Raw genomic sequence first — 107,889 nt, 5'->3', positions numbered from 1 at the left:
GAACAGCCTGCTCAACATACTTTCAATCTCTCACCTCTTTTCATGAACTCTTTGCTCATTTGGACAGCCTTTCTGTTTTAGACCCACAGCAGTAAGGCAAGGCAAGGCAATTTTATTTGTATAGCCCGTTTTTACAAACAGTTTGTCTCAAAGGGCTTTACATGGCAACAGATGTTGTCAGTTTGAGTCAAGCTTTCACCATCTGTTTTCCTTTGTCTGACTCACCTGGGGGTGGGGGTTTGGGGGGTCTTATCAACCTGGCTGATCATCTGACTGCTATTGTTTTAGTACTGGGACCATTTTTTTTGCACACTATACTGTTTACAATGGCAACAGTGGCAGATTTAACCCAGGAGACTCTTCATATTTGAAACAATTGGTCCTTGATTCCAGGCAAAAGTAGGATTGTATTTTTTATTATCAAACTGAATCGATGTTTTAGACACTTTATTATACACAGTGGTGGGTCAGTGGTTTGCACTGTTGCCCCACACTAGAGTTCTTGGGTTGGGCTACTTCAGGTTAAATGATAACGTAGTGGGCTTGGGCTACGACGGAGTATTAGGGCCACATCTAGAGAAAAAAAAATTCACAGACTTTGAGAATAAAGTTGGAGTTTTACGAGAATAAAGTCATAATATTATGGGAATTGAGTGGCAAATTTATGAGAAAAAAGCAGCGACTTCCTCCAAGTCCACCTGGTTCTTTCTGCAGAACAGATAATTTCTTGCATATTCTTTTCCAAGTCCTGATACTGATGACAATGTGGTGCTGATGTGCCAAGCTCCAGTATGTAGGATTCGTGGTACTGGTAGTACTCTGGTTGAGAAGAGCAACTGTTTGCCTTGTTCCCAGAGAAGCACAGTAGCCTACGTTAATTTGTTGCTGTTGCCAGTACCGTGCTGATACTGTCGGTAGTGGTGCCAAGCAAAGCTCCAGAGCTTGAGCTCTGGGGGGAATCTTGTCGGCCGTGCGGCCCAACACACGGCGCAGGGAGACCGGGCTTGAGTTCGGGCTCTGGAGTTTAGCGGAGCTGCAATGAACCACTTCAAGAAACATTATTTTAAGGTTGAAAAACTACATAATAGGGCTCTCCTTGTTTGTGAAACCTATTAGGGGTGGGAGAAAAAATCGATTCACATAAATATCGCGATATCTTTTTTGACGATTTTTAAATCGATCTTTTTTTTCAAAAATCGATTTTTTTTTTTTTAAACATTTTTTTTTTTTTGATTTTTCTTTTTGAATTTTTAAAAATATTGTGCAATGTGCATTTGTTAACCTTTTTTACATACAGAGAGTACAGGTTTAGAAAAGGGTTATAAGGGTATAAAGTTCACTTTATAATGGAGTATGTTAATTTATAGGCTCCTACAGTATTTGTGTGCAGATAAATGTTAAAAATGCAGACTAAAAATCGAGAGAATCGGCAATATCGTAGAATCGCAATTTAAATCGAATCGCCATCCAAAAAATCGTAGAAGAATCGAATCGGGAGAAAAGCATATCGTCCCAGCCCTAAAACCTATACTGAAGTACAACTTAACAAAATGCTCCACGGCCCTCATTTTAACAACTTTCCTCCTCCAAAACAACAGGTTAAAATATTATGACTTTATTCTCGTAATATTATGACTTTTTTGACGTTTTTTCCCCTCAATGTGGCAGTAATACTCTGTCGTACTTGGGCAGACCTATTGCATACAGATGATGTGAATAATGCTTATGAACAAAGATTAATATTTTGAATGACAAATGTCTATACTGTACCCAAATCTCGCCAAACTGCCAGATCAGCATGTATGTTACCTGCATCATGCCCCACAGACACACAAATAATATGGATGGATGGATGGATGGATGGATGGATGGATGGATGGATGGATGGATGGATGGATGGATGGATGGATGGATGTTAAAATGTGAAAAGATGGAGGCAAAGGAATGAAAATGAGGAAACACCTCTTTCTTGCAGTGATGTTACCAGGCACGTGTCCTGTGTCTCTGATGCGTTCAAATCTGAGAGGACACAGTAAACTCACTCAGGCAAAAACCATCCAACATCACTTCTGTTCTCTGTTCTAATTTGTCATTGTATCATAAAGGCTCTCTCTCTCTCATTTTTTGCTGATCCCTACTTTTCCTCTGTGTGTGTGTGTCTTCACAAAGGAGGAAACAAACACTCGCACTATAAAGACTTGTGTTAAAAGTGCAGGAACAAGGAACTTGCATATCTGTCAACACAGTTGCACAATCCAAACTGTAAATGAACGCACAATCCTGTTGGCTTCTTTCATCTGGGGCTTGAAACAAAAGCTAACATCCTGTCTGTGAAGACCGAAGCTCTCTGGAGAGTCTGTTTTACTCTCTGAACTTTTTATTCACCCTCAGTTCACTGCTCAGGATAATTGCCTTACCTTTACTTTGTGATTGGGTACATGTATTTTTGGACAAACAAGTGCAGATCACTCCACTTTTGATTTTTTCTGTCTAAACTGTTATAACTGCAGTGTTTTTCATGGGTTGAATGATTTGAAAAACTCTCAGGCTGCACCATTCTTACTTACTGTCTACTTCTACTCAATAAAAACATCCAAAAGTCAGAATAATTTAGAAGATGGTTGTTGTGAAGAAGGTATGACAGAGCAGGCGATTGGGTGGATCCAGCCACTAGGGGCACTGCTGCTGATTTTGAGAGAGAAAAGGACCGGTTGATCCGCCGTTTGTGGTTCACACACACACACACACACTACTCTGTGAGTGTACACTGATTACACTGGATTAAAGTGCCATAAAAGGATCGACTGTTTCCTGCTTCATTCTTTATTCAGGTCTTGGGGGAACTTTATAGACTGCGTTCTAACAGACTCACACTGCCATTACAAAACAGAGAATCCAGTCTTTAAACCTCCTTCACAATGGTACAATCCAACATTTACACACAGTGGTTTTAATATTTCTAATATTTTCAAAGGTGATTGATCCAACTCTCCTCCAGTATTCAGCCGGTGGTAGTTCTAGTTGTGTGAATTTCTTAACATTCTGATATGGACATTAGTTACTGTGGGTGAGATCTTAAAGGGTAAAGTGGTTCCCCTTTTGGACATTTTGTCTGCTAAATGCTGTCTTGTTCATGTCGTCCCTGAGTCCGAGTGTTAGTCCATCTCTTCCAGCCATGTGGCAGGGTTGCACAACATATACTGTAACTGCCCTCTATAAATCTCATAACACTGTCTAACATTATATTAGCCTTTAATAATTATCCACAAAACATCGTTCACCAAATGCTGTCCCTCTGTAGCCCCTCTACTTCCCTCCATGATCTCCTCTCTGCTCTTTGTGCAGCTCCTCAGTGAGAAGATCAGTGGGGCTGAGGGGACAAAGCTGGATGAAGACTTCATGGAGATGGAGAGGGTGAGTTCAGGACTACTAACACTTTTTTTTCAGGTTATTGCATGTATAACTCAATCTTCTCTGTCACTGACAATTAGCTGACATGTTTTCCGGGCAAAGAACTTCACTCTCGCCTCCTCCCCCATGAATTCACCAGGAGAGGAAAAAAAAAACGCGATTTCTGATTGGGCTTCTCATAGACGTCAGTAAGAAGCCGAGGACGGGCCATGGGGGAAAAACACCCCACGGCGTACGCGGCAGCGGTAGCTGTGAAACAGGCAAACAGCTGTTTTATTTCCTGCTGTAGCGCTGTTATTACGTCACTTTATTAAGTTTTAATTTAATATTTTTTCATGCGAGAAAGTAACTGTTTAGATCCCCAATGTGCAGTCGGTTTATCCAAATGACGGCTGTTTATAAGTTTGCTCCGATGTTTTTCGGAGAAGTGAAGCTCCACCTGTGGAGAAGCGACCGGAACATCACAGAGCTGCTCGGCCGGCCAACCTCCGTCGTCATCCCGGGGGACAAAATGATCGCTAATTAACTTACCCGCAGGTTTTTAGAGGTTTACCGCTGGCTGGTTAAATTCTTTTTAGGGGCTAAATGTTGGTCTCACTGATGAAATCTAACAATTGTGGCAGTCGCATTAGTTTGTTTGAATGAAAAGAGAAGCTTCATGTGTGTATTGGACAGAGGAGTGGCGCTGTCTGGGACTCTGTATGTACAGAAATCACCACATTTACATCAGTAAATAAATACATGTTTTACAATGAACCGTCCCGCACCTCCCCACACCTGGTGATGGATCCTTTAAGGTCACTGATGAGAGCTGATGTGAATTGAGTACCATCCAAACAGCATCTGCTGCTTCCCTGCGTTCAGCATTGGACACTAGCAAATTTATCTTACAGTTTTCTCAGTCTCTTTAGATCATTTCTGTCTTTATCCTCTCCTGACTATCCATCCATCCAGAGTAATAATCAAGGACCACCCAAACTTTGATGACTTTTTTTTATTTTTCAAATCTGTTAAAGGTGTTATACTGAGCCTAAATTGATGTAGAGTCATATTGGAAAATTCTGGAGTTTGTATGTCGTCAAGTCACTGAACTATAAACTGATTTTAATGTTTTAATTGTCTTTTGTTTTTCAAACATAACTGCAACATCTCCTCTTCACTGTTTTTTCATTCTTGTCCTGCTTCCCACAGAAAATTGAGGTGACCAATAAGTCAGTGTTTGACCTTATGTCCAAAACAACAGAGTACCTCCAGCCTAATCCAGGTGAGATAACATACATCTGATGATACTTTGTTCCTACACCGTTTGCAAAAGGAATCAGATAATGTGAATCAGTAATATTGTGTTATATTCATGGTTTTCCTCCACAGCCTCTCGAGCTAAACTCAACATGCTGAACACAATGTCAAAGATCCGAGGGCAGGTGAAGGCCACTGGCTATCCACAGACTGAAGGCCTGCTGGGAGACTGCATGCTGCGCTACGGTCAAGAGCTGGGAGACTCTGTCTTTGGTACCTGTTCTTAGAAACCACTGACTCTCAGATATCTTAGAAAGTGGCTTTTATACACAATTCCTTATGATGACTTTAACTCTTACTGTCTTACTGATGCTGCTGCTTGTGAACCTGTCCCTTTGGAGCAGGCTTATCCCAGAAACAAGCCTTTGTTTTACACTTTTCTGATCTGATCTGTGCATCTCCACAAAACACATGAAACACGTTGCATATAACAGCAAATCTTGTCATATTCAACATTATCAAAGTATTTATTTCCAGATGTTTCATATTAAATGTGTCGTCTCATTACCAGCACTTGCTGATGGCGAACGCTTTGGTGTAAAGTTTCACTGTAACTGTGAGCTGACACTCAGTGGGCCTAGATTCACACCTGAGAGAGGAAAATCACTAAGCAGAGTCTCCTATCAGCATCTTCTCCTCTGCTGTGTATAAATAGATTTAATTGTTGAATTCAGTAACATGGAGGGGCTTTACATAGTGCAGCCATTCACTCATTGATTCACTCATCCCCTCAATGCTCCTCTCTCTTTCTCTGTCCAGTGTCAGGGGAAATGCATTTTAAAGCCAGGTGTGAATAGATACAGGGCCGTTGTATAGGGGAGAAAGGTGAAAGGGGGCCCAGCGCCCAGTAGGGCCCACAAAAAACCCCAGTAGTCTAATCTTTGTATGACTGAATTATTCTGCTTAGACCCTGACTAATACTCATAGTAATGCTGCTTTAGCATCAAAACAAAGTAGGCTAAAATACTTTTTTTTTTGCCTTGAAAGCAAAAGAAGAAATGTGACATACAACTCATTAACAGAGGTATGGACAAACAACAACCAAAAATAGATAAATACATTAAAGAAGAATAAATAAATAAAAATTACACACACAAAACAAACAAAACAAAACAAAAAACCCTGTATGCTGTTTCATATGGTGCAACAGAAATAGGCTACTAATTCATGTTTAGGCGCAAAAACAACAACAACAAAACAACACTCCACCCTAAAACAAAAAAAACAAAAAGAATATTCAGCTAGGCTATATCCATTTGTCATTGACCAACAAGGTATATGCGATTAAGTAAAGGTCACCCAAACAAATGCCAGCAAAAAGAAAAGCATAATTCTGAACAAATATACACCTCCAAACAATAAACCATATAGCCCAGTAATATAGGCAATAGCATGAGACCAAATAGCTAATGTCTCAAGTTTTGCACCATGAACTTTGGCTGTAGAGTTTTCCAACAGACAAATATCGTAAAACAATGCAACCCAGACTTTATTCATTACAATACTTGGTTCAAACCAACTTTTAAGAGGCTAAATAAAAAATGATAATACATACGTACAGTAGTCTAAGAAAAAAAGTGGAAAAGTCAGGGGCCCACTTTAGTATTCTGTCAGGGGGCCCAGAATTCCTAGCAACGGCCCTGAATATACTGTATATACTTCCAGCTGCTCCAGGTCTGAAAAGGACCACAGATAAACAGCAGCAGAAAAACCTAGAAAAGATGGTGATAGTCAAACAATCTCTCATAGTTTTTTAAGTCTTTAAAGCCTTTATTTACAGGATAGATGGAAAGAGAGAGAGAGGGGAATGACACGCAGCAAAAGGCCGCCAGATGTAATCGAACCCCGGGCCACTGCAGCGAGGACTATAGCCTCTGTTTATAGATCACCTGCTCTACCCAGCGAGCTATGCTATGTCCCAATTTGTCATAGTTTAACACAAGTGGTTTGTCTCTGTCCCTCAGGCTGCGCTCTCGTGGATATGGGTGAAGCTATGAGGCAGATGGCAAATGTGAAGGACGCCTTGGACATAAATGTCAAACAGAACTTTATCGACCCCCTGCAGACTCTACAGGATAAGGACCTCAAAGAGATCATGGTACTTTATAGCAGCATGTTCCCTGTAACTAAAAAGATACGGTGACCCGAGCAGGATGCCTCTGGACTGATCGGCATGTCAGACAGTGTGTGAGATAGATGTGTGTGTGTCTGTTTGCAGCACCACCTGAAGAAGCTGGAGGGCCGGCGGTTAGACTTTGACTACAAGAAGAAGCGTCAGGGGAAAATCCCCGATGAGGAGATTCGTCAGGCTGTGGAGAAGTTTGAGGAGAGCAAAGAGCTGGCTGAGAGGAGCATGTTCAACTTCCTGGAGAACGATGTAAGAGCCGAGGATCCAAACAAACACCATCTTATTACAAGAGAATGTCAACATACTGCACTATAGCAGGCAAATTAAACAAAATAGTTTGACCTGAAGGTTGAATATATTCATTCATTTATTGTTTTATCTCATCATATATTATATGTTATGAGATTTCATTTGTTAATTAGGGGCCAGACAGCGTAAACTGCCGGGAACCTATTGTCTTCTTCTTCTTAAATCCTACTTCCCATACATGAAAAATCACCAAACCTTGCACAAAGCTCCATTCCCATGCCAGATTTACTCAACTGTCAATATTCCTCATGTGGGTGGGGGGCACAATAAGTGTTTAAATTGAAAAACTTTGAAAATCCCTACCAAAGCAACCGTATGTGCTACTGTACAGTTTTGCAGCTTTCACCAAAATGTAGCCCCACTACTTTTGTCCACTTAAACTGAGTGCAACTTATGAAGTCCATCACTCTGTTTTTCTTTTTTTTTTCAAAAACTGTTTGGAGTCGTGGTTGATGAAGTTTGGCAAATATCAGAATTCTATCTAAAAAAAACTGAATTTTCTACAACATTTTGAATTCTGTTCCCAACTGCAGTCAATGGAAGAGTGGCATTTTTAAACATTAGATTTTCTCTTATGAAGCAAAAACTAAAAAGTATCGTTAAAAACAAATCACCAACATTTCCATGCTGTCAATGTGCAATATATATATATATATATATATATATATATATATATATATATATATATATATATATATATATATATCAGATTTTTGTCTTGATAACTGAATTTTTTGACATATTAACAATTTTTGAAACCTGCCTTGACAACTGATGGTCTGTGACTCCATTCGTGAAGCTACACACCAGGTCTCATTCCAGACAATTAGCTTAATAAGTTAAGAGGATGGTTCTTGGTGTCAGAAGTTGTGACTTCAAGACTTAGACAAGGCTGAATAGATATTGTAATGCTGATGTTCTTGTTGTCTTCCTATTTTGTCGGCAGCTTTAATTCCTTTGTAATCATAAAAAATAGATTTTATTATTATTATTATTATTATTTATTGATATATAAGAACATAGTGGTAATTCTTTAGCTTTTTGTTGTTTTAGGGGAATATGAGAAACGATCCACAGACGTTGATACCTCAACCTTTGTATTGTGTGTGTGTGTGTGTGGGGACATGGCCAACAGGTGGAGCAGGTGAGCCAGCTGTCAGCACTGATCGAGGCAGCCTTAGAATACCACCGGCAGTCGAGTGAGATCCTGGAGGAGCTGAGTCGGAGGCTGCAGAGTCGGTGAGTCCATGTGCAGGGTTCAGCTCATGTGGAGAAGGTAGAACAGTATGTACAGTACTGTATGTCTACATGCTGAATGTGTTGTGTGAATAACACAGCATGTGTCACAAATCTGTGTTCTGTCCACCATTTCACAACTGTGCCTGATAATGACAGCATCAAAGTACCAATTGTTGTCTTGAGGTGTATCAGTGTTCATTCATACCATTCATGTGGAGTTGGGTTTCTGTTATCTGGTATTTACCGGACTTTGACCAGTAAAATCTGCAGATTTCAGGTCAAAATGTCTGGTGAAAGTATTCCCTCTAAGCACAATTTGAATTTTATTAAAATGGGCAATTTCCACATGTCATTTTATTGAACTTTTTTAAAATTAAATCTTATTTTTTAAGAATGTGTAGGCCAGGCCGTAGCGGGAGTGGTCGGGCATGTCGAAACAAGACGATCTTAGAAATAATTTTTTGAAACCAAACAGGTCTAAGGAGCAGGATTATGATGAGTTTTGGCCTTGTGTCCAATATTTCCAGATTTTTGTAGGTCAAGGTCAGGGTGACTTCACAAAACCTCAAAAAACAATTATGACAAAATTTCACACAAAATATTAATTTACTGGATAACCTTGAAGCCCTGACGTACTCTGAGTGGAGAAGGCAGATTTTTAATCCTGTTGAAAAACCTCGTGAACGACTGGAAAAACCTGGTACTGTATATTTAAAGAAACACTTCGTCTAAATCATGACGCCAACCTGCTCTTTCCATCCCAGGATATCCACAGCCAGCAGCCAACCCAGGAGAGAGTTCAAACCAAAGTCGATCAGGAGCAGCATGGAGACTCTGGACAACAGTCAGCAGAACGGCCTGTCCTACAGCTCCTCAGTCAAATCCACCGGTACAGCTGCCACACATCTGTCCCCCCCCTGTATCTGTGTTCTCTCTTCTTTTCTGTGATGTTCCCTGTCAGCACCATCTTCACTGTTTGCTTTGAGTTGGCATGTACACTTTTTTTTCCTGTTGTCCCTCACAGATTTCCAGAGCAACGACACAATTACTGCAAAAAGTAGGTATTCCTCTGTAGAGGGGTCAGGTCTGAGGCTTTTGCTTTCTCCTCCTCAACTGGCATTGATGTCTCCAGATATAATGATTCTGGGTCATGTGTAAGCTCAGCAACAATGCCTGTTCAGTGAGCAGAAATCAAACTTGAGCTGTCAGTGTATAGGTAAAGACTTTAGAATGTGTACTCAAAGGTTGGATATGGAGAAGGCGTATTAAAAGCTATATTTTATCAAAAATAATACATCCACATGGTGCAGAATACAAGTATTAGTAGGAATTATTTTTCTGTCGTTGCAATTCTTACCTCTGATCAATAAACGGTGGTATTCTGCTCATTCTCCATATTCAACCTATAACATACAGTGTGAGCACAGTAGTGTGTGTGAGTCTGGAATTCAGTCCAATCTTCAGACAAGAATTCTCCTGATAAATCTTCAAAATGAATTTCCCTTTGGGGATTAAAAAGTAAATTTCGTATTGTATTGTATTTCTTTAATAACTGAAAATACTGCGATCAGGCTGATGATCATCATTTCCGAGAATAATTTAAAAAAATAATTATTTATAATACGGTAAGTGAGTAGCCTAAGTAAGTTAGTAAGAAGGTAAGTAATGTAGCTCGTACAAGTTTTGTATTTTCATCCATTTAATTTCATAATTTACTTTAAGTTCTCGTTTCTTCAATGTCATCAAAAATCCTTGCATTATCATTGGATCACTTGTAACTGTGTGGACAGCTGTAGTTGTTTGTTCCTGGTCCATTTGACCGCTCTCCAAGTAACCTTGACTCAAACACCATATGATATGTGGTGTAGTGTGTGGCACTAGAGGAACTAGGTCTGTTCCTATAAAGGTAGAGTCTGGAGGTTTTTGCTCAAAAATAAACATTAGACTCATACAAATGAAATCTGTCTTAATCATCATCACCTATGGACTTCTGATCCTGTGTGGTGGTGACTGTCTGTAGCGCCCCCTCCCCACGCCTGTATTTTGTTCTTTTGCTTTGTTTTGTTGTGCACGGGGACGTTTCTGGGTGGAGAGTCGTGTTTTCTCTCCAGCCAATGACAGAGCTCAGCTGAAGCTCCATGCAGCAGAGTAGGAGGGCTCAGGGCTGCTAGCTGTCCCAGATGCTAGCGAGTGCTAGCGGTGGATGCTATCAGCCACCTTTAACACCCGCTAGCGCAACGCTAACTTCCGCTAGAGGTGGCGGCTAGCATCCGCCGCTAGCACCCGCTACCCAGCTCACCACAGTGGCCCTCCTACTCGTTGCAGCAAAATTCTCGAGGCTCCTGTTCGGTGAGGGCCGGGTATCGAGAGGAGGGGCCCAGTTTAAATGTTTTGTTAACAAACTGCAACGAACAACCTCCAGACTCTACCTTTAACTATGAAAACCTGTTCCCCTCTTTCAATCTCTCCTTCACTCCCACTGATTGGGATTCATTATTGTTCAGGTCTCTTAAATAGTTTTGTTGGGCTTTCATAGGCCTGCCTCTCCTGTATTGACCACTAGTCATTGTAGCATGAATCACATGCACTTTTTTCACATCAGGCATAATTTCTTCATTGTGTGCTGAGTTTATACTTTTGTGTTGTTGTCATGTGCTCAACTCCATCTCCATGTGTCCTTCCATCTCACCTAGCTGATCATATCACCCCTGTCCCACTGTCATGGCCAGAGAGCCCCACTACCAATGGCAATCTTCACCGTGAGTAACAATCCTGGCTATGCAGTGTATGTGCGTATGTGTGTGTGTGAGTGTGAGTGAGTTTGATTTGATGTAAACTTACTGTCATTCCGACAAATTTTCAGATTCTTCATCAGTGGATGTATTGGTAACGCTTTATGTTAAGGTCCTTGTAATAAGCGTTAGTTAATAGGTAATAAGGCCCTTATAAGTGATTACAAGATGCTTAATAAGACATTGTTCTCGCTTTAGATCCGGTACCTGCAAAAACCACAGTTAACTGTAAACAAGTGCATAGTTAACTTATAATAGATGAGCAATAAAGTATATATTAATGTTTATAAATCAAACAAAAAAAGATTAATTAAAGCAGAAGTAAGTGGTCCGGTCGTTTTCGCTAATGCTGCGTTCCAGGCAAGCTTTTGAAATCGTAAATTACAGCTTCAAGTCACAACTTACGACTTTGTAGCGTTCCAGGCAACCCACTCGTGTTTTTCCGACCTGTTTTACCGGTGAAAGTCACTATAACGGCCACTCGTAACTTCCGACCGGTGAACTCGTACCAGATCGAACTGGTACCACTTCACGGTCGGAAAAATATGAGTTTCCTTGAACGCACCATAACAGTCCTCGTCCCTACGTCGCCACATTCAAGGCGTCCCTTGGCTGCACACACAGCCCTGCATGCCGTTCTCTCTCCTCATTGGATAAAAACTGTAGGATACGAGAAATGTTTTCTCCTCGGCTCAGAGCAGAGCAGAGGGACTGACAGACCCGTGTTTCAGACCAAACACTCTATGTAAGTGATTGCTGTCGGAAGATATAACTATTTAAGACTTATATTAACACAAATATCATCACTTACTTCTGCTTTAAGGCATGACAAAGACATCATCGTTGGGCTAGTTGACTCAATATATGTGTTTGTAATGTTATTATGAACAATTATAAGATACTCATGAGGATTTTATTAATGTTCTTAAGCATCAACAAACAGTTACTAAGTTTATTATAAGTTATTATAAATCTCTTATAGTCTGCTATTAACTATATTATAATGACACTATTAATACATACATAGTCTTATAAACGCATAATAATGTTAATAAGCATCTTGTAATCACTTATAAGGGCCTTATTACCTATTAACTAATGCTTATTACAAGGACCTTAAAGGGATAGTTCACCCTAGAATGATATTAAGGGCTGGAAGAATTATCAGAGTCCACCGTCCCTTCTCTGAGTTACAGGGGGTCTTGGCGTAGCAGTGCATTTCAATGCAACGGTTGCAAAGGGACACCAGAGCTCTTCGTAAAAAAAAACACACAAAAAAACATCCAAATACCTCCATGATGCTCGTATGTAATGTCCGTCTTGTGCTGAAGCCCCAAATTGCGTAATTGTCCCGAAAAAAAATTTAATAAGTCTATATTTTAAGCTTGTTTGTAGCGGAAGCTTCTCGAAGCTCCTCTTCCTGGTCCGTCCAAATCTCGCGTGATTTGCGCCGGCGTCAGTGCGGTTACTGCGAATCACGCGAGATTTGGACATTTTGCACAAGACGGACATTACATACGAGCATCATGGAGGTATTTGGATGTTTTTTTGTGTGTGTTTTTTTACGAAGAGCTCTGGTGTCCCTTTGCAACCGTTGCATTGAAATGCACTGCTACGCCGAGACCCCCTGTAACTAAGAGAAAGAGACGGTGGACTCTGAAAATTCTTCCAGCCCTTAGTCAACATGAGGGTGAGTAGATAATGAGCGAAATATCATTCTAGGGTGAACTATCCCTTTAATATGAAGCGTTACCGATGTAGGTAACACAGTTGTCATGGTGATTTCACATCATTTGTATTGAGTACTCACAACTGGTGAAAGTCCATCCATCAAGGTCCTCTTATTAATGTCATCATGCTATTAATGCTAGCTGCTCAAAAGAACCACATCACTGAAGAGAATAGCAGCTTCCATCAGTAACGTGCAACATGATGCAGATGCCATGTCTCAAAAATGACTCCATGATGTCCCGGTGTTTTTGGTGCAGAACTGGAGCTGTTGGACCAGCCGTGCTGCCGCTCCCTCTATGACTTTGAGCCCGAGAACGAGGGCGAGCTGGGCTTTAAAGAGGGCGACATCATCATCCTCACCAACCAGATAGACGAGAACTGGTACGAGGGCATGATCAACGGTGAATCTGGCTTCTTTCCCATCAACTACGTAGAGGTGATCGTTCCCCTGCCTCAATGAAGACCCCGGGTCCACCGCTGACTCCCTCCTGCCTCATCACATTCCGCCTGTGTCCTCGGCTCCTCGCGGGCCTCAACGTTCACAGGGCCAGATCAGACTGCAGCTGAAACAAATCTTCTGTCTTGTGATTTTAAAAGCGAGCCAGAGAGGTAGAATTGCCCCCATACTGACATAAGAGCAGATGTCAAGCCATTGGGCTCTAATTTCGTAGACCCCGCCCCGAGGGGGTGTGTCCAGGCACATTTTGCAAGTTTCGTGCACGGCGCAACCTGGCGCAAGTACTCCTCTGTCCCTCCCACTGGCACAAGTGGGAAAGAGGGAGGAGAGAAGGTGTGAGTGGGTTTAACACAGCCGAGTCAGATCTTCACCAATCAAATGAGCTCCTCTCCTCACCTTTAAATGCGCTGCAGTGAGGTGCACTGCAATTTTGTCATTTTATATTCCAACATTGACGAAGGAGACAGCCAAACATTTTCTAGTGAGGAAACTGATGTTCTTGGTCCAGGAGGTCCAAGCTCACAGTGGCAAAATATATGGTAACACAAACAGACCTCCACAGACTGATGAAGCAGAAGTAGTCTGGGAGGAGGTCACTGATATCGTTAATCAGGTTTGCCCTGATACACTGAGAACTGGTGACCAGTGTAAAAAAAAACCCAACTCACATTTATTACCTATATTTAAACCCCGTCTAACAAATCTGGCTGTTTGTGGTTGGCTGAGAGAGATGATAGTTTGTTTTTAGTTTTTCATTAGTTTGCATCACAGTTTCATCTGTGTTACTGTAATTCAGTCAGGTTGGGTTTCCATTACACGTGCCAACTGCCATCAGATGTGATGGGACAATCTATATAGATATAAATCTATGTGGTGATTCAGATAGTTGCATTGAATAGTGGTTGTTGTGATTATTTATTGCATTGAAATGTGCCTGACATTCTGGAATCCTGTCTGTGAGGTTTTGGTGATGTGTGCACACTGTGCGCCGGTCAGCCAAACTACCACGAGACCGGCTCTGCTGAAAGTAGACCAGGTTGGAGGAGCTGGAGAGCTTTCAGTGCTCCTTCGGCACTGTCACTGCGCCAAGCTGAATCTGTCGCCTGCTGCACCGCCACACCCATTCGGCGCACCTCGGTCTACCGAATTGCCAAATTTGGTGTGCATAGTGTTGTGCCGGACGAAATCACCACTGCGCAGGCTGCACCACGAAATTAGAGCCCATTAAGTGTGACTCCTGCCTTGTTGGACCGTCGGCGTCCTCTGGGTCTGACTGAGGTCAGTCATCTTCAGATGAGGCTTCTTCCTCTTCATCATAAACCGAGGCTCCAACCTTTGTTAAAAGTGTAACACTGAACATCTCGACTGCATTGCTAGATCGCAACAATCAAATGACGTGCTTTTATATGCATTCTAGTCACATAGGGAACATTATGCATTCTAGGATCTGTTTAATCGCCTTAAATTGTCTTATAGTTAACCACAATGTTGAAGAAGGTGTACTTGACAATTAGTTGTTACACATTACACTGAGCACAGATTATCTCACCAACATAAATCAATCAAGAATGATTGTGCTGGTGTCTACAGGGCTGGTTCACCCAAATGAATTCCTTTCGTGGTGCTGAAAACGTTGAACAAAGACAATTATAGAAATGCCACAAGTGACCAGGACGACAGGATTATTTTAATTTGAGTAAAGCAGACTGGGTTGAAGTCAGTTTGTTATAGAAAACAAACACAATTACCACTGGCCAAGAAGACGGTGTGCACCACCAGAGTCTCAGAGTGGTCCAGCAATCATTACACTGTATTACAACCTCTAACTTGCTAACTAAATGATTCTCACGAAGTTCACTGCTAAGCTCAGGAACATGGTGACCTCACTTAAAGGGATACGCCAACATTTTTTTTTTCGTGTCTTGCCTCACTCCCGAGTCCATGACAAGCAGATAGACACCATCCTTTCGACTGTGCGTGCAGTAACAAGGGAGATACGGGCAGAGATGGTGCACCGCTAATTAGCTTAGCTCAAACGCTAGAAGTGCATAGGTAGTGGTAGCCTGCCTCCACCTAAAGTCATCAGAGAAACTATTCAGCAACTCAAAACACGGGACGATCTTCGTCTCAGAGCTGACAAAACTCTCCGGTAACGGGACGAGATCGGTCAAAACGGAGGGTTCAAGCAAAGACGGTTTATTTTGGTTCAAGCTAGCTACATCGAGGGTAGGTTAGCTTCTTATTTCAAAGTAGAAGCACAAATTCTATCGTCATGGTTTTCTGTATGTAAAGGGCAACGGGTGTTTTATTTTATGAAAGTAACCGGAAGTGCGTTGGTCATAACGGCTAGCTTGAGTAGCGCTAAATTCGTCCAAACAAAATACAGCTGGTATTTAGACAAATTAACGACACACTGCTGATCTAAACGGCTACTTTCTCGCCTAAAAATGTTTGAAATGTTGATAAAGTGTTACAGAGTTTAGAGCTAAAATGAAATCAGCTTCTGACTGCTGATTTCGGCTCGGGTAGGAGGCAGGCTAACACTACCTACTGTATATACACTTCCAGCGTTTGAGCTAAGCTAATTAGCGGTGCGCCAGCTCTGCCCGTATCTCCCTTGTTACTGCACGCACAGTCGAAAGGATGGTGTCTATCTGCTTGGCATGGACTCGGGAGTGAGGCAAGACATGAAAAAAAAATGTTTGGCGTATCCCTTTAAAAGAAAACAGGAAGCCAAAGTCCAGCTCAAATAACTAGTTCTCCTCCAGCGCTATAAAGTGTTGTAGCATCTTTCAACTCAGTGGATTTGGTTTTACAGGATCAGCAGCACTTTCTGCTTCAGTGTTATATTTGAAGGAGAAAATGAAGACAAATTGTCAGTTATAAACATCCATCACAATTTCCAGACAGACTTTCTTGCTGTAGCCACTTGCATTATTTTCTTGTACCACACTTTCAGTTTTACCTTCAAATAAGCAGGTCGTCCTGTCTGCTCGCTTACAGCAGCTGTTTCCTCGTTTCCACATTCCCACACCTCAGCAGTTAGTTTGGTGACATAGCGTAAAAGGATGGAAAAGAAAATGTGAAATGAAACATTTGATAGGCGTTGGCTGTAGCACAATGGATATTCCTCACTTTCATGATTTTATGAACATTACAAGCCATAGTTGTCAGTGAGTGATCACAGTATGTGATGTTTCATATCGCTCCTTCAGGTCGGCCTCTGTTTTCATCATTTCTCCTTCCTAAACGGACTCTGCCTGTTTGCCTGCTGTGCTCTTAAGAGTCACCACGACATGTTTGTTCTGTGAGGAACTGAGGTGAACTCCATCTCTCTGAATGTCCCTCTCTCTCTGTTTACGCAATGACTTCATGTGAGACGATGCGAGGACTGCGTCAGATTGTGACGGATGCCTCGTCACAATGAAACCATATAAAAGTGCTTTTTAATATGCCGTCTGTATTGCACTGAAGCTTAAGAATCTTCCTACCACATATGTTTATGGACATGCACCTTTTTTTGTTGTTGATGTTTTGTTGCACTTTGTGTTGCTCGTAGCGGGTTAGAATCACTACTGTATCAGATGTTTTGAAATCGGAGCGGTAGATAGTCACTCCACTGGCTCGCTGCTGTAAAGTAGGAGAATCAGGCGTACACAGAGTCTGTGGAAGAAGAAGATCCTGTTACTCAGTGAAACAAATTCCAAATGTCTTATAGATGATGTGAAGGCCTGCAAAGCCATTTATTTAGGAAGTCCCACTATGGCAGTTGATGGCAGTCTGATGCACTGCAAACTAAGGAAACACAAGCAAACAGATCAATTCTAAAGTGATGACAAGAAAAAACAAATGAACAACTGTGGTGCTAATACACGCAACACAACAGACGTGTTTCCAGGGGACACAAACAAGTGACGGACCACCTGGCTCAGACACACTTTTTGTTCAATGCTCCCTGACTTTTCAACACAGCTTGTCTGTCATCAGTGATGTTGGACGATGAGTTCAAGGCTGTGTGTTTTATTAGAACATCAGTATGTTAGTCATGTCAGAAATGTGCCATTAGCTTTCAGGTCCATTCCTGTTTTGTTTGACTGGAAACATTGTGCCGTTCATGTATTTGTTGTCAGTGTGAGTACCAGCAGCACGTGTTGTGTTGTGTTGCGGACTCAATGATGTTTTCTGAATGTGTTTGTGTTCTGTTACTGTTAAGCACTCAGGGCCACAGTGATCAGGTAAAAAGAGGAGAAAGGCCTGGCCCAGGTTTATATAGATGTGTTTATTTCTAATGTCATGTTTCAGTAAGAAGCTTTCTTCTTTCCTGCTCCCGTTTTAGTTTGCTGTCAATACAAACTCAAAGTTGGACGAGCCACATCACAGCACAGAGTTGAACAATTTCACTCCCTTTTTTTGTAACAGATTTTCAGGAACAGAGATGTGGAAAAAAAAACATTCAAATGATTTTTCTTCCATTGGGGGTATAAAACAATAGAACATGATGCATGGTGCCATCCGCTCACACCTGTCCATCTGCAGTAATAATAATGTTCCTGGTAGGATTTGGGGTTGAGAAGTTGGAAGAAAGGCTCATGTTCCCAAAAATCAGAGTCAGTCAGAAGAGACTGAGGTTAATTAGTGAATGAAAACTGTGTTGAGTGTCGAGATTGACATCTCTCTATTGTTCTACTGATTTGTCCCTGTGTGGGCATAATAATCAATAGCAGCTTTTAATGTATAATTTAAAGCTCTAGAATATTAGATTTGCTTCATCAACAAAGATTTACCTACAATGTGAAAAGACCTGACCTAAGATCAGCACTCAGGTTTGGATCCTGGTTAGAGTAAGGGTTATTCTACATCATAGTTTCATCTTCTATTATAAGTGGACCAACTTGATAGTCATTAGAGAGAAAATGAATCAATTGTACTGGATACTTGCTGTTAGCTTGCAGCTGCTTCAGTGTTTAAAGGGATAGTTCAACATTTTGGCAAATTGGCCCATTGCCATAATCCCTATAGTCATAGCAGTATAGGTTTGTCACCTGTATTTGTCGGTGCAAGCTATTTTTAGAACGGCCGAGCGCAGCCATGGGACGCTACGGAGGCTAATGGGATTTCTTGGTTTCCCTCATCAAACTCATCATAATCCAACAACTACAAAACGCTCTGGTGGACAAGTTGTGACCTGCACATTCACCACGCTATGAGATAATAACGGAACGTTACAAGACAGAGTTGTTTTAGAGGTAAATAAAGAGAAAAACTGTCCCTGAAGGCAACGCGCATCAGCGGTTTTGTATGAATTTTCCTCTAAAACAACTCTGTCTCGTAACGTTCCATTATTATCTCGTAGTGTGGTGAATGTGCAGGTCACAACTTTTGGAGTTGTTGGATTGTGTATTTTATGTGTTTGATGAGGGAAACCAAGAAATCCCATGAGCCTCCGTAGCGTGGCTCTGAGCAGCTCACGGCTCTGCTCCGCCATTCTAAAAATAGCTTACACCGACAAATAAAGATAACAAACCTACTGCTATGACTATAGCCATTATTATTATTATTTATTTGCCAAAATGTTATCTATCCCTTTAACAAATTGCATGATATTTATTTTTATTTTAAAGATTGGTCTCACCACAACACTGGCCCTGTTCTGACCTGGTGTCTGTCTGTCTCTGGAGATCCGATGCAAGCGGACAGCTTTAAGTAAAGGTGTCAACTCAGCCAATTCAGGTGGTCAGGGTCCATGTGTCCACTTGTCTTTTGAAGTGTCAAAGTGAATGCGTCCTGAAGGACCACCTACTCCTCTGCCACTCTGTTTAGCCCTGCTATACAGCTTCCTTACGAACCCAACTTTTTCAAATGGATAAACGGCCATATCCAGTCCACCACTGGAGGAAGAACCACCACAGAAACAAGCTCTTTAGAAGATGCAACTCTCTCTAAAAAAAATGTTCCAAAGTGATTTTGTGAGGAGATTTCAGACACAAAGCAAGATTGTCCTCTTTCAAGTTTATTTACAACCGCCTCTATATGAATGACTTCTACACTTAAAACATAGATGTGTCAACACTGTACCTCTGTTTGCCTTTGCAGTCTCTCCTCAGTATTCATTCTTGGCAGGAAAGCTGCTGTGTAGTTCTGTGCTTTATTTTTTCAGTAGCATAATTTATGCAAAAGGTGTTTTATAGATGTTGTAAATGAATATATTAATAAATATATTGCGTAAATAAATGATAAGCAAATATTGACGTGTACTGTTTGTGTGTGTGTGTGTCTTGGTGCAAATTACACTTTATAGCCAAAATAATGTGGACACTCCTGTTCACATACATGGAATGTGAGGCTGATGCAGGTTTATGCCTGTACTTCTAATGTCTTCATGTTATTTCAAAATCACAGCATGTCCCTATTATTTCACATACTTAATGTTTTATCACACAATGAGTCAGATGCCGTTTTCTTTTCTAAACCGGTTTCCTCTGCTCCAGATCCAAACACTCACCTCACCATGTACTGTAGCCCTGAGTTTTCTGGATTACATCCATGTGGGAAAAAAACACATCAAGAATATTCCATTCAGTGATTACAACAGAGCTAGTGGCTCCATATGATGAGATAATGTATGTAAAATCATAAAACTGTAAATCATAGCCATCTTTTCTAGCCTATGGCAAATTCACAATTCCAGATTTTGAGTGATAGATTTATGACTGTCTTTTGTAAATGCTGAGTGCATGCAGACATTTCATGCAGGACTAGATATGCTGTGTCAGCTAATCTGAGAGTGGACACGTGAAGGCCTCATGTATGCGCCAGGCCAGCAACTTTTCTTGCAAAAAATGAACATGCTACAAGATTTTATCCCTCTACTGTAGGTTTTCTTTGGGGTTCCATTGATTTCAGCCATGAATTGTCCATACATTTCAACAGCAGCCTCAAATTCAATAGCGAATTAAGGTAGTAACACCAAAAGCATAAAACGACCCATATTTTACATTTACAGCCAAGACATGGCTACAATGTAATGTTGCATCACTTGAAAATACACATATGTCCCTTGTATACAGTATCTGTCTGGAGAAACTGAAATCATCTGGAGGAAAACGGTGAAACGGGAGGATGACGGTGTTCAGCTACACTAGGTTGTTGATGCACAATCACACATCTGTGGAGGTACATTTGTGTCCTTATTATTCAATCCAAAAAAAGTTGATTTAAACAAAAAAGCTATTTTCAATCAAAACAAACTTCACTTCAATCAAAAGCAAAACATTCCAATCAAAGAGGGTTTGAATGCAAAAAAATTATTTATATATAATATATATATATTTTTTTTTTGAAACGTTTTTTTTTTAATTGAGGTGAGCTATTATTTGATTTTGTATTTAGGCCATATTATAGGTAGGATATTTGTCTCTCTATTATTCAATCAAAAAAGTGGATTAAACAAAAAAGCTATTTTCAATCAAATAACTCACTTCAATAAAATAAAACTTTTTCAATCAAAGAAAAAAAAGGTTCAAATGCAATTTTGTGGGTCTCAAATATGTTTTTGCATTCAAATCCTTTTTCTTTTTTTTTTGGATTGAATGAAGTTTGTTTTGATTGAAAATAGCTTTTTTGTTTAAATCAACTTTTCTCTTGATTGAATAATAAAGACACAAATGTACCTCCATACACATCACCCTGTGGCAAATTCAAGCTATTCTTTTTTTTCTTTTTTTTGTCTGCCTATGACAGCGTCTGAGAGGTGAGTATAACTGTAATATTTTCTTGAGTTCCCTCGCTGCGACAGATGCAGCTCCAGATCGGACCAGCCCACATTAGAATAGAAACAGCTGATCCACTGCCTGCTCAGTGCTCAGTAGCCTCCTGACATGATTAGGAGAGGATGTGGTGAGGCGATGCTCCTGCTACGTGTTACTTCCATTTATCTGGCCTGGCCATAACTTTCCCCTCTGTCGAATCCCTCACTCCTCTCACTGCCAGTCATCTACCACATTAATCTACAGCACTGGTGGACTTCAGGAGAGGGTTACAAAAAAACATAGGCTAAATATAAAAGTCACAAAAAAATATCTGATTTACTATAACCAGGATGGAAATTTTATACTGCACTGTCAAATTGCTGCTCTTCTTTTATAATCATAGCCGGAATATTGATTGTTTTTTGGCTGCTTGAGGACAGCAGAGTGAACTAGAAAGGACAGAGGATAGAGGGATTGCTCTTGATAACCCTATGTCATCTGCAACTCCCACTTCTAGCGTGTCTTAAGTTTGAACACAGCAGGCTAAGTGGTCATGAAGAGCAAAAAGAGGTAGTGGGAAACGACTCCCCCTTGTGGCTCTCCAGGTGGAACATCAATCCAGGAGCTGTGGGTGTAGCCGTGTGGCCAGGCTGTCGTTGGTCCAGGATGTTTTGCATTTGAGTCCCATTACAAATAAATTAAATTAAATGATCTACACACGATTAACTCTGTATAATCCAAGATGAACTCCTTAACTTGGGGCAACTATTAAATAAGTTTAAGTTTTAATTTCATTAATTTTTTGACATTTTGTTTTTCCAAACGTTACAGCGTTCACACTCTTTTTTTGTAATCATTTTCCAGGACATTTTCAGCTGCTACAGTCTGACAGACATGCTACTAGGCCTTACACATCGCCCCGTCCCATTCAAGTTGTAGTTCGATAGTTGTACTTTATTTTGTACATTCAACCAGTTTGTTTCTATATTTATTTCATTTCTCTCACCCCCAGAAGTTTGATTTAAAGATGTGCAACCTAATGACTCTAACTTATTTATGAAATAATATCTTACGTGCTCAGAAATTAAGACACATTTATCATAGAGCAATGCAAGGACATGTTTTTGTTTTTAAACCACACCTAAAACAGCTGTCTTTTCTCACTGGGCACATCTTTGGAAAAGAAATCCTTAGTGGGGTCTGAAGAAGTCAAATAGAGCTCTGGTAGCTGATGTCACCATGTGATAAATCATTTTCCAGGACAACTCAAGCTTTTCCAGGACATTTTACCCTTTTTCCTCAATTGCCATGTGTTTTCCATGACTGGATAATTGGTCAACTATTTTCCAGGACGCGTGGGAACCCTGCGTTATTTGAGAAATCAGAATATATATAGTTTTATTTAATATGTTGTTTTTCTATTTAAAATCGTGGGCTCATCTTGTCTTAGACAAGTTCAAGGTGAAATGTGGTTGTTCCAACTCAACTGATCCTTGGTCAGTTCCCAGCTCAGCCACCTCCTCATTTCAGACGACTGGCACATTTAAACATGACTGCTTTGTTTATTTCTTTTTGAAAACTTTATTATAATATAACAGATTTATTGCACACATATACATTTAAATTAGATCAAATTCAGGTGAAGCTCAGATCTCGTCTTGTGCAGTGCAAATGTAGCAAACACTGAGATTAATAATGTTGCTTTAAGGCGTCCAAGTTCTACAGTCCAACTGACATGTCAGTGTCATACTCTAGTTTATCAGAGTACGTGAGAAAACACTGGAACCAGACAGCAGACGTTTGTGTTAAGAGGCCACAGCCAGTCTTGGTGTAGGACACGAGGAGATGGGACACAATCACATGATGGCACAGTTTGCATCTTTGGACAGTTCCTGGAGAGAGAGAGCAGTGTGATTATCAATGGACACATGCTGGTCATTTAGTCAGGGACCATCTAGCAACAAGATCATGAAACAATCTCTGTGGCTCACACTGCAATTCATGATTTTAATCACAATCTAAATTTGGTTTCTTAACCCTAACCCTCTAACCAGAAGTTGTGATTCATATCTTAATGCAGCTTGAACGCTGCTTTTGAGTCTAGTCTGATAGCTGTCTCATGTTTACAAACTGTGTCACAGCTAATCTCAACTTCAGCCAATTTCATATGGAGGATTTATTTTGGACAGTGCTGGGATTTGTTCATGAAATGTTTGATTTGAAGGTGCAGTTGCTGCTGACTGCTTGGCCTCAGCTAACCTGTAGGCAGGTCTCTAACTCCACTGTCTGATCACACACTGTTGTGTATGTTCCTCTACACCAAGCTCACACACACACACACACACACACTGCAGAGCAGAACAAGGACAGCCGGCACTAGCAGCAGCCAGGTAGCAGTTTTGAACAGCTGGTCATGGTCTGGTTAGTAGCAAGTTCATTTTTTCCAAATGAAAAAACTATAACATGCAACTAAAGTGATCTGTACGGTTCATGATTCATCTGAAAAGTAGATTATGTGCCAAGATAAGATTGTGTATGATTTAAGATTGTCAGATAGTACACTCCTATCTCACAATACCAACAATGTCTGGTTAGACCTGGACATGCAGTGAAGGGAAGGTTTTGCTAAAAAATAAATAGGCATCTTCATGATATCAATCATCCAGGATCAACAACTTACAGGAAAGTTGGGCTTAAAGGGATATTCTGGCGTACGTTTAAACAATTCTTTTTATTTAACCTTTATTTATTCAGGAAGGATCCATTGAGATTTAACAATCTCTTTTTCAAGGATGTACGTTTAAACTATGGTCTAACACGCTGTGACACTGAGTAAGGTTTGAAGTTTGGTGCTGTTCTGAGCATTATTTGTGTCTATGAGTGGCTTTTTTGATGGTGGTTTGCTGGTGGAGGAATTGACAGCAGTGTATTGGTATCGTGCAGTCTTTGCTGAAGTCGCTACAACTAGAGAAGCTAGCGGTCGGAAAACTTGATCTCTGGAGGGGGGGGTCTTACTCGGTGTCACGGTGTGATAGAACATGGGTTAAACTTACACCGGAATATCCCTTTAAGAATGTCCCAAAGGAAAGTGTTTTTACTGAAAGCATTAATTGTAAAGATTAGAAATTGGATCATTCCAAGTGGGTACAGCAGCAGCAGCAGCAGCAGCAGCAGCAGCACAGGACTCTGTTCCTTGCTGCCTCTCATAACATGAACAGATAACACATTAAAGGGACAATGTGTAGGAATTACTCCCATCTAGCGTTGCGGTTGTATATCACAAGCAACTCAATCGTATTTTCAGCTCCGGTGTGTCCGCTGAGTTTCCGTGGTTTCCTACCGTCACTGAACGTAAAAACATGGCGACACGACATGGCAGCCAGCACCGAGCTTACCCTCTCCATGTAGATATGAACGGCTAATTCAGAGCTGAAAGGAACACTTCAGTTTGTTGATGGGGGGGGGATTACTGATTAATGAAAAACATACTTTTGAACGAAATAATCGATTTTCGTGAATAGATGGAGAGAAGTTACACAATGTCCCTTTAACGATGCCTGGGTATCTCACACAACCCCATGTCCAAAAACAACAGCTGTTTAAGCTAGACGACGGCAGTCACAGGTCTTTAACCAAATATCTTTAGTATGTTGCAGCAAATCCAAAATGCATTAAACAAGCCGTGCATTTAGTGGCTGATGCAGAGCAACACCCACTGGGTACAAGCACAAGCAGGGGAGGGAAGCCGGAGCGGGGCAGCATCACTCTCCTCACCTGCTGTGCAGCAACCATCAAGACACTGAACAACACTTCTTCCTCTTTGGCTTCAATATCATTAGAAAGAAAAGTGGAGTCATGTTTCAAACATACAACTTTTCATATAAAAAACACAAAAGAAAACAAAGATTAGCTGTGAGTACCTGTCGCTGAAAGTGGTGGATGTCACTGCCTGCGACAAAGTCTTCATCAAACTCCAGCTCGGCGTCCTCCTCTCCTCGGCTCTGCTTATACACCCTGCGCTCAGCCACCTCCTGGAAGGGATCAATGCAACTACAGTTACATCTAGGTGGAGCCGACAAGTCCTGGCCATACACTCATGTCGTCTTCATTTGAAATTATTTATTTATTTAAGAAATGGGACAGTACATATGAATGGACATATATAATGTAAATATGAATGAGATTATAGCCATATGAATCATTTCCATCTCTTGTCCCACTGGCAGGTAGGTGTTAAAGACTTACAAAGCTTTACCAATAAGAGAAGGAGAGAGAACAACAACTAGAAAAGCACAACAACACAGACTGAGTTGTAGACCACATAAGATCAATTAGCAACATGTTGAAATTGTACAGTAAAGTACTTTATTATATTGCAAAAATGCCCGTGATAAAGTGCTAATAAGTGCAGATTCTATTGCAGAATGCCCGTAGTGAAGTGCAACAAGCATACAACAAACAAACAGCATATTAAAGTATACAAATGTAGACATGATCATGTTGACAGATCTGGTTCTCCAGTAGCCATGCTTTAAAGATGTTCGGAAAATGATGTGATGGTTGGTAGTACACGTATCGTGCTTGTGTTGGTAGAAGGTTCCAGGTTTTAGAGGGACAATAGGAGAATGTTGCTTGACCAAATGCTCTGGTGGAATTTTTTTTTAACAAAATCTTGTAGAACGGCACAGTTGATTATCCATGTCATCTGAACTGTATATATTTTAATCATCTCCTAGAGAGAAGGTGTGCTCCTACACCATTATACTTATTGTATCCTAGGGAGAGGGAGAGATGAAGGTAAGAGACCAAAAAGCCAATGTGTCCTATTCTGCTCAGACTGTCCAGAAGGTCTATTTACCACCAGGAGAAAATCTGATGTGTTCCGTTTTTTGATCTCATCTATAAATCCCAGCTGCATGCTCATGTGTGCACATCTACTAACCATGGTTATTAGACCAGTGGTAGACATATTATTCATGTTAATTTAATATTACAAATCATAAGTTACTACAATCATGGGATAACAAGTCAAATATCATTTTGACATCTGCAAAGGCACCAGGACATTGGACATTTAAAGGTCAATTAGAAGAAAACAAATCTAAATGTATTCAAATACATAATATACCAATGTTGACTGCAGAAGGCTGTGCGTGTGTGCATTTTTGGAGATGCAGTTTGTTTCACCTACCTCATTGTTGGAGTTTAAGAGGACTACCCTTATATCATAGCTGTGGCCCCAGTTCATGTGGCCCTGCAGAACCAGGTCCCCAGAATCGGCCTCTGCCTCTGCACCTGCTGCCCAGATCTGACAGACACACACACAGACTGTATGAACCCATCACATGCATTATCCCTTATTATTTTTAATTTACATTCATGACTTGCGGTAACCTTCTCCCCTTATTATTCCCTTAAGACACCAGTCTTGTAGCTGTTCATGATGACTTCAAGTCTCTCATTGCATGTGTAAATGATGAATTATCAACTGTTTCTAATTGGTTCCAGATCAGTAAGCTAACTCACAATGTAAGAAAAATTAACTTCATGATCTTATGCAACTAAAATAAATCTTATGCAAAAGAAGAAGCCAAAATATGAATTAATGGAACTGAAATCCTCCAAGTACCACACACCACATTTCTGGGTGTTGTTTTGGGTGAAGGTCTAAATTGGAATAATCATATTAATAGTTTGTAAAAGATCATTGAAGATGCTTGGTATACTGAAAAAGGTTTCTATTTCCATATATGAATTACTGCAATATTGTCTGGTCTGCAATTTAAGAACGCTCTCTCTCTCTGTCTAGTGACACGAATCATCTGCACCTCTTTTTATGATAATCAAAAACAATCAATATTACCCATTCATTACCCATCATCACTTCTGTCCACAAACAGTGTTTATCAACAGGTAACAAGATCTTCCTGACACTTTTCAATTTTATTTTATTGTTTTTCATCTGACTTTCATCCATTCTCAACTAGGCACAGGAACAACCTTCATTTACCCTTCTGGCGAACATCTGGTCATCAATCTAACATCACATTTAGAGGTCCAAAATGACATGGACGTGTCTGAGGTTAACATTATCTTTCACATCCTTCAGAAAGTTATTGAAAAAAACTTATGTCTTAACCTTCCATGTCATTTTCTTTAATGTAATCCATATTATGTATCCATCTTTTCTTTTATGTTGTTTATGTTTATACTTTTTCTTTGTTTGTACCTACCGTATCTTGTGTTTTACGTATCACTTCACTACAGTAGATGATGGGAGTGGAACTCTGTACAAGCCCTTTGGCCTTCGTTCCCTCCTTGCACTGTTTTTTAAACTTGTGCTAAATAAATAAATTCTGATTAAATTCAATCCCTGACCCCTGACCCTCACTTTGACCATCTGATTGCTTCCAAACCTTTGATCCTCAGACAACCTTTTAAATTTGTCAGGCTCAACATGCTTGACACCCTCCCTAAACAAATCTTATTTCCACCCAGGGATAATGAGATGAGCCATTTCCTTCTCTGTAGGGGTTTAGTGCTGGTTTAATATCCTTACAGAGACCGAGGGAAACCATAAAGCTAGTTACTCACTGTAAGTGTCTGCCCAGCAGCCAGGACACAGGAGGAGGGGATGTGGAAGGAGATGTCTCCAGCGTCTGGAAACATCCTCCGAATGACCCAGCCCCCCAGCGGCTGGTCCTGGTGTGACATGAGAGGAACACACCGACATGATGTTGCATGTAAAACTGAGCAGTGACTCAACAAAATGAGACAAACCAGAATTGCTGCTTCATGGTGACATCCTTGTTTATCCACAGTCAATCAAAATATGAATACATGTGAAATTTTGTCATAACTGCTGCAGAGTGAAGGAAAACGTGTCAACAAATGTAGCTGTTGTAGTTTTGCAGCTATTTTTCGTTCACTTTGAGTGAAAAAGCAAAATTAGTCTCTCAAAAAAAGCTACAGCTACTTTATCATTATGCATTAATCATATTTATGTGTGTATGTGCATGAAGGTATGTCTATACACGTGTGTATGTTTATGTATGGATGAATGTGTGTTTTATTGCCTATATTTATTTTTTAATTTTACTAATTTAATTAACCAATTCATTTATTTATTTATCTTTTTATTTCTACTCTTTGTATTTTATTCCTATTTAAATTGTTCCCCATTTTTTCCCCCGTTTTTTTAAATGTTATTTTCATTTATCTATTTATATATTTTTTTAATGTATTATAATTATTATTACTACTTCTATTTTGTTGTTATTTAATATTTATTTTAATTCCCTGTCACATTTATTATAAGCTATATGTCAGGAAATGTTCTTTAAAATGGACTAAAATGTTCAAATAAAAAGTTCTAAAAAAAAAAAAAAAAAAAAAAGCTACAGCTGAATTGAACAAAAGCTGCTCTTTGGCGGTCGCCATGTTGAACATAGACAAACGCTGTTAGACGTTGCTTCTCTGTCGTCATCGTTTTAACTCAGCCTTTAGAAAAAGAACCTGTGACTGGTTTTTCGCTGAGTCGGACGTCAGCAACAGGCAGGTTTGTCTGTCAGGACTCAGTACAGAGTCTATGACAGAATACCTGCAGCTTTTGAATCAGTTCGCTGTGCCAAGCCTTTTCTGTTATCATCCACTAACAAAGCTTGTAAAGTAAAGAGGGGTTTGAGTATAATGCATGTTACAGCTTTGTGCCTCTAAGGTTCTCCACTGTGCTTTAACTAACATTTCTCTAGCAGAGAATACTGTACACTCTTTGCCATTGCCCACAACACAGCACAGACGCAGGTCTTCTCTTCTCCTGATCACTGTCAGCTGGAGTTGGTAAAACCAAGCTGCTTGGTTGGTTTGCAGCAACACCTCATTAACGTTCTTTGAGTAACAATGTACAATTTGTTTTAATTCTAACTAATTCATGATACCAGCTATAAATGAAGTCAAAACTGAAACAAACACACTATCCAGCCACAGTGCAGTCTTACCGTCTCAGTGTGGTTCTTCAGTCTGACATATTTTCCATCGATGTCGACCTCCGCCACGCTCACGGTCCCACTGTCTGTTGAACGACTAGACATTTTACAGGCGGGCGAGCTGCCTTGGACTCCTTCGTGTTTGCGTTTCTTCCCTCTGATTCTGCGGCTGCTGTGTTCGTGTGTCCCAGGGGTAGTTGTACGTGGTGAGGGGCTGGGCGACAGCTGCAACCTGAGAGACACATCCAGGTACCACACCAGACAGCTAAATGGATCATGTTTTCCCTAACTGTTATGTGATGTGTATGGAACATTTAGAATTAGTCAGAGCTCTTCATCACATGTTGCTATGCAGCCACAACCTTTTATGATAATAATTATTTCCTCTTAAAAGGGATACGCCAACATTTTTTGTGTGTCTTGCCTCACTCCCGAGTCCATAACCAGCAGATAGACACCATCCTTTCGACTGTGCGTGCAGTAACAAGGGAGATACCGGCTGAGCTGGTGCACCGCTAATTAGCTTAGCTCAAATGCTGGAAGTGTATAGGTAGTGTTAGCCTGCCTCCTACCCGAGCCGAAATCAGCAGTCCGAAGCTGATTTCATTTTAGCTCTAAACTCTGTAAATATATCACTTTATCGACATTTCAAACATTTTTAGGGGAGAAAGTAGCTGTTAAGATCAGCAGTGTGTCATTAATTTGTCTAAATACCAGCTGTTACAATTTTGTTCGGACGAATTCGGCGCTACTCAAGCTAGCCGTTGTGACCAACGCACTTCCTGTTACTTTCACAAAATAAAACACCCATTGCCCTTTAATACAGAAAACCATGACGATATAATTTGTGCTTTTACTTTGAAATAGGGAGCTAACCTACCCTCGATGTAGCTAGCTTGAACCAAAATTAACCGTATTTGCTTGAACCCTCCGTTTTGACCGATCTCGTCCCGTTACCGGCATTTGACCGCTCAAGATGCCTGAGACGAAGATCGGCCCGCCAGTTTCCATTTAGAGTTGCTGAAGAGTTTCTCTGATGACTTTAGGTGGACGCAGGCTAACACTACCTATGCACTTCTAGCGTTTGAGCTAAGCTAACGGGCGATACAGGCTCTATCTCCTTTGTTACTGCACACACAGTCGAAAGGATGGTGTCTATCTGCTTGTCATGGACTCGGAGGCGAGACGCGAAAAAAAAAAAATGTTGGCGTATCCCTTTAAACCAAACTTCCATAATGACAAAACAAAAGGAGAAAGTTCATCTGATCTGATGAAGACTTTCTGAATGCTCTGTAGATCACAGCTGTACCTCTGTTCCTCCACCTCCAGCATCTTCCTGTAGGCGTTGATCTCCATGTCCAGAGCCAGCTTGACATCCAGCAGGTTCTCATAGTCCTCCAGCTGACTGTACATCTGGCTCCTCATGCTCAGCAACTCCTGCTCCTTCTGAGTCAGTTTCTGCTGCCAAACGTCCCGCTCCCGGTCCAGTGTCCTCTCCAGGTCCTGGTAGCGGCTCTCCAGCACCATTTTCTGACCCAGAGAAGAAACATGAAGACAAAAGTTAAAAAACATCACCACATTGAGAAGACACAATGTTACAACACCATCTCAGCACAAAGCTGTAAACTAAAATCAGTTTACGAGCTTTGTGCTGAGATAATAATAAAAAAAATAATAATAATAAATTTGTATAGCACCTTTCATGCACAAAGTGCTTTACAGGAGATGTGTTGTAACATTGTGTCTTCAATAATAATGAGTATTATTATTAATATTGTGTTTGGTTTTCATAATCTTATGAAAACCAAACAATATTTAATAATACTCATTATTATTAATGTATTATTATTATTATTATTATTATTATAGTAGTATATAATTATAGAATGAATTAACCCTCTTGAATATTTCTAACAGTCTGGGTCAAGTGACAGTATCAGTCAATGAGACTGACGTTGGCATCAACATCCTCTGTCCTTAGACCCTCACATCCACTGAGGAAAAACTCACAGGAAAACCCTTTTAACAGGGGGAAATTTGGAGAGATGTTGTAGACTGTTTTCCTGTCTGTGTACAGGTCAGAATATGGGAAGACATGGAAATGGTCAACAATAGACAGTTAAAGCAGTACTAAAGAACTTTCAGTTTTGGTTGAGTTTGGCGGCACCAGTGGCCCAAAGCGGTAGTGTTTTGCCTGAAGGAAGACTCCATTTCCCATGAGCACCAGCGCGTAGCGCCGTAAACATCCTGATCTCCCAGTGCATGGAAATGAACAGAAGACATCCAAACTAAGTTTCTGTTACCAGCGGATCACTTCTCAGTAAACACACATACACAATCTGACAGAAAGGTGCTGCATTGCTGTTCCCTCCTCGTCGTGACTCGCGAAAGTGAAAGTGAAACTTAAGTGAGAGCCAGGTTCCTACCATGCTCCTCAAAGTTGCTTAGTGCCAGTGAAGGCGATACAGACCCCCTCAGGCCATGACAGAGGTGTCATTCAACCTGTTGTAAGTCGATGTACCATCACACAAGTTATGAAAATATTATATGAAGGTTGAAAAGTTCCTTAGTGTTGGTTTAATCCAACAACAGTATTCCTCCAGATCATTGCACTGCAATTTTAGGTGGCACCCAAAACTTTTCTACACTCATCGATATGAAATGACAGTATGAAAAAAAACACCACAATACAGTATGAACATTGCAAAAAGGAATATTTTAACCCACTGGAAGAATGATGAGATGCCTTCAGAAGTCACCAGTTTATTGCACATGGAGGGTTCGACAAATGTCTCTCTCAGAACTGCAACCTTTGACGAGCTGTGGCAGCCGTTCTTATGGTTCTGTCAAGAATGACCTAACAGTAGTATTCATTGCTTATATTCTTCTGCAACCTTTTGTTTTTGAATTTGCATAATGAGTGGTGCTGATCATGTCAGTTGTATTGACTGTGCTTTTTGTGTCTGTTTTTTGGTTGTTGTTTTTACTTTCATTCTTCTTCTTACTTCAGCACCTCTCCTTTGTTCCATTGTGAACCGTTTTATATTTATTTCTTTTTTCTCTTTGTACCTATCCACCTTTTTCCGAACGTCAAAAACGTAAACCGGTTTTGCTCTTCCTGTGGAATTTTATGTTTACGTCGTTTCCATGGTTTCAGTAGTCCCGGTAAATGCATGGATTTTTTTTTTTTTTTTTTTCCAATGAAAATCTGTAAAACGCATGGATCATCACACCAGCTTTTAACAATGGATATCACACAAATTGACATCCGTGTTAAAAGCCAGCGTTAATAGATCCATGCGTTTACCTCAACTATGACAACGACTGAAAACCATGGAAACATAAACGTACAATTCCACCGGAAATGCAAAACTGGCTTCTGGTTTTGACCATAGATGACATTCGGAAAACTTGTGGATACATTGAAAAATCTCTAAATAAATATATATATATAAAAAAAAAAAGAAACTGGATGGAGGTTCGTGAAGTTCTGTCCATCTACAAAAGAATGCATCATAGAACTTACATCATTCTGGCACTGCTTTAGCTGGGAGCCGAGGGTCTCTACTCTGTACTTGGTGGTTTCCAGCTCGTCTTTTGTGGCGGTCACAGCGTTACTTTTTTCCAGTGCAGCCTGCTGGGCATTCTGTAGCTGTAGAGCAAGGACAGTTCAATGTTAACACAAGACACTCTTAAAACCAACTGAGCATGAAATGATTCTGGACATTTTAAGTTCATCTCAAGTTCCAGGTTTTCACCTTTGAGCTGAAGGTCTTGTCAATTTCATCCTTGTACTGCTGCACCTGAGACTCATGGTCCTCGCGGAGCCGCTGCATGGCCTCAGCCAGTTTACTGTCAAAGTCTCTCCGTCTTCCTGAGTCCAGCTCCACTAGATGGCTCTCATGGCGACTTCGAATCTCCAAGATCTCCTACAAAGATCAGAGCCAGATCTTTAGTATCAGTCTGAGCTAACATAGAAACTGTGTGTGTGTGCGTTTGTGTGTGTGTGTGTGTTTTACCTGCTCACTGATATTTCGGTGGAGTTCCAGCTGTTCTTCCAGTGTCTGCACTTGGTTCTCCATGTCCACTCTCCTCAGGATCTCAGCGTTGAGCTGGTTCTTGGTGTCTGACAGGACACCCTCCACCTGGTGACACACACACACTCTCTTCAAACAGTACGTGGGTATATTGCCCCCATCTCAGACCATTGTAAGAAAGTCTCTGACTCCACCCTGAAATGTTGTCTCTGAAACAATGGAGGGTTTCCCTCAGACTGGATGTAATCACTTTGTGTATTATACCTTTGATTATCTGTAAATTAATCAACCACCTAGGTTCGAACCTCACCATTTGGGGACTGTATCTCATCACTCCTACAGTAAGTGTCTCCTTAACACCGCCTGTCTACCTGACTCCCCCTTCAAATGCTGCATGTGCGATGGTCTCAATGCAAAAAGGATTAAGTAGCTCATTGTCATGTGAAAAGACCCCCTATGATCAAAGGTCTCCAGATATGAATTTTGTCTCATTCCCATTTGACCTGTGATTTAAGTGTCTTTGTTCTGGTTGGACATTTAAGGGAAAGAGCAAGGACCTCACCTTTGAGTTGATCTGCTTACCAGAGTTCCCACACGTTGAGTCTGTTGCATTATCTGTTTCTTAAGTATTGATACTATTAGCTATAGTTTGTTCACTTCACTTTGTGCATCACAATAAACTGGGACGTTAACCACTCAATTTCTAATATTGTTGTGTTGAGATTCTTATTCTAGTAGTTAAAGATCTAGTAGTTAACTAAAGACCTATTAGGTCTTCAGTTATATGGCAAGTTTCACTGGAACACTTACAACCTCTGAGTGGAATAGAAAAGATCAAGTATCATGTTCTTTAACTATTGAGTTATGTTCTATAACCTCTGAATATCTCAACCCAGGCGTCAGAGCCGTTTGTCTATGTTAAGAAGGTCACTGAGTAGTTTTAACCTATATCTGCCATCCCTGAACTAAGATAGATGTCAGCAGAGTTGACTTCTTAAAATGATGATATTTCTAATGACTGGCTAACTATTAGGGTAAGTGTACCTATTAAGCCCACGTACCATATAAGCCCACTTGTGACTTCTGAGTCAAATAAAAAAAAAACTACATCACCATTTTTGCTGGTTCATGGTTCTTCCAATGAAGCAGCTTGTTACATAAATTATACTTTTTATTCTAAGCAAATCAGATTTGTCAATCTTGAGTTATCGAAGCATATGTGTGACATGTGCCTGCTGCTCCCGAAGAAGTTGCAAAAAAACTTCAGTGATTTTGATGCCCTGAAAAAACGATATTTATTCCATATTTCTACTCCGACTTTAGCTAAGTACTCATTTGTAACCAACATTTAAGAGATTAGTGCTTTAAATAAAACATGTGTTAGAATTTTACTAGAATTAGAAATAGTTTTTCTTTTGAATTCAAAATATGCATTTTAGCATGCTAGCAAACAGCCCACATGCTGCATCAATACAGCCACTGCATAGCATTGTTCATTGCCATGACATAAAGCATGATAAACATGGATAGTTTACATTTTTGTATGCAGAATGTCCTATTGTATTGTTAAATTGATAATACATATGAATATTTATCTTTATGTATTTTTTAAGTAACATTTTTACCAAGTGGGCTTAAAGGGGACAGTAGCAAAAAAATCACACCATTTAGGGCAGATGTAAATGAGTATAGCTAATTACTTAAATACATGATCAATTAATACTTTTCATGTTATGCTAGTGCATCTTATATAGATTCATGTCATGTAGTTGTTTTTAAATGTCATGTGTGTAGAATAAAAATATTCTGATTTTTGACCAGTAATTCACTGATGTTCCCTTTAAGCCCACCTGCTCCCATTAAGCCCACTGGCTGTGTTTCAATGGAGAGTTTCTTCCTTTTGACTTTTGAACCATTTTCCTGCCTAAGTTTGACCTCACCTAATCAATCAGCTTCATAATTCAGATAATTAAATACCCAAATTTAAATATTAGTGATATTGCATCGGCCGATTCATTCATTTTATTAATTGTTTCTATTTAAGATGTGTTTTTACGTTTAAAAAGTTATTTGTTTAGTTGGAAATACTGAAATTGATTCATTTATTATCCTTAAAATAGTATTGAACCAGTAAACTGTCTTTCTCTCAGTCATTGGGTCTTCAGAAATCTAGATAAAAACACTTTCAACCAGCTGGCTGGACCAGAAAATTTGGCCATATGTAAATGCCAATTGTATAATGTAGGATAGAGATACAGACAAAATGACAACAGATATTGAAAGCTTAAGTACTAAAGAGTAATTTCCATTCTAATTTTTATTTTGTTCATGAATAGTTTTTTGGCTACATTCCAAAGAAGACATGTTGTAAGTTTAGCTTTTTCTGTGTTGACAACACAGCAAATAGGCAGATCATGCCTATTTCAAATGCCATTTACAGGGCAGAGGAGAGGAGTGGAGACAAAATGAAAATAGCTATTGAGAGCTAAGAGATTACATATTTTAATAGAATAAGTTTGGATTTTTAAGATTTTTAAATATATATATGTATTTATCAACAAATCGTGAAGTGGGCTTATTTGGAACACCCATGGGCTTAAAGGGTACATTAAGTACCCATTAAGCCCATGCCAGATTTTTGGTATATTTTGACAAATTAAACAATAAAAACATTAAAAATTGGTATAAATGAATGATTGACACTTCAAATTAGACATTAGACTATCATTTGAACTAAAATGTTTTCACTTAAATTGGGGTGGTATATATTAAAAATGGCTGAAAAGCAGATTTGGTGGGCTTAATAGGTACACTTACCCTAACTGTCACAGGTATTTAATGGTAAAGTTATTTTTAAATCGAGTCAGATTAAATAAATAATTACTTTTACTCTGAAAACCTCATCCTAACACCAGAATGACAGAATACATATTGGAGATAATGTTACATGTCTCTAGATATTTCCTCTCCTACACCATGAATCTCTACCACCACTCTCTTCAGTTATTCTCAAATGTGGCTCACACTTCACAACAAAGTTCTTTTAGGTTATGACACAGTTGTTTAGTGTGTTGCTGTATATGAAGTGCTTTGGTTTCATCCTGGAAACAGACAAATTAAAGTCAGGAAATTTAACTGACTTGATGTGATCTGATGACTGATTTTTGTTTTATAAAATCTATATCTCAGCAAATAGCCTAACTGTTTACCTCACACCGTCACTTTAAAGATGTTTTCAAAATCTGAGTAGTGAAATGGTACTGGATATGGATTATTTGTTGTTTTTACATTGGTGTTGGTATTATTCGTTCATCACTGAAGCCAGAAGAAGCCTGAAGTGAAACCTCAGTTAAAGTTATATTTAAAGGTGTACAGAAATGGCCGTTTGTCCTGTTTGTCGCGCCGAGTTGTCACGAGCTGCAACACGAGTTTACCCGAGTGAGGAAAACGAATTTGATTGGTCGTTATCGAGCGGGCGGGATATTCAAAGCTTGGGGCGAGCCCGAGCTCCGTGTGTGTGTGCGTGTCTCAGACGTTGAATGACGGATTACGGATCCAATATCAGTGGCTGGTGAATCGTGTACAGGCTGACGTATAATCCGTGCGCCTGCATTATCCAATGCGAAAAAAAAAATACACACTTTCATCCCGGATTTACTCAAAAATAGAATTTTGCACAAAGTTTGGCCTACATCGTCTGAAAGATGAGTTATCACATTAATTTTATCACCCAAAGTGGGCTCAAATTCAATTTTCTTTTCTGTACACCTTTAAAGTTGAGTTTTGGTGGCTCAATAAATAGCCTACATTTTTTAATCGTGTTTTATTAATCGTGATTTCAATATCAATCAAAATAATCGTGATTATTACTTTTTCCAGAATCGTCCAGCCCTAACATATGGTAAAATGGTTTAGATCTTCACCTCATCACTCCATGGTCCTGAAACACTCCCAGTTGTGGTTAACACGTTTTTTTTTGTCCTCCGAGGCCATCGTCACTTTGCCGACGGGAGGGGTGAGTGCGAGTGAGTGAGCGCTGCAAACTAGAATCTGAACGCTAAATATAACGCCCCCCCCATTTTACTCACTGGACCTTTAACTAGAATATGAACAACATTAACATCTCCGGTGAGGCTTAGAACATACATTGTCCAGCTGACCCTGCAGGTCATTGAAGTCTTCCTTGAGCTGCCTGTTCTGAGACAGCAGCTTGGTGTATTCAGCATCTTTAGTGTTCAGAGTTGCCTCAACTTTCCTCCACTGGGTCAACGCGTTAGCCAGATCACTCTCCTTCTTCTGGTTCCTGAAAAGGGAGAACATGATGACAGTTAAAGGGGACCTATTATGCTCCTTTTTGCACAAACTAAAATAGTTCCTGGGTGTCTTAAAGACATGTCTGTGATGTGCTTCGGTCAAAATACCCCAAAGATCAAACATCACAGCACTCTCAAAAACAGGGCTCTGCAAAACGGTCTGTTTCAGTGGCCCCTCCCTTTAAATGCAAATGAACCACTCCCTCAGCATTGCGTTACCATGACGATGTCTACTACTAGTACCTATACTGATTTGGCCAAAATGTAGTATGCAAACAAAAGATAAATCTGCAGTAGGCAAATTTCCAGATCTCCAGTATGCATCTGACCAGTCTACATTGTGTAATGAAATGCGCCCATGACCTAGTCTCACCCTAACCAAAGATGGTATGGAGTAGTCTTTGCCATGTAGGCTACTGTAACCATGTAACATGTAATATAACTTAATAAAATAAATTTAAAATATATGCAGACTGGTCAGTTCATTGTAAACCAGTTATTTATTGATGTAAATGTGGTGATTTGTGCACATAGACTACAGAGCTCCGCAGCACTGCACCTCCTCTCCTCCTCCTTCTCACAGCTTCACTTTTCATTCAAACTAATTCAACTGCCACAATTGTAAGATTTCATCAATGAGATCAACATTTATCTCCTAAAAAGAATAACCACACGGTGGTAAACGTCTAAAAAACATGCGGGTATGTTTATTAGCGATGGTTTTCTCTACCGCGAGGAGCACGGACGTCTGTCCGGCCAAGGAGGCCTGCCGACGGGCTCTGCCTGTGTGAGGAGCTGCTGCAGCTCCGGAGCTCCGGTGCTCCGTCGGTCCAGCGTTACGTCGGTCCGGCGAACAACGTCGCCCCGGCGGTACGTCGCTGCTCACACAGGTACAGCTTCACTTACATGAAACGTCGGCGTAAACTTCTAAATAAAACTTAGTAAAGTGACGCTACAGCGCTAAAACATACAGGGAAAAAGCAGGAAGTAGTCCGCTCCGCTCTCCGCTGTGACACCAGGCACAACAGAGCAGCATGGGAGGAGGCGGGGCCGGCTGGAGCAGAGACCTCGGCATGACCATGTAGGGGAGTCCACCTCATGTAAAAAAAAAAGTCAGCGCAACCGAGTGTAACAGGTGTGCAGAGAAATCCAAGAGAAATCCCAATCATCTAGCAGGGTTTACCTCCAAATGCATTAACCTCAGGATATGACACTTCCACGGCCTCTAGAACCATTATCCAACATTTTAAACATATATAAAAGTCTGAAAAGCTGGAAAAGCATAATAGGTCCCCTTTAAAGCTGCAAGCAGTGATGAACAGGACCTGTGGGTGGCTTGCAGTGCACCATTCAAAAAGGGCTGCATATTAGCCCCGTTTCCACTGCAGGAACTCTGGGTTCATTTCACGAGGCGGGGGCCGTTGGTACGTGTCTCCAGAGCAGGAACTGCCGCTGAAGGACAATCTGGCAGAACTTTTGTGAATGTGCAGGTCACAACTTGTCCATTAGAGTATTTTGGAGTTGTTGGATTGTGTATTTGATGAGTTTGATGAGGGAAAGGCAAAAATACCTAGCGCCATGCAGAGCTCACGTCTCTGCCCCACAGATCTAAAAACAGCTTGCAGCAGCAACTGACAATTAAAGGTAATGAACCTACTCCCAAGAAAAGACTATAGGGATTATGGTAATAGGCCAATTTGTCAAAATGTTGAAATATTCCTTTAAAGGGATAGTTCAACATTTTGGCAAATTGGCCCATTGCCATAATAACCTATAGTCATAGCAGTAGGTTCATTACCTTTATTTGTCGATGTATTTTAGAAGGCGCAAGCTGCTCAGAGCTACGCTACGGAGGCTAATGGGATTTCTCGGTTTCTCACATCAAATTCATCAAATACACAATCCAACAACTCCAAAACGCTCTGGTGGACAAGTTGTGACCTGCACATTCACCACGCTATGAGATAATAATGGAACGTTACCAGACAGAGTGGTTTTACAGACTGCTTGCCAGAAAACTGCCCCTGACAGGAACGTGCATCAGTTGTTTTGCATGAATTTACCATGAAAACGACTCTGTATCGTAACGTTCCGTTATTATTTCATAGTGTGGTGAATGTGCAGGTCACAACTTGTCCACGAGAGCGTTTTGGAGTTGTTGGATTGTGTATTTGATGAGTTTGATGAGGGAAACCAAGAAATCCCATTAGCCTCCGTAGCGTAGCTCTGAGCAGCTCACGGCTCTGCTCGGACATTCTAATGCTGTACGCCACCATGGCCACACCCACATGACTGGGACTCTCATCAAAGATGAAGTTTTGTGCGGTCTGGATGATGCCTGCCGGAGTTGATAGCAGGTTGATTTTTCATGGTGAAGGATAAATATTCACTGGGCCACAACAGGTACTCTGTTAAACAAAACTGAAAATCATTATAGAGATTCATCATCAGCATCTTGTGACCAAGGATGAAGTGGATTGTGTCAATCAGTGCGTCAGTGTAAAACATGACATTGCCTGTTTCCACAAGGGGGGGGGACTGCCATTTAAACACTATTTGCATAAGAATGTGTTCTGGGTTGGATTCTTAACAAAACACAGAAAGTATGAAACACTTTGGCCAAATTTGTATTGGAGTGAGAGCAAAAACTAGGTGGGCCAATATGAAGTCAAATTGGATCAAAGCCCCTATAGAGTTCCTTTGAGTATGAGGTTCTCAAATCACAAAGACTATGGCATGAATGACATATTAAATCACAGAGATGGCTTCCTAATCCTTGCAGACTGGGACAGCCATAGGTTCAGATTCAGATTTCTCAGAGGATGAGAGCCAAAGGAAAGATGATGAGTGTAAAAGTTCAGATGAGGAGGAGCCAGATGAGGTGGATAAAGACACAGAGCTGATGAGGTGCACCACCGGCCTGGCCGAAACCAACACGTAGGGGTTTAAGGTTTTTAACAAGTACAAAATGATTGCCTCTATAGAAAATAGATCCCATGATTTTATTCTTGAATTGAATTAATGATTTATCAATGAAAAATGTAAATGGAAGGACAACAAGCCTACCAACTCAGATCAAATAGCTAATGAAATCCCAGAAGGAAACAGTGTAGTTAATCAAAAGAAAGAAAGAAATGAAAACACCATTGCATAATACTGTAGGCCTACCTGTACTTTACTGGATATTTCTAGTTTTTCCATGTAGCCTAGCCTACATCAACTTCAAAATCTACAGTTTTCTGTTTCTTTTCTTTCTTTTGCAATTTGTTTTTCACCACCCAACACTTTTTTATTTATTTATTTTTGCCAATAATGTCAGAAACATCACAATCTGAAAACTTTTTTTCCCATATAGTCTCAGGGATAGAGGCAAAGTAGGCTAGATATTTCTGTCACATTGTCAGAGTGCTATAGATTTTTGAGTCTGGTGCATTAACTTCTCCGACGGCGGAATGTGTCGTAGCCCATTTATCCTCCAGCTAACGCTCCTACCTGGCTTGAAGTTTCCTGTATTCATCGTGGAGGCTCCCGTACTCGATCTGCAGGCGGGCTTTCTCTCCGGCCAGGCCGTCCAGGGACTTCCTGACGTCGGCCAACTCCTCCTCGTACAGCCGCCGCACGTTGCCCATCTCCCGACTTCTCGATTCACCTTTCTCTTCCAGCTGCAGCAATATGGAAGACCGCTCGCTCTCCAGCTCTTGGACCCGCTGTATGTAGTTGGCCAGGCGGTCGTTGAGGTTTCGGAGCTCATCTTTCTCCTGGTTGCGGGACAGGCAGGATGGGCTGGTGCTGCTGGATGCAGAAGACAAGCCGGCGGCTGCGCTGCGGCGGGCTGCGGAGCGGCTGGAGCGGCCGCTGGGAGCCGGGGTGGAGGCGGCAGAGGCCATGATGATGGAGGCGGGTGGGACACTTCTGATCAGGGTCCACAGATAGGCTGATCCACTGAGATGAGTCGATCCGAGAGACAGTCAGTTACTAAACTACGGGCCGCAGCACCTTGCACCCATCCATACTGGATGCCAGTATACTTTAAATAATTAAAAACACCGCTGTACAGTTCATCGAGCACTTCTGCACATGGAACAATCCGTGTTTGGACCGGCGAACCTGGTGGTGGTGGACTTCATCATACATGAAAGATAACCACAGCTGAAATAAATCCAAATTGATGAGGTGACGCACTGAGAGCTCGTGAAGAGACCAGACCGGTGCCGCCAAGACACCCGGAATGACGCGATACAGTTCCGGGTAGTATTTTCAAAATAAAATTGTATTGCCGTGTGATTTTTTTTGAGTGACAAACCAGCTGGGTAGAATGGCAATTAAGTGGTAATCAGTTTTAATGAGAAACTAGGCATAGCAATAGCTCTAAAGTAGGTAGCCCAGGTAATTTGTACAAGGAATAAAACGATTTTTCCTAAACAATACAATCTTGCCATTTTATTTTTGAACGAATAAAAGCGGGACTTCCGTTAATTTATGCGCAACTGACTGTGTTTTCACTTGAGTGAAATTCCTGGGACATCAGCTGAGAGGCATGACCAGCCAAAGCCAAGAGTTAAAAGCGAACAGCTGATGTCACTAAACGAGGCTCCAACTGGTCGTTTTTCCAAGTCTGAACGCAGCTTTATCCCTGACAATAAACACCACAAAATTCGCGATGTTAGCACATTTAGTTATGTTTTTTTTTTCTTCTTTTAGTTATGTGTAGGCTAGGCTATGATGTGTGTGAGAATGTTAAAATACTAATACGAATTACCCTAGGTAGGTCCCCAACGGGAAATGCAATTTATCTGTCAGCATCCCCCAGTGAATCCATCAGGAAACATGACTGAAGTCTCCTCAGGAATTTTAGTAGGTATCCTAGCAACGACTTCATGGAGAACTTCACATGGACTGATGTAGGCCTGAGTCTTCACCAAATATCTCTTCATCAGTCTTGTTGGGCAGAGACTTGACATTTCCCATGATGACTGATGGCAGAAAGGACCGACATAGCTACATCTCCACTTCCAAGCCTTCACCTTTGCACCACCAGCAGGACGGCAACCACAAAAGCACCTCTTCATCTCAGCTGGAACAGGGTGGTGTCCTCCAGATCTGCTCCATTTTCAATGAAAGGAGCTCCTCTCCCCACAGAAGTAGGCTATCCATCAATAGTTGACCAAATATGACAAAAACACAACAAAAATAAAGTTAAAGCAAATATTGAGTAAAAACTCAGAGCTACCAGACTTTGCTGAGCCAGTTGAAGCACATGCTCCGGAAAGAAAATGAAAATGAACGTTATAACGCAGTGTTTGTGCCACTGATGCTGTGGAAAGTGCTTTGTCCACTCAGCATGGTAGGCTACCAAAGAGCGTTAGGCCTATATCCACTTCGCTGGTCCAGACCAGTTAGTGCGTGGTCTGTGTAGGCCCTACTGGTTTTTGCAGTTCTACTGTCCTATTTCATTTCATTTTCATTTACTTTATTTATAATGGGACTCTGCACATTCATGAACATACAAAAAATAATAAATTGTTGTAAATATTCCAGATTTAGCTCAAGAGCTAATTTCCATCTAGTCCCATGCGCTGACCATTCTATCAATATAATCGCCCTTAGACCCTCACATCTACTGAGGAAAACCCCCCAAGAAAAAAAAACAGGAGAAACCTCAGGTTGAGGAGGGAACCCTCACCCAGGACGGGCAGACGGGTGCAGACAAGAAAACAGTTTACAACATGGAATATGGAATAATCTGGTGGGCAGGCTGGGCCATAGCAGAGAGAGAGCAGGCCATTTTAATGGGAGTAGCCTAGTGGATGGCAGACTGGTTCATGAGCAGGGAGGCCAGGTCGGTTTACCAGCAGGGGAGAGGAGGTGATGCAGGCTGTGGTTGGTGCAGAGGGATGGAGCTCTGGAGAGATCTGTGGAAACACAGAGAGAGAGAGTGAGACACCAAGGCTATAATGATGATGGTTCAAAAATGTGCATGAGGAGAGAACAGAAAAGTCTTTGTTTTGTTTTGTTTATTAAACTTAAAAAGACCTTTGTGTCAGTTAATTGGCCTGTGCCACCAAGTGAAAAGTTGTGTAAATGTAGGCTGCAGGAGCTCATAAATTACATTATGATTAGCCTACCACATAATTACATCCTTGTTAGTGTTGATGGTCTTCTAGCAGACATCCCAACCTCTCAGATATTTATAGCGTATAGGCCCATACATGACTATGGCTGACAGATTTTGATAACTGAATGGATCTGTCATGGTTTGGGTTTTTGTTTCTGATTTAAATGCCCTGTTTTTGAAATTCCCCGTCTTCCTCTGCACTTCCTTCTGTGATTTCCTCATGGGTCTCACCTGCGTGTGATTGGTCCACTTGTGTCTTGTTTTTCCCTGACCTCAGTGTTTTCCCAACAGACAAATATCCACACTGTGGTTAATCACAGTCACCTCTAAAGAAAAGTTCTAGAGCAGCATTAAAGACGACCAAACTAACATTCACCGTTAAAAGAGAGGCATCAGAAGAACTATTCATTATCAGTGTTGTTTGCTAACCACAAAGGTCTCTCTGAAAGGTCACTTGCTCACTTTGGTTTATGTAATTCAATAGCTAACTTAAAGACATCTACACTTGTATGTTTGTGTTGAGTGGTCATTTCACTGACTTCATTTTCAAAAATGTTGGACACACACTTTGTAAATTCAGTGGCTGATCAAAGGGAATATCTCCACATCTTTTAAGAACCTCTGAAATATACCAACAATTAAAGGCCAAGGAGAATTAAAATAAAACCATGTACCATTAACATGACTTCAATCCATATTTCTACATGTAGGCTATATAATTATTATTTTTGGATAGCGTAATAAAAATGTAATAAAAGTGAAGACAAAAGGAAGAGTAAGGATAAAAAAAAATGCATAAATAAATGTAAACTATAAATATAAATAATATGAAAAAGTAAGGTACTGAAAGGAAAACAAATCAGAAAACAGTAACAAGTCAAATAATAAGTCAGATAAAAAGTCAAACTGGTGAACAATCTATGAATAACAGAAAGTTAAATCAATAAAATTTAAATAAAAAAAACACTTAAAAAATGGAAGCTCTCAAGTTTGCTTTTACTCACTGTTTATTTGTTAAATAATTGTTACATATTGTAACTTTCTGAATGCACAGTATCAACCTGAACTCAGGCCTCAGTGAAAAAAAAAGACTGACATGATATGATCATGAACATCTGCCCATAAATCTGCTTCAATAAGAAGCGAGTGGGTTGGCTGCCATGTGTTCTCTCTGTGTGAAGGGCAGGTGTAGTCAGTGGTAGTTCAGACCCAGGGGCCAAAGATGTAGTCTACTGATTCTGTTAACTTATATCACTTTGCTATATTAGTTATTTATTGTGATATATTGTTTATTTATATATGTCTGAGGTGACAGAAGCCCTCGGTTTAAGGTTCCCCCATGTGGAGGTGCACATGAGGAGAAAAGATGTTTGTGGGTTGAGGCTGCACTGCTGGAATGTACAAGTACCTGTTGTTCTGTTTTGTGGCCACTAGAGGGCAGCAAATGAGTGAGTCAATGTGATGACGCTCATCTTTTATTGCTGGTGTCAAACAAGTCAACAGGAGGCTGGACTAGGTGTTTTATCAGCCATTGTCATGACTGTGTAAAGTTGTGGTTTTTTTTGTTTGTTTGTTTTTTTAAAGAAATGTTTAAGTTTTGTTTGCATGTTAAAGCAGAAGTAAGCGATCCGGTCGTTTTGGCTAATGCTGCGTTCCAGGCAGGCTTTTGAAACCGTAAATTACAGCTTCAAGTCACAACTTACGATTTTGTAGCGTTCCAGGCAACCCACTCGTGTTTTTCCGACCTGTTTTACCTGTGAAAGTCACTATAACTGCCACTCGTAACTTCGGACCCGTGAACTCGTACCAGATCGAACTGGTACGACTTCACAGGTCGGAAAAACACGAGTTACGAGTTTCATTGAACGCACCATAACAGTCCTCGTCCCTACGTCACCACATTCACGGCGTCCCTTGGCTGCACACACAGCCCTGCCAGAGCGATAGATATAACATCGCTCTGAGCCCTGCATGCCGTTCTCTCTCCTCATTGGATAAAAACTGTAGGATACGATGAATGTTTTCTCCTCGGCTCAGAGCAGAGCAGAGGGACTGGGAGACCCGTGTTTCGGTCCAAACACTCTATGTAAGTGATTGCTGTCGGAAGATATAACTATTTAAGACTTATATTAACACAAATATATCACTTACTTCTGCTTTAAATAAAATTTTAAAAAAGCTCACAATGAGAAAGAGGAAATATTGAAGGCTTTGTACTATTATAGTAGATATAGTAATAGTATTGATGTGTAAATACAAGCCAATGTTGGTATGTTGTTATTTATCTGTTGTAAATGGGGGAAAAAAAATCAACCACAAAGCAATATGTCTCCCCTTGTGTCCCCTTGACCTTCAAACAGCTGAAGCCACATGTCTTTTCTAAAGCTGCGTTTTACTATGTCAAAATTTTACTGAAAATTAATAAATTATAGGTTTTATGTGACATCTCCAGGTGAATTGATGTTTTTCTTTTTCCTTGGATTGTGTTCAGATAGTGTGTGTTGGTTCCCTGTGCATCTCATCAGTGATAACTGGGGACACTGTTATCTTTATAAAAAAACTTAACCTACTGTACTGGAAGGTCCTGAAAAAATAAAAGTATAATGACCCCAGTCTAGTATCAGCCCATGCAGCATAATATATGACAACAATTCTAAAGTGCAGTATTAGTTATAGTGAGAAAATATAATGAAAATCCTCTGTGACACATTAGTCTCTAGTTTCTCATGAGGTTTTTCCACTGAAGATTTCAGTGCATTGACAAAACATGATTTGCTGATCATCAACGTGGAGCCACACTCACCAGCTATTTCATAGCTGTGGGGAGGTGAGACTAAGTGCTGAACAAGTAGAGAGATCACACAGGAATGGGTATAGTAGATACTGTATTAAATAGTCCAACTCTATCCTCCTGATGTCTTCAAAGCCAGGTGTTCACAGTCCCAGTAGAGATCTATTCTTTATTTGTTGAATAAACAGGAAAGCCAGATCAGCCTATGAAACCTGACTGAATGTGTCCAGTCCCTGAGGTTGGCAACCCAATAATCACAAACAGTCGGGCCTTTGTCCAAGCCAAATTTTTAGTGATTAATGCTGTAACTTTACGGAATGACACACTTACACTGACATTTCCAATATTTCTGACCTGCTCACATACATAACCTACTTGAATTTCTTGTGACGAACCTTTGAGCAAGATTATGATAGAGGTCATTTGAGGTGAGCAAATGAGCAAGTTGGTATCAACATGTTATCGTATGTTCTGATACCGTGTGGTTCTGCACAGATGTCAGTTTTTGGCAAGTATATTTGACCAATAACATTGCAGCAAAATGTCAGACACCCTCTTGAAAAAGCATATAAAAGAAAGCGGCCTGTCAGCGGTGCAGATCAACTCCAACCAACACATCAACTCCTCAATCTGCTCCAAGGAGACGCCATCATGATCCTGCTCCTCTTCCTGTTTGGTCTGGCTCTGGGTGCTGAGTCTCCTTCGGGTGAACCTGAAGTGAAGCTCCAGCGTGGAAACTGTCCCATGTTCTGGTACAGCTTCAAAGACCGCTGCTACCAGTATGTTGCCTCACGTATGACCTGGGCTGATGCAGAGCTCCACTGTTTGTCAGAGGGAACCAACCTGGTGTCCATCCACAGTCAGGATGAAGATGATTTTGTCAAATCCTTGATCAAGAACTTTGATCCTGCTCAGGGACTCACCTGGATTGGACTCAGTGACACACAGAAGGAAGGGTCATGGATGTGGTCTGATGGGTCTGCAGGCACATTTCGCCCTTGGCTTCCAGAACAGCCAGATAATGATGGAGGACATGAACACTGTGTAGAGTATCACGTAGATAGATGGAATGATCGCCCATGTACTGCCAGTTATCCTTTTGTTTGTAAAACCCGCCTAAGTTGTAACTAAGACAGTTATGCTGAGTCCAACCTGATGACTTTGCACCTGTTTTCCTGTTCAAAAGCTTTTGGAACAATAAAATAAATGTGCAAATGCGTGCAAACATTCATTCATTCACCTCATTCAACTGATGTGTCGATGATTCTGTCAAATGATGATGTTATAATAAAACCAGGGCTTTAGCAGTGAAGAGCAGGAGCTTGGAAATGGCTTTAATGTTAACATGAATTTCAGTCACTATTTCAAACTTGCTCTGTTGTCTGACAATGGAAACATGAACTATATACAGTACATACATACTGTACATACAGCATATTTCTGTGAGCATCAGTATTGCAAGCATGAGTAATATGGAAACTATGGCAAAATTAATACAATGCTACAAATAATTGATGACAATAACTTAATACATTAATCCGAAAAAAGACAGCTGTCTTTTGCAGGTGCTATTTAAGGTTTGCAGATTCCTGGAAGGTAAGGTTTTTCCTTATATATACAGTATATATCTATACTGTATATATATAGAATTAGAAAGCAGATGCATATCAACATATGTCTGCAGATGCGAAACATGAATGTATACAAGCACACAAGACATATTCACATAAACACATAAACATACACACACATACGTATACCAAGATATTAAACAAGAAATAAATAAAATAAAAGAGAATGTACACACATACTGTGCATACAGCTCCAACCATTACTCAACATTCATAATTACTGTGTGTACTATTGGCAGACATGAGTTGTAACTAAAACAATAAGACATACAAGAAAAATTACACAGAATACCTGCATATTTTTTTCATTCTTAATTAATTCATGATTCATTTGGGACAAAAAACACCACTTGCCACTGACTCCACATGCAGCTTCTAAGATTGTTTAAAAAAGATTTCCCCATATTTTTGACACAGCTATAACAAAAGATCTCAATTTCATACAGTGAAATTCAGTGTCAATCAATAGTTGCCATATACTGAAATGAATATGGTTATCAATACTATAGAAATAATTGAATTAGTCCAGTTCAGGAGCCTCTTTGGGCTGAGGTGTTACTGTATAGACTGTGATGATAGTGGCCACAAAGGATCTATGATTTTTATGAGGACAGAATGATTACATTTAACTTCGAAATGTTCACAGGTCAACTTCACTGTGACATATTGAGTCAGCCAAACAGTGCATGTGTAGGTTTGGCATCAGACTACAACATCTTTGTATCAATAATACTAGTAATACTTATTGTACTTACTACTAGTTGTACCTCGTTTAAGACTGAAAGCATGAAGGGAGCATGTGTTTCCTGTGTAACAGTCTGTAAACACTTTTATATTGCTGCTGCTGTTACTGTTACCGACTTTTTGCTTCTACCTTTTTTAACCTTTTACTCTTCTGTAAAGCATTTTGTATGATGTATGTTTTTGAAAGGTGCTATGTAAATAAACATGGACTTACTATGAATACAATCACTTTTAAGCAAACTGTCACAACAGCCCAGTCATAGATAGATAGATAGATAGATAGATAGATAGATAGATAGATAGATAGATAGATAGATAGATAGATAGATAGATAGATAGATAGATAGATAGATAGATAGATAGATAGATAGATAGATAGATAGATACTTTATTGTCCCCCTTCATGGCCAGTTTCCTTATTGTGATTTAAAGTCCATGTTAATTTTTTAAAACCTTCATCACATCAACACTTCAAACCCCTCCTGTGACTCGTATAAAAGAAAGGAGGCTTTCAGCTATTTCTTCAACAATCTTGATCTTCCTACATCCAACACTGCAGGAAAGCTCCAAACAAGACTTCAACCCTGCATCATTCTCCAAAACTTGGAGAGAGACTCTGATACCATCATGATCCTGCTCCTCTTCCTGTTTGGTCTGGCTCTGGGTGCTGAGTCTCCTTCAGGTGAACCTGAAGTGAAGCTCATGAGCAGCTCACGTCTCTGCTCCACGGATCTCAATACAACATGCATCTATAATTAAAGGTGATGAACATACTCCTATGACTATAGTGATTATGGCAATCGTGGATGTATTAGATCCATGATGGCAATAGGCAAATTTGCCAAAATGTTGAACTATCCCTTTAAGAAATAGAATGGAAATTCTCCACATTCCAGTCCGGTAGGTGGCGGTAGAGCGCCTGAAAGCTGACTAGCCTACTAACCGCTGATGAAATCAAGGGAAGAAGAAGAACATGTCCTGTCAACTTCCGCGAAAACAACGTGAGTGGAGAAGAATGTCCACATGTCTCCGAAATACGCCTTTATTCTCACACTACAGTTGTATCTAACTAAACACAACCGTGCGGAGCGTCTGCGCACATTTCTCTGTAGAACATCGACCATTGTGTAAACGTTTCTCCGTGACAGTGCTCTCTCTGCTGACGCTAACTCAGCTTCAGTCAGACTTTACCCGCAACACCATCAGCACAGATAAACGGGTCGTAGAGAGCAGGTGACGTTGGCGACCGACGAGCTGCACTTTTACTGTTTGAGTCCTTTGATTGAATGTGTTGGCCATGGGACATCCCAGCCTGGAGAAGATCACTGCACTGCAGCGAAACCCGGCGAACATCAGAAACCTCTGCATCCTGGCACATGTCGACCATGGTAAGTTCATATTCAACACCTGTCATACGCAGCCTATGTGTCAGACGAAGCCGAGTCTGATTAAAGGGAAAGAAAAGTAAAACAGTGACTATTCGTAATGTAAACTGAACCATCTGCATCTGTACAGGCAAAACTACTCTGGCTGACTGCTTAGTGGCGAGTAACGGGATCATATCCAGTCGGCTGGCTGGGAAGGTGAGTGACATCTTCTACCTTGTCATGCACGCACATAAACTCAGGGCCGTTGCTAGGAATTCTGGGCCCCCTGAAAGAATACTGAAGTGGCCCCCTACCCCCTGACTTTTCCACTTTTTTTTTCTTAGACTATGTATGTATTATAATTTTGTATTTAGCCTACTTTGTTTTGATGCTAATACAGCATTACTATGAGTATTAGTCAGGGTCTTATGCAGAATAATTCAGTCATAAAGATTACTAGACTACTGGGTTTTTTTTTGGGCCCTACTGGGCCCCTAGAATTATCTTCACCTTTCTCCCCTGTACAACAGCCATGCACACACTACACACAACACCACCGCTGTCCATGGTGATGCTCGAGCCCCTGCACCGATGCGCGTATCATGTCTACACAACGATGATGGGACTTACAAGTTTTCATTCGCCATACACACTCATTGATTCACAACACAAAGTCACACACACACACACATCGCTCCTGACGCGAGACTATCAATCAAGTGTGCTTACCTTTCAGTTTATTTGTTTAAAAAAACCCCACAATCCATCCACGGAGACTTTGTAAGAGCCATATTTGTATTGCTTCCTACGTAGTAGTTTCCTTTAAAAATGTTGAACTGCTCCTTTAATTATGCTGCTGATGACATCATAGTAGTTTAGTTCTCAGACCAGGTTAAGCAGCCACTTGAGACAGTTTTTTGACAATACCTCAGAGTGAATCTTGTAACTTTTGTTTTTGCTTTTTAAGTAAAGTTATTTTTTTGAATGGAGTTACTGCCACGGAAGATTCCTTTTGTGTCAAGCTATTATTGCCAAGGAGACTGCTTAATAGTAGTGGTAAAGTGGAGTACTGGAAGGAAGAAAGATTGCCGCTACAGACTTATTCCTATGTTGTTACCTAGAGCGTCTCTATGTCTCTGTGTGCATCCGAAGTAGGAGCAAACGGGTGATCATTGAGTAACTTAGAGAAATAAAACACAGACAGAGCATAGATACAATGAGATAGACCTATTACACGCTGTTTATTTACAGATTTTGATTGACAGATAATTGAGGACCAGGATCCAATCAAATAGGTAGGCCTATACCGGTCTCGACCCGCGAGATGCCGGTATCTTGTTCTGGCAGGATTCGGCACAACTGAAGCAGTGTAGGACCTTGACATGCTGGATTCCACTGACAGTAGATATGTTACTGTTGCAGCTGCGGTACCTGGACAGCAGAGAGGATGAACAGATCAGAGGCATCACCATGAAGTCTAGTGCCATCTCTCTGCACCACAGACACGGTAAGACACTGACACTTCACACTGTTGGATGCTATTACCCTGGATTTCTTTTTACTGGTTGTACACAGTCTGTCTCAGGGGCGTATCCAGACATTTTTGATAGGGGTGGCCCAAGTAGGGCACTGACGGGGTGGCATGCACCACACATTACAAACACACACCCACACAGTTTTGACTCTGATGAAGACGCACTGCTGCGTCAAAACGTTAGTCCTCTGCACCTATTAAAGCGCAATCAAGTGATTCATGTGCTCCAGATTCTTCCTTGGATTCATCCATTTAATTACCTAAGTTGCTGGTCCTCTCTGTGAGCACCGACCTCCACCGGTGGAGGGGCTGAAACACAAGAGACCCTCTTTTCACACACCCACACAGGGTTTGGCCATACCCAGTTTTGTCTGCAAAACCCATATCAACTTCAATTATTACTAACACTGCAAGAAAAACTAGACCTACTAGTCAAAATAAATAGTGGCAACATACAATTGTGATAGAAGACCTAAATATTTTATTCTTGAAAAAATAAATACTTGACAAAAGCCAGTATAACACAATGTATAACACAAACTGTAACTAAAACAGATTTGTGTGAATCTTCAGACACAGATTTTGATCAATTAAGAATAAGTTCTCATGTTGCGGTTGGTCACAGTGATGAACAGTCCTGTCGTAGCTGTCGTATCATACTGTAGATGATGGGATGGGATTTCTTTTCTGTGAGTTTATTTAACAGTTCAGCTGTTTTGAAAACTAAAAATTCAAATGTTCCTTCTCAAGGTTTATCAACTCAGGGTTAGAGTCAAATTTAGTAGTTTTTTGCTTGTTTCTGGAGTTTGATATGGCATCGCATGTTAATTCTCCTCAGTCCAAACAGAAGGAATGTGGAGATATGACCGTGGTCTTTGTGTCCCTCTACTCAGGAGATCAGGAGTACCTACTCAATCTTATAGACTCTCCTGGTCACGTCGACTTCTCCTCAGAAGTATCCACTGCTGTCAGGTTGTGTGATGGCGCCATTGTGGTTGTGGATGCTGTGGAGGGGGTGTGTTCACAGGTAAACATCTCTTTTGATTGAATAACTGTAATTGTGTAGGCTGTTGGTATACAGTAAGTGAGGGACATTTTAGCTTTCACTTAACAGAACATCATGTCACCCAATTAACATATTAAATTGTATGATAACTTCATGTGCCCAATTGGCAACTTACAAAGCATCCCTTATGGACAATGTCCCACATGTCTGCTCCTGCCAGAAAGATCTCTCCACATTTTTCACAAACTGAGAGTGTGTGTGTATTTTTCTGAATTGAATGTGTATTTACATTTTTTAAGTATTTTAATAAATCATTTGAATATGTTTACTCATTTTCAATTCAAATGGCTGCTACGGCCACTAGGGGGCGATGTTGTGATGGCCCAACATCCAGATTTGTTTGAAACATATCCACCAATACGTGCTTTCATCACAACACGAATGATTGTTGTGATATATTTAGCAAAGCCGCCCCACTATAGAGCTGCTACATTAAATTGCACTGCAGCACTGATTCAAACAGACCCTGCATATTAATAACCTAACCTTCACCTCTGCTGGTGACTATAGATTGTCTTTATTTGGGTAAGGAATGTGGAGCACCAACAGTTTTCCACTATATGAATTCATTCAACTTGATATGAATATATAGACTGCTAGTTTATTCACATAGTGCCTTTTTATTTCGACACCTTAATTTTACCTCCAGCTCACATGTTTCAGTCACATGAAAAATGTATATTGGAAATTCCACAAAACTAGAATAAGGACCAATTTTCCACACTTTGTTTTTTTGATATGTAATGTTCACAGGAAGTGAAAAACCAGCTTTTTTCCCTAAATTTTTGCATGTTAAACACAAAATGGGCTTATGTGACACCTCAACTTTCCAATTTCTTCATAATTAGACCATGATCTTGGTCTCTTATTAGGTCCTTTCCTATAATTATGAGGGAAGGTGTCTATTTCTTATTCTGTGCATGCTACCCTGTAAGTATTTTCTATCCTCTAAGTAAAATATTGGTATGTTAAATATAGGAACTACAGCCATATCTTTTTAGTGGATACTGATTGTGTTCGCCATATACATATATGCCATAGTGTAAATAGCATAGCTGACATGAAATGTGACGGTCATGTGTGTGTTTGTGTTGTGTACAGACTCAGGTTGTGTTGCGTCAGGCCTGGTTGGAGAATATCAGGCCTGTCCTGGTCATCAATAAGATTGACCGGCTGATCATGGAGCTGAAGCTCACGTCTCAGGAAGCCTACAGCCATCTGCAGAAGATCCTGGAACAGGTGAGGGCTCCAAGTCTCCCCTGGCCCTGACATAAGCCTCAGTCTTCTGTAACTCTATAAGCCAGTGTTCATGGGTGTACCTGTGTTCAGCTGTGTTAGTATATTATAGACCACTGTAACTATTTGTGTGCATGTTCTATTCCACCTGGTAGGTGAACGCGGTGACAGGACATCTGTTCACATCCAAAGTGTTGGAAGAACAAGCGGAGAAGGAGGTTGAGACAGAGAGCAAAGAGACGGAAACCGGTGAACAGGTTTATGACTGGAGTGCTGGGCTGGAGAAGGTTGACGACTCCCAGCTCTACTTCTCTCCTGACCAAGGGAATGTGGTCTTTGCCAGCGCCATAGATGGATGGGGCTTCAGGTGAGGCTGCTCCATCACTACTCCATGTTCAATCACAACAGGACTAGAAGGCTAAAAATGACTGTCTGTTCAGAGGACTGGTTTCACTGGTCAACAGTGTGGAATATGCCATTTGTATATTTGACATTGAAGTTGAGCTTATGCAGTTTGTGTATAATAATGTATAAAGTGAGAATAGGTTACAAAATAAAGACCCAGGCACTCAAACCACATAATATGCACACAGCTAATAAGCTGAGCTGAATGAAACCGTATTTCAGATGAAAGGAGTGTTGGGATGTATCCTGATTTAGGAGTTTAAACACTGAATTGCTGGAGTAGTATTGTCTTTTTGATAATAATAATTAAAAAAACAATGAATATACATGACACCTGAAGTTGACATTGTTTGAGATATCCTTGTTATGACAACTTGACATAAAGACAACATAACCTTTAATAGCAGACCTAATTGCCAAACTTTAAAAAATGATGTCAAGTTGTCATAACATTGTTGTCAAACAATGTCAACTTTCATTAAAAGTGAGATAACTTACCGACTGACACTTAACGACAACTGTCATTCAAGTATTCATTAATGTTCATGACAGGTGTCGTGTCATGTCATGGTTATGACAGTGTTATGCCAGTCTTATGAACACGTATTCAAGTAAAGTGTTACCAAATGTTGTGTCTTGTAGCATCCAGCAGTTTGCCCACATCTACAGCCAGAAGATGGGTATTAGAGAAGAGGTGCTGCTCAGAACCCTGTGGGGGGATTACTACCTCAATATGAAGGCAAAGAAGGTCATGAAAGGAGCTCGGGTAATGGAACTACACTACTGTCTTTTCAGTATCAGGGATGGGCAATGATTTTCGAATAGTCGAATAGTCGTTCAGTTAAAAAAAAAAATCTTTTTTTTTACTGTGGCAGAAAGAGAAACACAGAAAGACTCCACCAAAGTTCTGTGTGAAATTATGTCAAATAAAAACAAGTGAAACTGAGGTGCAGCTCAAACTCTGCAAGGTACGGACTGTGATGAGAAGCTACCGGAAAATATTGACGATTAATAATCGATTAGTACCCCGCGATTATCGAATAGTACTTTTGCTTGAAATGGCCATCCCTAATTATAATAATAAATATGGGATTTCTTCCAGCACCAAGCATTTGGATGTGAAACCAATATAAATCCATCTGTTTCTAAAAAGAGTTTCTGTGCACTTTTTTAATGAAACAAATGTCATAATTTGGTGTATTATGTAACAACTTACTACAAAATGTGTTTGTGTTCAAGAATTTTATTACAAAATGTGGCATTATTACATCATGAGGTGAAAATGTATTACATTATTACATAATGCGGTGCTACAAACAGCAAGGGCATTTGGGGCATGAGGACAAAGATTCTTTGGTCTGATAATAAAACTGGACCTTTTGAGCACAAACTGTTGAAGTCATCTCTACATCTAATGTGTTACATTTGCCTCCCTCTTTGCTGCAGTTCAAAGGGAAGAAGCCACTGTTTGTGCAGCTTGTGCTGGATAACATTTGGAGTTTATATGACGCAGTCGTCACAAGGAGGTGAGAGATGTTACCATCGTAAATGTAAAATCACAACCACTATTGTTTCTTGATTAAATTGATTCTGTGTTGTTGTGGGACATTTTGAAGAAGAGGGAATGTACGACTCAAACCTTGTCAGAGTTAAGACTACACTGACTGGATTTTTTAACAGCTACACATTCATAATGAGCTAATAACTAAATCGATGGGAGTTCAATATCCACTAAATGATAGATTATAATATATATCATTTTGCACATTGTCAACACGTTTTAATCCTCACCCAGCCCTACTTTGGCTTGTATTGCATCACTGAGCTCTCCAGCTACAGCACTACACCAACAAGGCCTGCAGATAGTTACAACATCACCAGGGTTACTACTAGGGTTGCAAAGGGGCGAAACATTTCCAGAAACTTTCCATGGGAAGTTAAACTGGGAAATTTTGGAAATATTCCAACTTGGAAACTTTCCATAGGAATTAAGGGAATTAACTGGAAATTAACTGGAAATTGGGGATAATTTAAACAAACTGTATCATATCCAAACATAAATGTAAATATTTTGTTTTGTAATAAGCAGACATCCATGCAAAATAATACAATTAAAAAAACATGACCCCCCCCCCCCGCCCCCGCCGCCAAGTTCCCTGTTAAGGACCAACCTTCAATTTTGTAAATTTCCCGTTTATTCCCATATATTCCCATATATTCCCATTTATTCCCATATATTCCCGTTAATTCCCATGGAAAGTTTCCAACTTTGAAAATTCCCAGAATTTTGCAACCCTAGTTACCACACTACCATATCTTCACAAAATAGCTGTAATGGTGGTACATGTATAGAATAGAATAGAAATACTTTATTTAATCCCCAAGGGGAAATTTAAAATGTCACAGAGCAGCAGCAAGACAATACAGACAACAACACAGATCACAACACTGAAGTGAAATACATAAAGACATAAAAACACATAGTGTATTAAAACACACACACACACACAAAAAAAAGTCAGGTCCTGTGGGCATCCATACCCTGCCATCTTTAGTAATCAGATCATATTTCTCTCTCCAGGGACAAGGAGAAGGTGGAGAAGGTGGTGACGTCACTCGGTGTGAAGGTGATGGCCAGGGATTCTCGTCACTCTGACCCCAAAGTCCTCCTGACCGCCATCTGCAGCCAGTGGTTACCTGTCTCCCAGGCTGTCCTCTGTATCCTGTTCTGTCTGACATCACATTGTCCTGTCATCTCTGTTCATTTGTGTCTGTACTGTACATTTCTTTAACGCCGACTGAAGCCATGGTGTGTGAGAAGCTTCCCAGCCCTTTAGAGATGGCAGAAGATCGTGTGGAGAAACTGATGAGTGTTGGAATGCGACGATTTGACTCGTTGCCCCCAGAGACTCAGGACCTGAAGAAAGGTAGACTCACACCCCTGCAGTGGGGTCAGGCCTGGTTCTGGTCCCGTTTGGCTGTTGCTCTTCCAAAATAATTTAATGCAAACAAGCAGTTTTGACAACTTGGTGCCTTTCATCAGGATATTTTGTTTTTTAAAGGCCATGTCCGATCTCACTCATTTCTAACGACTTGTATGTTAGTCTCCCAAGGCTGTATATCAGTTTAAATGCACCACTATAATCCACTCACAACTCAATGTGCTAAGCAAAAACCCTGGGGTGTCTGCATTAGCTTATTGCATTCATCAATCTTTTAGTAGCGCTGATCTTTTCCTAGCTACTCACCAAATCTACACCTGCTCCTGACTGTGTGTAGTGCCTGTGTAAATGTTTGAAGGCACAGAAATATTACTTGTGACTGCTGTAAATTACAATTTAAATTCGTATTACTCTTTCTGTTATATTCAAAATACGTTGATGCCTTTGAAACACGTAATTTAAACTTTAAAATAAGAATGTATTCTTAGCTATTCTTACCTGGTTAAATAAAGGTTTACTACTGCTCAGAAATATTTGGAGAGAGAGACGTTTTAGGGATCGGACACGCACAAACACGTCAAGGCTCCATCTAATGATGATGATAATCTGATAGAAAACCAGAAAAACTTTTATTCCATAAATGTGCAGCTCTTTTATTATTTTATTGTGCTTTTATAGCGATATGGATCCCCTTGGGTCTGAAATAAAGAAATTAATGAATGAATGAATGATATGCGATGCAGAGTGTGTGTTGCAACACGTTGCTACAAGCTCGGTGGATGGAGCTGAGAGGTTCATCTGTTCATCTGTAACAATATAACCTGCCAATACAACTTCACGTGTCAATACAACCATGCTCCTACAGCTGAGGCTGTGAAGAGCCTCCTCCTCCCGTGGCTGCTGTAACTTTGTTTTTTTTTTCTTTTCCATGTTTCATATCGAACTATTTTGGCTTTACTTGGTTCTTTAAACCAAGGATACTTAATTGACTACATCTGTTAACCTCCATCCACGCCTTTGATTTACCTGTCCCAGTCAGTATAGTGATCTATCTTACATGTGTGTTTTCCAGTGTTCCTCCAGTGCTCTTGCGGGGAAGACGCTCCAGTCATCATCTTTGTGTCCAAGATGTTTGCTGTGGACTCCAAGGCTCTGCCTCAGAACAGGCCCAGGTAACTGGGACTGTGTGTGTCAGTCCACGACGGTGCTGCGTTCAGGTTTTTCCTTAATGCCCCATAGCTGTGGAGACGAGGGCTGGGTTTTAAAAATTCGACCTTCATTTGAATCGATTCGTAAAATCCTTCTACATCAAGTAGCGGCTGTAAGCAGCCTTCACTTTAGGGCAGTGTTTTTCAACCTTGGGGTTGGGACCCCATGTGGGGTCGCCTGGAATTCAAATGGGGTCGCCTGAAATGTCTAGTAATTAAAAAAAAAAATAATAATACAGATAAAAATATAAAAATATTATGATTAAAAACACCACACACAATCTTAAACAACTGTATTCTATACTTTCGTGATCGCAGGGTCACCAGAAATTTGTGATGTCAGAATGGGGTCACGAGCCAATAAAGGTTGGGAACCACTGCTTTAGGGATTTCTTCCTCTTTCTATGGTCTCAGCTGACACATCATGCATCTCTGATCTTAGTTAGATAGTTGAGGTTAGGGTTGATGTAAGTCTGACCTGTGTGTGTGTGTGTGTGTGTGTGTGTGTGTGTGTGTGTGTGTGTGTGTGTGTGTGTGTGTGTGTGTGTGTGTGTGTGTGTGTGTGTGTGTGTGTGTGTGTGTGTGTGTGTGTGTGTGTGTGTAGGCCTATCACCCAGGAAGAGATGACCCTGCGCAGAGAAGCTGCTAGACAGCGCCATGCTGACCGGATGACAGCTGGTCAGACAGCAGCAGAGAGCCACAAAGACCCCTCCATGCCACAGAAAGACCAGGCTGAAGGACTCACAGGTAAGGTTCCGTATGGTTGGATCAAGCTTCAGTCGTTTAATGTTTCACACTCAGACAAATAAAAGATGTAAAGACACTCAAATACAAAAAAGTTGCTTGGTTGTCGAGTGGTTAGAACACATCCCATGTTTGCGTAGTCTGAAGTGGTGATGGCCTGTTCACTCCTGACTGAGACCATCTCTCTCCCTGCTTTCCTGTCTCTCTTCACTGTCCTATTAAATGTAAAATGTCTAAAAAATTACACATGTTGCTGGATGTGACTTTCTTTTTTGTGTCTATCTGCTTTTTCTCTGTCAGCTCAAACTGAGAATCTGACATTGAAAGACCTGAAGCCAGAGGAGGAAGAAGAACAGAGGGAGACCTTCGTAGCCTTTGCCCGTGTCTACAGCGGGGTGGTCAAGAAAGGACAGAGAGTGTTTGTGCTGGGACCAAAGTATGACCCCGCCCAGGGCCTGAGCATGGTAAACCCACACCTATCGATCCAGCTTTACCTTACCTTGTTTTTATTTGTTTGGCCCGGTCAAATAGAAATACATTTAAAGCTACAGACACCGATGAACAGGCCTTTGTGCTCCTGTGTTCACCTGGTGGAGCGCTCACAGCAGCCTGTTAAAGGAGAAGTGCCGTTTTTTACAACCTGGACCTTATTACTGGCATAGAATCCAGTGGTTTACTCACCCAGATAACTTTGGTGTCATTAGGATCCTTCAGACGATATTTAGATCCATTTGAGTGGGGTGGTTAATGGCTCCTATTTCCCGATTCAATTAAATTATGATTATTGAGGTCTGTAGCACCGCATTATGTAATACAGCCCGCATCTCTGCCCCGCCGTTCTAAAAACAGCTTGCACCGACAATTAAAGGTACTGTTATGAATAGGGGTTATGGCAATAGGCGAATTTGCCAATATGTTGAAATATCCATTTATAATAAATACTTTGATCTTCCTCTTGCCTCTCAAAAATAGAGGAGGAGCAACCTCCTCTGCCTCTATGGACCAGCCTCCGCTTTCATACCACCACATGAAGCTGTAGCAGTTGTTGCTGAAATGTCTCAGGAGGACATGGTGGTCTATAGCAGAGACATTAGACAAATCTCTACATTTACGCTTTGCATTCTCTCATGTCTGCCAGCTGTCGGAGAGTTGCAGTGCTTCAGACTGTGTGCCTGAGGTGCCTCATCTCTCCTGTTGTTCCATGGACAGCATCTACCTGCTGATGGGCAGAGAGCTGGAGGAGCTGGAGGAGGTGCCTGCAGGAAATGTCCTGGGTGAGTACATCCGCTTCTTCTCTCTGCAGCTTCTTCAATGCTTTGTCGGTCAGATTTTGGGTCACTTGTCCAACACATTCAGGAATCACGTGATCAGATGGAAGCAATGTGTAATTAAAGGACAATTACCGTTTTCTACAATCTGAACCTTACTTCTAGCATAAAATACGATCATTTACTCACCCAGATAACTTCAGTGTCGAAAAATAGACGAAATTAGATCCAGCCGAGAGCCGCGTATATCCATATAATATATATATTAAAATGATCTGCCGCAGAACTCGTTCATTTCACCAATATTTTGTTATGATATGCTAGTGCTATTCCCCTCTGAGTCCAGGCTGACCTGTTATCAACATCCAGGGTCTGTAGGTTGACCTACTAACCTCTGACCTGGATGATGTCATCTCCCACCGCTGCCCGGCGTGGCTTGTTGCTATCGCTAATGCTACGGTTCGTTTCTGCGTGTTTCCGACTTGTCAGAACAAAATGAGCAGCTGGATGAAGTTCAGGCTTCCTCTCCGCAGCCTGGACTCACTAAAGCTCTGGCTAGTTGAGCTAAAAATGGAGCCGAATGCCGAAGCGGAATGATTATTATCAGAATGAGCCGGGCAGCGGTCCCTAACCCTATGGAGATGGATTTTGTTTTCACAGATGTTCTTCTCCTCTGCTCTTCCAGGTATCGGTGGTCTGGAGGAGTTCGTCCTGAAGTCAGCCACTTTGTCAACCTCCCCTGCCTGCCCCCCCTTCACCCCATTCAGCTTTGATACGCCCATAGTACGGGTTGCAGTAGAACCCAAACATCCAAGTAAGTCTGAAATTCCATAAATCTTTGACCATAAAGTTATGGTGTAATTTTGGTTTTAAAATATTCAACTCAGAATAATGTATAACATTACCCTCCATCCACAATCAGTGGCTGGCAACAGAGCAAGCCTCTGATCTTATGACCATCCTCTTGTTCTGTTGAAAAAGCAGCTTTTTTTTTTATATAGTAAAAAAGTAAATATATTATCAGCAAATTTTATGTACAAACAGCATAGTATTTTTTTTGGCGTTTTTGCCTTTATTTGATAGCACACAGTAGAGATAGACAGGAAAGGGGGAGGCAGAGAGAGGGGGAATGACATGCAGGAAAGGGCTGCCCGACACGGGATTCGAACCGGGGACGCCTGCGTTGAGGACTGTAGCCTCTACATGGGGCGGCCGCCTTAACCACTGCGCCACGCACCGCCCCAACAGCATAGTATTAACAGTAATAATGAATCTAATGTGTGACAATAATAATATAATAATAATCTGGAGGCTTCAGAGAGCAGTTAGTTTGTCTGAGGAAAGGGGCTGGGACTTTGATTTATGTATTTTCAAAATCTGGCCTGATAGAACCGTTTCTCCAGGATCTCTGACCCTACCTAAAAAATGTTTTCATGAGTGGCCCTAATACTGTTCCGTAGCGATGTATGTATGTGTGTCTATCTGAAAGTTGGCAAAAATGCTGTGGTTATGAATTTTGTATCCCTTAAAAAGTCATGGCGCTATAAGTGCACTGGTACCATTTTTCCTCATGTGTCACATTATGTTATGATCATTGAAGCGATGATATAGAAAAGCAGATCAATAGTTTTTCTGATCTCTCTGTGTGGCCGTCAGGTGAAATGCCGAAGCTGGTGCGTGGCTTGCGTCTGTTGAACCAGGCCGATCCCTGTGCTGAGGTTCTGATCCAGGAAACAGGAGAACATGTTTTGGTCACCGCTGGGGAGGTTCATCTGCAGCGTTGCCTGGACGACCTCCGAGATCGGTCAGTCTGTGTGTGTGTGTGTGTGTGTGTGTGTGTGTGACAACCCCAAAAAGACCTGTCTCTGCTTCTCCTCTTTTTTTTCATTTTCCAAGTCAGAAAGAAGAATCTTGCCCAGTTAATTTTTGCAGAAAATCTCACCTTGTATCTGGTACTCATAACTGCGCTTCTCAATATTGCATCCACTTTTCTCATCTTAGATTTTCAACTTCTACATTTTTTTTTCTGTTTAAGTGAGATTGTCTATCTTCTATATCTATATCTCTCTATATATGTGGATATACAGCTCTGGAAAAAATTAAGAGACCACTTCAAAATGATCAGTTCCTCTGGTTTTACTATTCATAGGTACTGTATGTGTTTGAGTAAAATGAAGACTTTTGTTTCATTCTATATCCTACTGACAAATTGGAAATAAAAATGTCATTTAGAGCATTTATTTGCAGAAAATGGCAACAGGTCAAAATAACAAAAAAATCTGGTGTTTTCAGACCTTGTGTAATGCAAAGAAAACAAGTTCATATTCATTTTAAAACAACACAACACTACTTTTTAAACTTAGGAAGAGTTTAGAAATCAAAATGGGTGGAATAATCCCAATTTTTAATCGCAGCAGTGTTTTTTTTAAATGTATTTATAATCTTTCTTCCTCATTAAATATGATTTGGTTGAGGTGATCAGCTAAGTAGAGTGAGGTGTGCTTGTGTCGGAGTTCAATAGACACTGGAATCGATGGCTGCATGTAGAGAAGCTGATTTATTAAGAACATTTTGGAGTGGTCTCTTTATTTTTTTATACAGTCTAAAAAATATATCAGTCTTAAAAAAAAAGATATATATATACAGTATATCAGTCTAAAAAAATAAAAGCAGTGCAATTGTATTGCATACATGCTGTACACTGAGCGATGTTCCATTATTTCATGTCCTAATGACGCTGGCCACCACTGACTGATTAAACATGTGCAACATCTTAAGGCAGACATCCCAGGACCTGTCCAGTAGGTGGCATCTGAGTTCAGGGACGAGTCCAGTTTGTGCAGTACATGGGCCGTGTCCAGTACAGGACATCGGTGTGCTTGCTGTCTTTGCTGTCAGTTTCAACAATCTTAAAGCATGTCCTGTTGCCTGTAACAAAACCCCGGTACAGTACATGCACTGAAACCCCCACTCTGACTGCCACCTCCTCCTCTTGGTGATGTCTCCACCACTGAGGTGGGTCAGTGTCTGTCTCTGCCTACAGTGACAGCAGATAGATCTGAATGCATTGCCAAGAGGGCACAAAATGCTTCTCATGTTCAACCCCAGGTCATGTTTCTGCCTTTAGCAGCAGCTCATGATGGGAATTCTGTCTCTTTTCAGTGAGCCAGATCATTTGACTCACCAAAAACAGCCAGCTCTCTAATAACACTTCATTTGACCACATCGTCCTTTTATAAACCAGCCAAATTAAGCACTGCTCTGACCTGTGATTAGTAGATGTGCACATATATTACTGAAATGACCACATAAAATCACATGATATCACACATTAAATAATAACATGTTCATGTGTGTCCAATTTTTAAATCCTACATTCTTTAACATTACTAATTGAGTTCAAGATAGAGAGATATTTGCTGTACCTCTTTCCAAGCCCCATGTGTAATCTTTGGCCATTCTCCCAGAAAATCTCTAGTTAATTTAATCCTAGTAGAGGGGATCACTGATAGAGGTACAATATTTTTTTCCCATATTGAGCCATCTTGTGTTTGTATCGTCTGATAAAAATACTGTCATAACTTGTAAATATGACACAATCCAATAATGTTTCAAGTTGGGCAGTCCTAATCCCCCCTTGGATTTTGCTAATTGTAATACTTCTTATCTGACCCTGGGCTTTTTCCCCAGCCATATAGGCAAGGCAATTTATTATTATACTATAAACGGTGAGATGAGACGGATGTAAGAATAATAGATTTAGGAGGAGCAACTGGTAAAGCCTGGAAAAGAAGGAGAAATCTCGGAAGTACATTAATTCTAATGTAAGGGGAAGTGTAGCCCAGTGATTTAAATCTTTCCAAATTTTTTCTACTAAATTTGTATAATTGGCTCGATGTAGATTAAATTCAGGGGGTGTATTTATTCCCAAATGCCTAATGCCATCCCTAGGCTATCTAAACAAACATGAGGTTTTCAATCGAGGATAAATCAAATTATTCATAGAATGGTAAATGGACTTGCACTTAAATAGTGCTTTTCTAGTCACTAGAGAGTGCTTCCGTTTTTGAAACATTTATTTTGTAATTTGAGTAAAATCCAAATGTCTCAAGGCAATTCATTAAATTAGGGACACTCTTTGCAGGGTCAGAGATATATGCAATTAAGTCATCTACATATAGCAACAATCTGTGCTCCTCCATTCCCCTCAATACTGTTTATATATATATATATATATATATATATATATATATATATATATATATATATATATATATATATATATATATACTACACTATACACTAATACTATATACTACATTCCAGACACGGCTGCTGGGCCAAGTGATTTCAGAAGTGCAAGTAGTTCTGAGTATTTGCTTCATGTGTCGTAATGTTACATAATTATACATGATTATCTCATAGCGTGGTGAATGTGCAGGTCACTGTCCTGTACCATTCACCTCCATTGTGTTCACTGAGCAGCTCACGTCTCTGCCCCGCCGATCTAAAAACAACATGCACCGACATGCACGGACAATTAATGGTAATGATCCTACCCCTATGGCTATAGGGATAATGACAGTGGGTGAATTTACCAAAATGTTGAACTATCCCTTTAAGTGCACTTGTCAACACTGTATCAACACATCTCTGACACAGTGTCACATGGCTGGCCAATAGCTGTCTGAGCCCTTTATTGGCAAGCAGCCTGACCTGCAGTGCGTTAGAACCAGGTCAGTGTTCAGCCACCAAGTGACTTTGACTTTGACATCATGGCCCCACAACACGCAGGGGATTATCTCCCTTTTTTTTTTTTTCTTTTTTTTTTTTTTACCCACAATTGCTTTATCGCATTTGGCAAAATAGGGTTACATATAAAGTGACTGCGGACACTTTTATGATGGTGTTTTTACTGTATTTTAAATCATCCTTAGCTGAGTGACAGAGGGAGAGAATTTATCAGGAGCAGGAGCAGGGTCAGTGAGCAGCTGGGATTACATGCTCTCTGTTGCTCTCCTTAACTGGATTAGACGAGCATGTGTCTGTATATGTAAGTTTGTAAGTAATGCCATGTCAGCCCTGCACACATCCATAAGCACAGTCTAGTTCCTCTAAGGCATGACCCTGTCAGGCCTGAGGAAGCCAAGAAGCCTGGGTGTTGTTGAATAAAGAGTTAGAGAGCCTAATGAGTGCATGTTCCGACCTGTCTTCTCATCATGGACCATCTGCTTTGTAACAATGAGCCAAGTCACACTAACTAAAAAAAACTTTTAAATTTACTTTACTTGCTTCATTTTAGTGCGGCTACAGGAAAGGAACTTGAGGCAGGATTTGTGAAGAAATACACATGTGTTTAAAGTTTTTTACTGCTAATGGGCGATGAAGCGTTCAAAACCAAAAAGAATGAGCCCACTCGCGTATCTCTCCGTTGCCTTGAACAGGCTGTGTGCTGCAAAATGCGCTGCAAATTCTGGGTCCGAATTTCCTGCGCTGTCCGCGGATGTGACGTCAAGTGACGCTGCATGCCCGTCCTCGAGATGGTGAAACGCTGTTTTGTTTTTTTCTGTGAGAGACTGTGGCGGGCCCAAAAGAAACTGTGGCGGCTAATTAATGGAAAACACTGGAATAGTTTGTCGTTTTCAATGCAGCCACAGTGTCACTGTCACAGCATCAGCTGCACTGCTGTGGAGAGTTCATGCGAGCTCCTGCACCAGTTTGGCTGATGGCTGCAGTTACCCTGATGGCCGTTGTATCGCTAATGAGTCTTATTTCTTGATCCTGCCTCAAGTTCCTTTAACCACCCGGCGGTAAACCTCTAAAAACCTGTGGGTAAGTTACTCGGCTCGTTTTCTCCCCCGGGACGAGGACGGAGGTTGCCCGGCTGATGAGCTCAACTCCCGGGATGCTGCCTCTGTGACGGCTGGTGCCGCTTGGCTGCTCCCACAGTGGCTCTCCACTTCTCCGAAAACGTCGGAGCAAATCTCCTTACAGACGTTATTTGGATAAACTGACAACAGATTGGGAATCTAAACTGTCACTTTCTCGCATGAAAAAATATTACAACTTAAGAAAGAGTTATTTCTTTACTCGCTGCTCACATGACTGTTTAGGCTGCAAGACATCCGCCGACCGCTGCTGGTCGCAAGCCAAAGCCGTCGAGGACGCGCATGCAGCGTCATTTGAAATCACATCCGCGGACAGCGCGGGAAATTCGGACCCAGAGTTGCAGCGCATTATGCAGCACACAGCCTGTTCAAGGCAACGGAGAGATACGCGAGTGGGCTCATTCTTTTTGGTTTTGAACACTTCATCACCCATTAGCAGTAAAAAACTTTAAACGCATGTGTATTTCTTCACAAATCCTGCCTCAAGTTCCTTTACACCACACAGATTTATGGTGATAACTATCAGACTATGAGCCTAAAGATCTACCAAGCAATGGTGGAGTAGAAATGTGAACTGATGAAAAAAGATCATATTTTGTGGCAGTTGCTGAACCATATAACTATTGAGCATGTGTTGCACTTTCTGTGATGAAATGTAGTCTTTAATAGAAGGATTTTTGGAAAGCAGTTAAAACCCTCCTGTTCAGACAGGGGTTTGGCGAGTGTACAGTGTTTAAATTCTGTGCTTGGAACTGAAAAATAGTATGACAGTCATCATTCTGACTGGGGAGGGCACACTGTCTGTCACCAGTACCACTAACATGAGTTTGACTTGTCTTTTTAAAGGTTTGCTAAAATAGAAATCAGCGCATCAAAACCCATCATACCATTCAAAGAAACAGTGGTCCGCCCACCAAAAGTGGATATGGTGAATGAAGACCTGGGCAGGCAGCAGAAAGTAGCAATCATACACCAGGTGAGTCATCATCAGCTTCAACCAGTTCTCCAGAATGTTCTGTGCTGAGCATGTTGTGTATAGGTAGAGGATGTCTTTTACTGTGTTTTACATCAGCAGAGTGGAACAGGTGGTGGACAGGTAGAGGTGTAGTGGAGCACAGAGCAAATTTGTTGGGCTGATCATCTCCTAAACTCAGCCTTCAACCCTTTAACTGCCTGCTCGACTATTTGGTTGAGCTCATTTTGGGTCACTATATCTCAATGCGAGGAGTGCCTAACTTGGTTCAACCTGGTTAAGCCATCTCTACCACTCGGTTGAGGTACGCTGTGCTCTAGAAATCCACTAGAGGGCACTTTGTTCTTAAAAAATAGTATTCTTCTTCACACCCCCTACAACCAGGAAATCCGAAACACAAAAATCATTCACAATCATCATCAATCACGAAATTAAATGTCTAATATTTTTTTTTAAACATGCTCAACCAAATGGTTGATTTCTTACTGATGGTAAATGTAGCAAATTAAACTAATGTAAGTAAAATTGACTAAAATCTACCAGAAATGTGACTGTTGTGTCCCAAAAAACATGACTGCTGGTGCACCAACACAGACAAGGTGTGTTCAGATATTAGAACGGGAAATTAAAAATTTTTCTATTGTTTTGCAGGATTTTCTTTTCCTATTTGAATGTAACAATGAATGTCTTGCACTGTTACATATAATCAGAAGTGTATTGAATGTGAGAATTCTGTGCTGTTGCACACAGATACGGTACAGATGGGAAAATTAGAAATAGAGTGTATTCAATGCCCCAGACATTTTTTGTTGTTTATTTCTCATAAATTAGCATTTCATGTGAATTAATCTACTGTCCCTGGTATTTGTATGAAGTTCTGTACTTAAACCATTAAGTGATACAGTATATCAACCGTTTGGTAGAGATCAATATTTTAAAAACCACAGGGTCTGTTGAAAAAAAAATCATTGATTGTGCTTATGATTCACCTAAGGGTAAAATAACTGCAAAGAAATATTTTTTTTCACTGGTTTCTTCTTGGTGGGGTTGTTAAAGGGTTAATATTTTTCTTTTCAAATGATTGGTGTTCAAACATGTCAGTGTGTATGTATCTGATGCTAGGTGAAGGAAGAGGCCTTGCAGGGGCGTTCAGCAGACACACTCCATGTGGACCCCAGTGGTCTGGTGACCCTCACCACACCCAACAGAATGGCCACCATCAGTGTCAGGGCAATCCCTCTGCCTCAGGGTAAGACCTCAACACACACTAGTCAGTTTAAAGATCTCAGTACACATCAGCTCTTTGTTGTCCTCCACCGTGTCACTAATATTTGGTTAAAGGATGTGTTTGCAACCCCGTAAAAAAAACAATTGAATTGAATTTTCTTAACTAATTAAAGTGCCTTTCTCTTTCGTGTGGGCTTAATCTCTTGTTAGCCTTCATTTTCCCAGGGGGAAAAGACTAGTTCAGCAATTAGTCCTTCTGGACACAAGGTGTATGGTGTAAGGGAAATATGTGGTTTTAATCTGTGGGTGAAGTGTGACCTGCACATTCACCATGCTGTGAAATGCAGATGCAGCCGGAACTACATTCCAGACACGGCTGCTGGGTGGAGTGACTTCAAAAATGCAGGTCGTAATGTTACATAATTATACGTTTTATTATCTCATAGCGTGGTGAATGTGCAGGTCACAACTTGTCCACCAGAGCGTTTTAGAGTTGTTGGATTGTGTATTTGATGAGTTAGATGAGGGAAAAGCGAAAGTACCATGCGCTTCTGTTGCGTTAGCTGAGCAGCTCACGTCTCTGCCCCGCCGATCTAAAAACAGCTTGCACCGACAAAAGGTTAAAGGTAATGAACCTACTACCAAAACTATAGGGATTATGGCAGTGGTTCCCAACCTTTTTTGGCCCGTGACCCCATTTTGACATCACAAATTATTTGGCGACCCCGTCAATCAAGATGTGCCAACTAATTTTATATGCTGCATTTTATTTGAACTCAATTTATCTTTGATAAAGTGAAAGTATAGAATACAGTTGTTTAAGATTATGTGTGGTGTTTTTAATCCTAATTTTAAAAGGAATATATAATAATTAAAATAAATAAATAAATTCATCAGTTACTAGACATTTCAGGCGACCCCATGTGGGGTCCCGATCCCAAGGTTGAAAAACACTGGATTATGGCAATAGGCCAATTTGCCAAAATGTTTAACTATCGCTTTAAAATGGTTCAACATGTTACGCCCCCCCTAAACAAACGACGCTTCAGACAGAGACAGAAATTTCAAATGAAACCATGGATTTCTTCTCATTGATAAACCATAATTCAAAAAACAGAAAATCATGACCAAAAAAATGAGGGAAACAGGTAGAGGAGGGAGAGAGCACCCAAAAGGATGAGCGAGAGAAAAAGTAAAAGTGCGTGGTGTGGTGTGACACACATAACATCATCATATTTCTTTAAATTGAACTAATTTTCACAACAATGATGTTGATGTTTGTCCTGTCAGAAGTGGCCTCTCTGCTGGAGAACAGCTCCAAGCTGATTCGTACTCTGGAGCAGGTGAACATGTCCCTGAGGGAGGGGAAGAATCTGGACATCAGCCTGGGGACTGTGGAGGCCCTCATCCATCTCAAGGACCAGCTCAAGAGCCTATTGCAGGGGAGGAAGTGGAGGAACGCTGTGGACCGAATCTGGGCTTTTGGCCCTCGCAGGTAAGCACACAGCAATACTCAACACAAGAAGAGCATAGAACAAAATAGATGGACCCCTTAGGCAGCCAACTGTCTGGCTCTCACGCTGACCCACTGGACCCTAACGCACCTGTCTTCATGTGAAATGAAGTGAGCAGACTAACACCATCCCGTTGTCCCGGGGATGTAAAAATGTGTACTTGGGACGATAATCAATATCCCCCGGGAAGCAGTCGGGACGAAACGTTTTGGTTTTTTTTGCACTGAAAATGCACACATCACTGTCACTACACAAACGGCGCGAAGCTTCCTGCTGCACGAGACTCATACACAGACTATTGCACGAGACTGACAATAGACCGGCGAAATTAACAATAAAGAAAATGTTACTACACACAGAGAGACTGAGAGAGACTGAGAAATATAATACTATTAGACTATTAGAACTCAGTGGCGGGTCGGATTGGAAGAACCGCAATACAGTATGTGAGATAAGTGCACTCTGCTCTTGGTTATATCAACATACACTTGGACCTGCCATCTAAGTGAAATATCCAAGTAGTTCAGATGATAACATTAACAAATATGGCCATCAGGGATCAGGGAAATGGTCAGTTCATTTCTAACTGGACTGATGAGTTGAGCTTCATTTCACCGGACTGCATCAGCTAAAAGTGACAAACTGTCTCTGTCCCTGTCCGTCACTGAGGAGATGCTGCTGTTTTTGTAATAAGCTGTTGGACATTTTGCAGAGAGGTTTAACAGTCTTCTTCACCATGTTCCTGTTGTTTTTAGGTGCGGCCCCAACATTCTGTTGAACAGTGTGGAGGGCTACGAGCGGCCCTCGGTGTGGCAGTGTCTGAGCAGGAGCGACGGCGCCGGCGAGGCCAAAGCTCAGGCCTCAGTTTTACGAGACTTTGACAACAGCATCGTCAGCGGCTTCCAGCTAGCGACTCTGTCGGGGCCCATGTGCGAGGAGCCGCTCATGGGGGTGTGCTTCTCCATCGAGAGGTGGGACATGCAGTCTTCAGTTCCACCTCAGAACGCCGACTCTGTAGAGGAGGACTCTCTGCACCAGCCAGATCTCGGTGTCGGTGAGACATCAACAGAAGCTGGGGGCCCCGGCCCGGCAGCGGGGCCCAGCCAGGCCAGACCCAGGCCAGAGGCAGCGTCTACAGACTGCTACGGGCCGGTCTCTGGCCAGCTCATCGCTGCCATGAAGGAGGCGTCCCGTCACGCCTTCCAGGCTCAGCCACAGAGACTCATGGCCGCCATGTACACCTGTGAGATCATGTCCACCGCTGAAGTACTAGGTAAGAGAGCACTGGTGACAAACTTCCCATGTCCTGTCAAGTCTATTATTACTTTTTTTTTTTTTTGTGAAATTCGAGACAAACAACACAGTGGACATCGATGTATACACAAAGTGAACAAGGTGTATGTCTCACTGCTATTTAGACACACAAATAGCCTATGGTGAAATCTTCGCTTTAGCAATTTCACAAATAAAATAAAAGTTTCAATTCAATAATGGGTGTCAGTTAGCCTAATAGGCTAATGCCTTGATGACGTCAGTCAAGTTTCATTCAATATATTCAGAGTTAATTCCATATATTCAAGGTTCATTCAATATATTCAGTTTCACTCAGTATATTCAGAGTTTCAATCAATATATTCAAATATTAATTTCCTGAACGGCGTGCCATAATATACATACATACATACATATACATATATATATACTATCTATCTATATATATATATATATATATATATATATATATATATATATATATATATATATATATATATATATATATAACCAAGACGACATCACTGCATGTTGCCTGGCTGGCAAGTGATGGCCCTCATCCCCGTCTACAGACTCTACACACTGTGCTGTTTTCTCTACTAGGCAAGGCAAGGCAAGGCAATTTTATTTGTATAGCCCGTTTTTACAAACAGTTTGTCTCAAAGGGCTTTACATGGCATCGTAGCAACATCCTCTGTCCTTAGACCCTCACATCGACTGAGGAAAAACTCCATGGAAACCCTTTTAACAGGGAAAAACAGGAGAAACCTCAGGGTGAGCAACAGAGGAGGGATCCCTCACCCAGGACGGACAGACGTGCAATAGATGTTGTTACAGACAAGAAAACAGTTTACAGTTTGTCACAGAATGTGCGGAATATGGAAATGTTAGCAGGGGTTGATGAGGGCAGTCTCTAGTGGGGGGGGGGGGGGGGGGGGCAGGGAGAGCCGGTCCTCCTTCATCTGGTTTCACTGTTGCATACACCTGAGCTTTTTGCTGTCTCCATCCTTAAATGCCTCCTTTTACTGATGGACATATGAATACGTAAAAGAAATAATGTCAATGATAATAATAGCAGTAATTATAATACATTATTATCATTTCAGTGAAGACCTAAAATTCAGTATGAAATATTGCAAAGGATTTTTTTGTTTTTTTTAAGCATTTTTAATATAGAAATGTTGGCCTTCTTAAAACTATGTACATCTATATGCACTCAATACTTGGTTGGGGTTGAACTACTGGAAATGGACTTTTTCGTGATATTGTAATGTAATTATTTGTTAATGGTGAGCACCCATCCCCCCCCCCCCCCCCCCACAATTCCTCTCTTTTTTGGTCCTGACCCGTTTGCATCCCTGAATAATAACAATGTGTATGGACAGAGAGAGAGAGAGGCACAGAGGTTTTTCTTGTCAGATCTGTTTAACTTGAAGTATCTTTATCACTTTTAATCACATAGTCCATCATGCTCAGGATATAGTTTAAACTGTAGTCTTGCTTTTGTCACAGCTGGTAAAACAGTCTAATCTGATTGGTGTTGTGCTGTCTCTGTGTTTGTGCACATTTTCCTTATCCTGCATCTCTGCCTATATCAGGCCGAGTGTACGGCGTCCTGGGGAAGCGAGAGGGTCGTGTCCTCCATGAAGAGATGAAGGAAGGGACGGACATGTTCATCATCAAGGCCGTTCTGCCCGTGGCCGAGAGCTTTGGATTTGCTGACGAGATCCGAAAGAGGACCAGCGGGCTGGCCAGTCCACAGCTGGTCTTCAGCCACTGGGAGGTGAGCTGTGTTTCTGCTTTAATCATGACAGAAGCACATTCTGCATCTGTCTGTTTAACAAACACAAGCACTTTTATCACTGGTATTAACCCTGTGATCAGTATCTGAATGTTTTACTACTGGTCACTCAAAGAGCCCTCACACGTTACACATTGATTCTTACACAATTTTTCTTTCCAAATGTTCTGATTGCAATGTGTGGTGTTACCTCTACACTAGACGGTATGTTCATACCAGATGGGAATTGGAAGCAGTGTCCCATGTCCATAAAAAAGTAATTTGCTAGGGAGATTTTTATAGAGCAGCTCCAGTGCGTCTTCTGCAGTCTCGCATTGTCAGCAGATAAGATAAGATAAGATAAGATACTTTATTGTTACTGCATGTTATATACAATGCAGTTCAGGTGCACTGCCTGAAACCACACTCAAAACAGAAAGACAAATTACACACAGCCACATTCTCAAGACACACTCAGGTTGAACATAACATTGTCAACATTTGCAAAGGGAACGTGCAGACCATTAACAATTATTGCACATTTATTGCACATAGTATAAGTATATACACATTAAAGACCTAAAAAGTAGATACATTCCAATCTTCTCTTTTTGACACTGGGTGTTACATTCATTCACACTCACTCTGCAGCAGAACTCCTCCCACATTCATTAGTGTGAATGCTGAAATTATGTAAAACATTCAAAATACTTCTAGCTAGCATTCAAACAGCTTTAATTTGTCACAGTATACTAATGTGACTATGTGTTTGCTGACCATGAGGTCATGGGTTCGATTCCTGCCTCTATCATGTCTTTGCATGTCGCGTCACTGCTTGCATCCTATGTGCAATGGCGTTCAGCTGCTTTCAGCATTCACACGTATTTCCATCAGGAAATGCATTTTCTAGTTTTTTTATTTTTTAGAAATGAACAATGCGTTTTAAATATTCAGTAGGATCAAAGTGTTTACTCTGTTCATGATCAGCAGACAAATCTTTTGTCAGTAAGGAGAACAAATTAGGACATATTGTTCAGAAACACACAGACAATGTTCTCTCTCATTCTCACAGTCAAAATTCTCACGAGTGGTTTGTTTGCAACAAACAAAAAGGACCATAATTACATGAACAGGTGTTTGATCTTGTCTCTCTCATCCTGTGTGTGTCCCAGGTTATTAGCAGTGATCCAAACTGGGTTCCCACTACCGAAGAAGAATACCTGCACTTTGGTGAGAAAGCGGATTCTGCCAACCAGGCCCTGAAATACATGAACGCTGTCCGCCGCCGCAAAGGCCTCTATGTGGAGGAGAAGATAGTGGAGCACGCAGAGAAGCAGAGGACACTCAGCAAAAACAAATAAAGAGGAGAAGCTCAGGCAGCAGCCCCTCCCATCAGTCTGTGAGACTGGCACAAAGAAAACACAACCTGCACTCATTCAACAGTGACCATGATGACTGCCTGCATACCTTCTTGTGAAACACAATAAATTCCACAGCACATATTAAGAGTTGTGACAATGATGTGTCTGATGTACAGTATGATCATATTGTTTTCCCTAATTATTTATGAGTGCATTTACGTTAGATATATACTATACTTGGAGTGTAGCAGCATTAAAAAGTGATGATGACTTCACGCAGACACAATCAGACAATAAGGTTTATCTGTGTTTGGTAGAGTATAGAATAAGGAAACAAAGAAGACTAAAGAAAGATGCTACACACAAAAAAACAATGACTATGCATTAATAAAAAGCTACTGATTTGAGGATTGGGGTTAGAACAGGTTTATTTTTGTAGTTTTTGTGGCATATTTTTAAAAAATGACCCCTGTTGGAATTGTCCAATGGGAGGGGGGGGGGGGGTAAAGAAGGAAGGAAATACAAAGGGAAAGCTGACAGAAAGACAGACAGAAAAGGGCGAGGGCAGCTTCACAATAAATCCATAAAGAGCATTGTCAATGACAAAACTCTGTATGATTAAGTCTATGAAGCATCGTCTTTTACCTCCTCACCAAAACCAGCAAGACCTGAAAACAGATCGATAATGATAAAGCAGCATGATTGATGAATCACATGTAAATATGAATTATGTATGCTACTGTGGGCCAGCCTTCCTTTGTAAACAATTTTGAAAGATGCTATATAAATACAAGTTGTTGTTATTAGTATTATCACTATGATTTGACTCCTTATACACACTGTGGATCTTTACTATACAGTTCAGCCATTAATAATCAAAGAAGGTTACAGTACAATGTTACACATACACACATATAAAACATACGGTCTAATCCTCACAGTCTTCATTGTCACCAACTACATGTATGTGTTCCCTGTAGAAGTGGATTGGCTCCTCCCCCACCGCTCTGTGAGCCGGTGATAAACTGTCCAGTTGGGTTGAAATTGAAGCAGCAGAGCTGTTCTGAGAATAATGAATGCAATAACTCTAAATGTCCAGCAGAGAAAGCTGCAGTAATGATTCCTGACAGGCTTTTTTAACGTAGTTCACTCAGCAGATGTGTTACAGGCTGGTCTCTCTGACTCAGACTGATACTCTGCTTTAAATCATCTGTCTGATACTTCGTTTTCCTCCTCGTTCCTTCATGACACTGAGGTTCTTCACCTCTCCACACCTCTGCTATAAAATAAAATCCTTTACTCATTCATGTGTGTGTGTGTGTGTGTGTGTTTGACCGATGAGTCAGACACCCATACAGTACAAACAGCAAGGACAAGGTCATTGCAAGGCTGTCTAAATAGTAACATGCCACAGGTCAGAGAACTGGACTCGGTCAGAACAGTGACTGTGAACAACACGGTGGAAGCTGCTGCAAAAAAATAAAGAAGTTCTCCCTGAAATCACCAAACTGTTAACACAACACACATGCATAGACTATATTCACTGTCTATTAAATCTATGCCACGCTCTGTGTTCAGAGTGAGAGCTGATTGATGACATCATCTGAAGCTCCGCCCCGTGAACTTTGGAAAACGTTTGTTTCCTTTGCAGTGATGACTCAGAGGTTCTTCCTCGTCTTCTCAGTCACAGAACGAACGTCCCACAGGTGAGTACCTGACTGCAAAGATATGGAGCTCTGTGCTGTTGCTGTTTAAGTGCACCTGGATGTCAGGCAAGGTTATTATGGTTCAAAATTTTTCATTAGTTTGCTTTTTTTTTTAATTTCAGGTTAGTTTTAGTGAGTTAAACAAGTGATGAATCAGTTTTAGTTGAGTTTTTATTTTTGAGGAATTGACTAGTTTTTATTTTGTTTTAGTTTTTCATGTTTTAGGAGAAGACCTCTGAAGATGAACTTCCTCATAAGTGGGATTTTTCCCTTTTAGTTGCATCCCATAATGTTCCCATCAGTCCTCATCAGGTTCCATTCACTCGTACTCCAAGTCGTCCCATATTGAGCTGTGTCCTTTTCTTCTTGCAGCTTTAGACATCTCTAAGAAAACTACAACTAAGCTGATGTTATCTGACTCTACTTTAGTTTTATAGTTAGTTTTACATTGTTCATTGTAGTTTTTATTTAGTTCTTGTTTTTGAAAAAAAAAAATTATGTCAGTTTACTAAATTATTTTTTCACTGCTAGTTTTCTTGTGCATGCTGCAAATTCTTGTGAAGCGTGAAGTTGTGTCACCCAGTTGTATTACAGTATGTGTGGTCGTGGCATTAACAACAGATTGTAAAAGATTCAATCTCACCTCAGCAATGTGTTCATTGCCTGTAAACTCTGCCTGGCTTCTGCCTGCACCGCAGCTGCTCTTCTGAATTGATTTCTCTAACGTGGCTTCATTTGCCTGACACAAGTTGGTAAATGAAAATATTCAAAACCCAAACGTCTTGTGTTTTGTGGGATCATCAATCATTACTCAGCTCAAGGTTTTCTGATGCTGCATCATATGAATTCTTAGCTTCACCCTGCACACGTCATTAGGGCCGTTGCTAGGAATTCTGGGGCCCCTGAAAGAATACTAAAGTGGGCCCCTACCCTGACTTTTCCACCTTTTTTCTTAGACTACATATGTATTATGATTTTTTATTTAGCCTACTTTGTTTTGATGCTAATGCAGCATTACTATGAGTATTAGTCAGGGTCTTATGCAGAATAATTCAGTCATACAAAGATTAGACCAGCGTTTCTCAAACTTTTTTCAGTCAGGGCACCTTTCAAAAGTGCATAAAATCTCACGGCACCCCTGTGTAAAATATAATTCAAAATGACACTGCATAGCCTAAATGTAAATGTCCTGTTTATTTAGACGGGACAGTATTACAGTATTTATGCATAGGTGCCTCTGTAGCCTACATATGCACACACACACACGCACACAATAATCCGCAATGTGAGAGGAAGAGAGAAAGGTCTACATGCGCGCAGCGGTCTCCGCTCCGTTCTGACTCCGTTGCGAACAATCAGAGAGTTTCCACCGGTGGAAGAGGAGAGAGGAGGCTGTGATTCACCATCAGTGAGACATGAGCCTGGTACGACGCATTTTTTTCATAGCGTCCGGTGGACACGGACCCTACTGCTCTGAGTGCCGGCAGGACTGATAAGCTTTGCTGTTTAGCTTCCGTGAGTCGTTCTATTTTTAGCCGTAGCCGCTAGTTTAATGATAACTTTCTCAGTAACTTTTCTCTAGCGCGTTTCCCATTTCCCATGAGGCTTTGCGCCATTCTACAATTTAAGAACGAACAAACATTGCTGGTTATTTTATATGTTTGGTCATGAAAGTTCAGTTATATCTGAACAAAAAGAATTAGATAAAGACAGGAGGCTAAACAAAAATCATTTAGTAGTCTGGATTGATGAGAGTCTGCGTCACTATCGCAACCATGAGTGAGATGTAAAAAGACAAGAAGTGGTATAAATAATGGTTGGACTGTAAATATTAATTAATTCAAGGAAACCTTGAAGATTATCATGAGAACATGATTGACTTACATTAGCCTTAACTCACTGAGGCTGGTCATAAAGACTGCATACCCGTGCAGGGCAACCATAGACTGTAAGAGGGCAACCTGTTCGCTGGTTAGCTGAAGCATATTGGCTGGGTGGCCGACCGGGAGATCTCCTGGTTGTCCTGATAGCCACTCTGCAGCTGGTATATAAAGTATATATTTCAACTCTGAGCGCCGCGACAAAAAAAGGAAACTCTGACAGCTTTTTTCCGAGCTCCATAGGATCTGAATGGAAAGTAGACGGTGGACACGAACCCTTTGCATATATAAAGAGAATGTATTCTATGAAATGTCAGAAGAGGTATTTTTTTCACGGCACCCTTGACGCAGTCAGATGGCACCCCAGTGTGCCGCGGCACCCACTTTGAGAAAGGCTGGATTAGACTACTGAAGTTTTTTGTGGGCCCTACTGGGTGCTGGGCCCCTAGAATTATCATCACCTTTCTCCCCTATACGGCCCTGCACATGTCATAGATCCACTCCACACAGCACACAGAGACCCAGTTCTTTCTTTTGTTACTGTTGACAGGATTCATATTGCCTGGTGAGAAATGTGTGGCACTGGTAGAAAGGGTGAAGGACACTAGTGGAAACATGTACAGACTGGAAGAAAAAAGGTTCAGGACTAAAACCATCACCACAGCATGACCAGAAACTGCTTTTATTTAACAGAAAAGACACTGCAGCTGTTTTTCTTCTGCTACTGGATCTCACAATGAAATTCATTTGAGTTCAGATCAAAATTAAATTCAAAAACTTGATTTAAATTTACAGAGGGCAAATCACAGAAAAGAAAAGAAAAATCAAAGTAGAGCATACAAAAATTAACAGTAAGAATCAGAAAGCAGCAGATTAGTAAATAGTTTTGCATATGAATAGGTGAAGCAGATGAGTTATAATTGCGTAAATATAGCAGCAGATAAATTGATTTGAAAATGCAGACAAAAATATGTAAGGCAAGATTAGTCTTGTAATGTATAGGGTATGTGTGTTTGTGTGCGTACGTGTGTCTACAAGTATGAATGTTTGAGTCTTTGTTTGTGCATGTGTGTGTGTGTGGCCAGGGGTGCAGATCCGACAATTCATGTTTTTCAGAAATTGGGGGGGACATGTTCCCTCCCGTCCCCCCCCGGGATCTGCACCCACGTGTGTGGCTGTGTTCATAAACATATCAGAGATCAAAGAGTCTGTTAACAAGCTCCATCCTTCACCTGTCTCTAGCCAGAGCTCAGTGAGATTTGTGTTTGGTGAACTTTAGCTATTCTTTGAAAAAACCAAACCTCCTATCAGAAAAACCTACTGTGGTCAGCCAGAGACCAGCCCCACATAGTGTAGGGGATTCTAATGTAAAAATGATGGAAACTGTTTGCGAGTTTAAAAGACACTCTTCTGCTTTTTCCCAGAAAAGCAGCTTCTGATTTTGTATTGTACTTTAATGGAGAGTGGAGATTACTCCCATCACCCTGAGGCTCACAGATCAGAGTCAGTAGCGTGTCAGGTTAGACAGGCTGATCATCTGAACTAAAGCGATTTGTCTACTACTATGTGGAAAAAATCATCAACTGAAAATTGAGTTTCTAATTGATTTGAATAAAAACAGTAAGTCTTCTGCATTCACACAGTAGCAGATGAGAGGAAAATAGATGAACAAATAAAGCAGGGATAAATAAATCTGAAATACAGACAGAAATGATGAACAGAACAAAACAACAGCAGATGAATAAATATTGTAGTAAATGAATAAACAATTAAACAAAAATGAGTGAACTTGCTTCAAGTCTTTTCTCTTGAATGTTAAGATTGACATTTATTTGATTTCTAATATCTCTTCCTCTTCAGACATGTTTAGTATCTGGATCAAGCTGTCTCTCCTCCTGTCAGGTAAAGTGATTCTTCCTTCACTCATATTTATGGTTTACATGCTCTCTCTCTCTCTCTCTCTCTCTCTCTCTCTCTCTCTCTCTCTCTCTCTCTCTCTCTCTCTCTCTCTCTCTCTCTCTCTCTCTCACACACACACACACACACACACACACGGATGGACAAAAGTAGCAGACCATCTGCATACCACACCCTGCAGGAGCTTTTATGACATCCCATTCTAAATCCATAGGCATTAGTTGTGGCTATAACATAATAATTAAAAAAAACAGCATTATCCCTCCTCCACCAAACTTTCTAATTTGCATCGAATGATTTGTCCAGTGACAGTGTGCTTTACACCACGCAACCCAACGTGTGGCATTATGTTTGGTGATGTAAGGCTTTCATGCAGCTGCTTGGCCATGAAGCTCTTATGCCAGAGGAGGTGTGGAAGTTGGCAGTTCTTGAGTCTGCAGAGAATTGGCGCCTTAATGCATTATGCACTTTATTACTCACTTGCAACCATGCACGTGCACACATTTTGCTTCGTGTTAAAAAGTGCCCTTTTTTATGTGTGTGTGTTTGTTTGAGAGAGAGAGAGAGCTGCTGCCTCATCGATAACTCCATGTGTGTTGCACATAGATGAGACGTGACAGACAGTGGAGCGACTTAAACCTTTGTGAGTTATAAATCCCATCAACATAACTTCCTTGTGGGGCTGACAAATCGCCTTCCGCTTATTCACCGAGCTTAAATACGAGTCATGTTTCAGAAAGTGCTTGTTAATAAGAGTTAAGACCCCCCCCCCCCCCCCCCCCCCCCTCCTCCTCTGACTAACATGACCTGAATGTAGTGAACAACAGCAGTAACAGGAGGAATCACTCACTCAACTTGGTTTCACTGACTATTTGAATTTGTTTCCAGATGTTGAGTTTGTGACGTTGCTGTTGTAAACATTGCTGCTGTTCTGAAACATGCACAGTAGCAGTTACTGTAGTCATTCCTTGGTTTTGTCACCTTTTAGTGTAGGTGTGTAACCTGTATCGTTTGCACTTGCACTCCCATGATTTTTTTTTGTTTTTTTTGTTAGGCAGACCATGGTAATGTGCACCTTAGAAAAATACCATATTAGCCTACAGTACCAGTTCAGAAGTCATAATAATAATAATAATAATACATTTTATTTGGAGGCGCCTTACTAGACACTCAAGGTCACCTTACAAAGCAGAGAAAAGAAAATAACAACAACAACAAGAACAAGTCAATACTAAATCACTAAAAATAAAACTCTGCGATCTTCAAAAATGAAAGATGCAGGGGTGGGAGGGGGGCAAAGAGAGTTCAGAGGGAGTAGGCCTGTTTAAAAAGGTGGGTTTTCAGATGGGATTTGAATGTGGAGAATGAGTCAATGTTCCTGATGCTGGGGGGGAGGGAGTTCCAGAGACGGGGGGGCAGAGCGGCTGAAGGCTCTGGCCCCCATGGTGGTGAGACGGGCAGGAGGCACAGTGAGGCTGATGGATGAGGCAGATCTGAGTGTCCGGGAAGGGGTGTTGATGTGGAGGAGGTCGGAGAGGTATGGGGGAGAGAGGTTGTGGATGGCCTTGTAGGTGTGGAGCAGAATTTTGAAGTTGATGCGGGATTTGACCGGAAGCCAGTGAAGCTGTTGCAGAACAGGTGTGATGTGATTGATGGATGGGATCCTGGTGATGATGCGGGCAGCAGAGTTCTGAACCAGTTGGAGTTTGTGGGTGAACTTGTGGGGGAGACCAAAGAGAAGGGAGTTACAATAGTCCAGGCGGGATGTGACCAGAGCGTGGACCAGGATGGCAGTGGAGTTGGGAGTGAGGGATGGTCGGAGACGGTTGATGTTGCGTAGATGGAAATAGGCTGACCGGGTAATGTTATTGATGTGGGTTTGGAATGAGAGAGTACTGTCAAGGACGACACCCAGACTCTTAACCTGGAGGGAGGGGCAAACAGAGGAGTTATCGATGGGGACAGTGAAACTTGGAGTGTTAGAGAGAGTGGATTTAGAGCCAATGAGGAGGACCTCGGTTTTATTACTGTTGAGTTTCAGGAAATTGGAAGAGAACCAGGTTTTGATTTCTTGTAAACAGTCACAGAGGGAGGAGGGCGGGAAGGTGGAGGTGGGTTTGGAAGCAAGGTAGAGCTGGGTGTCGTCCGCATAACAGTGGAAATGGATACTGAATTTACGGAAGATCTGACCAAGGGGGAGGAGATAGATGATGAAGAGGATGGGGCCAAGTACAGAGCCTTGGGGAACACCAGAGGAGACGGGTGATGGTTGGGATGTAAAGGTTTTCAACTGAATGAACTGTGTGCGGTCAGAGAGATACGATTTGAACCAGTCCAGGGGTGTGTCGGAGATGCCAATGGATGCTAATCTGTCAAGGAGGGTTGTGTGGGAGATGGTGTCGAAGGCCGCACTCAGATCGAGGAGGATGAGGATGGATAATAGTCCGGAGTCAGCTGCCATCAGGAGGTCATTTGTGATTTTGAGGAGGGCTGTCATGACTCAAGTCTGGAAATTGGTCTAGTTAAAATGTCCCTAATATAGATCTCGGGCTACGTTAGCTATGCTATGTCAACAAATTGAGATCAGCATGTTGACTGCAGTCCTGTACAGTAACTGTAATTTAATTAAATTTATTTATTTTGTTATTAAGGCCTGAAAAAAATAGCACGCACATAGGCTACTGCCCTTTTCTGACGTGGAGCCCCTGCCCCTCTATAATCATGTGCACATGTTCAACCCTATTACTTTTTGTGCCACTATGTGGCCAACCCTATAATAATGGTACCACAGTTGAATCCAGTCAGCTCTAGATGTTTGTGGAGGCCGGCTGCATGGTGCTCACTTTACATCTTTGGCAGTGGGAATGAATGAAACACAATTCAGTGATGAATTAAGTTGTGTGGTCTAATACCGTTGTCCATCAAGTGTACATTGTCATTCATGTGTTTTGGTCATATCTGATTATATTAAATGGATATATAATCTACCTGTCACTATCACTACACATACAGGAGTGAGGGCATTCCTGATCCAGAACACCCAGTGCAGCCTGTGTCTGGAGGACTCTGCAGGTCAAGTCCTGCTGAAGAAGTGCAACTTGGACTCCATGAACCAACAGTGGGTCTGGACCACTCAGGGCAAGCTGATGTGTGTTGCTACATCCAGATGTTTGTCGGCCCAGCCAGATCCAGTCCAGACCTTGTCCTGCCACACTGACACCCCAGAGAGTGAAGGGTTACTGTGGGACTGCGACAGGGACAGACTGATCAGCAGGAGCACCACAACGCTGCTTTCAGTAGATGGCCAACATGTGATTCTGACTGACCGCAGCAAACAGTCCAAGTGGAGATCTCTAGACCAGGGGGACATCTGCCAGGAAAAACTCAGTAAGTCAGAAAATATTTTACCAGAAAGGTTTCATCATTATCCATAGCCTTTATATTATAGGATATTGCTCTGAACCATATTATATTGTAATATTACAATGACAAAGACACCGCTTAGCGTGAATCATCATTTTGACATGTGTTGCTGGCTCTTGTACTACTGTAATAACAGTCTAACCCCGAAATCCCACATGAGCTCTCTTTGTCGTGTTCTCTGAATGCTGCGGGTTTGCTTCGACCAACTGCACGCGCCCTCGATTGAGGGGTAGATTAGATTTCTTCAGTTTGGACACTTTTGATACCTCCAGCACCTTAGCAAAGAACCAGCGGGGGGAAGCGGCAGCCCTCTTTCTGCATAACCTTCAAATTTTAAAAAATTTCATAGAGAGATTTTTTTTTAAGCCACAACATGAAAAAGGCATGAAATCCTTATTAATATTATCACTTTTTTCAAGATGTGGGACCCCGTCACGGACAATGTATACACACCATTTGAGTGGAAATACATGAAATAAATTACAAAAGAAATATGTTTTCCAAACAGTTAAATGTCCTTAATCAGGAAGCCATCTATGTTATTTAATCAATTTTTTTCATTTTTAGATTCTTGATATTGAATTCTGAATTCAACATGTCATTGATCATATTGTTTGTGCCTTGTGCATCTCATCAAACATTTTGGAAATGGCACCCGTTTCGTAGAATGACCCCATTGCTGTTTTTGGGGGGTTTTTGAAGGTAACCCCACATTCAGGTTGAAATGTTTAAATGCTGATTCTGCTTTCTTTTGTATTTATGTAACCGAGAGACAAAGTAGACCAGTAAATAGTCCCTAATAGTTCCAGTCCAATGGAGAGTTTTGTGAGTAGTCCACAGTTACTGTGAATCGGTAGTCCACACAAAGTCCCGACAGAGTCGTGTGGAAAGGCTAACTAGAATAGTGTGTGTGTGTCGTCGCAAGTAGCCTAGACTATATGGACATTGTGTTACGTTAAAAACAGCAGCAGTGGTAATGGAGTGCATATGTTCTAGAATGATAAATGAGGTATACTCATTAAAGGGATATTTCAACATTTTGGCTAATTGGCCTATTGCCATAATCCCTATAGTCCTAGGAGTAGGTTCATTACCTTTAATTGTCGGTGCAAGCTGTTTTTAGAACGGCGGAGCAGAGACGCGAGCTGCTCAGCTAACGCAACGGAGGCTCATGGTATTTCTGGCTTTCCCTCATCAAACTCATCAAATACACAATCCAACAACTCCAAAACGCTCTGGTGGACAAGTTGTGACCTGCAAATTCACCACGTTATGAGATAATAACGGAACGTTACGAGACAGAGTTGTTTTCGAGACAAATGCATAGCCGGAACTACATTTCGGACACGGCTGCTGGGCGGCGTGATTTCAAAAGCGCAAGTAGTTCTGAGTATTTGTTTCATGATTTTCATGATTTCATGATTTGTCCACCAGAGTGTTTTGGAGTTGTTGGATTGTGTATTTAGTTTGATGATGAGGGAAACATGAAAATTCCAAGCAGCTCACGTCTCTGCCCTGCCGATGAACCTACTCCTAAAACTATAGGGATTATGGCAATAGGCGAATTTGCCAAAATGTTGAAATATCCCTAAACGCTTAAACGGATTTAAGGCGCGGCGTAGAGGCGAAGAACCACCCGATGCAAGGCGAAACTTTGGTTCATAATTGTTGCATCCGTTGGTGGTTTTGATTGATTACATTTTGTGTCTTTTATTTGTTACGTCCTCGATGTGAAAGGGCCTTAATTTGAAAAATTTTGTAAATTACATCTACATCTACCCATATAGTATATTGTTGAGCTAATGTTTCTAAAATATTACAGTTTTTCTCTATTGGTTTGGCTCAATTCTTGAAACAGAAATTACATTCTCAAAATAACATGGACAAATCTCCAAACCACCTTGCAAATGTTCACAACAGAATGGCATTTCTCATTGATTTCATCAAATTGCAAATGTCTTAGTACATGTCTCAAGTGTCTTAGTGCATCTTTGCAAATGGTTATGTACAAGTACCCTAGAGTTAGCACAATGAGCATACATTTAGCACATTTTCCAAATGAATAGATCTTGCTGATCTAAGCTGATTAGTTGATTCTCAGTCTAATGGTTGCTCTCTCCAAAACATGTCAGCATGATTTCACTGTGTAAATCATCATATGCACAATAGTCTGTTCAACTGTCAAAATTAGTCAACATACTGTAGGCTAATACCATGAAAACCATATGAATTTCTTGCAGCATTTCATAAATTCATGACAGTAATCGACAGTCAGGTGAAATTAGAACTTGACTAACGAAGGAGGAGTTCCTACATCTCAGATGACCAATCAATCAGCTGTTTAGCTACCTGACTGGTGCTGTCTATGATTGTGAATGCTGCCAAACGCGTATATATAGAGCTTGGCTAGGGCCTGTACCTTTTGCAGTATAAACATGGAGGTACCTGGCCAAGAAAATTATCATGAGCAACTCCCTGCTCAAGGAAGAGGAAGAGGAGGAAGAAGAAGAAGAGGAGGAGGAGTGTGGATGCGTGGTGGAATAGGCGGAAGAGGCCGAGGAGCAAGAAGACACAGAGAGTTGTTTGTTTTTACAGTACATAATCTTGAGTTACTTTATGTAGGCTATATGTGAATAAAAATGGTTACAATTTCCTTGGCAATATGAGTGCAGTGTGTGTGATGTCAAACTTTGGAGGCTGCTCTTACTGTAAAGTCCTTTTCTTAGGTTTTATACGTCTCTGCCATAGTGACAAAACATCTAAGCATTTTGACTTGCAGTGCTCACAGAATGCCACAGGGATGATGCATTTTGGGGGCACTGACTACTTACATGAGAAAGAAGTTTGGTTTTGACACATAAGTAAACTGTTTTGGGAGAGATATGAGGTTCTGCAGCTCATCCATGGTGTTATGCTGAACCATCCAGTTTATTTTTGGTAAAAGCACTAAGTGAATGCAAATGAGCCAAAAGCAATTGAGAAAGATCTTTGCCATTTTGATGGTACTGACACTTTACATGGTAAAGGAATCTAGTTTTGAAGCATGTGTGAACAGTTTTGGGAGAGATATGCGCTTTTGCTAGTGAGCTGTAATGTTGTGCAGAACTGTAAGACTGTTTGGCCAAATGGTCTTATAGTTTTAAGAATGTAATTTCTGTTTCAAGAAATGAGCCAAACCAACAGAGAAAAACTGTAAGATGAAGCAGTTTGTCACAAGTATCAAAGCCTTAGTACACACACGCAGTCTGTACTCAGAGCTAAGCCTTAAAACCTGCCATCCAGACTGTCACCGTGCCTGTCCGTTCTGTCTGTCGGTCTGTCTGTATGTCTGTGTGTCTGTCTGAGCTGTCTCTAACCTACCTTTCTCTAATTCTGTCTCAAACCTGTCTTCCTGCCTGTCTGTGAACTACCTCCTTGTCTGTCTGTAGGACTCAGACGGGCATATGATGATCCAGATGAGAGTCAGGATGTAGAGGGCCATGCTGGTGAGAGTGCAGTCATGTCAGATGAACAAAGAAAGTATCTGCGCTGGTACTATCGCACAGAAGATCGTAAGTGCTGCAGATATGAATCCCCTCAAACTGTTCTGAAAGTTACAGTCTGATGTGAGCCACTTGTTTATCATTTACCTGCTCAGCTGTAGCAGCAAAAGTAGATTAGAATGTATTCTGGGGTATGTCTCTTAAAAATTATTGATGTTTTATAAACTATATTTAAATTGAAGGGTTACTGGTTATAAATAATATTGATTATTAAATCTAGCTTGTTGAAAACCTGTTTAAAATCTTAATCACTAATTCCCATATAGATAGATAGATAGATAGATAGATAGATAGATAGATAGATAGATAGATAGATAGATAGATAGATAGATAGATAGATAGATAGATAGATAGATAGATAGATAGATAGATAGATAGATAGATAGATAGATAGATACCCTGGATGTATGTGTATGTGGTCGATAAGCCATATTCTTGTGTTCTTCCTATTGCAGCAACCATGTGGAAGTTTGTGCTTCTGGGACTGTCCTTTGTCTGCCTGCTAGTTGGATTTCTTCTACTGGGAATGGGATCCATGGCCAACAAGTACTACCTCAATTTATTCAGTAACTTAATTTCACTGTGTATTTCATTTGTATTTTTAGTGAAGCTGCTGACTGGTTCATTCCCTGTCCGTTCCCCACAGGAGCAGAAAGAAGATAGCTCAGTACAAGGCAGCAGCATCTCTGGTTAAAAAGAGTGGACATGAAGAAATAGCTCTCAGAGATGATTGTAACAGCAATGGAGAGGCGAATGAACTCAGAGCAGGAGACATTGTGGTCACATGGAAGGATGGCAACACCTCTAGCCTGTTCTCAGATCCTGCACCACAGGTGGAGGAACAGGAGCAGGAGCAGGAACAGGAACAGGAACAATTGAAGGAGGAGGAGGAGGAGTTGGAGAAAGAGATGGTGTCAGATGCTGCTGAGCTGTCATCTAGTTACGAGGGCATGGCAATTCAGTGAGGGGTTAATAATCTCACCCAGTGACAAGTCACCTTCACAGCCAGCTTCTGAAGACGAAAACAAATACTCAGGCTGAATGTCTGATATGATATATGATTTATTTGATTATTCACACTCTAATGCTTGGACCAGGCTTTGTTCAGTATTTTGAGAAATTCATTGATCTGATTTCTTTGTCAGAGTTCAGACTGATAGCAGCTGTGGTGGTAAGCTACATTGCTAAGCTACACTAAACACTTCCAGACTGTACCACACATAAGGGAAGTTAATGTTTTTTCCCATAAGCTGAACTAGGTAAGAAGATAAGAGACAGTGATGTCATTCAGATGTGTGTCAATGTGTGTGTGTATTTTCATGATCATTAACTAATAAAATGAATTCTGGGAAGTGTGATGATTTTCTTTAGGTTTAATAACAGGAACTGATCAGAGAGACGATGGGCTTAGTCAGCTTCTGAATATGTTTTGAGGAGGGCTCCCCTTGCTGCCTCTATCTACCTGCAGCATTCAATTATCAATAAATTATTATGCCAAATAATGTTTACACTCTGGTGTAAATATCATTGCAATTACTCTTGACCTTTCCCCGTTCAACGCTGGGCCATCTCAGCACAGTTCAACAGGTTTCTAATAGGAAATCCAAAACTGCTCAGTCAGTCAAACAGCATGGCCAACTTTCCTATTAATTCTACCATTCACTATTTCCTCTAATTCAAAACCAGCCATTGTAAGTTCTCAGTTTTTTTTCTCTTTATTACTCATCATGTTTAAACATGAAGGAATAGTAAAAGAAGTACATGTACAAAGGGACTTATTTAATATAAAGTAGAGAAAATGAACCAACGTTTCGACCAGGAGGTCTTCAGGGTGTGGGACAAAGCAACAATGACGAGGTTTAATACTGGTGGTAATTGGGAAGATGTCATCATTTGCTGATCTATCCACCAATAGCTGCTATCTATAAAATAACACTATAAACATTAAAGGCAATTTCACTGAAACAGTTAAGATTACAATAATTTTTGTCATTTCATATGCACAAATGCACTTAAAAAAATAAAAAATCGTTCCCCCAACAAGTACCAGTACCACAGTGATTGTTAAGAATTATTCAGTTATACTAATATTAATAGTTCTGAGATCAGATCCGATCAGAGATGGGGAGTGGCAGTGGAAGAGGACAGAGACCATTCATAATTCTGATGGCCTGACGGAAACGGAGGGAACGGAGGCTCTGATACCTGTTCCCACTGGCTCTGGTCACAGCGCCATGGCAACACCTATAGGTCCTAAAAGGGCCTTATGAAATTGACACTAAATTTTTATAACTTAAAATATAATATGGAATACCTTACTTAAGCTCAGACATTTACAATATTTTATTCACAGTAAATGCATATGTAAGTAGGCTATGTATTTGCTGTTATACCTTAGATCAGGCATGTGGTGTTGATGCTGTGGTTGGTGACATCATATAACATTGTATTTGTGTGTCTGTGGGGCATGCAGGTGATGTATGTGGGTATGCTGATCTGGCCCAGAGTCAGTTTGACAAGATTTGGGTAGAAACATTTGTCATTCAAAATATGAATCTTTATTTTCTCTTTTATTTACTGTAAAAAGTAGCCCAATTAAAACTGTGGACCTGGCAACCCTGGTAGGCAGGCTACATGTTCCCAAGGTGGTATTATTACTAAATGCCTGTGGCTGAGAAGTTGCACACCAATATCATCAATGCATCATTCAATGATTTTGTACTTTCAGGCAGATTGTGTAGTATTATTAGTTTTAGGCAAATTAAGCAAAGTGTTGCATAATTTTGAGTATGCTTGTCTGATTACATTACAAGGCATTCTTAATGTTAATAGCTTTGCTGCATGGCCTCCAAGGGCTGTCAGTTGGTGAAACCTCGTAGAAACATGTACATGACTGACATTCTTGACAAATTTGACTATGGCCATAAAAATGGCACACACAATGTTTTGTGCATGCAAGGGGTGTACCCTAATTCAAATATGTCTTCAGAAAGGCAGATATTATGGATCTGAATATGTTTTTGTTACTGAATTTTGTCATCACTATTCATTAAATAAAGGAAAGCCCATTTTTATGTTATACGCATCCTCGATGCAGCGACACTCATGGAATAAACCATGTGCACTCCCAGTTTAAATTGTAATATGGTACAGATCATTTTTGGGTTAAACAGACTCCAGCTGGTTGTTTTCCCTCAGGAGGTTTGGGTCTTTTTTACATCTGTGTTTTATCAATCCGTAGTTGCCAGTGTCATTTTCTGAGCTGCAATCTGGCCACAAGGAGACTGGATAAAAATGGTCAACATTTAAATAAGTAAATAGCATGTAGCACTGACTTGCTGCTATTTTCACAGCTGAAAAGCCGTCTTAATAGTGTGATGGTTGGATAGATAGGTAACAACTCTGGGTAGCCTTTACAGAGACAGTTCCAATAACCAGGCTTTTGTTATACTGTTTTTATTTTATTTTATTTGCTCTGTAAAGTGTGTGTTACAGTAAAAGGGGCAATTTAGCCGGAAACTGTTTGAGCACACTGGACTGCTCTTCATGCTGCTGGCTGGCTGGTCCCTGTTGTCCTGTGTTATAAAGCAGAATACAGGGGGCATGCCCTCTACTGGCCAGTCATTCCATTGTGACCACAGAGATTTCCATGTATTTGATGAATTTGATGAGGGAAAGGCGATTTTACAGAGCTCACGTCTCTGCCCCGCCGATCTAAAAACAGCTTGCACCAACAATTAGAGGTAATTAAAGCAGAAGTAAGCGGAATATTTGTGTTAATATAAGTCTTAAATAGTTATATCTTCCGACAGCAATCACTTACATAGAGTGTTTGGTCTGAAACACGGGTCTGTCAGTCACTCTGCTCTGCTGTAAGCTGAGGAGAAAACTTTCCTTGTATCCTACAACCTTTATCCAATGAGGAGAGAGAACGGCATAAAGGGGCGGTCCTCTCTGTGTGTGCAGCCAAGGGATGCGCGTGCATGTGGTGACCTAGGGACGAGGGCGGGGACTGCTAACTCCATCGGCTGACAAGAAGTTAGCCAAAACGACCGGATCGCTTACTTCTGCTTTAACCTAATGTCTTGGAACTGGCCAAGTAAGGTGAGGATTGATGGCTTGGGGCTTTTGGTTATGCTCATGGGCCAATGAGAGATCTTCAAGGAGACAATGGTATGGTGGGCACCTTCACTCTGCTCTGTCTCTGGTTCTACTTGCTTGAGGAGGGACAGTATTAAATGGGTGAGAGAACACTGCTTCTGCTAAGACGTCACCAGAACTGTGTCAAGCAAGTCATGCTTTCGAAATCATGAGCACTGTTTCTCTTCCTTGTTTTGAATTTGCACTGAAACATTTGAAACATTTTTTTCCCCAATTCATCAGTCAGTCTTTGCATAGTAGAAAATGAAGTAAATGAACAATGCTCATCAGAAAAGTTCCTGGGCCAAAGACGGCCTATGGCCTAGTCCCCCGTCTCGCTAACAGATCTCAGTAATTAGGCCGCTGCCATCTCCTGCCTCCTCCAAGTCTCTGCTAGAAATGAAACAGTCAGATGGTCTGACAGCTATCAAACTTGAACAGTCTTCGGCAGCCTCATTGCTCACCTCTGCTCAGCACCAGCACTCAACAAAACAGGTCAGGAAGAACACAGGAAGTAGACACTTTATCAACGTACCATTTTTATTGTACTTATATAGAAATACTTAAGAAAAAAAACAAAACAAAACAAAAAAAAACATGATGTAGCACCATTATTTTTTGTCTTATTTTTCTCATGTATAACTTTAAATGTCAAAAAATAAAAAATCTTGATAACATTTTCAATTCTTATCGCAGCAAATATAATATTAGTATTTGACCATGAGGTTGAAGGCCCTTCATCATAAAATAAAATAGACTTTGTTCTTAAACTTTGATCAATAAAGTACATTTATTCTCAAGTAACTTACATATACTTAAACAAGTGGTAAACAAATGTAGTAAAATAGAAATACTAAAACTATAGTGGTGCAACAGAAGCCTGTAATTCCCACTGGAATCTAATTCATATAAATTTTTAGAAAGCATTAACGGTTTCTTTGTGTTCAACTTACTAAGTTTTGTACATTTCCATGTTTCATAATAATATAGAATAAAATATATTTTATCTTACTGAATAGAAAATATGCTGGGTGAAGCAGATAAGACATTTTTTTGTTAAAACTATAAAAAACTCCTCCCCAACAGAATACTGTCAATTACAATACCATTTTTTTTGACATTTCCTCTCATGGTAATGTGATATTAAAGTAATACAGTGATCAGTGCCGTAAGGCCATACTACAAAATAAACACTATTTCAACCCAGCTACAAAATGTTCACTTAACTTAAATCAAAATATCTGTAAACAGTTTTGCGATAAGAAATATAATCTTTCAAGTCAAAAAAGAATAAAATACTTCAATCTGTATTAATGTCCTTTAAACCTTCATCTTGTGGAAATGTATTGTACATGTACATGCACACACATGTACATGCACACACATAGACACACACATGTGTATATGTATATATATGTGTGTGTAGGATATGTCGTTGCTCCCTCGTATAGTTTGGGACCTAAAGCTGCAGTATGTCAATAGACCTGTTTGGCTGGAAGCCCTCCTTGTTCCCCAGCATGGCTCCCTCTCTCCTTACATTTAATTGGCAAAACTCTGAGGCACCAACCTCCATCCTGACCCCGCTGCGTCTCTTCAGTCCATAAATATAGAATACAATTTACTAGATCTATTCATTTCTTAACTGTTTAAAACATGCACTTAGAAAATATTTACCCCTAGCAGTATAACAGTATATTATTAACTACTGCACGGCGGTCAGCTGTGACTGAACCCAAACAAGGGTGTCAAATAGTCAAAGAGAGATATATACTTATTATGAAAATATACGTATAGCCTGAGTGACGAGTGTGTGGCAGACGGGGCATTTGGGCTCGCTCCTCTCGCAGATCCGATTGGCACACTCCATGCAGAAGAGGTTGTGCCCACAGGGGACCAGGGCTGCGATGACCTCGCTCTCGAAGCATACCGAACAGTCACGGCTGCCTTTCCGGCTGCTGCCAGATGAGGAGGAGGAGGAGGAAGAGGAGGAGGAGGAGTCACATGGAACTCCAGGTAGGTGGGGGCCCGGCAGGGAGGTGATGATACTGGAGTAACCAGAAAAACTAAGAGAGCCCCCACCCGGGTCGCTCCGCACCCTCCGCTCTAGGTGGTGCTCGACGGGGCCTCCTCCGCCGTTGCTATGCAGCGGGGGCGACAGTCTCGGCTGCGGGATACATCCGTTAACTCTTCGCTGACTCATCGCAATCCCGTTGGCGTTGGTGGCGGAGTTGCTTTGGAACATGGCTGCGTTGGAGGTGGGGGAGCCGCCCCTGATGAAGGGGGGGGTCATGTGGCTGTCGTACCAGAGGAGGCCCGGCGGCGGGGCTTGTGCGTGGTCGAATCCCGGCGAGGAGTCGAAACTCAGATCGGTGCAGTCGGGCGAGATCATGTCGCTTTCGTGAACAAAATCGCCGCCGTCGACGTCGATGATGTTGTTGTTGTTGTTGTTGTTGTTGTTATTGTTGTTGCCGTTGTTGTTGTTGGTGGCGGTGTAGCTGAGCGCGGGGCTGGGGGGGCTGAAGTCGGCCATGCACGAGCTGCTGTTGAAGAAGGAGTCCGTGGAGGCGCTGCCCAGGGAGGAGGACGAGTCGTTGCGGTAGTTGGAGAAGGGTTTACGCGCCGAGGTGGGGGTCGCGGGGGCGCCGGGCTTGGACCACAGGGCGGCGTGGTGGCCCTGCAGGTCCAGACCCACGTCCGTCCCGTTGGCGTGGAAGTCGTTCTCGTCCTGGAGCTCGATGAGGCCCCCGGTCCTCATGGCGATGTGCGCCTCGATCTCTTCGCGCGCCCGGTCCACGTTCTCCGGCATCCCCGTCACCTCGAACACCGGCTCCTTGTCTCGGCTGGGGGTCACGATGTAGGTGTGGGTCTGCTGCTGGATGCGCTTGATGGTGGCGCCCTTGGGGCCGACGACCAACCCGACCACGCGGTAAGGCACCCGCACCTGGATCGTGGTCTGTCCCGGTAGGTTGGGCGGTCCAACGACCGGGGTGCCGCCCCCGTTCAGGGTGGTGTTTTTGTTTCTGGTGGCTCGGATCATGGAGAAGTGCTCGGCGGCAGAGATGATCTCCCTCCGGGCCATGGCCACGTCCTCCCTCCTTCCTGTCACCACAAACACAGGCTCCTCGCCTCGAACCGGGGTCTTGATGTAGGTGTTGGTCTTTGCTCGCAGCGCTTTGATTTTGCAACCTGGGGTATGGAAACAAATGGTAAAAGTGAGCTCACATTGCTTAATAACAATTTGTCATGTGATCAATCATTGCTTATGGAATTTAATGAATGAATAATGACTTTATGGTGCACTGACACAGGTTTACAAGACAAACATAACTGATAAGAGGACTCACTTCTGGATCCATGTGCTACAAAATGTATCAATGTCAGTGTCAAAGGCTGTTAAAGTTGTATTCTTTTTTTCTTCTTTTTTACAGTAATGCCACTATGGAAAGGGGAATACACCATGTAATTGTTTTATAGCCTGACACTAGGGATGGGTAGGACTAAAACCCAGGGCTACATTTTTAAAGTGTGACGTATTAATAAGACAGATGATATGTTTAAGTCTGTTCGCACATTTTATCTCACTTTTTTTTAAATCAAAATCATTTCTGACACATGGCAAGGCAATTTTATTTGTATAGCCCATTTTTACAGTTTGTCGCATCATAACAACATCCTCTGACCTTAGACCCTCACATTCACTCAGGAAAAACTCCCAAAAACCCTTTAACAGGGAAAATTGGAGAAACCTCAGGGTGAGCAACAGAGGAGGGATCCCTATATGTTGAATAGATGTTTTATAACACAGAATATGCAAAACATGGAAATGTTAACTAGAGTTGACGAAGGCAGCTTCTGGTGGGAGGGGGGCAGGGAGGGCAGGCCAGTTTAATGTGAGCAAAGGGAGCTGAATCTGCCTAAGAATGATATTCACAATGCAGTGGAGAGACCCCATCCTCACCCTGTGTGTGAGGGGTGGGGCAGCTCTGTGTCACTCAGCCACAGTGCAGCACACATGCAGACACACAGACCCAGCTGTTACTGTCTGTAGCAGAGAGTGCTGACATTCTGAGTGTTTTCAAGTCTTTTACATGTAAGAGCAAAGATGAGGGAGCGTCTACTGAAAAGTAGCCTGGAGCCGACTTCAATTTATGGGTCATCACTATCACAGTCACTCAATTTCAATATTACAGTGAATAGTAAGTTATTGCATCCAAATGGATACTCTTTGATTTTGACTACTTGCTTTAATATAGAGTTTCAAAGGGTTAAATACATAATGGTGATTTGTGACAGGTTTCCCCATCACAAGATAAGTTATTCTTTCAAGAAAACTCTTCAACTATGTGCTAATACTGGTGGGCTTGAACCACTGAACCTTTAACCATATTACATTTAGAATGAAAATAACACAAAAATAGAGGCATTCCATACTAATTTCTGCAATTAAAAGTCAGCTTATTTAGAAAGACTAAGCAGTGGAAGTACATGAAAAAAAGAAGACCAAGCAATTAACAAATAACTACAATGTCTGTGCTGCCCTTTTCTGTATTTCTTTTACAATTTTGAATTTTCATTCTATCTTTCTTATGATGGACATTCCTGCTAAAATATAATTTGAGTATGTAGTTTATGTTTATGTTATTGTTTATGTTTTCTAGTTACATCATTTACTAAGTCCAGCTAAAATAAAAAACACATTTTTAACCATTTTAGTTCACACTACTGGTCTTATTGTGCATCTACTAAACCAGAGGTCTTCAACAGGGGGTCCGTGACCCCTAGGGGGTCCGCGGATGTGCTGCAGGGGGGTCGTGGAATTTTTGGTTGAGTCGACAATGTTCTTTATCTTTTAGTTTCCACATTTATGTTTCAAATAAAAAGCTTGTGTGCATGATTATCATGGAATTGACAGACAGTTGATATCAGCATTGGTATCAGTTAACAAGATCTGTTTATGGCAGAAGCATGGCCGCCCTACTCACTGTACCTTGAACATTAAAAAAAACATGAATAATGAAGCTGTGTATTATTTGAATAGCTTAGTATTGATACCAGGCACTTTACAGATCACATGCACTTTATGTATGATATATGATTGTGAACCACTGTATAATTCTTGTGCATTTCTGTCTGTCTGTGTGTTACCTGCCAAGGGACTACGGATTCAAATGAGCAAGTTGCTAACTCTGACGCATTTACATTTGTGCACACGTACGAATGTTCATTAATGTGTATTGTCCCTTTAAAATAAATAAATAAATAAAATAAAATAAATGCACAATAACAAGGTACGTTTATACATGGCACTGGGCCCAGTTTGATATAATACATTTTTTTTAATATAGTAGGGATCCCTGCTCTATCTCTCCGTCAGTTTGGGGGTCTTCGGCCTGAAGAACATTGAAGACCCCTGTACTAAACAAAGTAGGCAAAAAAAACTACAAACTACAGAAATAAACCCGTTCTATGCAGTGCTTTTCAATGCTTTCACTGAATATTACGTGACAACTTGCCCAAAGGTTTTTTGCTGCTGCTAGCATGGCTATTTTCACTGATCATGGTCATTTATCAAAGTTTTCATACACAAATGCTGCAGTTTTTACTTTTTACTTTGAGGATTTAAAATAGGAAAATTGCTCTCACCTGAGATGCCAATCACTCATGCCACACATAAAGAGCTAAATATCTTTTGAATAGCGAGATAAATGTGTTCAATTTTTGACCCTCTTTTGACTCCCTCTGAGCGACATATGACCAGTGTGTCAACAAGATGCCCCTCCCTCCCCTATAGCGGATCACTGAGCCGTGTTGATACAAGTAGAAGGACTGTTCAGATCTTAAGGATACTCTGACACTGCATGTCAGTGCCACGTTGGTGCATAATGTTGCACTCCAACACAAACACACACACCTCTCTCTGGTCAAACTGGGCCAGACTCAGGAAACAGCCTTGGAGGAATGACATAAGCAGAGCAGAGCCAGCTGAGGGGGGCCTTGTGATGTAAGGAGGGATGCAGAGGAGAGTAAACACACCTAGACTTTTCCCCCTGTTAAAAGGGTTGCTGGGAGTTTTTCCTCAGTGGATGTGGACAGAGGGTGTTGTTATGATGCTGTGACAAACTGTTTGTAAAAAAAAATGGATTATACTCAATCTACATATCAATTCTACTTTAACATGAAATTCTTACAAATACAAATGACTTTATTAATCTCCAAAGGGAAATGCTCATCCACCATTTATGGTTGGAATCATTTTGATGTGAACTGAATTGAATTCTTTTCTTCAAGAGGCCTTAAACTCCCTGTAAGTTTGTATAGCAATACATCTAGGCCCAGATCCTTTCTTTCTTGTTCTGCCTTTCCACGGTGGGTAGGTGTTCCTGCGACTCCTTTGTTTGTCTCGGAGCAGCAGCGGTTAAACTAGAACTGAGGGGAGGGAAAAAATTCCGCATATGTAACCAAGTACCAGTTCTTGCCCCTGCTGCTCGGAGAGACTATTAGCTATAGATCCCTGTGCATTTCTGGGCGTCTTCTGACAGTGACAAGGTAAGAAGATCATGACCGCTGTCTTGATCCTGTACACTGTATACTGTCATAATCATAAAGCAAGAAGCAGCTTACTGTAATAACAAAGACGCATCTGTGATGTGAGAGCCGCGTTTAACTGAGCTAATTCAGTGACCTACAAGAGGATGATTAATACCTCAAATAATGACTACCTGACCCGTCAGCGCCCACTGCTGCACGTCGCCCAGACGTCTCCTCATTTCAATTACACGGGATGCCCTATTTGCCCTGCTACCAGCCTGTCTTCTTTCTATTAAACTCCATGCAAAGAGTTCATCAGATGCACAATGCCATTTGTTAGGCGACACACTTTTACTTTGTATACATTATTTTAGGTTATGTTTGTGTTATCTTTTTTGTCATGTGTTCTTGTAAGCGGCTGGACGACTTGAATTTCCCTCCAGGGGGATGAATAAAGCATTTGTCTATTCTATAACTTAATGATGCTTTATGTCCCCCCAGAAGTAGGCCTATACGCATGAATAACCTACCTATTAATCTTCACAGAGTTGGTTAAAGTTACAATGCTATTTTGCAATCACATGGAATTATAATGTCATGTTAATAACAACTTCATTAAGTTGTTCAGTTTTTTCCCCAAACCTATGACTGTAACTGGGTCTGGAGCAGATGCTGAATTCATTTAGGCCGAATATCAGTAGTTCCATGGCTCGTGCAGACCAGCAACGTGCATCATTCGAATGTATTGGCATTCTGTTCCTCCCACGCAGTATAAGCTGCTCCTGCATGGCTCTGTCTGTCTGTAACAGTGTGATGGTAACTAACTACACATGAAAACTATGTGGAAACACTAAAAAACACGCACCTTGTCTGCCCACAATCTCAGCGACATGCTCGGAGCTGGGGACCGGGACGCATTCGGTCATGTTCACACCCTTTTTCCGTTGGTCCTGGTTCTCGTCGTACAGGGAACCCTCGTCGCTGTCCAAGCCGAGCAGGGAGAGGTGATCCAGGGCGATGTGGAGGGCTTTCTGCTCATCCAGTGCCTCTCCCCGGACACCGCTGTCGACGAAGAGGGAGCTGGGCATCTTCAGAGATTTCGCAACGTTGCGGAATCCGAATGCAAGTCAAAAAACCAAGGAGGAGGGTAAATAAGGAGTGACCAGGGGGGGAGAGAAAGAAAGGAGAGGGGAGGAGGAGGGGGAGGCACCGGACCGGGTTGTCGAAGGTAATTGGGTCAGTGCAAATAAATCAGTGCGACTGATGGAGGGAGAAAATAGGGTGCAACTGCAACTGCAACGAACGAGCCACCAGATAGCATCCACTGTCCCTTTGTTTGTCCTGGTGTCCCAGCCGATAGATAGCAGGGCGGAGAAGAGACGCGTGTTTACTCCAGCGCCGGCGCTCGGTGCTGCTGGTGGTAGTAGTGATGTTGAGTCCTGACAAAGGGCCCCTCCCCGGTTATAGTCTCCCCTCAGATCCTCTGTTGCTTCTGTCTGAGTCCTCGCGCAGCCAGACACAGAGAGATGTGCGAATGACGTCACCGCCTGGGCAGGGACGATGCGGCGCTGCGAGAGGGTTTACATGTCCACGCGCCCATTGGCTGCTCTCGGCGGAATGGGCGGGAATGAGTCGGAGGCCACGCCCCTTCTTTGTCCTCAGTTCTCTCTTTGTTCCCCCATGTCTGCTCTTCACTCAGTTCTTTAAATTTGATATTATGTAGCTACTGGCCTACTGCCATATAAAGTGCCCTGTTAGAGTCAGCAACAGAGCGAGATGCAACCAGGAAATATGTTTTCAAAACACACACACAGTTGAAGTGTCTGACATAAAAAAGACTCTGTAGGCTACTTACATGTAGACTTACATAGCCTAGTACAGTAGGCCTACCTCCAACCTGAGCAGGCAACACAGCCATTTTACCAGTTTCTTCACTGTCTCACTCATGCACTGTAAATGCATGTGAGTTTTGTATCTCATTGTTGTAAAGGGTGTCAGCTTCAGTGGTGTAGTCTAATTTGTTGCAGTGGGTGGGTATACTGCTTTTAGGTGGGTAGCCTACACTGTTCACTGTATCACAGTCAGATTTGTTGTAGGCAAGGCAAGGCAGCTTTGTTTATAATGCATTTCTAAGGGGCAACAGTGCTTTACATACAAATAAAACATTTAATAGTAAGAATTGGAAACTGGAAAAATACATAAAAACATACAAAAAAAAGAGCTCATCCATAAGCACATGAAAACAGAAATGTTTTTAACTGTTTTGGGGACTGGCAATGTAAATCAGCCTAAGGCTGCAATTGGGTACAGCCGCACCCCCTTGGAGGGAGTGCTGAATGTTATACATTGTCCTCCAAAAACAAATAAATAAATTGAAATTAACATGGATTAAAAAATGCATAGACCTGGTCTGATTTCAGTTCTGCTGGTAGACCAAATTTGTAGTGAGTAGCCTATAGGCTACTGAAATATGAATGCATTTTCAGTGGGTATACCTGAGTAGGCCTATACCTGACACTGGTTAACCTTACCAATTCCAATTGCTCTCTAATGGCCAGTAGCCTATTTAGACTTTCTCTAGACTTTCCACCTCGCAGTTTTAAAGAGCTTTAAAGTTCCAGGCTACAAAACTGCCTGTAGGCTACTCATCACTACTCATTTGTAATTGACAAACAAATAAGTTAACATGGAACATAAAGGCTATAAAAAGCACATTAGCTCATGAGATGAGAAAACTTAAACCTCATGTGGATAAAAGAAATAAAGGCATAACCAAGCCTAAAAGGACTGGGAGAGAAAGATTTTAAGCCCATTGAGAGCTGTAGCACTTTGCTTTGTTCGCTCTCTCCTGGAACACAATACAGATGCTAATGAGGAACCACTCAGGAACTGGAGGAGGTGATGATGGGGTGGGACCTTCTTGTTAATGTTTGACACCTTCGCTCCCCCCAAAACAACCTCCCCATTCTTAGCAATCCTAAATCTATTGAGCTTCATGGGTTTCCCATACATGCTTAAATCCTGACAAACACTGCACTATGATGGAAATTGCAACACACAGAGCCTACTTGCTGTGTCCATGCTTTTTCCAAGCCTTCTCTTTGTTCTCTGTCACTGCTGACAATCAGACATTGCTTGTGCTTGATAAAAATCTGGAAACAGACTGCTATACACTTTCATTCATCAAGTCAAAATTTAAAACAGAGTTTTATTTCAATAAACATCACCACATCAACACACACTGAAAAAAACACAGAAACACAATGACAGAAAATAAAATGTTTTTGATTAATTTCACAACATATTGATCTTGGTAGTATATTGTTTTAAAGGCCATTCTTTAGTCTTTTTTCATTTTCAAAAGTCTATCTCAGCACCACATTTTCATTCCATTGTGTGATGAATAACATTACTCATTACATAAGCATAGAAATGATATGCTTCAGACTGATGCCATTTTCATGTTGTGCCTGAAGCCCATGTCCTGGTTCCTGACAGAGACATAAAACAAAAGCTTCCTGCAGCCACATGTACTGTATCTACATTTTTCTCCCTCTCTCTACTTTACAACTGTGCTGTAGGATTCCCTATGGGAGCTTTGAGGCCCTAATATTTTCATGGCATTGCATGTTCTGGAGGCCAGATGGACACTGATGACAGCATCACCACTGGTAGTTGTTTGGTCTTAGGCGTTAGACAGCTGCTTAGAGGCGATTACCTGTATGCCTTTTTAATGAGAGGAAGAAAAGCTTAGCCGACTCTAACCCAGAGATCAACAGAGACAGACAAGGCTTAGAGATCCCCTTGCCAGTCAGTCTGCTGTGGCTGCAGAGCTGTAGACACAGACACTGGGTCACAGCACACATCAGGTCATAGGATACAGAGCAGCCTGTCTGCCCCATCACTCACAGTGACCTCATATACACACATACAGACACACTCCATAGGTTTCCATCTACATGTTATGCAAGTTACCAGTACTTTGCTATTTGTGGCAGGATTAATTACTGCAAGTATTTCTCCTTAAACACTGGATCAAATAACTGAGCTATTTGGTTCAATTTAGTTCATTATTTAGGTTGAGGTTTCCTCTCATTAACTATAGATAGATAGATAGATAGATAGATAGATAGATAGATAGATAGATAGATAGATAGATAGATAGATAGATAGATAGATAGATAGATAGATAGATAGATAGATAGATAGATAGATAGATAGATAGATAGATAGATAGATAGATACTTAAATTATCCAATCTGGAACATCCATGTCCAGAAGCTCATCAGTGATGATTAGAATAATAGAAAATAAAAGTTTTCAACCAAAGAATCCAACATTTTCAAATCTTAAATGTTGCTGATGACTTCATTAACACACAGACTCGGTAGATTTCTTGCTGCAACTGCAGGTTATGCAGGTTACAGATCATTCATAATAAGCAACAATCAAAGAGATACCAGCCATCAAGGCCTCGGAGCATGTCCAACCATATTTCTCCCCAGCTTTGGGTTTAGCCATTCAGAAGCGATATAAATGTCTTTTATAAGTTTATATGAATTTACTGGGCCGACACAGGCCTGTATCAGCCATAATTCTAATATGTCCCACCTTATAAACACATCAGTGTTTCCACTTCATTATGCTTTAGTATAAAACGTGTGATGCTACCTTTAATTAAAAAAAAGAAAAAAGTTTTGATTACCCATAAGTAGCCAGATGTCTCATCCTTTTAAAGAGGAACTATGTAAGTCTGGTCACTTTTCCTCTGTGTTGCTAACCCTCCTCCTGGCCATGTGCATTTGTGTACAGCGAAGTCGGTGAGAAATCAATCAATAGAGCGGTAGATAACGTTATATATCATATACAATGTTACAACGTGTATATTTAATATTTAATATTGTCATAAACAAGAGATTTTGGGTTACAGGGCAAGAGCTGGGACTCCGGGGCGGCGGCGCTGATCTTGCAAAGTTGCTTTTCAGCCCAGAGACACAATAAGTGACACACAGAGAGCCCCCATTCTCCCTGGAACAAGTTAAGCCATTTATTAAACCATCACAATTACTCCAAAGTTGTTTAATTAAAAATGTAGCAGAGTTAAAGGGATAGTTCAACATTTTGGCAAATTCGTACATTGCCATAGTCATAGGGGTAGGTTCATCACCTTTAATTGTCAGCAGAGACGATACATACAGTAGTCGCCTGTCCCTCATCAAACTCATAAAATACACAATCCAACAACTCCAAAACGCTCTTGTGGAGAAGTTGTGACCTGCACATTCACCACACTATGAACTGAGCACTGACATGTGCTTGAACCTACAGCCCCTGGACAGTGCTGTCACACACTGCTGTTCACTGTATTTCATCCATCCATCCATTGTCTTTACCGCTTGTGGGGGGTGGAACCAATCCCAATCACAAATCCCATCTGACTTAGGGAGAGGGCGGGGTACACCCTGGACAGGTCATCAGTGTATCACAGGGCCAATGTATACAGAAAAATGACACACACTAGTCTCAATCCATGTATTACGCGCATCTTTGGACTGTAGTAGGAAGCCAGAGAACCCACACAGGCAGAGACAGAACATGCAAACTCCTCTCATTTCCCAGGAATCAAACAGAGCCCTCGTGCCAAGAGTCAGCATTGCTATGCTATGCTAAATATGTAACACATTCATAATTAATAACTACATAAATAATGATGTTATTGATAATGATGAAACCCATGCACAAAGATTTAAAACACACAAAAATTGTTATAGTTAAAATATGAAACACAAGAGCTGGCAAGCATGTCTTCAGTAAGATAAATAATATAAGTAAGGAGCCTCATTTATATGGTCCTGTTCCCCCGGACAGTCAGAAATAATAGATGGCAAAGGAAGAAAAACAGGAAAAGCATAATATTTTTTTTCTTTTCTCATTGATAGCCTGAGAGGTAAAGGTATGTGTAACTGAATATGAGCTCATCATTATGCATGTATTCTGTGAGAAATTCAAAGGTTTTCATTTGACCCTCTGCCCTAAGTAAAATGTGAAGCTATAAGCAAGGCAAGGCAATTTTATTTGTATAGCCCATTTTTACAAACAGTTTGTCTCAAAGGTCTTTACACAGCATCATAACAACATCCTTTAGCCTTACGCCCTCACATCAACTGAGGGAAAACTCCTGAGAAAAAACAGGAGAAAGCTCCGAGTGAGAGACAGAGGAGGAATCCCTCACTCAGTACGGGCAGATGTGACATAGATGTTGTACAGACAAGAAAACAGTTTAGAACATGGACAAACATGAAAATGAAATAGCGCTGACTATGTTCCTCTTGCTCTGTTGGATGGTTCAGTGCTGTCTTCCTTTCCCTCCTTAATTTTCCTTCCACCTCTTTCACCATCTCCCCATCTGCTTCTTCCATTGCCCCCCTTTTTCTTTCTTCTTGCTCCCTCCTCTCATTGTCCTTACAACTGCCACCCCCGCTCTCACTTACCCTATTTGCTATGACACACTGAACTCAAGTGGCACTGCTTACTTTGCTGTGATTGGCTGCCCACCAGAGACTGACTGAGCGAAGCGGCACTGCAGCATTGCATTTGAAACCTTCAGCCCACAATGCATCACAACAGTCCTCCATCTATTCATCTCACCAGGAGCCGTGGTTTAGTAGCAAAGTAACTGGAAGAAAGAAACTGCAGAAAGGCATCACATATAGTAGAGGAACAAACCCCCCAAAAAGCCTTTAGTTTTTGACATACCCCTACCCGAGGTAGAACAAAACTCAACCATGTTTTTTCATATCTTTAATATGTCTAGTTTATGAAATGGATGGTTGTATAAAAATATTTTACTGCAAAATAATTTTTTTTGGTTAATATTTAGATGCTTACCAAAACCGAAAATAGTGAAAATTTAGGCTCCTCGAAAAGGGGCAGTGTTTGCCTTATCACATGTATCTCTGGAAATAATGATCAGAATGTCACCAAATTTGGAATGGATGTTCACAGACAGTTATTGAATGCAGTAAAGCAAAGAATTGATCAATACCTTTGCCCATCTTTGAGATTTATAAACTTAAACACACATGAGTTATAGGCGAAAATTTAATCGGAAATTAAAAATCCAGAAGGTATGTATATATTTGTCTGTCATTATTAAAGTCAGAATACCAATCATCAAAAAATGTAATTTATATGTACCAAAGACTGTTATCTTATCATAAAAATAGGTTATTTGACTATAAACTTCACCCAATGTTGTCACCAGCCCCTAGCAGGTAACTAGTGCAGCCAGCTTCAAACAGACAAATAGGCTATAATGGGGCCCGATTTGTGTAAATGTGTGAAGAGAAGGACACAAACAATAGATTAAGCTAAAACAATCAAGTTAAAACATGACATTATGAATAAAATATACATTTCTTTATCATTCTAAATACATTATTTATTTATATTGTATGTTATTTTTGAATAACATGATATGATGACACTATGAGCCAACAGGCTGTATGACACTATATTTTCACATAATTTACTTGGAAACTTTGACTGACTGAGTGGCAAAATCAAATAATAAACATAACTTGAATCATACATTAATAAATAAAATAAATAAATCATAAATAATATAAAGTGTAGAAGTACACTGGAGTTACACTGGGGTTCTGAAAAAGTCAAGAAACGCTTGCACCCTGCAAGGGCTCCAATTCAGTGCAATTTCAAGCCACCACTCTTCAACAGCTGATGCCACTTCCACATTGATAATAAAGTATAGAAAAACATACACCTGGTGAATGTAAGACATAAATACCATGTAAATTCCACATTAAAACTCAATTGTAAAAATATGTTAAACACACTTAAAGCAGTCTGAATACAAAAACATCAAGAAAACTCATCAAACCATATTAAACATGCTAAAAGAGGCACCTCTTACAATAACTGGGGATAAATGCACATAGATGAGCAGTCAGAGCACAGAAGTATCAACATGAACACACAGCAAATACAAAAATACACAGACAGGCAGAGAAGGACCAGTTCAGAGAATGGGTCTAATGCCACACTCTTCATTGAGGCCTCTGGGTGCCATAGTGTTGAGAGTGTATATCCAATACAGTTTGCGTTTCAGAAGCAGATTATTGGTGGTGCCCCCATCCCCCTACCGTACATGCTCAATGCCCATGTACAGTACAGTAAGTAAGAGAAGCAACAGGATGGTTCGTTAAATTAAAGTGGCAGGCAACTGGACTTTTCTAATATGATGATTTCTAATGGTGCTTCTGTGTTCTGAAAGTCTATTCTTCAGAGGTCTTGAGGTCTTGCCAATGTAAGCAAGGCCACAGGAGCACTCCAACAAATAAATAACATTACTGGTCTTACAGGAGATGACACCTTTAACTTTGAAAACCTTGCCAGTGTATGGGTGGTAAAAAGTCTTAGTTTTACGAGTGAAGTTGCGCGGCTGGCAGTTGCCACATTTGTAGTTACCAGGTTCAACTGGACTCAGGACAGAGGTGGATGGAGTGGGAGAAGTGCCCTTACAAGCATGTTCCTGAGGTTAGGGGGTCGTTTGAACACAACAGGTGTGTTCACAGCTGGGCTCGCCCAGCTGTATTTTTAGGGAGGGATGTCATGAGAAAGAGGTGAGTATGGGATGGCACAGGTGAGTCTTTTGTCTGATGTTCTGCTCCTGGTGTTTTTCGCAGAGGCTTCCGCATTTTTAATTCCAGCGGTTTGTGGTCCGATTCAACAACCACTTGACGAAACCGTTTGCATCCAAAAAGAACTGCATAAAGCTTGTGGCAATTTTTCTATCTGAGCATAGTTTTCATCAGTCTCATTCAGTGCTTTGGATGCATATGCGACTGGTTTCTCTTCCTGGAGCAATGCGGCTCCCAAGCCGCATTTGGATGCGTCGACTTGCAGCTTTACATCTTTGGTGTGGTCAAAGTATGTGAGTACTGGGCCAGGTTCCTGTGTCAGAAGGTCTTTCACCTGTTGAAAAGCTGTGTCGTGATTTGAGTCCCACACAAACTCATTGTTCTTCTTTAACAGCTGTCTGAGGGGAGCTGTTGCCTCTGAAAGTCTGGGGGCGAACCTGGAGAGGTAAATGACCATGCCCAATATGGTCTCCAGCTCTGCTTTGTTGCATGGGTGCAGATATGATTCCGAACGGAAGTCGTTTGAACCTGTATCTGCCGAAGACAGTGTTGAAAGTAGTGAGCATGGATGATTCATGGCTTAGTTTAATTGTCCAGTAGCCGGATCTGGCATCCAACACGCTGAAATATTGTGCTCCAGCTAATCTCGGTGTGATGTCGTCTAGAGTTGGATAGTGTGGTCTCTGGATGGCTTTGTTCAGGGGGCGAGGATCAAGGCGCATCCTGAGTTTTCCAGTCTTTGGCTTTTCCACTGCCACTAAAGCATTTACCCACTCAGTTGGTTCTGTCTCCTTTTGGATAATGTCCATTTTTTCCATTTCATCCAGTTCACCTTTGAGCCTGCCACGAAGAACATATGGGATGCGGCGAGGTGGGCACACCACTGGTGTGGCTGAAGGTTTGAGGTGGAGGACGTGTGACAGTTGACGGTCCTGTCACTATGCCTCCAATTGATCATGTGCCCTGGCTACTTGGCCACTGGGATATCCCTTTGGTCGAATGGCAAACATGCATGACTCTTACCTGGGAGACTAGGGTTCAAACTCCGCCCGGGCCCTCCTCTGTCCTGCCACAGACGCATTCATCAGGAAACAGCCCAATGCCCTTGAACACGTCTGCAAACTCTTCAGTGACTCTTGTGTGTGTTTCTGGTTGTGCTTGGATTATGTGTACCAGCTTAACCATGTTCAAATCTAGACATGCTCTCATGCCCAAGACAGCAGGAGCGTTTTCAACATCAACAATATCAAAGTCTAACATGACTGTTTTCTCTTTGTATCTGCATGTTATCCTGCAACCTCCTTTAAGTATCTGCCCCCTGTATCCTGATATGCAACTGTCTGGTGAGCCTAATACCACATCTCCAAATATTCTGTGAAATGTGTCTGCTGGTATCACATTAGCCTGGGCGCCTGTGTCAACTTTAATAGGGGTTTCCCGCCAGCAGGGCTCCGTGCCAGTTCTGGGGCTGTGGCTGGATGGCATACATGAGCTGCAGGAAGTGACGTAGAATCTTACCAAATCTCGTTGAGAACTCCCGACTGGTTAAGTTTAGTAAAACTGGCATGTACACGTGTA

At 41.1% G+C, this 107,889-nt stretch overlaps 5 protein-coding genes and 1 long non-coding RNA gene across 6 annotated transcripts in view; 4 read left to right on the top strand and 2 right to left on the bottom strand.

Moving 5' to 3' along the window:
• sh3gl3a (SH3-domain GRB2-like 3a) overlaps positions 1–14,250 on the top strand; it is a 21,400-nt gene extending 7,150 nt beyond the window's left edge. Inside the window, exons 2-11 of the mRNA XM_083969335.1 lie at positions 3,346–3,414; positions 4,603–4,675; positions 4,783–4,923; positions 6,675–6,808; positions 6,929–7,087; positions 8,283–8,386; positions 9,151–9,275; positions 9,411–9,443; positions 11,080–11,145; positions 13,167–14,250. Of these exons, the coding sequence (XP_083825461.1) occupies positions 3,346–3,414; positions 4,603–4,675; positions 4,783–4,923; positions 6,675–6,808; positions 6,929–7,087; positions 8,283–8,386; positions 9,151–9,275; positions 9,411–9,443; positions 11,080–11,145; positions 13,167–13,369 (1,107 nt within the window). The 3' untranslated portion in view covers positions 13,370–14,250. The remainder of the gene's footprint in view (positions 1–3,345; positions 3,415–4,602; positions 4,676–4,782; positions 4,924–6,674; positions 6,809–6,928; positions 7,088–8,282; positions 8,387–9,150; positions 9,276–9,410; positions 9,444–11,079; positions 11,146–13,166) is intronic.
• Positions 14,251–22,912: 8,662 nt separating this feature from the next.
• lmnl3 (lamin L3) lies at positions 22,913–41,336 on the bottom strand (the record flags this gene model as incomplete). The annotated part of the gene is made up of 12 exons (XM_083998018.1): positions 22,913–23,006; positions 24,889–24,938; positions 25,035–25,145; positions 26,306–26,422; positions 27,709–27,816; positions 29,112–29,331; positions 30,409–30,629; positions 32,626–32,751; positions 32,858–33,028; positions 33,119–33,244; positions 37,283–37,439; positions 40,942–41,336. 11 exons carry the CDS (start codon positions 41,334–41,336, stop codon positions 24,906–24,908), a joined length of 1,785 nt encoding a protein of 594 aa, XP_083854144.1. The 3' UTR covers positions 22,913–23,006; positions 24,889–24,905.
• Positions 41,337–49,709: 8,373 nt separating this feature from the next.
• On the top strand, positions 49,710–75,653 carry efl1 (elongation factor like GTPase 1). Its single transcript, XM_083998203.1, has 22 exons — positions 49,710–50,118; positions 50,246–50,313; positions 51,520–51,604; positions 52,525–52,658; positions 53,799–53,936; positions 54,089–54,300; positions 54,981–55,104; positions 55,785–55,864; positions 56,920–57,056; positions 57,143–57,265; positions 58,353–58,452; positions 59,093–59,235; positions 59,533–59,696; positions 60,371–60,506; positions 61,186–61,314; positions 62,157–62,304; positions 67,235–67,364; positions 68,484–68,610; positions 69,879–70,083; positions 70,858–71,375; positions 72,973–73,157; positions 74,327–75,653. Exons 1-22 carry the CDS (start codon positions 50,028–50,030, stop codon positions 74,513–74,515), a joined length of 3,366 nt encoding a protein of 1,121 aa, XP_083854329.1. The 5' UTR covers positions 49,710–50,027; the 3' UTR covers positions 74,516–75,653.
• Positions 75,654–76,055: 402 nt separating this feature from the next.
• LOC310984215 (uncharacterized protein) lies at positions 76,056–88,151 on the top strand. The gene is made up of 6 exons (XM_083969374.1): positions 76,056–76,221; positions 79,962–80,003; positions 83,031–83,405; positions 86,870–86,992; positions 87,439–87,529; positions 87,630–88,151. Exons 2-6 carry the CDS (start codon positions 79,964–79,966, stop codon positions 87,946–87,948), a joined length of 948 nt encoding a protein of 315 aa, XP_083825500.1. The 5' UTR covers positions 76,056–76,221; positions 79,962–79,963; the 3' UTR covers positions 87,949–88,151.
• Positions 83,461–86,855, top strand: LOC310984216. Its single transcript, XR_014595293.1, has 3 exons — positions 83,461–84,414; positions 84,451–85,262; positions 86,639–86,855. It is a non-coding gene; the product is annotated as an uncharacterized lncRNA (long non-coding RNA).
• Positions 88,152–92,897: 4,746 nt separating the features above from the next.
• mex3b (mex-3 RNA binding family member B) lies at positions 92,898–98,739 on the bottom strand (the record flags this gene model as incomplete). The annotated part of the gene is made up of 2 exons (XM_083996113.1): positions 92,898–94,309; positions 98,517–98,739. The coding sequence occupies 2 exons, from the start codon at positions 98,737–98,739 to the stop codon at positions 92,898–92,900; spliced, it is 1,635 nt and encodes a 544-aa protein (XP_083852239.1).
• Positions 98,740–107,889: the final 9,150 nt, after the last annotated feature.

Source organism: Trachurus trachurus, assembly GCF_905171665.1.
Source record: "Trachurus trachurus genome assembly, chromosome: 3".
NCBI classification, from domain to species: Eukaryota; Metazoa; Chordata; class Actinopteri; order Carangiformes; family Carangidae; genus Trachurus; species Trachurus trachurus.
This window is presented reverse-complemented; position numbering and strand designations above follow the sequence as displayed.

Excerpts from the sequence above, each read along its gene's own strand:
- LOC310984215 (XM_083969374.1), top strand. The coding sequence starts at position 79,964 with ATGTTTAGTATCTGGATCAAGCTGTCTCTCCTCCTGTCAG. Across the intron at positions 83,406-86,869 it reads CATCTGCCAGGAAAAACTCA|GACTCAGACGGGCATATGAT; the intron begins GTAAGTCAGAAA and ends GTCTGTCTGTAG. Across the intron at positions 87,530-87,629 it reads ATGGGATCCATGGCCAACAA|GAGCAGAAAGAAGATAGCTC; the intron begins GTACTACCTCAA and ends CGTTCCCCACAG.
- efl1 (XM_083998203.1), top strand. The coding sequence starts at position 50,028 with ATGGGACATCCCAGCCTGGAGAAGATCACTGCACTGCAGCGAAACCCG. Across the intron at positions 51,605-52,524 it reads CTCTCTGCACCACAGACACG|GAGATCAGGAGTACCTACTC; the intron begins GTAAGACACTGA and ends CCCTCTACTCAG. Across the intron at positions 70,084-70,857 it reads TGGGCTTTTGGCCCTCGCAG|GTGCGGCCCCAACATTCTGT; the intron begins GTAAGCACACAG and ends TGTTGTTTTTAG.